The following is a 144,179-nucleotide window of genomic DNA, read 5'->3' on the forward strand; positions in this document are numbered from 1 at the left end:
TATGAGGCATGCGTCTTTCTTATATGCTTTCCCGAAGCGTTCGGCTTCTGTAAAATAAGAAAATACAGTTCCTTGCGCCTCGGGTTTTGTCGCGACACATACCTCTGACATATGAGGGGTTGTTTCAGGCTCCAGCTCAGTCATCTGTCCGCTGCTCTGTTGTTGCTGTAGCCACTGTTCTCTCACTATGTCGATTTCTGCTCTGGTTTCCGCAGGACCCGTCAGGTAAGACCACAGTGTCGTGGCATCCTCCGGTGGCCACATTTCTGCGAGGTTCTGTATCATTTGGGCTCGCCCATTCTTCCGCCTGGATTTTTTCCCCATCTCGTACCAGTAAGAGACGAGACTCATCACCGTCGCAGCGCTCTCTGTAGTGGGTGGTGTTTGCACCTCGGAGCGTTGAAGAGGGACCTTCTTGGGGTTTTCTGCCACCACAAAATTTGTTTTAAACACAGGTTCCCTGCCAACAGACGGCCAGAGAATCCTGCCGACTACGCCAGTGTAGCAGATATGGCTTTGATCCACCTCTTGAACCCTCAGGTACCACTCCAAACACCGGATAAAAGTGTAATTATTATTTATTAAATAATAATACTGTGCACCAAGCACTCTACACTCCTCACTACACATACAAATCTCTAATCAATAAACACCACAATAATCACAATTCCTCCTCGTCCAGACACTTCGCCACCCTACCTCCCAGCTCAGCTCAACATCTGGGCTTTCCCCGGAGTCCTTTATACCCCCTGACCCAGAAGTGGTTCCTGTTCAAATCCCACAAGTCCTTATTCCTTCCGGGTCAGGGTAATCAGTACTTTTTTTTCACCCCGGGAGCACGTCGTTTCTTCCCGTCATGTGACCATGACGTACTCCTGGGTTATAGGGCACATACGAGCCTCCGAGTCCCCCTACAGTGACTCCTGGTGGCCCCCAAGGTATCCAGCAGGGCTGCGTATAAAAACTACATAGTCCATGAGGCCCTGCTGGAACTCGGGGCACGTCCACGCTGTTGGGAGAGCTCCTCCTGGCGGCCTGTGGGTGAGGGCCGGAATATGTAGCCGGCCATTCATCACAATATACCACTGTAGACTTAATCAGCAGTAATAGGTGTCGACTGGAGCAGTCAGGAATAAATCGCATGTTAAGATATGAGGTAGAAGTAGATAAATAGGATCAAGAGCTAGTTCCAGGAGGCCAATAGGCGCTTGAGGGGTGCTCAAAATTCCCAGCGTTCATGGAGTCCAGAGCTTATATGAGCTCAAGAAGAGAAACCGAAGCATACAGTGCAGAGGCTCAAATCTCTGAGCGCATTGGGAGGGATAAGGATTTGAGTTAGCATTAGAGGAAGCAGAGATGTGGAATGGTGGGAATAGATCAGAGTAGAACTGAAAAATATATTATTCATTTAACTTGGGTTAGGTTAAATGTCTAATATCATAGCAAATAAGTCACATTTCCAAGCCTGGGGGCCAGTAATTTACTGGTTTTAGATGTAGAAGCATACTAATGTGCCCCACTACAATGAATATATTCCGTGATAACAGAACATTTAATTCAGCCCTGGTGCTTGCAGTGAGAGCTTTATGCCCCCGTGGCACACTAAAATAACTTCTCTATGGTAGATAAGGTGGGTAATAATATATATCTTTATATTGCATACTTCAGTATAAGACTTGTGAATCCTTAATTAATGCTTAATAAGGCTAAACAAGGATTTTATATTCACTAGTAATTTTACCAGTATTTCATCAGCACTTAATATGCCACACTGCAGCAAAATGAATAACTGCTTTACTGATACTTTGTAAGTGTTATTAAGAGCAAAATAAGCTGATGTTAAGGTCTTATTAATTAGAGTATTACAAATAGTAGATTTATTATAAGAAGTGAATAATGTATAGTGTTAACCAGCATCTTTAGAATAGCATACTTCTGCTCAGAGAGAGTGACCAGGAAAGGAAACTGGCATCCGTAGAAAGAGGAGCCAGAGAGATGTAAAATGTAAACTACAGTATGTGCAACTGACACCTGCTGCAAGGAAAAAAGAGGACTGTTTTCTAAAGGGTGTGGAAGACAACTAGCATTCTTACAAAGACTGGAGGAAAAAGTGTCTCAGGGCATTATCTCCCCTGGATCACTAGATGACAGCCTCCCTGGGTTGCAGTGGTGCCTTTGGATTCCAATAGGGCACCGTGGGAGATGGAGTCCTGCTACTAATGCCTGCTGAGTTCCATGGGTGTCACCAGGGTGTGCTGCAGGGATTGCAGAGCTCTACTTTGTTGGGCTTCCACCTCTCCCAGAAGTGCTTCTGGACCATGCTAAAAGGTCACTGAAAGTACTCCTGGGCGCAGCATAAAAGGACCCAGCTGCCACTTCTCCAGGAGCCAGAGTCGGGAGGTAGGTGATAAAGCTTGCTGGAGGAAGAGTGGAGATGGAAAGAGAGAAAGAAAAGAGACAAAGTGCTGTGGGCTTCTTTGTGCTTATTTGTACTATGCATGATACTGTGCTTGTGTGGGAAATGCTTGGGGAAGAGTTTCCCAAACTAAATGTGTGTTTCTAGACTTGTGTCTGTGTTGGGTTTGGGGAGCTGGTGCACCCCTGTAGGACACAAGGGTCAATTAAAAAAATGGGGTATCCAATCCTCCTGGAGTGCTTAGCTTGGTCAAGAACAGCACTGCAGTCTGTGAAAATAACACATTCACATTCATGAATTTTAAATATTTGTTTAGTCAGGTCCTGAAAGAATGGATCTCTGGAAGGGGTAGGAGTGTAGACAACAATAAATCCAATAGATCTTCTTACATCCAAACTGTGTGAGGGAGGCAGTTTATTAAAACTCAGACGTCAAGCTGAAACATAGATGGTGTCTCTCAGGTCTAACTGGTTGGTTGCTCTCCTTCACAGTCCATACTTTATTTCGATATCATCATGTGGAATTTTGGACCCCATGATAGTACTCAATGGGAAGTGGCTAATTGTTTTAATGATTTAAAAAATAAGTAAATAAAACATTACTTAGACTTTCATTGACAGTTTGTGTCTTATCCTCTTTCTCTTGATTATAAACTCAAATGGTCAGTTTGATGTATAATTCATTCACAAAATCCACTCATAATTATATAAACAATCTGATCTTATGATGAAGTGAGTACGATATCAGTGGCAGTGTGCAAATTTTAGTTATAAAAGCAGTGTGACTTAAGCTCTGTGGGACCCACTTCAGAATTCATGGATAGTAATTTACAGTGGGTACGGAAAGTATTCAGACCCCCTTCAATTTTTCACTCTTTGTTATATTGCAGCCATTTGCTAAAATCATTTAAATTAATTTTTTTCCTCATTAATGTACACACAGCACCTTGACAGACAAAAAAAAAGAATTTTTGAAATTGTTGCAGATTTATTATAAAAGAAAAACTGAAATATCACATGGTCCTAAGTATTCAGACCCTTTGCTGTGACACTCATATATTTAACTCAGGTGCTTTCCATTTCTTCTGATCATCCTTGAGATCACCTTCATTTGAGTCCAGCTGTGTTTGATTATACTGATTGGACTTGATTAGGAAAGCCACACACCTGTCTATATAAGACCTTACAGCTCACAATGCATGTCAGAGCAAATGAGAATCATGAGGTCAAAGGAACTGCCTGAAGAGCTCAGAGACAGAATTGTGGCAAGGCACAGATCTGGCCAAGGTTACAGAAAAATTTCTGCTGCACTTAAGGTTCCCAAGAGCACAGTGGCCTCCATAATCCTTAAATGGAAGACGTTTGGGACGACCAGAACCCTTCCTAGAGCTGGCCGTCCGGCCAAGCTGAGCTACCGGGGGAGAAGAGTCTTGGTGAGAGAGGTAAAGAAGAACCCAAAGATCACTTTGGCTGAGCTCCAGAGATGCAGTCAGGAGAGGGGAGAAAGTTGTAGAAAGTCACCCATCACTGCAGCCCTCCACCAGTCAGGGCTTTATGGCAGAGTGGCCTGTCGGAAGCCTCTCCTCAGTGCAAGACACATGACAGCCCGCATGGAGTTTGCTAAAAGACACCTGAAGGACTCTGAGATGGTGAGAAATAAGATTCTCTGGTCTGATGAGACCAAGATAGAACTTTTTGGCCTTAATTCTAAGCGGTATGTGTGGAGACAACCAGGCACTGCTCATCACTTGTCCAATACAGTCCCCACAGTGAAGCATGGCGGTGGCAGCATCATGCTGTGGGGGTGTTTTTCAGCTGCAGGGACAGGACGACTGGTTGCAATCGAGGGAAAGATGAATGCGGCCAAGTACAGGGATATCCTGGACAAAAACCTTCTCCAGAGTGCTAAGGACCTCAGACTGGGCCGAAGGTTTACCTTCCAACAAGACAATGACCCTAAGCACACAGCTAAAATAACGAAGGAGTGGCTTCACAACAACTCTGTGACTGTTCTTGAATGGCCCAGCCAGAGCCCTGACTTAAACCCAATTGAGCATCTCTGGAGAGACCTAAAAATGGCTGTCCACCAACGTTTACCATCCAACCTGACAGAACTGGAGAGGATCTGCAAGGAGGAATGGCACAGGATCCCCAAATCCAGGTGTGAAAAACTTGTTGCATCTTTCCCAAGAAGACTCATGGCTGTATTAGCTCAAAAGGGTGCTTCTACTAAATACTGAGCAAAGGGTCTGAATACTTAGGACCATGTGATATTTCAGCTTTTCTTTTTTAATAAATCTGCAACAATTTCAAAAATTCTTTTTTTTGTCTGTCAATATGGCGTGCTGTGTGTACATTAATGAGGAAAAAATTAATTTAAATGATTTTAGCAAATGGCTGCAATATAACAAAGAGTGAAAAATTGAAGGGGGTCTGAATACTTTCCGTACCCACTGTAGATACCGCACACAAGGAGCCCAGATTGAGAATGAGAGGGGGGAAAAAAGAATGAAAAAAAACCCAATAGTGGAAAAACAAGAAGAAAGTCAGAACTGTGCCTGAGCAAGTGCTGCTACTGAGAGGTGGCAGGCAGTCAGAAATGTGGCTCTACACAGTGCTCTAGGCATAGGTGCTCTAGGGTAAGTTCACTCTTGCTGGACCTCCTTTGTAGCAAGAGCAAACCAACCACTCTAAGAGATTCTCACGGACGTCAAGGGATGTTGGTGGGGGAAGGGAGCAGGCCTCGCAGAGTCCTTGCAGAGTGATTGCAGTGAGGACATGAGTCAGAACAAAGGGTTGACTGTGCCTGTTAGAGGACATCTCCCCTTGCTGAGGAGAATGTAATAGGTGAGCAGAGGAGATGTTATTGTTTAGAAGAAAGCACAAGGGCTCAAGAGGGATTTTAAAGGACAGATCCTTACTTACTTTTTACGTTTGATTTTACCTTTATATGGATTATTTATTAACTTATTTATTTATTCTGTACTGCAATTTTTGAACACTGCTGTGGTTAAAATCATGTGTGTCTTCATTGCCCAGTCCATCCTCGGCCATGACAATCAATGTACCGGATTTAAGGATGAGTGTGCCAGTTAAAAAAAAAAAAAATCTTACTAAATCCTTAAATGGAAATTGAAAATAACACAGTGAAAACATCAACTTGTCCACACAACCTAATACCAGAAAAGTAGGACGACTTGCTATAACATCGGTGTCCTTCAGCACATTCAAGGGTTGCTGTTATAAGTAGCATCACAGAATGTTTGGCTTAAGCTTTCACATCTTTGTTACAGCTTAACACTAGAATTACCAGAGCCTACGAAAAAACTCGTAGATCTGGCCCACCTTAAATCGCTTCTTAAAACTGTTCTCACCTCTCTGCCAACGTCTTTTGTCATCTAAATGTACTGATAAAGACATGCTGCCAGCAGCCGGCTATTCCATCCCCCCACCGACTTAGAACGTAAACGAAGTTCTCCCAGCTCATGCCTTGATTGATTATCTGGGAGTGAGTGGAGTTTTAGAATGGAAATAATAAATCACTATTTGGAACACACGCATTTCATGTGTGTTGCGTTTCTGCAGTAATCTGTGTAAACACATTTTTAAAACAGAAAAATTTTTTATATTCTAGTAACAAATGACAAAATGTAGGCATAAACTATATAATGTATGAAGCCTGAAGTCCAAATATCAAAGAAACACTTTCACAAAAGGTACAAAAAAAAAAAGCCGCCGCCAAAAAAAGCCACCTTAGTGTGGGACATTGACACCTATTTACTATGATTGGCGCCGTGGCACAACAGTATCAGTTGCTGACTGGGCAATCAGAAGGTCATGAGTTCGATCCTATGTGACTCCCTTATGAGAAGTGAAGTGTTCTTATTTTTACTATTTTAGAATAAAAAGATACATTTGATTTCAGTCTGTAACAGCCGGTGTAATTTATGATATTTGCAAAGGTTAACTTTGGTTTTTTTTTTTTTATTCACTTTTCATTGTCTCAGCCGTGTTCAGGATCCTTCCCTACCCCATGTAAAAGTATAATAAAACAAGTGCACTTTTATTCAAGAATATAACCGAAGAAAAAAGAAAGCAAGTTACAGTAGGCGGTTGATATGACAGCTTGCGTGGTGCAATGCTAAGAACTGCTGATTTCCATTCCGTGCTATATAACTGTTAACATTTGAATCTGATGATTGCATATAGCGCTGTCTTATTCAGTGTGCGCAAGAACATGCAGGTGGCCAGTTGCTGCGTGCTACAACGCACATTTTAAAAAAGAAAGAGACAAATATATGTGAAGAAATCATTTTATGACGTGAATAGGACCAATCAGAAAACATCGTCGAAGTAATGCAATATTATTTGAAAACGAACAGCGTCAGGTTGGGTGTGAAGTTATACTGGCGCTGTTTGAGTCAGATCAGAAGCTGAATAAGCTGAACAAGCTCCTGTTCTGACTCTAAGTAAAAAGCATGAATTAATTAACAGAAATAACCGCGATTGACATTTTAAACTTAACTATTTACAGTGCATACCAATTTATAAATTTTATGTCCGTTTTCAGTAGTAAGCTGCTCTTTGGGGGGGCGGGGGGGGGGGGCGTTAGAGCGTGTGAGCTCTACGGCAAATATAGGAGTGAGTGAGATCAAACCGGGAAATCTTGATCACACTTGGTTTGCGTCTGTACTTGCGCTGTTTCTTAGAGTCAGATCGGGGGTGGGGATGTTAGAGCGCGTGAGCTTATTCAGTTCTGCTGGATCAACGCATATGTTGATCTTTTTTTCTTTCAGTAATAGCGCCAACATAAATCCACACCCGATCTGACGCTGTTCGTTTTCAAATAATATTGCATTAGTGCGATGATGTTTTCACATATAGTGTCTCTTTCTTTCAGGTGTGTAATAGGAACCACAGCATAGAGAGAAGCATGTACATTGTAACAGGTACACATGTTGTAAATGTAGGAAAGACTATCCTTGCGTGTGTGTGAACAGTTAACATTTGAATCTGATTATTGCATATAACGCTGAACTTACTGCTCTGTACTATTCTATCCTCTGCATGTCCTGGAGTACAAAAGAAACAGCATACAGCAACATGTGGGGACTGGCAAGATCGGGAAAAAAATACGCATTCACTGATTACAAAACGCAAGATGTTATGCGAATGAATATGAATAATATGAATAATGTTGCATCCGTGCCACAAAGTTTTTTTCCGAAATGTACTATACAGGTCATAAAACGAATAATTCCAAATATCATATATACCTACGTCTGTGTTTTTTTGTTGTTTTGACATCATTCACCATAAGGTGCACTCTAATTCAGCATGAGCAGGACCACTCAATAAAACCGAATAAAAAAATCAAGTGACGGTGAGATACGAAGAAGGCAGATTCGCCAGCGTTTGTGTGTCAGCTTTTATCTCTCCAGATGAGAGAATGTCCAGATCCCTGGTGTTTGGGGGGGTGGGGGTTAGTATGTATCGTGATTGTGATTTAGATAGAATAAAAGTAAAAAAAAAAAGGTAACTTTTACAAGTCCTATAAATGCACACCGTGTGTTACAGACGCAAACCAAATGGATGTGTGTACTGTATAATATTAACAAAAAGAGCAGCTCACTACAGTACTGAAAATGGCAAATACAGTAATCCCTCCTCCATCGCGGGGGTTGCATTCCAGAGCCACCCGCGGAATAAGAAAATCCGCGAAGTAGAAACCATATGTTTATATGGTTATTTTTATATTGTCATGCTTGGGTCACAGATTTGCGCAGAAACACAGGAGGTTGTAGAGAGACAGGAACGTTATTCAAACACTGCAAACAAACATTTGTCTCTTTTTCAAAAGTTTAAACTGTGCTCCATGACAAGACAGAGATGACAGTTCCGTCTCAAAATTAAAAGAATGCAAACATATCTTCCTTTTCATAGGAGTGCGCGTCAGGAGAGAGAGAACAAAGCAAGCAGTCAAAAAAAAATCAATAGGGCTGTTTAGCTTTTAAGTATGCGAAGCACCGCCGGTACAAAGCTGTTGAAGGCGGCAGCTCACACCCCCTCCGTCAGGATCAGACAAAGAGAGAGAGAGCCAGAGAAAAATAAAGTCAAAAATCAATACGTGCCCTTTGAGCTTTTAAGTATGCGAAGCACCGTGCAGCATGTCCTTCAGGAAGCAGCTGCCCACAGAAAGTAGCAACGTCCCTATCGTCTAGGTGTGCGAACAGCCCCCCTGTTCACACCCCCCTACGTCAGTGCAAGAGAGAGAGAGAGAGAGAGAGAGAAAGTAAGTTGGGTAGCTTCTCAGCCATCTGCCAATAGCGTCCCTTGTATGAAATCAACTGGGCAAACCAACTGAGGAAGCATGTACCAGAAATTAAAAGACCCATTGTCCTCAGAAACCCGCGAAGCAGCGAAAAATCCGCGATATATATTTAAATATGCTTACATATAAAATCCGCGATGGAGTGAAGCTGCGAAAGGCGAAGCGCGATATAGCGAGGGATCACTGTATAGGAGTGAGTGGGGATCGAACCGGGACTCTCAATTACAAGTCGGCAAATCTTACCGCTACGCCACAGAAGCTATTGTATCAGTCTTGAACCTTTTGTGGAAGTGTTTTTACTTGATCTTTGGACTTCATGCTTCATACATTATATAGTTTATGCCTACATTTTGTCATTTACTACTAAAATATGAAAAAATGTTTCTGTTTTAAAAATGTGTTTACACAGATTGGTGTAGAAATGGAACACACATGAACTGTGTGTGTTCCAAATAGCGATCTATTATTTCCACACTAAAACTCTAGCAGTTCAGTCACTCCCAGATAATCAAACAAGGGAAGAGCTGGGAAAACTTAGTGAACGCTCTGCGAAGGTGGGGGATGGAATAGCCGGCTGCTTGCTGGCTCGTCTTAATTGGCACATTTAGAAGACAAAAGAGAGCTGCGAATGGTTTTAAGGTGGGCCGGATCTACGAGTTTTTTCGTAGACTCTGGTAATTCTAGTGTTAAATGAATCAAGATATTCTCACCCAACTGGATCGCAGTAATGGTGGTAGGTTAAAATGCTGGCATTCAAGGGGGCAGACAATGTGGTGTAGTGGTTAAGGCTTTGGACTTCAAACTCTGATGTTGTAGGTTGCTACTGACATAGTGTGTCCATGAGCACGTCACTTCACCTGCCTATGAATCAATTTTGCGACTTGTCTCATCCCACTAAGAATCATAGTTCACTTGTTATATCGATATATTCGTTCTAATCCGAGACAGAAGCTGTGGGTCGATGGCAGGGGGAAGCGTGACGTCAGGAATGGGGAGCCGGGCGGGGCTAACCTCACTGTCCTATTTCACTACTACATGTGCAGAACCGCAGGGGATAGCTAGATTGCAAATAAATAGATAAATATACTGCAGAGTAGTGTTGAATCTAATGCAAATTCAGCTTTCGCACCTCAGTACCAGTACCAAAATGGTACCCAACTGCCTCAATGCCCCTGCCTGTACACTCACATACCTTGCTGCTCTGCCGCACTCTGCATATCATAATGTGGAGTAGGTGAGATCAGAGTTTATGGCACATTATTACACAGATATTGCTTTGCAGAGCTTTGGTCCCCTTTGGTGATTAGAGCACAAAGATGAACATATCTTAACAATGAAGAGCGGGTGGGAGTTGCCATTCCAATCTTGCTCTTACATGGCAGAGTGCGATGTGTCTGAACATAAATAATTTACTTTCGGTACTGAAATTAACATGATGCTGATATAGTACCAAAGTAAAAATGTGATATTTCTGTCCATTTTCAATACTAGTGTACAACGCAACACTACTGCAGAACACAGGTTGATTTTAGGCTTCTTTGTCTATAGACAAACACATTTAATGGTTGTCATCCTTACAAAAGAACTGCTTGACTTTAATGAGTTTACTAAGTGAATGAATGTGGAAATTAAGTATTTAAGATGAAAACATAGCGCTGCAACTTTGTCTTTATCATATTTGGAGTGCTTAGCTCCAACTTCATTCAAGCCAAATGGAAAGCATTAATTACAGAATTTAACATAACATAGCATTCTCAGACCTGCTTAATCCAATTCAGAGGGATAACAGAATTTCATTACACAAAAAAGGAATTCTATCTCTTTTAGCATGCTTCTTAAATCCATGGCTCTCTTTAAAGCACATAAAAAGAAATATTAATTTTGCCAATCGGACATGGGTGCAAATAACATACTCCAAAGAATTATTTTGTGTTTTTTGCCCTGGATGGAGCCACCTCTATTTAGCACTTACTATCCACTCTAAGTCTCCATATAATCCGGCTCTTTACAGTTTAAATTACAGCATGTATTACTTACTAACATTGAGTAATATGCACAAAGCTGCTGGTGTGCTGATACTTTAGGGCTCTTTCTAATTTTGAAAGGTCCTGCAAAATCGTATAATCATCACGTAGACTTAACTATTTCTCATGGTGTTAACATTAAAATGTAATTATTGTTAATGAAAACATTTCTATTCATTATTTAAATACCTTTGATCTGCATCTGTACTTGGAAATACATTCACAGGACTGAGACACCTAAATTGGAACTGTACTTCATGATTTATTGATATTCCGAAAAGCTCAAATTCTAAGAGGCATGACTAATACAGATCTGTTTACTAATAACTTCAATTCTTACATAATATGAAATATTTAAATAAAACAGGTCCTCTTAAACCCAAAGTAATTCACAATGGTTTTAATGTTGCACTTTGCACCAAGTCAGAAAGCAGAAAAATGAAATTTAAATGAAGAAAAGCACGACTGCAAGTTTATTGGTGTGTATTAAATAACCCTATTGAAATGTTTCCAAAAGGCCCATACAAAGCCCAGCCTAATTACAGCTATAAATTAACTGATGCTAATTTAAACAGCTCCCACATTTTGATTAGAACAATAGCAAGTAAGTTAAGACCTAGACTGCAGAGGATTATGGCAAGATCTGAAACATGCTGATCTTACAACTAAACATTTTCCTGTTTTTGATAATTCACCAAAACACTGAAACTGTGAATGTCAAAATGTAATAAATATTATAGCAGGCCTATGTGCAGAATTTTTCTAACTAAAGTTAATGTAAAAAGTTAATCTAAGGAAAAGATGACTGCTGGATGACTGAGGTTACAAAATATATTTTAAAAAACAAACATCTGGCAGTTTCTGTTTGATATACAGTACTATTCCATGTATTAGAACATTGAGAAACTTTTGATGAGGAAAGGCCCAATAAAGCCTGCTAATCCAACTCACACAAACCTAGTGTTGAAGATCCCTAAAGTTCTACTCTACTGAGCTACTGGGTAATTTATTCCTTATGTCTAAGGTTGTGCAAAATTCCTCCTTAACTAGTTTCCACTTGTATTCTTGTTGAACTCATTTTAAAGTAATAGCCTGGATCCACTGCAGTAATTCCTTTTATAATTTTAAAAACTTCAATCATGTTACCTCTTAATTTATGCTTGCTGAAACTCCTTTAATTTTTTCTCAAACCTCATACCTCTCAGTCCAGGAACTTTCCAAAAAATGTGTGTCAAGGGTTTATAAATGCACTAACTTACCTCTTTAAGCATACTAGGAAAAATGTTATCTGGTCCTGATTATTTCTTGGATTTTAGCGTATTTCATATTCATAATATCACTCTCTACAATTTCCAAATCACTAATTATCTCCTCAGTAGCCTATTATTGCTGGTAGGTTATTCACTCCTTTAGTTGTGAAAACTTCAAAAAGATATGCTCAGAGCATTTGCTATTTCACTCTCTATATTTTAACTCTCCCTTAGTGTTTCACTTCACCTCCTCCTTGACCGTTCGTTAACTAACGAACTAACTAACTAAAGATCATCTTTTGCCTTATCGACCATATTTCTCTCTACCTGCCTTTCAGCTTCCTCAATAATGCTTTCATACACTCTGCAGTTATAACTGGAGCCATATATGCCTTATTGCTGTTTTCCTTTGCATCTTCAATTTAATCCAATATTTCAGTGCGAACCTGCCCTGCATTATATGTAAAACATTTTTAAAACCTGTTCTACAGTTCCTTGAGTGTTTCTGCACTTAAAAGTTTATCCCTTTTAGACTTAGCTGCATGTAACCAAAATGTGCCATACTAAAGTTAAACTTTAACTTTACTAAAACATTGGGAGATCTGTCATATTATGACCCTAATTGTTTGATCACTTTCACTGAGTATACCCTCAGAGAGCTGTAACAACTTTACAGGTAAAATACAGATTATAAGCACACTAAAAACTACAAGTCAAGTCAAATTGAGGAGCATGCACTGGTACAGTGCGTTGCCACACACAATACACGACAAAACAACTCGGTATCCCGGTTTGCAACCCCCCTGGCAGACACGTGGTCCAGTCCCACCCTCTGGAAATGACCCTCCATCTGTCGCAGCCAGGTGTTACGTGGGTGACCCTTTTGCCTGGTCCAGCCACTAGGGTCCCCAACAATGAGGGATCTTACGAGCTGGATCACCCTTGGGGAAATGCGTCACATGGCCATGGTGCCGTAGCTGATGCTCCCTCACAATGTAGGTAATATGTCTCATTCGGGATTCCATGAGCAACCGCTCATTCGACACAAAGTCAAACCAATGGTACCCAAGGATTCTCCGAAGAGACACAGTACCAAAGGAGTCCAGTCTTCGTCTCAGGTCACTGGATAATGTCCATGTCTCGCAACCATATAGCAAGACAGGAAGCACCAGGACTCTAAAGACTTGGACCTTCGTTCTTTTGCATAGATATCGGGAGCGCCACACACCCCTTTCCAGCGACCTCATAACCCCCCATGCTCTCCCAATCTGTCTACTGACTTCATAGTAAGAGTCACCAGAGACATGAATGTAACTGCCAAGGTAAGTAAACCTCTCGACGATGTCGACACTCTCTCCACAAACAGACACACTGCTGATGGCAGCACCCAAGAAGTCATTAAAGGCCTGGATCTTGGTTTTTATCCAGGACACTCGCAAGCCCAGACACTCAGACTCCTCGCTCAGTCTCTCGAGCGTCCTCCATTGACTCCGCGAAGATCACAGCATCGTCAGCAAAGTCAAGATCCTTGAATCTTTCTTCACCAACAGATACCCCACAGCCGCTGTACCACACAACCTTGCCCAACACCCAGCCCATGCAAGCACTGAACAGAGTAGGAGCAAAAACACACCCCTGACGAACCCCAGAATCAACTGGGAAAAACGAAGAAGTCCTGCCTCCACTCTGCACAGCACTCACAGTACCAGTGTACAGGCCAGGCCATGATATCCAGCAACCTCGAGGGGATCCCGCAAAACCTCAGGATGTCCCACAGGACAGCTCAATAAACTGAGTCGAAGGCTTTGCGAAAATCAATAATGGCTGCAAAGAAACTCTGCCGATATTCACGTTTGCACTCCATGAGAACCCTCAGCGCCAGGATGCGGTCAATGGTAGACTTCTTAGATGTAAAACCAGACTGTTCCGGTCGCTGGTAGGTGAGCAAAACTACACATTAGGTTAAATAGACAGAAAGCAAGCAACTTCAAATTCTTTAATGTAAGTAGAAACTTGTCTTACCTATACAATACTTTACAAAGCCAGCCCCTTACAATGTCTCAGAACAAACATACACTGGTAGTTGGCATCAGTAGACAAATGCAATGACCCTGTGTACCCCATTATATTCCAGGGTCTGGGCATTTACTAGAGGTGGGGCAGACACACCACCTTGTTTCATTTCAATTCCATACAATCATACAGGGTAGCGAGAGTAACCTGAATGTGCAATAGTAGAAAAAGAAACACTCATAGTGCAATGGCAGAGATAGATCAACATTAACAAAAACCTCCTTGCACAATCTGAGAAAACAACAAAACTATGTCACCTGGACAATTTAAATTTTACACCCTTTTATTTTTTTTTTTGTTTTTATGATCTGCTGCCATTTTAGCCAAAGCTGAAGTTGTGCAAAAATATCTTTCTAAACTGACTACTATTTAACAGCAGTATGATATTTCAGGTTGGCTGCAGCTGCTCTGCTCCCTTGAACCCAAAACCACTGATAGTCATGTCTGAGATGGGCTGGCAGTGAGGACACAAAACAAAGCAAGTGGTAGATGCAAAAGTGCTTAGGTGCTTTTATTTTCAGACACAAAGGGTGCAGTGCTCCATCCATAATAAATAAATAATTCAATAAAAACCGTGATGAAGGTGGAAGCCAAAAGCAACAATAAATAAATAAATCCAAAACAGGATTAAAAGTCGGATTAAAACACAGTCAGGACCATCTCTTTAAAATCCATTATAGGCCTTTGTGGCTCTTCCTAAAAATCGTGTGGGTTTTCTCAGCCCAGAGAGATGCATGCTGAAAGTGCAGTCAACTCTCCCATGGGTTTGTACCCCAGCCGTTGGTCACTTGGAGTTGTTGGTCACTGCTCCCTGATCACTAGGAAGTATCAAACCTGCCCCTCAAGCACCAGCTGCTTGTTCTTTTTGGGGCCACTTTCTGACCACTTGCCTCTATGAAATTGCACCTGCTCTTCCCAATCGTGACTCTCCATTTACTTTTTCTTTAACTTCCATTTCTCTTCCATCAATCCTTTCTTTGTCTTCCTCCTGTCTCTCATGCGCAAGCTCTCCTTTATTAAAGCTCCATGGGCACGGTGTCCTAATTATGACCCGCAGGGAGTCAATGAAGAGATTGGAGCCAACTGCACCCTCACGTGAAAGAAAAATCAACCCCAATCTCCCCATGAACATCCTAGGGCCACACAAGCACACACATCCATGGAGCCTAAGCCACACTGTTTTTATTTAAAAACTTACCTGCAGCCTCAGACCCTAGCAAGCATCACAATAAGCAGCACCTAAACAAATTCAAACAAAGCTGCAGTACTAAAAACTGAAAAGGAGAAGCTAGCACATTCACTCTGCCATCTTAATTCCTACAGTTTTTCCTTTCAAACATTGATTTATGTTTGAAAATGAAACATGCGTCAAAAACAAGAATGGTTAAGAACTTAAGAGTGTACAGGGTTTTCATCCATTTACTGAACATATCCAATTCCATTTTGGGTCAGTCAGGAGCCCACCTGCATTAACAACATCAGGTGCGAGGCAATAAACAACTTTGGTTAGGCTACCAGTCCATTAGAGAGCACTTTTAAACGCACACCCACAGTTACTTCTCCCAAATCAGTCTTTACTTTGTAGGAGGAAACTTAATTATCCACAGAAATGTTTAATACAGACACAGTGACAGAAAAAGAGACTAATGCATGAGTCAAGTACAGTCTCCTTGACCTGGGAAGCTATTTCACTAAACACTGCACAACCATGATGTCCATTAAGCAGGATTTCACAAAAATAATTGAATTTCCATGTCAGATTATCATAAATAAAATAAATGTAATTTTTGTAGTTTCTTTTTAGTACTTAAAAAGGAAATGCTTTAAAAATTGGCAAAATGGATTCTTAGCTTAACTTGATACATAAATTCATTCTTTTCATGACCTTAAATTAAAAGGGGCTTTATAATTTTTTTGATATTTTTTTTAAGTTACAGTGACAGCAGACCAGTTTAAAAACTTCTGTAGCATGATAATTGTAGTGCCTGAAGAAACTGTGGAATCTAGAATATCTAAGCAAGGTTTTTATGAATCACATAGTTTGAAAAGAAAATTATTCGAGGATTCTGTTATCTGAACTATTTTTGGATATTAAAAGTATATAGAATACAATTAAGTAATGTTTCTTAAAAATAAATAAAATCTGCGGATATTTAATTCATCTATACAAAAAAAGACTTCAAGATAAAAGTACCCTTGCCAAACACAACCTTCTTGAGTCAGAAAAAAACAATGTCATGTAAGTACTGTAGTTTAATCACAGAGACATTGAACTTGTGTGTTGTCTATCTGCCGACTCTTTAATTGTAAAGATGTTTGCCAAAAAATAAACTATTGGCACATGTTTCTGATGCATTTTGGGGTTATTTTCTCTAAAGAAAATGCTTTAAAAACAAAATTTGTTACTGTGTCAAAACATTTTATAAGGTATTAATCTTATATTCTATTTAGAAATCTAAAATGCTTTAATTAGGCATTGGCACTACACACATGTAGCATTATCATCTATTTATCACCACCGTTGTCAAATAAGCTACAAAACTTATGTATGGTCGTAACATTCAGCTGCTTATTTGCGCTGTCTGTTTTTTTTGTTTTTTTTTGTTACAATTACAAACAGCAGGAGAAATGAGCTTATGTACCAGTCATGATGTACACCCTGGCCTTTGATTAACTTGTACTGGGGATCTCTTTTGCAGTCAGAAGAGGATGTGTGACAAGTAAAAGTGGAAAATACACAAAACTTACAAGTTGAAATGACTTTTCCTTAAGCATATTTGAAACAGTAAGCTAATCTGTAATTGAAGTCGCAGAGAATATTTTTCTGTTTAACATGTGACAAAATCGAATATTTGCAAATGCTTTCTATTAAAAGATTTTGAATTGTCAAAAATGCATACAATGCGCTGTGTCAATGATTTCTGTACAAATTTCTTTAAAGAATATACCGTATATACTCGTGTTTAAGTTCTCCCATGCATAAGTCGGTACTTGATTTTACTGTATAATTTCCAGTATTTTATAATGTCGGTCATATAAGTCAAATGCGGAAAACTCACACTATTGGTCCAAGAGATTATGATATGCTAACGCCCACCTGAGAGAGTAACAATGGAGCACACTGCCTTTTTTTCTATGTATTGTGCCTACGTGACCACAGAGTAATACCGAAGTATTCCAAAGCGACGTTTGCACTGTTTTGTGTTTTTTGTATCTCACACCCTCATACACTTTATTCGTAAGAGCATCCCTTATCTATCATGTAGCATTTGATCAGAAGAAAATATGAAGCTGGTTTTAAATTAAAAGCCATTGAAGTGGCAAAAGAAATTCGTAACTGTGCTGCTGTAACAAAATTTGATGTATCTGAGAAACTGGTGTGAGACTGGAGGAAGCAGGAAGATGTAAAAAAAAAAAAAAAAAATTAAGTGTCATATTTTTGAATGGGCGTATAAGTCGGGGTCTGATTTTATGATCGATTTTTTGGGTTTCAAGACCTGACTTATATGCGAATATATACGGGATGTGCCAAATTTCAACAAAACTAGTCAACTAGGAACTGAATTTTTTTATATGGACAGACATATGCAGTTAGTGCTTTTCGCATTATATGCAAATGCACCTAAAAAAATAACATCAAAAACATTTCCTTTAACAAGAACAACAGTGATTGTATTGTGGCAAAGGCGCTTTATTGGCGCCAACCTGACACAGTCTGACACCAGAGGCACAGGTAAAATAAACAAACTATTTTTTCTTCAGCCGTGGGGCACGTCTTCCCCATTTCCCACAGGCCCTACACAGTCCCCAAAACACACAAAGAAAAATCACCCCAAATCACACTCTCTGTCTTCCTCCACTACCACTACTACTACTACTACTACTACTCCTACTCCTCCTCCTCCTCCTCCTCCTCCTCCTCCTCCCAGGCAGCTTCGTCCTTCTCCTCCCAACTCTGGCGCCCTGAGTAGTGGCTGCAGGCTCCTCTTATAGCCCACCCGGAAGTGCTGCAGGTGCTTGTTGACCTACTTCTGGCTGCACTTCTGGGTGTGGCTGCGCTCCCGCCCAGACGGGCTCATTAAGCCGTGCAGCTCTACATAGCTCCCCCGGCGGAGGCCATGGAGCCCAACCAGGATGAGCTCTGGTGTTTCACAAAAGTGGCCCCGACTCAACTCGGGGGGCTGCCAACAAAGGTTCTGAGGGACGTAGCGTGGCTCCCATGGCTGCTCCCCCATATCCAGTGACAAAGGGGCGTCCAGGCCAGGCATGGGTCCCGGCCGTCCGCCACAGTATTTTTAACACATCATATTGCTGTATTAGGCTCTATTTCTAATATGATGTGATGAAATGAATGAACCTGACTAGACAGTTCAGTAGAATATCAAAAATACTGTCCAAAATACACAGTCTTCATGCAAAAAGTATAATGTGTGTAGCACACAAGATGGATCACTAAGCTGCAATCAGCTCCCTTGGGAGAATCTAGAAGTACACAAACACTGAACATGAATTAAATATTTACCACATTAAAATTGGTTTCAGAATTGTACTTTTCAGAATGTTTAATTTTGAATAGATGTTTAAATATATATTACATACAATAACATTTTTCACATTAATATTTCCTTTGTGTAGTTTATATTGTGTATTGCTTTTATACTTTATAATCTGAAATGAAATTTTATACTAACTCACTGGGTATGATTCCCAATGAGATAAAAGTTTTTACTGTTAAAATAATGTATTCATTTGATTTTCAGACAGCTGCTTGTACTGAAATGAAAAGGGGCAAAATACTTTAAATGATCTTTTTTATTAACTTAAAAATAAAAAAAAAACCTTAATAGGAAATTAACAAAGGCAAATTATAATTATATATATATATATGTATAGGCAAAGAATAAATGCTACTTTAGTAGAAGGATATGTATAATTTTCTTAAAATATGGCTGTATACATACACATTTTAAGAGAGTGATCCAATGGAAATATAGGTTTTAATTACAGATAAATATTTCTAATATCCATGTGTACTTTCCATCCAAACAATTAATTGTTTCTAATTTTATTTTTACAAAAGGGTTTACATTAAATTCATTAATGCGTGGTAATTGGAATTGTGATTGACCCCAACTGTTAACATTTTTTTTTACTGCAAAGCATGTTTAACTGTGCAGCAAATCATTCACAGTATGATGCTGATGAAATAATAGCTTCTGCAATTCTCATTTTTACATCTCATTACCTGGAGATTGAAGAAGGAAGTTGCTTAGAAGATTTTCAGTTAATGAACTGCCTAAGCTACCCCATTGATGAAGAAACTATTATGCTGAGCCCTAGGAACTGCTATACAGTAAACATAAAAATTGGCTCAAATGACATATACTATCTTTCATCATTTAACTCACTGTTACTCTAGTACTATTTTAGTGTATTAACTGTAACATTTCTTTCTGCAAAATATTAATTGATGGCCAGATTTATCAATTAATGTGACTGACTAAATGCATATTGATGGGTAAATCATAAAAATGTATTAAGCTCACTGTTGCTAAGCATTTAACTTTTAATTATTTTAATGATTATGAGTCAGCAATGAATGCATTGGATTGGATACATTAATTCTAATATGAGCATACAAACATCAGGTTCAGATATCAATCAACTCATTAATTATTTTTTTCTGGTCTCTATTGGAAAGAGTCTTACAGGCAAGATTACAAAGTTACTGAATAATTAGCAAAAATACTATATCATATAGATCACAAGAAAAATAAAGAGGTAGATTTGGAACTATGTAAAATAAACAACAGTGCCCTGAAAGAAAATAAATATTGTGTCATACTATTGAGAGTTAGTAGACAGCACAGTAATGTTCACTAAAGAACATTAAACACTGGTGTAACAGTTTTATAGCAAAAGAAACAACAGTTTGATTATCAACGTCCTTTTGTATCGTATGACCGAGACAACCTAATGGACAAACCTAACAAGACGGGTGCAGAGACAACAGACCACAAACCAATATTCAAAGCTGCAATTTTGACCAACCAACTTGCAATGTTAGAAAGTCTAAATAATGTACAATGCTGTGCAAAAGTCTTAGGCACTTGTGAATGTATGCTGTTACCCAGGAGTACTTTCAAAAATAATGTCATGAGTAGTTTTTATTAATTAATAAGCTTCTGAGAAAAAAACGTCATTTGGTATAACCACCTTTTGACTTAATTGCAGCAGAAGTTTTCTTAGGTACACTTTCATGCAGTTTCTGAAGATCCTCTAGTGGTTGGTTGTTCACATACTATTGACAGAACTTGCCACAGTTCCACTGCAGACTTTGGCTGTCTTACTTGCTTCTGTCTCAGCAAGTACTCCCAGAGTGGTATAATGATTTTAAGAATACAACTCTGTTGGGACCATACCATCTATTGTAGGATTCCTTTTTCATCTTTTCTCTGAATATAGTTTTTTATGGTGTGCATTTTGGGGTCATTGTCATGTTGCAGAATGATCATCTCCTTCCACCTTCCGCAGAGTGTTGTGTGCTGCCTCCCAACTCTGACTCAATTAAGTGGGTTGGCAGGCTCTTTTTTAACTCTGACCCGGCAGCTGCTTCTGGTGTCATGCCCAGGTTGTCTGGAGTACTTCTGGGTTATGTGGAAACCAGGATAGTGTCCCCCCTGGAAGCGCCTTCTGGCAGTATCCAAAGACCCCAACACAGCTGCCTTTCCACACTGCAACTCCCATGCCTCCCTGCAGACATGTTAATCAGGTTCAGAATTGAGGAACACCACAACCTGTCATTTAGGGGAACTAACTGTATGTTGCTTGTTCACCCTGTCCATTTCTTATGGCTTATTTTTACTTTATGACACCATCACAGTCTATTAAACTTTGCGGTTATTTTAAAGAATTGAATAGAATAAAAACTGAATAAGAGAAAAATCACAAATAGGTTATAGTCTTAACAGCCTGTGTAAAGTTATTGTACTTGTAAAAGTTAGTGTTTTTTTTTATTTAGTTTTAATCTCTTAGTCATGTTCATGCTCCCCCCGATCTGACACTGTAAGTTTTCAAATAATGATGTGGTATAATGAAACAAGTGTGCTTTTATGTGCGATTTTTTAATTCAGTTTTTATTCAGTTTGTATTATTGAATAAAAGCACACTTGTTTCATTGATTTCTTAGAGACTCAAATCAAATGTATGTTTTTATTATGTAATAATAACAATAATAGTAGCCCACAACTCAAAGCAGGATGATTATGAAGCACCAGTTCTTACCCTGCACCAGTGAAACAGATATTTCCACTGTGAAAGACGCAAGCACATACATGTCTTTACTTCGTATCAATTGATATGTGGGCTTCAGTTTTCACACATTAACAGGAACAAGTACATTGAACAATTTCTTTTTCTTCGGTTTTATTCTTGAATAAAAGCACACTTTGTTTTGTTATGCCTTTTGTGAAAGTGTTTATTTGATATTTGGACTTCAGTCTTTGCACATTATACAATTCATGTCAACATTTTGTCATTATTACTATAACATATGGAAAAAATTCTGCTTTAGTTATGTGTTCAACATTTATCCTACATTAATACAGATCAATGTAGACACAGAACACACATTAAAAGGTATGTATTTCAAATAACGATATATTATTTTCTTATAAAATTCCAGACACCTCTCTCCCAAATAAACAGACTTTACAGTAGCTGTGAGAATTTTGTGTCTGACTTCAGCTGCCTTGGTAGGGGATGGGATAGCAGGCTGCCTGCCTGCAGCCTATTGTCACATTCGCAAAACACAGGTGCTGTCGTTGTGTAAATAACACAATGGTGAAGAGGTAAAATTAAGATGGCCCTGCCATTAAATTTCAGCTTTGGAGAGACCTTATGATGCAGGATGACAAGCTTGTGTCTTGTCACTATGCTCGCTTTTGCCATGGTACACAACTTGCAGGTTAAACCACCACATCTGCCGTAAACTCACCTTTTTAGTATGGTTGTCCCTTTCCCAATTTTTTTCATGTTTCAGTCAATGAAGTTGGTTCAACGTACAGATTATGGCACTGATCATTAGCGCCTGTTTGTTATTATGGCTTAGCTCTAGAATCTTATTACCCTTGCCCTTCTTTAATTTTTCCTAAATCACTGCAATGCAGATGTTGTAACTCTGAAAATATTATTGTTGATATTTTTCTTTGTTTTTTCATATGAAAGACCCCCTAATACTGGTATGAGATACCCAGGGCGAGAATCGCTGTCCCTTTATTCTGGCATGCACAATCCAATTTAGGTGCAATTATTGAGGTTATTGAATGTTGCTACCCAAATGTGAACTACTGACTTTCTCTCCTCCAGGTGACAATACTTAATCACAGAAAAAATATAATTTATAATTACCTGCATTGTTTCATAACATGTAAAAATAAAGAGCATAGGCTAATCTGAAAACTATTGGCACTCCAGCTTGTTCACTTAGCTAAAGGACCACATATAAAGTCAAACGAAATTACACTGAAGTGTTTTCACACAACTTGGAAAATAAAGTAAACAGCCAACATCAATCTGACTTGGCTTCCTTCATCCACAATGTTTCATCTTGTGTACCCTCTTTAACCCATGAGTAAAGTACAAACGTTTGGAAGTCAGCTCACTTGCAACATTTTCTCAAACAGACCTGACAATGTATGCAGATGTGAGAATAAACTGTTAATTTTCTTTGTGAACATGGAGTGACTGGTGGAGTCTGGTACTTGGCTATGAATACAGTGCATTTTAGAAAAAGAAAAATCCAGTATAGCTGTATTCAAAACATATATCCATCCATCCATCCATTATCCAACCCGCTATATCCTAACTACAGGGTCACGGGGGTCAGTTGGAGCCAATCCCAGCCAACACAGGGCAAAATGCAGGAAATAAACCCCAGGCAGGGCACCAGCCCACCGCAGGGCACACACACACCAAGCACACACTAGGGACAATTTAGAATCGCCAATGCACCTAACCGGCATGTCTTTTGACTGTGGGAGGAAACCGGAGTACCCAGAGGAAACCCACGCAGACACGGAGAGAACATGCAAACTCCACACAGAGAGGACCTGGGAAACGAACCCAGGTCTCCTTACTGTGAGGCGCAGTCCGTGCCACCCTTCAAAACATATATATATATATATACAGTAATCCCTCGCTATATCGCGCTTCGCCTTTCGCGGCTTCACTCCATCGCGGATTTTATATGTAAGCATATTTAAATATATATCGCGGATTTTTCGCTGCTTCGCGGGTTTCTGAGGACAATGGGTCTTTTAATTTCTGGTACATGCTTCCTCAGTTGGTTTGCCCAGTTGATTTCATACAAGGGACGCTATTGGCAGATGGCTGAGAAGCTACCCAACTTACTTTTCTTTCTCTCTCTCTTGCGCTATCTGTGATCCTGACGTAGGGGGTGTGAGCAGGGGGGCTGTTCGCACACCTAGACGATACGGACGCTCGTCTGAAAATGCTGAAAGATTATCTTCACATTGCTACCTTCTGTGTGCAGCTTTTAACTATGCTGCACGGTGCTTCGCATACTTAAAAGCTCAAAGGGCACGTATTGATTTTTTTATCTGTCTCTCTCTCTCTCACTCTCACTCTGCTCCTGACGGAGGGGGTGTGAGCTGCCGCCTTCAACAGCTTTGTGCCGCGGTGCTTCGCATACTTACAAGCCAAACAGCCCCATTGATTTTTTTGCTCCTTTGAAGAGGAAGATATGTTTGCATTCTTTTAATTGTGAGACTGAACTGTCATCTCTGTCTTGTCAATGAGCACAGTTTAAACTTTTGAAAAAGAGACAAATGTTTGTTTGCAGTGTTTGAATAACGTTCCTGTCTCTCTACAACCTCATGTGTTTCTGCGCAAATCTGTGACCTAAGCATGACAATATAAAAATAACCATATAAACATATGGTTTCTACTTCGCGGATTTTCTTATTTCGCGGGTGGCTCTGGAACGCAACCCCCGCGATGGAGGAGGGATTACTGTATATATATATATATATATATATATATATATAAAATGTTGGAACATGTATTGAATCACAGACACATAATCACAAGTATTGAATCACATGATTTTATGGTAGATGTTTACAAAAGAAAAAAGCCAACTGTTTTTTCCTGCATTCGCTTGTATTTTTGGATATGGAGTGTCTGTAAAAGCTTGAATTGCCCTACAGTGCTCTGCTTGCTCCATCCACAGTTTATCATCTAATATGTTTTCCTTTTCCAATGTCAAATTGACACTGGCTGTGTACGTCATATACTGACAGCTTGGCTGCTTTATCAGACAGGAGGAATACTCTATGCAGAACTTCATCATGCTTTATAAGTAGGGACAGAACATAACTACTGGTGAGTTGTTATTCCCAAAGAAACACTGATGCAACCAAACCCAACAATTCTACCATCAGATACTGGACAGCTGTTTATGTTTATATACAAAATCCTATTTTGTAAAAATATTACACTCAGTTATCAAGAAAAGACAGTCTGTGACTGTGGTGATGTGACTTTTTGAGCCTTTCACAGGTAGATATATATTTCTATGGCACATAGGCTACATGTCTAAAAGACAATTCTGCTCTTTCTTTGTTCTGTAAATAAAATGAGTTGAGAGCTGACACCCTGCTACTGTTGTTGTCCACCATGACACTTGCTGATTGCCTACTTATTCTATGAAATATAATAATTATAATAATTATTAGCATTTATATAGCGCTTTTCTCACTACTCAAAGCGCTAAGCAATTGCAGGTTAAGGGCCTTGCTCAAGGGCCCAACAGAGCAGAGTCCCTATTGGCATTTACGGGATTCTGATTGCCAGTGCAGATCTCTAGCCTCAGAGCCACCACTCTGCCGTATGTATGTAAGTATGTAAGTATGGCTGCAATTCTATACACTATTTATATAGAAAAATTTAGTTTTTACTTCATTTATTATTTTATGTTTCCAGCTGATTGACTAGTGTTGATTTTCTTTTCACGAGTAAATACTAAAAGCTGCTCATGTCACAGGATTCCTTTGGGTATTTTTCACTCCCAGTAAATTGAAGCAGTGCTTCGTGGGATGTGCAACATGTCCGCAAATATATCCCAAGAATCTCTGCTGACTGCTAATGCTGATGATTTTGTAATAAGCCTATGTGCCTATTGTCATTTACAAATATTTGCATAGTCACAAAAATATGAATATGGTTATAAATCTTCAAACTATTTCTACATAAAAAATGTGTATTACCAATACTAGTGATTGGGTCTTTCCCCATGCTCCTTCTGCTGTACCCTGTGTTTTTTTCCCCAGGCTCCTTCTGCTACACCTTGTTTCCCCTTCCCTGTTAAAACTTAGTGAATATAGGTACGTTTGAACAAATTTTAATTTTCTATTTTACATACCTGCTAGATGTGACAACCAGAATTTACCCATAGTCACCATTCAAGTTATTGGTGGTGGAAAACTGGACTCCAGAGGCTCCTCTGAGAAATACAGCTTGCAAGAATAGTCAATTTGAATAAAAATTTTGCGAAAGATTTATAACAGAATAAATACAGATCATTACGTATATACTATGCCACACATAAATAGCAAAAAGGAGGTGCAGCCTTAAAGCAAAAACACCAAAAGCCAGACCAAACCTTTTCCAAAGCTCTGAACCTCTTGAATAGGTCTTGCTCCTTGCAGTATAGCTCCAAATGCAAACAGTGGGCCTCTGGCCTACACAGCCTTTTAAACAGCCAATCTCAAAAAGTGTCCAGGATGGAAGAGAGGAAAACTGTTGTAAAACCTCTGGACTATGAGAAACAACAACAAAATTCCTTTATATTTAAATATTAGCCAAAACTGTATAAAACAATGGGCATCTGTGATAGTGCCATTTTAGATGCACTTTGTAACTAATTAGGTACTTTTCTGTATACAATATTTGTATTTTTTTTAACCAAGGGTAATATTATTGTCAATTATTAATGAGAGCTGATATGCATCTAAGAGTGCTGTTAGTCAAAAGCAGAAAAACAGTGCTTCCTAACTATTGAGGTCTGCAGCTTCCTTGAGCCAAACTTTCACTTTCCATTTCACAACATGATTACATCCAGGACACTGTCCTGTCTTCGTCATTCATCCACCCTTTTGGTTAGTGGTGCTATTCACATGGCCCGTAAATAACTTCTTCATTCTTCATTTGAATAAAACACTCTCTCAGCATAACCATAGCATATAAGTTACCATAATATTAATAAATATCAACACATAAAAAACACATATCAGCTAATTTTCTTTTTCCTACAATGCTACCAAATTTCAATGAAATCTCTCAAGGCCTTTTAATATTTTAGAGTATATTATTTTTGTATTGCAAGAGGCTTTTTACTCCTAAAAATTGATATATCAATGTCCTTTCTTAGCAGATACTTACTGGCTTAGATGTACCATGCTGACAACTTTCAGATTTTTAGCTAAATGGGAAATCAGCTCTAGCTTCCCGCGACACTGAATTGGATTATTTGGGTTTGAGCATGTTATGTTATGCAGATATTATCACTCAGAGAGGTTTGAATTGATTACAGAAGTACTTGGAGAAAACATTGGTTCTCTGTAAATTATTCTGTCCTCTTAAGCAAATCATGCTCCTTAGCTTTCACTATCTGAAAAAATGTGAAAATACATCTTACATACTCTCTCAACTTTTCCAACTTTTTATTTAGTTAAATAAATAATCACGTCCTAAGACATACAGGCTCCGAACAGGTGTGGGTGTGCATTAGCACGCTTTGCGCTGGGGTTGATTGAGGTGCTTGGCTGATCATGCATACACATGCAAATGCAGCTGGATCAGTCAGGTGCCTCATTCACACCTCGGAGTAGGCAAAGCACCACACCTGCACTCAATCAGGCCAGATAAAAAGGAGCCTGCATGACATAGGGGGGAGGAACAAAAAGGAAACAGAACAGAAAAACTCTGAATTTAAAAGAAGGAAGCAAGGAAGGAAGGAAGGAAGAGAAGTAATGGGCAGGGCAGAAGCGGGATGGAGTTGGTGCAACACAGAGAGGAAGCAGGTGGCTGATGCTCAAGAAGAGGGTGAGGGTTGCCTCCTGTTGACTGCGCCTGCTGGTGGACATTTCTTGTGTTGCAGAATACGAAGAGGATAAGCCAGGGAGATGTTGGATTTTACAATGCAGCACAAAGGCTCGTGGTTTTAAAAGAATATGTTTGCCCTTGGATTTTAACCTAGTTTTAAAGGATTATTTATTTGTATATTTTAACCTCCACCTTTGCCACCGATTTTATGGATTATTTATTGGATGAAGGAGACTGCACTATTTGCACTTTTTGTTTGGTTTTTAATAAAAGCACTGAACCTTTTTTGCACAAACCCCTTGTTGAATGTGTTCTCATTTGCCTGGCTCATCTCGGTATAAGACTGTCGACAGTTACTGGTTGAAGAGGCTTCTAGAAGTGACCAGGGAGCCAACCTGGACCATCACATGGTGTCCTAATGAAAGCACTTCCTTAAGATTTTACTAATCTACCAAGTTGTGCATTCCTTGTAAATATTTCCAGTACTTCAATCTTTTTTCATGCATTTCATTAATTTCTTCTTAATATGAACAAAATTAAATAATTGTTCGAATAGTATTTAATTTTAAAAGCAAAAATAATAACACAATTTTATTACTACTCTAAGGATGCCTTGTGATTTATCTGTTGAAAGGCTCTTCTTTAATTACCTAAAAAGATTAAACAGTTGAGCAGCATGTGCCTGTGTGTTTCTGTCTGCAGATGGCATAACAAAACACCTGGCAGAATTACTTGGATTAATGATTTCTGTGAAATTTCCCTTTTCAAAGCCTTTACTTTTAGCTCTCTTCTACGTAAACACTGTCACAATTTCAGAAAGTGCAGGTTTGAAATGCCTAGTCTTCAACATGACTGTTTTCATGGGCAAAAGAACAGCAAATTATTTTGTGTTCTTTAGCAAGGAGTTTGAATTAACACCTGGAAACACTACATGTGCTGCTATGGCCTGAGCATACAGGGAAACTGGGAAATTATCAGAGATAAGATAAAGTAAAGGTATTGTTACAAGTTCATAGTACTTATAATCAAGAACAGAGGAATGTTTATATTGATATGTTCTGAAATGTGTTATTAAATTACTGTTGAACTAATTTTTTGCAGTCAGTAAGAAAAATAGATTAGACCAGACATTTCACACTCCAGGCCCGTGGGCCACATCCAGCCCACGATATAATTATATACGGCCTGCAAGATAATTTTATATGTCTATTATTAATGGCCCACCGGTAAATAGCACTCCCACTACTCATACTACAAATCCCACAATGCAATGCAACAGGGACTTTCAAAGCAGGTGGGAGGCAGAGTACCTGTTTGTAAACATCGGAGGTAAACCTGTGTGCCTCATATGTAAATGTATGGTACTTCTAAAAGTGAGCTTTTTTCCAGTTTTACTCTCTCAGTCACGTTCACACTCTCCCTCCCCACCTTCTGATCTGACCCTAAGTAACAGCGTCAGTATAAATTTACACCCGATCTGATGCTGTTCATTTTCAAATAATATTGCATTAGTGCGACAATGTTGTGATTACTTCAAAATGTCACATATATTTGTCTCTTTTTTTTCCCAGGGCTGCATTGACATCATAGACCTGGCGGCGATCAATGCACATGTACTGTGCAAGGCATGCACGGGGGTCACTAAGAAAAGAAGAGTGTTCTTTGCTCACCTTGCAGAGGAACTTCATTGTCACTTCTTATGAGAAAAGGTGATGGAAAAAGAAAAAGAGGATGCAACATCGACAAGCTTCTGTTCCAAGATGGCTTCCCCCAGTAAAGCAAACTCAGTCAGTGTCAGTTCATGTTGACATTTTGTCATTTATTACTAAAACATGAAAAATGTTTCAGTTTTAACAATGTGTTTACATAGATTGTTGTAGACGCGGAACACACATAAAATGCATGTGTTCCAAATAAATTTGTTAACTATTGTTTTCCCCCCTAAAACTCCAGCACTTCACTCCAAGATAATCAAGACTTGAGCTGAGAGAACTTCTTGCCCTTTCTGTGGCGGTGGAAGGATGGTATAGTAGGCTGCTTGCTGCTTGGGCTTATAGACACATTTACAAGACAAAAGACGCTGATGGAGAGGTGTGAAGTGATTTAAGGTGTCCCAGATTTACGAGTTTTTTTGTAGCCTTTGGTAATTCTAGTGTTAAAAAGAGTCTGGTGTCACAGCAGGCTATGTTCACAAAAGCAAAGATCACAAAGTGAAGCTGCTGTGAATGCTAATTTTATATTGGCAGAAGAGATAAACAAATCCAAATACAAATCCTGGCCATTTATGGAGGGAGAGTTTTTGAAGCACTGTATGATTAAAGTGTGCAAAGTCTTGTGTCCAGATAAAAAGCAGGTAATTTCAAATGTAAGCCTCAGCAGAAATACTGTTGCCAATTGGATATGTGAGCTTGCCACTGATTTACAAGCACAGTGGATGGAAAAAGGAAAACACTTTAATGCCTATTCCCTTGCTCTAGATAACAGCACCGACACGACTGACACTGCACAGCTGAAAATCTTCATTCCTGGAGTGGATTTCAGTTAATGCGTTACAGAGCAACTTTTGCGTATTAAAACAATTCATGGCACAACCACAGGAAAACACATATTTGAAGAAGTATCTAAATGTGCAAATGACATGAAATGCCCTGGGACAAACTTATGGCACCGACAATGCCTGAAATGTGGGGGGAAAAGAGTGGATTGGTGGGAAGGATGCAGGATAATATGCAAAGGGAGAATGGCACAGGTGAGCTGACAGCATATCAGTGCATCATACACCAGGAGACACTATGCTGCAAAGTCCTGAAGATGAAACACATCATGAGCACTGTAACACTTTATAAGAACCAAAGAATTAAATCACCGCCAGTTTCAGTCTTTTCAGGAGGAAATACAGTGTGAATTTCATGACATGCCGTATCACATAGAGGTGCGATGGCTGAATCAAGGAAAAAGTGCTTATCAGATTTTTTAAGCTGCGTGAGGAAATTTATTAGTGTCATGCAAACTAAAGGAAAAGACTCCATAGGGCTCCATTACACCTCTGGCTTCAGGGACGGGTGTGATTACGGACATGTATGATGCAGTGAAAACTTTTCAGGTCAAGATACAACTGTGGGTGACACAGATGCAGAGAGGGAACCAAAAAATCACAAACCAGGTCTCCACCGTGGTGTGTCATCTGCACTTTTTGCTGATAAACTAAGCACACTTTGCATGCAGTTGAAACGGCGCTTTGCTGACTTTAAAGCACAGAAATTAAATTTTCAGAAATCCATTTGCAGTTGACGTGGAGAAAGCACCTGTAAACATCCAAATGGATCTGATAGAACTCCAGTGTAATGGCACACTGAAGGCAAAGTAGACTCTGTGGGGCCCGCACAATTTCCCAGCTTCATCTCTAAAATGAAGCCGCAACTCTACCTACAGGGTGCTCGAGTACTCTCCATGTCTGGTAGTACATACCTGTGTGAGCAGCTTTTCTTGGTGATGAAGATGAACAAAAACGTTGTCTCATTGATAAACACCCTTACTCCATCCTGAGAGTTTCCACAGATCAGAGGCTGACCCCAAATATGAATAAACTTTTAGCCAAGAAAAGATGTCAAGCATGTGATTTGGGTAAAATGAGATAAGAGAGAAAACTAAATGGCAGAGCTCAAAAGGTTTTTATTTGTTTTTGCGCTTTTTTCTGAAATTGCAACAATTTTTTATTTGAAAGATTTGCACATTTTCACCAACTTGTTCACATTTTAAATACTCTCATTTTGCTCGATGTTACTGTTGAAGAAAACAATTATTTTAAATTCAATTATTATTTATTTTTTTGAGGAAAAAGTTGGTAAAAGCAGTCTGTCTGCTAAAATTCATATTTCCGATAAAAACATTGTCAGTTTTAGACTGTTCAATAAATATTAACTCTGTGTGGCCCGCAACTTGAACTGTGTTTTCAATTTTGGTCCCTCCTGTGATTGAGTTTGACACCCCTGGATTAGACCGTCAGTCTTGAGAGTGTGGTGTATTGTGAGAATTTTGGGTTGTAGCTTGTGTGAGGCTATTAGAAGCTCTTCTAGCAGATAAAGTAGCTATTGGATATTTGCTGTTTTATGGTAGGCTTGCCAAGAATTCACTTAGCCTAAAGAAGATAAGTGCAAACACAAAGAACTGAAGCCCCCTATGAATATCTGCACCTATAACCCAAACATAGTGCACAAGGTTGTCTACACAGGGCCAAGCTGAATGGTTCCTCTTTGACTGAACTATGCCATTAGACAGCACCTAGTTGAAGCCTCCACCACCACTGCCATGTGGCCTGATATTCACCAGTGACCCGGTTCCTTGTATTGCCTGCAGCATAAAAAATCTGATTACTTTCTCATGTGTTGCCAGAGATGGATTCCTTAGAATTTCTGGAATGACTGAATTATAAACAGAGATTCTCTGGTGTGCCCACCTCACATTCACCTTTCTTTAACATCTTCACATTAGTAAATGGGGCACATTTTCTAAAAAGATAGCTGCAGAATCCCAACAGATATACAGTCAGTGAACTTAACTCTTTCACATAAAAGCCCCTCAAAAAAACAATTGATCTTTAGTTATTCCTTCACAAAAATATCTTTATTCACACATTTAAAGATTATTTTTAGATTTTTAGCATCTGAGCAGGTCTTCTAAACTGTTTATCATAATATTCAGGTAATTACCTTATTCTCAATTATTTTAAATTGGCTGATCATGTTTTACTCTTTCTCATAGACTTTTTTTTGTTTTCTTTTGCTACTAAGTTTATTTTGTACAATCAAGCATGAGCTGAGTACATCTATGCTTCGCCGACTGCAGTGTTAATTCAGAAATACACCTTCCATTAAAGAACATTTAGAGAAAGACAGAAAGACTTAATAGAAAGAAGAAAAAAACAGTAAGACAGTAATGTGCTTGACCAAATGAGCAAACATAACTATAATTGATATTACCATTAAGGCAGTGCTGGCATCTAAACATCCCAAGAGAGTAAGAATATCAGTACTTGAAATGGTTTGTAAAAAAGAGCCTGTGATGACTCTGCAGGCTGATTCTGGAGTGTCAGCTTTTTCAGTTTCAGAATCTTCGAAAGGTGACTCTCCTGAGGGCATCCTCTAACTGAGGTTCCTCTTGGCACTTTTTTCATCTTTTACACTTCCTTGAAACATTGTGCAGGGATTTCCCCTGGCTGTTTTTGTCTTTGGCCAGCCCTAATCTGAAGAGAAAAAGAGGAAGGAAGACTGGTAGTCCTCTGTACAAAAGGCATCTTATAAGCATAATGAAAACAAGTGCAAAAACAATTATGTGGACATCATTTGCATTAATATCATTTTAAAAGCTACTTTTGTAAATTACAATGCAATAATTAATTGTCAGTTCTCTATTTTATTCTCTGCCTCAAGTGGAAATTAATTGTCATGCTTTCAGCCTTATTCATTTGAAGTTACACTTGCCACAAACATATTGCTTTTTAATCTGTGTTACTATGCCTTTCAGTTTAGACACTTTTAAGTGTATACACATGATGAGAAAAATATTTCAACAACCAAAAAAAAAGGCTCTAAAGAAACTGTGTTATACACAACATACCTCATAATGATATGTTTTCCCTTGCTCCTTTTAACAGATGGTAATTGGCTTGTCAAGTACAATAATCATTGAAAGCCTGTCAGTTAAAATTATACACCTTGCACATGTTTTGTCACATAGCAAAGAATTCATACTCATTGCAATCAATAACTGTAACATTGCCTGAGGTGAAGAATTTCAGACTTGCTTTTCTTTTACTGAGGTGCTACAATAATTATAACATGTTACCTGTTAGAAGCTAACCTATACACTTTACATTTAAAGTTAATCTGTTTTCAATTATATTTTGTTGATTTTACATTAACCTTCAGTGTTAACACCTAAGGTTAAAATGTCAGTTTCTCTCCAAGCAGTACATAATACAAAAACTTTCAGAATAGGAACTGCTTATTGAATTATTCATAAACAAATGTGTGAACGTAATTCAAATATTTTCCAGGAACATATTATGCATATGTGCTGATTTTGTCCTTCTGCTTTGATTTCTAGTGTATAATTCATAGCACTTTGCAATAACTTTCATTAAAATGTCATTAACAAGTTTAAACAGATTATTAGTTTGTGTCATAACTTTTTGTATACCTTTCATTAATTAAGTCTTTAATAATAATGCTTCTTCACATCTTTACAAATCATTTGGTCATTTCTTGTAGATTGTTTTGTAGTACCTAATATAAAATTGCAATTTTTCATCCACTGTGAATGTTAGCCAAGGAATATTAAAGAAGAAGAATTAAGCTATTATAAAGCATTACCCTATGATTCGCTACTCTCTTGCTTTGGTTTTGTCACATACAGTTCCCTCTTTACAATAAACTCTTATTCTCCTAGACTTTTTGGGTCTTGCTTTCTCTTTGCATCAAAACTGTTCTTGAATTTTTGTCATGTTTTAAACTATTTTTTTCACATATTTTTCTTTTGGTGTTAGGATGTTTTTGATTTAGATAATGTCCATGCAGCCTCTTCGGTTATATTTTTGAATAAAAATGCACTTGTTTTGTTATACGTTGTCACAAAAATGACCAACAGACATAACATATAAAGGTTTGGGGCAGCCACCAGTGTTTTTTCGTAGGCTTTAGGTATTCTAGTGTTAAATTAATGTAATTGATCCATGAAAAGTAATAATTATATATACAGTGCCTATACAAATTCACTGTCCTGGAAGTATTCACGTTATTGTTATAAAACATTGAATCACAGTGGATTAAATGGTGAGCACCTTTCAGAGATATGTTTTTACTCTGACATTAAAGAGTCATTTTCTGTTGTTCAGTGTCAGAAAAGCTATATTTTTCAAGTGGGGGTTGAATACTGGTTTGTTAAGTTTGACTTTATTGTATGCAATGTCATTTTCTCTGTTGTATAAGTTAGACTTGATCGTATAGAATATTTTTTTTTCAAATAAAATAAAAATAAATAAATAAAAAGTACATCCAGTATAATTTAATGTTGTATAACAATAAAATGTGTAAACTTCCAAAGGGGTGAGCCATTTTTATAGGCCTCGTACAGCTATCACTCTTGCAGAGCATCATATAATGACAAACATGTGTTTTATTGTAGTGAGACATTTATCTCCAGGTAATTTTGTGAAAATAGAATAGATTAGCAGGAGATGCAAATGTGTAGCTAAAAATAATGAGAGAACAAAAAGGGATCAAAGTCTGAATAATCAGAGATTGAACAAACAAGATACAAGGGCAAACTGGAGAATCGAAAGTCAGGGGCACAAAGGGGATTTAAATGCTGAAAAGAAATCTTTTAGTACTTGTTTAGAAACAAACTACTGTGACATCCTTGTTTATCCAACCAAGGGATACTAAAACATGGAAATGCTGCTGTCCTTAGACTGTAGCTATCTGTGACATTAGGAGCATGACAATTGTAGTCACTTGACTAGTCTCCTGTTTTCCTTAAACAAAGAATGGGGTGATTGAAAACAAAATATAACTTTGTTCCCTTCACTGCATTCAAATTGTCAGCCTAATGTAAGCATTATTTTAATGTGCCCCTTTGTGACTAATATAGTACTTGGAGAACATTAATTTGACTTAAATTCAGAAACATGGTGAATAATATACTGAGAGTGGTCACAAATAGTAAATCATATACAAATATGTCAGATACAGAAGAAACACTAAACAAATACCATTGTTATACTTGACTAAGATTTAGGGCCCTTGCAATAGCAAGTGGCAACTGAGGAGCTTAACTGTCTAGTTTTTTTAGACAATGGCAGTGCTACTACTACTACCACTACAATGCTCTGCTCAGAAGATCTTCTACCAGGTCAAATGCCTCTAAAGCCTAGACACATTACAATCCTGTTATTGAGCCAATAGGTACATCTGCTCTATGTTACATCAGCCTCAGTTACTACATTGTTTTAGATCTAGAGTCTCTTTGAAAAACAGTGTTTATAGTAACTGGCTCAATGCAAACACAACCAAAAAGCAAATCATATATATACTGCCTTTGACATTTTTACATTTTATTGTTATAAAACACTGAATCACAGTAGATTAAATTGTGAGCACTTTGCAGAGATATGTTTTCAAGTTGACATTAAATGGTCTTTTTTGTTGATCAGTGTGTCAAAAAAGCCCAATTAAATCTACTGTGATCAAAAGGGTTAATATTTTTCCCTGTAAAGGCTTTTCTCACAGAGAGAGAGAGAAAGAGATACAGAATGCATTATCACAGGAACAGGAAAAAACAGTTTTGACAAATATAGAAATGAGCAAAGAAGTCACATATAAAATGTGTTTAAGAAGAGGAAAAGTATATCAATCAATTGTCAATAAGCACCTTTTTCTGGCTCACTATGCCATAAATATGGAGGAACAGGGTATGAGAAAAGATGTTGTTTAATGGATTAGACATTTTGGTGGAGGACCTGGTTGAAACTAAAACTCAAGGCAGTTTGGTGCAGTATACAGGACATGAATCAGGGCATAAGATGGCCAGATAAAGACACTTTGGTAATGTTCACTTATTTGCCCGTCCAAGTGTAAATTGACCACTACCAGTAACTATATAGGGAGCACCAGAATTATGTACTCTGGAAATTGTAATGGGAGGACAATGGGGGATTCTAGTAGCAGGATACCCCAGTATGAAAGGCAGTAGCAAAAAGATGTTATTCACGGCTTCCTGCTACCCACTATAATCAGGAGACAATGTTAGTGTTGTTTGCAGTTTAATTAGAAGTCTTCCTCATCAAGCGGGTTCAACGGCTTGGAAGCAGCGAATGGAGCAGATGCAGTCTGAGGGAGACAGGACAGGAGAGTGAGTCGTTAGGTTGGCCTGGGCTCGGTCTTTTAAATGCTCTAAACCCTGTGCGAGAAGCATGCTGAATGGTAAACCTGCAAGACTGCAGCTGATGTCACAAAGGGAACGGATAAGAGTGTGTTTGTTTCTCATTGAAATACTGGGCAAGAGGGAGTTTCTGAAGGGCAGAGGTTTATAGGTTTACTGCCACAGGTTTACTGTGTAACAGAGAAACAGCTCACAGTTAAGAGTGTAACAGTGTGCAGCTGGTGGCGCTATGCAGGAGGAAAAATGGTGCAGGGGAACCACTGAACTGCACAGGAGCTACAGTTGCCACCATTATGGGCAGCTAACCAGCGATGACACCAGTCACACTGTATAGTTAGGACTAGTTGGGCAATCAAGATTTTGTTCTGTGATTGCTTTATATTTATACTTTATGTTCTCCTTCTATTTTTAATGAAATGCCCTTTTCTGTAACTTAGGCCTCCATAATATGTATGCTGTGTTTAGGGACCACTAAAGTATTCTCACTCCCAGGCAGAATATTGGTGTGATTTTTACCTAGTAAACAGGAATGGTAAACAGGAAGTCATTAGGATTTTTCATGGTATGCAGAAAATGTTTTGTGAGATGGATCAGATGCTACTGCATCAGACTAATCCAAATTCATTCTATTTTATAAGAATAAGAAAGAGTATTTTCATCTGAATCATGTCTCTTTACATAATGCTTCTTTTTAATGCTATAGTTACCCTTTGAACCAGATCAAGTTTTGGAGTTTATTATTGCCAATTATTGCCTTCTGCCATCAGGCTCAAAGTCTCTAGAACTCTGGCTAAACACTGTCTTTTAAATGCTTGTTTTGGGCCTCAAATGTGATCAGAAGTGTTGTAACAGGTAAATTACATTAAACAAGAGCCTGGTTAAATACTGGGTTCTCTTCATTATTTTTATTAACAGGAAATGTCAATACACAGTTCAGATTAATATATCCAATTCACAAAATGATACAAAAAGGTTAAAACAGACATTATTTTTTCATATATACAAGATGCACAGGACAGATTCTCAAAAATGACCTGTGAAGTTTTTCAGTTTAATCTGCTATATTTACCATGTGCTGTCAGCATTCAGCCTCATCATCCAGGGAAGAAAGCTCCATGCAGCAAAATATCAGATCTTAGTTTTAAAGAGAGAAACAAAAGCCTTGCTAATCCTGTCATCCACTGACATGTATGGCTTTTCGATATTTTTCTTAAAATGAAGCTTCAAAATAATCTATCCTAGCATTTCATATTTTTGTATTGGTAAAAATTAAATTAAACTAAAAAAGTAACTCAAAATAAAAAGGACATAATAAAAAAGAATCTGTGTGATCTGCATATAAGCTTAATTTGTATATAAGTTAAAATTTAGTGTTTTCCTAAAAAGTTAAAATTATTTTAATCTGAAATCTAATTATTACAACACTGTCAAGAAAATTTAAATGTAGAAAATAGTATTATAATATTGTAGGAAAATGGGAAAGATTGTTAGAAACAACCAAGAAGATGTGCTGTACTATATGAATTAGACTTTCTGCAAGAATATATTGTGAATGAAAAAAATATTAACTGCTTGCAAGTTACTAAGGGTTAAAAGCTGTTTTTGCTATAACAACAGGGTATTCATACAGGCGTCTGTCATAAGACAGGTTGCAGTAAGCTGACCTAGGACAACTTCTTTATTTAGAAGGCATCCGTTAGACACAGGAAAGATGACTTTTCCTTCTTTAGGGCCCCTTTTGCAATGCACACAAAATAGAAACAGTTAGCAATTATGCAATGTAAGATGAAATGCTTAGATAAACATATTGTGCTTATTGATAAGTAAGGGGAAGGGGGAGCGACGAAAATTATTAAAAGTCGAGTGAAACAGGGGAACATTGCTCTTCTGCCTTGCAACGTGGAATCCATGTACTCATCTGTGACTGAATAAAGACTGATTGATTGAACTATTCCTGTCTTCCTTGGAGAGCTCCTTTCACAATATCCAAAGAAGTAATTGATCCAAGGTGTTTAGTAACCCAAATCACTGTTATTTTCATTTTGGAAAAACATGTTTTCTAATGATTTAGTACAGAAATGAATTAGATGTTTTCAATAGTAAAAATTTCCCCATTTCCAGTTGTCACTTTATCACACTCTTAACTTGTTAGAAGTTACTATACTACTATTACAGTATTACTATTACATTTTTGGACAAATTTCAGTAGATTTATCCATACAGACCAGTTTTGCTGCCTGGGATTTGGACCTGTAGCAGGGCTACATAAAATGTCAAAATGTGTTTGGTTAATATTTACTGTATAAGTGTTGTGTTTGTTTGATCTTTTTCGTGTATAAAATATATATACCTGAAGAAGAGCTTCCTTGCTGCATCTGCAAGGACATCACCAAGCACAGTGCTTGGCCCTTGTGGAGGTGAGGGTTCCTGTTTCATACAGTATAAGTTAGGACCACACATTTGGAAAGGGAAAAGAAAAAAGGAAACATCAAACAACTATGATCCATCATAAAAAGAACTGCTATTTTTGTATCAAAGGTATCCACAGATCATCACTGTGTATCCTGTTACACACGGCAGTAAGGGACTTAGGATTTTTTATCATCCACATCCCAGGGCTGTTGCACTGCTTTCTGGAGTCATTGGTGAGACTTTTTGGGTTCATACTTTTGAAATAGCCCTTTTTGTATTGTAGTTTTCTGTCATTTCATCATTTGGGTCTTGGCCGGCTTCCATCCATTTCCGTGCAGTTTCCGTGGTTTCATTGGACTTTTTGTTTCATCAGACGTTTTGTTTCATTGGGATTTTTGTTTGTCATTTTGTAAATTATACTGTATATGTTTTCTGGTTAAGATAAGGGACGACAAGTGAGATCGGAGCCATGTTGTTCTTTTTCTTTTTTCGCTATCATTGTATATATTTCTTTCTGCATCAGGATGAGAGAATAGGGGGATTTATGTGTATTATATTTCATCCTTTTCCAATATATTCATTTTTTTTCACATACTCAACCTTTTATCTTTGCCAACATGCTTGTTTCTACCATCGACTGGGGAACTTGAGTGGAGGGCAGATAAGGAATGAAAGGGTAAGTATGGTTTGACATGGCCGAGTCCGGATTTCACTTGAAGTTAGCAGGAGCAGGTAAATTGCCACTATCAAAGCGTGAGTGTGGTTGTTACAAACCTACAGCATCAATCTGGACCTGTGAAGCAGAAGTTTTAACCGCTGTGAATCCCCTTTTGCAAACATACATACAAACATACTTTATGTACCTAATGTAATTTTGCATAACACTTGTAAGTTTTTTTTTTTTCGCATTTATATGTTATGAATTTTACATTTTGTTTGATATAAGTTTGGTGATTAACCTATCTACCATACTAAACCTAGGAAAACAGTATATTCATTTTCATTTCTTTAAGAGAGTTTGGCATCTTTCTATGCTGCTCTACTTAATACATTTCATACTCAAACCAGACTCAATCTGTAAATTACGTTCATTAAGAAAGGTAAGAACAGATCTCCGTATACTCTGAGAAAGAACAAAAGTTGCCTCATTGATGAAAATATGGAAAAAAGACCTTTTGTCACAAGTTCCTTAATTGGGAATGATATGAATATCTTAGGAGAGAGAAACTAAACAAATGTATTGCTTTAATGTAAAACAGACCTTGGCAGGGATTATAGTTCCTTTGAAAATTATACTAAATGGTTTGGTAGAATCATTCATTCCTTATGAATGGAGTGTGCTTTTGATATCATTTCTGGTGAAATCTACAGCTTAGCTGAATAGTGAGGGCTTAACTATAAATTAGATTATTGATTAAGAACTTGTAAAATGATATAGTTGTTACTTTAGTGTTGCTTTAAGAAAATTATCTATGTGATGTATTATAGAACAGACTTCAAATGTTTTGTTTGCTGTTGTTTTTTTCACTTCTTAAGTGTTCCTTTATTTTAATCTTTTTCTCCCCATGGTATGCAGTGATATTGTACATTGTTTATCATTGTAAGGTTTATCTCATGCTGTTATCACTTACTGGATGGATTATATGTCTAGCTGGTATTTTATTTTGTAAAAACAATGGACCAACTATGTTTTTTTTTGCAAGTTTTCATGCAAGATAGCTTGTGTATCTAAATACAGAAAGCCAGTGAATTTAATTCTTTTCACTGGTCTAATTTGTTATGCAGACCTAAGCCAAAGATGTTTAATGTGATATGTTTTGTATAACTGTGAGCTATATTCTTAAATTCATTAACTGTACAAAATGATTATTGTTACTGAAGTGAACATATTTTACTAGCTCACCTGACCCTATGCCCTAGACCGTAGGGAGGATAATGTTCCTTTGGGTATTCAGGAAAAACCCACAATTTATTTATTTAGGGCAGATAAGGTCTTTAGTGCAGTATTAAGGGATTAGTAAAAGGGATGGCTGTTTACTACCTGCACACTACTTATACGCACCTACCTGCTTGCAGTATATCTGTGTTCAAAATTTTGGGGTCACCCAACAATTTTCATGTATTTTTGAAACAAGGGATTTGATTTTAAGATATATCCAAGATATTACTCATGTTAAAAATGTCTGGTTGAATTCAGCACAGATTTATAATTTATTATTCACGTATTTATGACTGCAAAGCACCATTTTCAGCAGCAGGTACTCTAGTTTTGTAAAGGTAAACTATCTTAGCTAATCCTTAATCATGTTTAAAAGTTAATTTGATTAAAAAAGAAACCTATGTAATTGAATTAGCACAACTGATATTTGTTATTCAGTTCAATTAATGACTCCTTATGTTGCATTCCTGGCATTCCTAAAGTTCAATTTTGGACTGAAAATTATTGATAATGAAACAGTATACTTAATAAAGATGTTATTCTATTGTTGTTTTGTGTTATAGTTATTATTATAGTTATAGTTAATCCATCTAACTGAGAGCCAAGAAACTGAAGATTTCAAACAAACATGTTCCATGGCCGCTACCTTAAATAGTACACACCACATACCAGTGTCACCTGCAACAGTGTATGCAATTATATACAATATTTATAATATCTTTTTGCATATATTTGCATATACATTAAAATACGTGTATACACATGTGAGGGTAAGTCAATAATTATCCACACTTTTGTGATCATTTTGTTTGGGTTGAGTGTGCAGTGTTCCCACACAGAAATCCACAGAAGCCTTTCGGCACAATATAGAGACAGTGTTTAAGAACAGTGGGGTTCGTGTGAATGGACTGAGTTCTAAAATGGTCGGACAAGTATTAAGCACGAAAAGGAGTGGGACATCTGTCCAAATTCACTACTGACATCAACATACCATGATTTTAACAAACTGATGAGGATTTTTGCTCATGGTACACTTTTGGCCCATATAAAGTGGATCATTGCTTGCTGTTCTTCTTTGGTGGAAAAAGAGAGCAAAGCAGCCATTTTTATTCATTATAAATCACAAGAAAAGCAGACTAATCAAGGTTGAAACTTTACCACTATGATAATAGATACTCCATGTTTCCACATGTGTGCCTGAAATTCTCTACAGCCAATCACAAAAGGGATAGTCAAATCAAGTCAAGTCAAAATTTATTTATAGAGTACATTTAAGGCAACAGAAGTGGTTTCCAAAGTGCTTTACTTGAAAATAGATAAATAAAATCAAAGATTGATACATAAAAAAATTGATAAACAGAACTTAGTAAAAAAATAAATAATTGACAAATTACAATTACCAGCACATAAAAACACATCATGAGTGACTAAATGCCAGGGAGAAAGAATGTGTTTTAAGCAAAGATTTAAAAATGGACAGGGTTGGAGGTGCTTTTATCTGAAGTTGTAGGCTGTTCCAGAGCCAAGGAGCAGTCACTGCAAAAACACTATTACCCTATTTCTTTCGCCTTGATCATGGTAAGGCCAATAGCAACCGGTCAGACAATTTAATTCAGTGTTACATGGAGCTAGAGCTTATCCAGGCAAAACAGGTCACAATTCAGGAAACCGCCCTGGACTGTGCACCTATTGTAATAGAGCACAAGTCCATCACAGGGTTTAAGATGCTCTCAAACCACTCAGAGTGCACACCTGTTAATATAATGCTAATATAGTGCATGCCTAGAGGTAAACTCACAACAGAATTATCACATCCTTACATGGCGTTATAGAAAACATTAGGACTACAATTACGTAGTCAGGGAAGACAGATTACCTTTGAAGTGTTGTTGGAGAGGACCTGGGTGCCAATCTGTCAGGATGCAGACCATCTCATCTGAAAATGTGATCTTTCCCAGAAAAAGTCCTAGTTGTCCATGAACCCAATGTTTTATCTCTTGCAGACATCTCTCAAGCAGTTGTTCAAGGACAGCATTTGATCACAGGCTTCATCCAACCTTCTAACTAACATCAGAGGACCTGAAATGATGATTCCAGCAGCCAGGGTCCTCTCTTTCGTGGCTTGGATTAAAGCTGCAAAGTCCATCTTTAGGACTTCCAGCTGTTGATATAGCATGTCATTTACTTCCATGTGGAGAACAATGGTTCACAAGGCCCAGTCCATGTGCTTCTTGAGGACTGTTGGTGATGTTCTTGTAATGTCTCAAATTCTTGCACCAGGAAAACAAGAAACAAAAGATTTCTGTTTAGGGCATGTAATATTTAGGCTATGTACAAATGAATCACCGATAATAACAACACTACTGAAGTCTGCCTGCACAGTTGGGGAAAAAGAGAGGGTCAAAGCAGTTGTGGACTTTGCCTGAGCTGACAGAGGTGATCTGGCCTTGAGCCTCTGCCTTCAGTGCTGGGAAAGGAAATTCCCTGATTATTATCGCTTTGAGAAGGAGTGAGGGTAAAGGTCACTTGGTCCAGGGAGTGAGCAGCATGGCACGGGGTTGATGTTGCCACGTCGAGATGAGCTGCAGTGACCTCTGCTGCTGTGGAGGTCTCTTTTTACAGGCAAGCTTTCAGATCCCTGAAGTGTGTCTGTATAACAAGGAGTTGTTGAAAGTGAATCTCAAGGGCCTGGAGTTCTTCGTTGACAAGCTGCACCTCACAGTCAGCCATCTTCCATTTCATCTTCATATCCAAGGTGAGAGAGAGAGAGGGAGAAAGAGGGTGTCAGTGGGTGTTGACATGGCTATATGACTACAACTCCTAAATCCTTCTCATAAAGTGAACTTTTGATTTTCAGACCTTCCCATTGTGTATTCAAACCTAACATTTTCACTTACTTTGTGTAATACTTTATGTTTACAGACATTAAATTTCATCTGCCACAAATCTGCCCAAGCCTGTATGCAGTCCAAGACCCTCTAAGACAATTCAATGAATTCCAGATCATCTGCCAATCCACCTAGTTTGGCATTATTTTAACTATCTTGTTACTTATATTCTTATCTAAATCATATATAGTATATACTGTATATATATTAAACATAGCAGCAGCCCCAGCACTGACCCCTGTGAAATACCAATTAACGTCAGCCAATTCTGTGTCCCTTATACCATAACCCTCTGCTTCCTGTGTCTGAGACAATTTTGTACCTGACTACAAACAACAACCTGAACTCCCACTTCTTTTAGTTTGGTGCCCAACCTCTCATGTAGCACCTTATCAAATGCTTTCTGAAAGTCAAGATTAAGAATTTAATTTGCTCCACTTTGATCATATCTTTTTGTTGCTTCCTCATAGTATTCCAGCATGTTGGTAGAACAACGTTTTTTTGAACCTATGCTCACTGTTCACTAAAAAAAAAACTATCACTAATAACAAATAGGGATGGGAGGGGTGCCTCTGTGTTTGATGTAATTTTCACCACGCTGACTTTGGATAGAAGGCACTGCATTCTATATTCACCTGACCTAACATAACCCACCCTAAGCTAACCTAACCTAACCTTGAAGGATCTAAAATAATGGAAGGATTAACACAAAACTAACCTAAAAGGTATTAAAGAAACCTAACTTAATACAGAAATAACCTAAACAAGGTATTAAATAGCACAAAAAACAAATATAATGAAAGGACTGGAAACGATGGAGAAAATAGAAATGTAAAAATAACCTTAAAAGGTATTAAAGGAACCCAAACAAATATAAAATCAATGTAAACAAGGTGTTAAAAAAACCTAAAACAGTAAAGAGCAGATACTGACTGGAAGGAGAGCGTGTCGATGCGTCCCTTAAGGCAAGGTGGCATGCAGGAAGAAGCTGGCTGGGAGATGAGTACATGGACCAGCGTAGTACTGGTGGAGAGAATGTAAGGTTGCCTCTTGGTGTAAGTTCTAAAAACTCTAAAGAGATAAACCTCTAACCTAATATTAGCATAGCACATACATCACATAAACATAATAACAATTATTGAAATACCATAATAATACATTAATAACAATATTAATACTATAAAATGACAGCTTTCAATGCTATTTGATTTCATTTATTGTATCTCCTTCGTTAAAGTGCAATGTTGTTAGTCAAGACATTGTTAACCAAGTGATGACTGTAATTTGAATTTACTGTACATAGTCAATTCATACAATTTCTCCTAAAATGAAATATAGTTTGCTGATTCAGGAGATGACTGATTTTAATGATACTTCAAGGCAGCAAAAGTTCGACTTGAGGATTTACTGTTTTTAATTTTTGATCTGGTTCCATCCATGTTGATTATGATAAGAAATTCTTGGTTTGACTTAACTTTTAATGTTGGAATATGAAGCTTGTTTAGCTAAAACGCTGCTTAAATTGTGCCACACAAAAAATTAACTAAATCTAGCAGTTTTTAAGGAAACATCTTAGTGTCAATTCTGGTCTTAAAGATTGTGATTGTTTATAATCTACTATTGTTAAAGTTCCTACTCAGATTAAAAGAGGGTTAATCAAAAATGAGACAAACTGTTTTTGCAAGATGCACTTCTCTCAGCAGGTGACGCAAAAGGTTAGTAGGGTTAAGAGTATCATGTCTTTAAGAGAATACAGTACACTTCAATACAGTATTATTACTTAAGGCCTCATCACACTACATGATTTTTCCAGGAATTTTCAGTTACAAATTTCATTTAAATAATCTTAACAATTCAAGGGCAAACTGTAGTGTGACATCACTGTCAGCTCAGTCAGACCAAACTGAGACGCATCCTGACAAAATCAAACAGGTTCATCAATCAATATTAATACACCCATAGGAGCAGAATTATCAGAGAATTTCTGCAAGTGACAAGGCCTAGTGTTAAATTTATAGTCTGAGGTGTACAGAGTGAAGAGAAAACGAGACAGGTTTACTTATTTCTGTTGTATCACAACAGAAGAGATTTTGGTTTTCATTTTATTTAATAATTTCATTGTATATTTTCTGAAAGTTTCAAAACTTTCAGAAAAATGACAAAATTTTATTTCTGTTATTTTCCCCTTTTCCACAAAGTTTTCACCTTTCTTTTTGAATAGTACTATTCATCACTGACATTGCTGAAAAGCTAAATTTCTCCTGAATCAGAGAAAAAAAAACAAAAAAGTGAAAAATACTCTGCATCTCTTTAAGCAAACCATAGGTTATAGTTTCTTTATATTCTTTTTACTTCTGCTGTTAAAGATTATAGAAAGTCTCTAAGACTAAGCCCTCACAGCTCATCGTACACTTCATTTTATGGAGCTGACTATCAAGAGATGGGAAGTGATGCGGAATGTGGATGTTATCTAATGACATATTATATACAGCAGTCAGTGACAATCAGTTCAATGTTTGTTGAGTCATCTATAGGAAAAAAACAAATTAAATATATAAATCATGCACATTCATATGTTGGAAAACAAATAAGAAAATGTCTAGTATTAATGAAGTCATTACCATTCTCATGCAGCTCAAAACATGTACACGGTATAATTGACCAGAAAAGATTGGAAAGGTTAGATTAAAAATTTAGTTATTTTTTTTTTGTGTTTATGTTTACCATTCAGTTTTAAATGAAGCAATAGCATAGCTCTCTGAAATATGAAAATAATCAGTCCTGATTTTACAATTCAGATATAACATCTCTTAAATAGGCCACTACCTTTTTCACTGATGAAGCATTGTTTAACCCACCTACAGACACCTACATGATAAATTATATGTGTTGCTATAGAATGAATGCTTTTAAACAATGCAGGGAACTAACTGTGCAGAACAATAATAGTAGACAAATGTTTAGTCTTAATCTTTTTTGCATAATGCTAGTGTAATCTCATAAAATTTACCAACATTCAAGTCTTCATGACTACATTTATATGTTGTATTTCAAAAGGAATTTATGGTTCTTTAACTTGTGTCCTTCTTTATAAATGTGTCAGTGTTTTTTGCAAAAAAGGATTAAGATAAATATTGTGTAAATCTTCAACATTCAGTATAAAACTTGAAATATATTTCCTGTAACATACACTGATCTAGCTCCAGTATTTGACATTGTTTATGGTATAGAAACTGGAAGATGATCTGAGAGAGCTAAGAAACCTGTCTTAGTGTCAAGTGAACAGTGATTGGTCCACTCACCTCATATGACTTATAACACCCAAAACATGTCTACCAGTTACCCTTCATCCTGTTAGCACACACCCTTGGTCCAGTGTCAACACATTTGCACACATATCCTACTTTGTCAGAAACAGACAGTGAAGTATTTTGGAACTATTTTTGGACCCTGTGGGTACCTTGGGATGGGAGGGGTTCCTGTTTATGACAGTGAGTTTTAAGGACAGTGCCTTTTCCTGAATGTTAAGCCCTGAAATAAATTAATTGAATTTGTCTCTGTGAGGATATAGTTTAAGAAACACCATTTATAAAAGTTAGATAGTTCCACCTTAAAATTACTTACACCGGGTGCTGCTGCTAGTATACTATATAAGGCAACTATTTTGTTAAATGTCAGATGCTTATTGAATGCAAATACTGTAATATAATCATTCTCTGTTTAAATGATTTCATACCAAGAACATAAAAGTTGGATTTCATTAATTATTTTTATTAACAAACAAATATAAAGCTTGTTTGGTTTGCATTAGCTGAGTATTTCCAGTATCACATTCAGTCATTTTTAGAAAGATGTCAGGTTCTCCATTTCAACTACATGACTCAGTAAATTTCTCCCATGGCACTTACTGTGAAGTGGTGCTACCTATTTTCCATTCTAAATGCACTATTCTTTAATTTTCCCTTTCACACTTTACAAATAATTCTGCACTGTAAAAAAATGTGTCCTTTCCAACTTAAAATTTTCTAGTGACCTGTTGCACTCCAAAATTTTAGTTCACCTAATTAAAGTTGTGTACATTGTAAATCAGCTTGTTGTTCTAATAACAAATTGTGTGTTGTATTAGCTACTGTCATTTAATTTAGCTAACTACAAAGCCAGTATCAAAATCTTAAAACGACTGTAAATTTTATGTTTTTCAAATTAATACTACATACAGCATTTAATGAATAATGCAAGACAAAAATGAAGTTCTTTAAATGTTTTATTAACAAATCACTTTAACGTATTATTAGCATTTATAACTGTGTAGCTGCAATCTATTGTGCATTTAACCTGCACAGAAAGAATGCTCGATATAAGAGTAATAGAATGGTGACAGTACAAGTGAACAACATTTTAACTCAAAAATTACGTCAAAAACAGTTGAACAGAATTTACCATACATATAACAGCAATAAAAATATTGGCAGTTACTTGTAACTTAAGGTCATTACCAAACAGGCAATAATGGGAATTCAAATTCTCAAAGCCAAGAGAATTTAGAGACTTATTTAGAAAACAAATACATCAAATAAGTAATTGGACCATTTAACAGTCAATTCCATTTAACTTAAAATTTGAAAACAGTGATCAAAGACTTATTTTTTCTTCAAAAACAGGTGCCCAAAACTGACAAAATTGTCTGGAGGTATCACACAAAAATTCGTATTACATTTGCAATAGTTTGTTTTTTAGAGATTGCACTCTAGCAGTGCAGTCATTTCCAAGGTGCAGGAACACTTTCTGGACCACCTCAAATGTGTACTTAAGGTCCTTGCGATAGTCCATGTTAAGAACATAAAGTAGGCCAAACAGAATTGTAAAGGCCTTTGTAAAGTTGCCCAAGTTCTCCATAACCACCTCCTCTTCAAGGACAATGACAACATTTACTACATTGGATAGCAATCTTGAAGGGATAGCATTCTTGACCACTTCTAAAATTCCTATTGTGATGTTCCTTGCATGAGTCTCTAATCGCTCTGTATTCTACGAAAGACATAAAATAATATTAGACACTTAATAAAAATTGCGCCTTGTCATGGATATCACATAAACTGTAACAAAATATCAAGTTCTGTGTATATCATGCAAATAACACCCCCAAAAAAAGGCCAAAGTGATAAACCATAAAATGAGGAAAGCAAATTACCAGGATGGTTTTTGAAATTGAAGCCCGTTCTCTTAGATAGAAAGGAAGACCCCGAAGAACAGTGTCTCTCCTGTGTGATGTTAAGTCTGCGGTCTGTGAAAGAAAAGCAAAACAAAAGAAAGCCAACACAAGATAAGGTCAATGAATGGATGAGAAAGAGACTGCTTAGCTTATGACACACAGATCAAATTTAAATGAAGCCAAAAAGAAAAATCTGTATTACTCTGTACTTGACAAATTTGCAATACTACTTTAAGTATATTATCTACTGTATATCCAGTTTCTCTAGTAGATTCTCCATTTCCTGTTCTCCTGATTGTCGTACTTTACCTCTGTACATCTTAAGCAAGCCCATAGTATAACTGTCCAATGATGTTAGAAGTGTTAACTTCAGATCAGCATGGGTAATGCATAGAAACTCTACATATACCTATGTGTAAGAGACACAGTAAGAGAGGACTGAGTTAATGAACTGTAGAAACAGAGCAAGTGTGTTTAAGATGTTAAAGCAACATCTGGAGTTTAATAAACTATTTACCTATTCTTCAACAAAAAGTCCTGGCCATTGTTGTTAATTGTGGATACCATTGGCTGATCCTGTACAATTTCCTTTCTTCTCAAGGAAAATACCAACTCCATCTTGGAGTTTAAGACACTCAGGTTAATGTCTCTCTTTTTCACCTCTCCCTCCATTGATGCCCTTTCATTCACAAGGGTTTCTTCATCTAAACCAACTGTTATTCAGAATGTTGTGTTGAGCAATGTGAGATGTGCTTCGGTGTAATTGCTCTGTTACTATGATGGCATTCATGACGATTGCAATCCTGAGGATACGTTGGGGACAGAGGCAATATCGGGCACGTATGCACATAAAGCAGCTTTCCATTGTTTTATGAAAGTGCGCTATCTGCCTCGGTTGTTCAAACTGAAGAATCAGAGGATAGATATCTGTATAAGTAGCCAGCGTAGGATCACCACCTTCCCTCTAAATATGAAATATGAATGTGATCTGCAGGATACATAAAATGCTTGTTTTACTCCGCAATAAGCGCATGCCCAGAAAATGAAAAGTACCCATATTTTACTCAGCAAACATTTTTTTTCTGTCAAACTTGAAAAGCTGACCAAGTACAGAAACATTATTTCGCTTAATAAAATATGTTATGTTGAATGGCAAAAATGACATACTCATCCAATCAATGACTTTTTCTGTTTTAGGACAACATTTTTTAACTCAAGTGTTAGACCAACATTTTTTTCTTCATAACCACAAATATTCCTCTTTTTACAGTGTGCCTGAACCTATCGATGCCTTCCAAAATTATGATGATCAGGTTGTCACTTAGCTTTTTCTGTTCAAAACTAAAGATGTTTAACTCCTTAATCCCATCACAGTAAGACATGCCCTTTCGTATAGCGACGTCTACAGTACCCCAGATGTAGTCCATCAGTGCATTATAGAATTTGATCTATATGTCCATGTCCAGAATAACACCAAGGCAGTCTAAATTGGTCCAATGTAATGTATTTACTAAGTCACATAAAGTATACAATGGGGCGTAAACACACCACAAAAGATATGACAAAATGATGTCCACTCTTGGGCCTTTCTACTCTCTTCTGGACAAGCTAGCAGATTAAGTGTGGTCTGACCACTTGTGTAAGTGAACCCCAAATTGGCCTGACCACTTGTGCAAATGAACCCCAAATTGTCCTGACCACTTGCACAAGTGAGCCCCAAATTGAACAACTCCTTCCCTCTGCCAGGCTTTCCTTTTCAGAATGCTGAGCATCTATGGGAGTCTGCTCTATCACAGCAGAATACTGCTACTCCTGTCTACTAGCAACCTGAGGGTTTAAACATTTTTATTGTGCATTCTCAGCTGAGGATCATGGCCAGGTAGATGCATCCTGACCAGGATATTTGTCAATCATTACCACTCACTACTAACCTGCTTGCTGCTACAAAGTATACATACACAGAAATAAAAATATAATGATATATTCACTGTATGTTCTGGGCATGCTGGATTATTATCCGAGTTATATATACACTAGCTTAAACTACTTGGCATTGCATGTGAAAATAAAACAGTCGCATATTCAAATTAATTCAGTGATATTTAATTTAGAAATTATATAGTGCATCATTTGATTCTTTTATACTAAGTGCATACATGTATTTTTGGAATATAGTTCTTAACTAGGGGGCTCCGCCCCCTGCTCGCTTCGCTCGCCAACCCCTGGCGTTGGGGCATGACAAAGAGTGAGATGTATGAATTAGATATAGAATAGTGTGCAGGTTTGGATGATGCCTATATAAATAATAAATAGAGTGTTTGGCATAGAGTAATGTTTTATTGGAATATTTCTTTGTATACAACATTAGTAGTAAAGATGGTGTCTTGTCTTTGAATGAGTCTTCTTTGGCATGGATCATTTATAACTTTAACTTTAGCGTCAGATGAACGTCGAACACGTGAGAAGGCAACATAAAGTTGTCCATGTCCAAAAACGGGTTCAGAGAGGTAGATGCCAACCTTGTCCATGGTTTGTCCTTGTGATTTGTTGATGGTCATGGCAAATGCAGGTTTAATGGGGAACTGTCTGCGTTTCAATGTAAAAGGTAATTCTAGGTCAGAACTCGTAAGGTCAATTCTAGGAATGAGAACAGTATTGTTAGCATGTGATTCTGTAAGAACTGTTGCTTGAATAACATTGTGTGTCATGGTGTTGACGACTAACCGTGTGCCATTGCATAAACCCTGTTTAGTGTTAAGGTTTCTTAATAGCATGATTATTGTTCCGTTTTTAAGGGTAAGGTTGTGTTGTGGTCATTCGTCCGGGTTAATAGTGTTCAAATATTCTAAGGGGAAATTTAGATGTTCATTGTCGTCATCAGAGTCAACTTTGTCAGAGCTTAGAAAGAGCCGTGCCTCTCCAGGAAGTAATGAAATGACCTGGTTATTAATGTGATTAACATTAATATTTTTTGGACATAATATAGTGCGTTGTGTTAACCACATATGCGAAAGCAGTATGGGCCATTGCCTTTTGGTGGCCTGATATGTACTCTGGTAGATGCAAAAGCAAATGAACTATTGTAGGATCTAATGCAGTTCATAAAGTTTTTACTTTCAGGCACATCGTTAGTTAGAAGCTTCTGTAGATATTCAGGATATGAATGTAAAGGAGGCAGTCTAATCTGCCCCTTTTGACAACAACGTGTAAATTCATTATTTGTATTGCCAGTTGTTTCTTCTGGGAAGTTAAGTGAATGACAATGATTACAAATGACATTCATTAATCCCAATGAATTTTCCTCAATAGTGGACTCATTATTGAAGGCGTTGTCAGCCAACTGGTGTAAGCGTTTAGCAGGTGTCTGGCGTTGATGTCCGCGACGGGCATGTTTTGCTTGTGGCGTTTGAGTGCCGCGTTGTTGCATGTCCATTATTTGTGACGCGCTATTTTGGAGTTTTAATTGATTCGCCTCCGCTTTGCGAAAAGTCCGTTTCAGTCTACGTCGTGCATTGTTTGTATCGAGCCTTGTCCGTTTTTGTATGTCGGTCAGTTGAGCTTTCTGCTTTTGGAGTCTTGCTTGCTTGTTTTCTGGCAGGTCATATGCGCGTTGTACACGTCTTCGTTTATTTATTCTGTCTCTTCGCTCCCTTTTTTGTATGTCTGAGACGTGAGCTCTTTCTTTTGAAATCGTGCTTGTTTCGATGCAGCACTTTGAGACGCGCGCTGTATGCGTCTACGTTCATTGTCTGTCCATTTGGGCACGTCTCTGTAACGGGGTTACTTGAGCTTTGCGTTTTTTGATCCGAGACATTTTTTCTCCCGGATTTTCCGAAGCGCGTTGTATGCGCCCCCGTTTATTTTGTTGTTTCATTCGTGTTCGTGTGTTTGGTCCCGTTATCCGATCCGAATCGTTTTGTACCCGTGACCGTGTATTCATGACTTGTTTGTTCCTCAGCGTGCGAAATATGGATAAGTAATAAGGAGGATCGCACTCACTGTTAATATGGAGCCTTTTCTGCAGTTGAACGGTTAATAGTGCTTTATTGTAAGGAGATCCACCTATGCTGCCTAGTGTGAAGGTGTTGAGATGACGTATGTTTAATATGGATATTTCCTTTAGATATGTGGCTTTGGGTGTCACTTCTTATTGATGTGGGGTGGGGGGGGGTGAGGATTGTTGTTGCGCGAGCGTCTTCTTTCTTTTTGTGTTCCAGGGGCTTGTTGAATCCCCGTCTTTGTGTGTGTCCCGTCCGTTGCTTGTAGGGTGTGTGGGGTGAAGTTTCCGAAGCGCGTTTTATGCGCCCCCGTTTATTTTGTTGTTTCATTCGTGTTCGTGTGTTTGGTCCCGTTATCCGATCCGAATCGTTTTGTACCCGTGACCGTGTATTCATGACTTGTTTGTTCCTCAGCGTGCGAAATATGGATAAGTAATAAGGAGGATCGCACTCACTGTTAATATGGAGCCTTTTCTGCAGTTGAACGGTTAATAGTGCTTTATTGTAAGGAGATCCACCTATGCTGCCTAGTGTGAAGGTGTTGAGATGACGTATGTTTAATATGGACGTTTCCTTTAGATATGTGGCTTTGGGTGTCACTTCTTATTGATGTGGGGGGGGGGTGAGGATTGTTGTTGCGCGAGCGTCTTCTTTCTTTTTGTGTTCCAGGGGCGTGTTGAATCCCCCTCTTTGTGTGTGTCCCGTCCGTTGCTTGTAGGGTGTGTGGTGTGGTTTTGTGTTCTTTTTTTTGTGTTCCAGGGGCTTGTTAAATCCCCCTCTTGGTGTGTGTCCCATCCGGTGCTTGTAGGGGGTGGGGTGCCTTGCTGTCGTGCGCAAGCGTCTTCTTTTTTTTTTGTGTGCTAGTTTCGTGTGCAATGGGTTTCGTGCGTGCCTGCGTTTGACTACTTTTTTCTGTGCCTTTTCCTTTTTTCTGTGCTCTTTGCGCCTCATTTCTTTGACTCCTTTTTTCTGTGCTCACTCCTTTTTTCTGTGGTCTTGTCCGCCTCTCGCGGCCCCTCATCCGCCTCTCGCGGCCCCTCATTTCTTGGGGCGCCTGCGCAGTACGTCTTTTTGCGGCTACGGCCCATGGCCGGATGTCCCTGCGTCCATCCGGTTTAGCATTCTCGGTTAGTAATATGGATTAATCTAACACTTTGCTATATATAATATTTTTGATTTTCCCCTCTGGTGCTTAAATATATAAATGTTTTGGCATGCCCACACTGGAGCAAACTTCATATAGTTGAAAAGAATAGACTTTCTAAGTGTATGCCTGATACCCTGAGTGACTGTCCTTGGGCCTTATTTATAGTCATAGGAATTGCAAATCACAGTGGATATGGCAGTTGCTTAAAATTGAAAGGCATATCAGTGGATATCATAGGAATGTGTGGAACAAACCCATTTTGTCCTTTAGAATTTCCATTTAAAATTGTCACTTCTGTCACATGTGACATGAGTTTATTCTATTTCATAATTTTGTTTGGTCTGTCTTACACAGTCTATATATATAAAAGCCAAATACCACTGACTCACCCATCACAAAATCTCCCAAATTATGAGGACTTGGGACTTGAAATTTGGAATGTAGGTTACCCTTGGCCCATAGGTTCTCGCTAAGAAACGGTTTTAAAAATTTCGTGGTCCAAGCGTGTTCTGTCTGTATGTCTGTCCACTTTTCACAAGAGAATTACTTAATGGATTTAGATCTGGTTGTTTTCTATATTGTGCTTGAACTTTCCGGTTGATTTTGCGACTTCTCTCATTGCACTAAGTACCATAGTTTGCTTGCGGTACCGATGTATTTATGCAAATCCAAGAGAGTGGCTGTTGGTTGAGAGCAGGAGGGTGGGGCCTTCCTCATTCACTCGCCAGCCTCTGTTCGAGTTGGTGTACGTCTCGCCACGTGTTGGAGTGCATCTTGCCTCTGCTAGCGATACCTGTTTGTTCAACAGACATTATCATCTACAGATTGTTAAGGAGTAACCTTTGACGTTTTTGAGAGAGAGTTCAGAGCTCCATGTTCTTTAGAGGGTAGCTGCTGATTGCCAGAAATATCACGGCCATGTGCTTTTCTCCCCACATGGGGAACGCTTTCCCGTCAGAGCTGAACACGATCAACTTTTTAAAGTTTGTCTTGTTTCATTACTATGTGGGCGTAGCCACGGAATACAGCTAGTAGTATTATAGGTGATCCAGTTTTTAAAATTTACCTGGATGATGGCATTACAGCTGGTTCCAAAGAATTTAGGAAGTTAGAGGGACAAAATGCCGCATACTCACTCGCATGACAGTATTAATAGATTTGTATGTTGTGATTGAGCTGAGAAGCTTATCCTGTATCTATATATTGATATTATTAACACTTTCATTTTTAGGCATCAGAATTGCTCATTTGCAAAGTTATTCATGGTTTTTAAAGTTGTTTCAAATGTTTGGAAAAACTTTGTTCACAATTTTCTGAACTGAGGACACTACTTTGCAAAACTCTGATAATAAAGAAATCAGATTACTTGTAGGAGCAGTAGTGAATTTGCCAACGTCAAGGTGTAGCAGTTATTCTTCAAAGTTATATCTCCCCGTAAAAGAACTTGCGTATTTTTAGTTGGTGTCATTTTCTGAACATGTCTCCAAAGCTGCAATGCTTTGAGGCAACCCTTAGGTTTATCTGCATGTGTTGATTGCAGAATAACTGGTAATACAGTGGGTGGTATAGGGAAGAGACCCCAACAGACAAGTAAAACACATTTTTAACATTTTTGTGGGACATTTTGAAGAGAAAAACATTTGACGAAAGAACCATTTCAATGACATACATGTCTAATTAAAAAAAAAGTAATGACCCTTGATACAGTACCTATATTTTTCATGTGGAAGAATTTTGATCTGCCATATTTGATTCACACTCTTTAATTTTAAGACTTCAATTTCAGATTTGTAATCTGCCACTTAGAAAACCCCAAGGAACCAGTTTTATTAAAGATAGTTTATAAAGAAACCATGAAAGACATAGAACATACTGACATTCTATTTCATTTCCAAAAATGCTGGGACAGTATGAAATATGAATAATGCTAATAAATATTAAAAGGGGTGCAATTACTTGTCAATATTCATTATTTGTTAATTTTAGACATTAAACTTAGTAGGCATAAATAATTATCCAATTACTTGTAAACCTGCAGAATTAAATGTAAATTAAATGTAAAGGTCACAAGCAGCTGAAGCTCTTTCCAGCAGTACTGGGCTTAAGGAAGAAGCCAGCCCTGGGTGGGTTGCTCATCAATTGCAGGGCACACCTCTGCACAAACCTACAATACAGAGTGACATGCTAACCAATGTGTGTGACTTGGGAGGAAGACCATTATGCTTTGAGAAACATTCACCTGGAGAACATGCAAATTTCATGTGGAGTACCTGTGTTGAGATTCAAAAACCAGTGCCTTCTGGTGATCTGATGCAGCAGCATTAAATATTGCATCACTCACTTAATATTGCTTGCAGATTTTGTAAGCATTTTGAAGAATTTTAAGCAAAACATCAGCAAAATGAATAATAATCCTTTGTTCAGTTTCTAAGGTATTCTTTTGATTTATGATGCCTTAAAAGACAAATACGAAGAATTTAATAATTGATACTCAGGAAACTGCTTTGCCAATTCACACTGCTTTGGACCTCGACTTGATTTGGGCATAGGGTACTTTCAGCTTATATGTTTGCTGGGCAAACATGGGTCTCCAGTTTTGTCACTCAATTCATAGGCATGCTAAAAGAGTGACTGAAGACCGTAACCTGCCTTAGTGTTAATGAGCAATATGGCTGTGTTTGTGTTGATATTAGGCTCATAATGTATCAGTCAAATGGATACAGGCAATTGGAATTATTACAGATCAAGCCATTTATTTAATTTTAACGTGTGAGGGAACAATTATACTTTATGAAAAGGAACCTATCTTTTAGAAAAATTAAACAACCAATTTTCTGTAGAAAACCTTTGTCCTTTTCAGGCATGTATTACTGGGGTAGTGCATAGATTGTCTTATGCCATTAAACCTGTAATAACATCTCTGAAATAATAATTAGACACATTTACACTGTCTGTAACATAACTCTCATGTAAACTTGGATTCATCAAGAGAGAACTAAACAAATCAATATTGGGATAAGTTGGTCATTTATTCCAAAGGGTTTTTTTCTATAACACTCTGGGGATCCTATGTAAAGGTTCAAAACCAATTTTGTCTTGCATCGCCTCTAACACAGACCATTATAAAAACATTGAGTCTTAGAGGAAACACATTATTTTTCTGCCCATTCAGACAAAGAAATCAATTTGGCTGCCACACAAACAGCCAACCTTCTTATTTACATCTCAATTACCTTTTTTCTCACAATTGCCATGTGCCAGCCTTTTTGCTATTGACAGAAAAGGGCACCAGAAAAACCTTCCTTCAGCCTTGCAGGCAGCAATACAACAATCTTTCTTTTTCATGTTTATAAACAGCTTTTCTTTTGTTTAGGGAAAATGAAACTCATTGTTAAAACACAGAGTAATTCACTGAATAGCCAAAGAAAACACCCATAACCAACAGCACTTCATTTAAGAAAATGAAAAGACTTTAAGGAAAAAAATGTAACCTCTTCTGGGTGCAGTAGGCTTATACACAATTAAAATTTTAAAAGCTTCTTTAAGTAAAAACATAAAACCATAAGAGCTGAGAAATATGTTTGTGTTATTTCTAAGTACTTTACGTGTGTAAACACTGAAGCCAAAACTAATATGCCATGCAATATTGGTAATTTATACTTTGTATTCACATTGTATTTTTTTGTAAGAGGCAATTTTTTTCATATTACTGTATGACAGGTTTGTAAATTTTACTTTGTTAATCCAGTCACGTTATTGCTGTCTTCTGATAACACAATTTGATTTTGTTTCTAAATAATTGAAATCTGGCAATTGACCACTTTCTATGCCAGTCATTCATAAAGTTATATCACAGTAAGTGTTCTCTTCTTAATGAATATAATCAATGATTCCTTTTCTTGTGAATCCCCCAGGCCAATACAGTGTAATGTTTTCCATGCTGCTTACCAAGCCAACATAACTGGAAAGCAAATTGAATGCCACCATGTCATGTGCTTTCAGTTTTACATCATTTTTCTCTCATTCTTCATTGGGAACTTGGAAATAAAAAAACACCCCCACTTGTACAATTAAAACCTAAATTAAAGGTGCAGCTTATTTTTATTGTAATACATTTTAGCTAGACATATGGTGGCCCTCCATCGACAAAGTAAACTAAAATTGAAATGCAGTATACAAAAAAATCTGTAAAAAAAATTAAACCTCCTTTCAAAGTCTAATAAAAATACTTCCTAATCCATTTTAAAATCACCAATATTGCAAATCACATATTCTACTAATATGGAAATTTTAGTTAATATATAATAATCTTTTACAATTTATTATAAATACATATATATTATTTGACTGATATTGTATTATATATATATATATATATATATATCCATCCATCCATCCATTATCCAACCCGCTATTTCCCAACCACAGGGTCACGGGGGTCTGTTGGAGCCAATCCCAGCCAACACAGGGCGCATATATACATATATATATTTAGTATATTATACAGTGTCAGTCAAATAATACAAAGTACACAACACATGTTTCTCCCTTATTGGGGCTCATCAGGCGCACACACTTTTTCATCCCCTTACTGGGATCAGACCTCGGATGTCAGTGTCTGAGGTAAAGCCTCTGATGCTGTGCCAATGGCAGCTATTTATTTGACAGGGTGAAGATCAGAGTATTACATCCTTAGGTCCGAATCACAATTTGATTATTTGGGTGGTTACCTATCAGATAACGCTTGTGGTTAGTCGGCCAGTTGGCAGACATCAACTATGTCCTCTCAGTTGCGAGAAGCAGATCATAGATATGTCATACAGTATGTGCCAAATAATACAAAACCATAAGCTCAATATGGTTGTTATGTTAGCATGATTTTTATATTGTCATGGTTTGTTTATATTAATCGATGAAATTTCTAATTTATTGTTTTACTCAACATTTTTGCTTATGTATTATTAGAGGTTGTGGGTTCCTGCTACTGACACTGTATATCCATGAGCAAGTCACCTGACCTGCTTGTGCTCCAATTGGAAAAACAAAAGAAATGTAACAAATTGTATCATAAATGTTATAAGTGTTTCAGCCAAATAAGTAAATGTAAATGTCTGGAAATTACTCTGTATTTACAAATGAATCCAAAGATGGACATGCTTTATTATATTAGCTAATGACAACGGTTTGTCCTTGATAGTATGGTGGTTATTATCCCCACCTGTCATGTGGGTATACTGGGGCTCAATTTCCTGTCAGGGAGGTTTTTACTTTAGGGTGGAGAGGTGGTTCTGAGGCTCAGGATCTGTGCTGGCATTCAGAAGGTTGCCGGTTTGAATCCCCATTACTACCAAAACAGATCCTACTCTGTTGGGCCCTTGAGCATGGCCCTTAACCTGCATTTGCTCCAGGGGTGCTGTACAATGGCTGACCCTATGCTCTTACTTCAAGGGGTAAACAAAAACTAACAAATTCCTAATACAATAAATTGCATAAGGAGAAATAAAGAACAAAAAAAACAAACAAGCCAGCATGGGCTCATTTTCAGTGCACCATGACAGACTGATCAATCTTAACAGAACAGCAACGTTCATCAGCCAGGTTCATTTTTATAGCACAGTTTAAGAAGAAGTTCTTAATTTACACATATCAGCACACAGATTAATGGTATATTCTAATAACATTCCAATGTCTTAATAAAATCTAAAGTTCCCAAAATAGTTAAACAGATTAAAAGTCTTGGCAAATATCTGGTTCAATGAATTGTACTTATTAGATGTAAATCGTTATCAAAGAGCAAAATTAAAAAAGTTATATGATTTAAGTTTTCCCTTATATGTGTATATTGTAAATACCATATGGTTTCTTGAATAGTTACCTTTTTGCTTCATTTTGATAGTTTGGTTTAAAACAATATATATAGGGCTGGCAGGTAAAATAATGCTGTATGGGGCAAGGTACATTTTTTCAGACTGCTCTCCCCCCTCCATGAGTCAAAATGTTTTAACCTTATTTAATAGGTACTGCAACATGGGCTTAACAGTTGAATAATCCCAGGATTCTCTGAGCAACGAGCAGAATGATAAATAAATAATATTATTCTGGAGAAAAGTGAAAAGCATTAGGTTAAAGTTAATAAACAAAACACAAAATACTCATAAAAAATTTGACTTTGTGAAATTGAATGCAAACCAAAACTCAGCTGTTTCGCTCATCCCATATGCTTCCTTAAAAATTTATGAGTCATAAAAATGTTTGCACTTTTATCCAAACAGGCAAAGCAAAACTTTAAGAGTCATTTAAAATGTTTCCATCTTCATGTGAGGAACATTAGAATCAAAATGCATGAAGTAGAGGCAACAGTATTGGCCTCGGACCATGATATTATAGCAATTATGGAGTCATGGCTCAATAACAGTGAAAGACGACAACGCCACATTAGTGGGTATATAAGATTCAGGAAAGAAAAACAAGGAATAATAATATTCAAACACACAAAAAAGAGGCAGATTAAGGATTAAGCTAGTAATCGAGAAGTCTAGATATTAGCTGATTGGAGTGTGCTACAGACTGACAGATTATGATACTTCCTGCAATAGCATATTCATTTATTAAATAAGACATTCTGTATCTGCAATAAAGAGCATGCAGTGGTGAGCTTCAGTGTGGTAGCTGTGTGACAAAAAGGAAAAATAATTGGGATTGAGGGCTAGGACAGACAAGATGTTAGCTCCCTAAGCACTACTCACAATGTGGCAACTGCAAGTGTTCGAGGGGAAATGTGGAAGCCACTAAGTCTTGCACTGTGGCAGCCTACAATAACTCAAGAGGCATATCAATTGTGTTGATCACTCACTGACAGTCTACCCATCATTTGCAAGTAAAAGAAAAAATATTATAAGAAAAGTGCAAAGAAACATGCCTCTACTGTCCTGATTGTAACATTGGACTGTGTGTTGGTGATTGTTTTAAAACATATCACACAAAGGATGTGTACTAAATCTTCATTAGTACAATAGACATACCTTTCCAACTGTATTTACAGTGCATCCGGATAGCATCACTTTTTCCACATTTTGTTATGTTACAGCCTTATTCCAAAATGGATTAAATTCATTTTTTTCCTCAGAATTCTACACACAACACCCCATAATGACAACGTGAAAAAAGTTTACTTGAGGTTATTGCAAATTTATTAAAAATTAAAAAATTGAGAAAGCACATGTACATAAGTATTCACAGCCTCTGCCGTGAAGCTCGAAATTGAGCTCAGGTGCATCCTGTTTCCCCTGATCATCCTTGAGATGTTTCTGCAGCTTAATTGGAGTCCACCTGTGGTAAATTCAGTTGATTGGACATGATTTGGAAAGGCACACACCTGTCTATATAAGGTCCCACAGTTGACAGTTCATGTCAGAGTACAAACCAAGCATGAAGTCAAAGGAATTGTCTGCAGACCTCTGGGACAGGATTGTCTCGAGGCACAAATCTGGGGAAGGTTACAGAAAAATTTCTGCTGCTTTGAAGGTCCCAATGATCACAGTGGCCTCCATCATCCGTAAGTGGAAGAAGTTCGAAACCACCAGGACTCTTCCTAGAGTTGGCCGGCCATCTAAACTGAGCGATCGGGGGAGAAGGGCCTTAGTCAGGGAGGTGACCAAGAACCCAATGGTCACTCTGTCAGAGCTCCAGAGGTCCTCTGTGGAGAGAGGAGAACCTTCCAGAAGGAAAACCATCTCTGCAGCAATCCACCAATCAGGCCTGTATGGTAGAGTGGCCAGACGGAAACCACTCCTTAGTAAAAGGCACATGGCAGCCCGCCTGGAGTTTGCCAAAAGGCACCTGAAGGACTCTCAGACTATGAGAAAGAAAATTCTCTGGTCTGATGAGACAAAGATTGAACTCTTTGGTGTGAATGCCAGTGAAGCATGGTGGTGGCAGCATCATTCTGTGGAGATGTTTTTCAATGGCAGGAACTGGGAGACTAGTCAGGATAAAGGGAAAGATGACTGCAGCAATGTACAGAGACATCTTGGATGAAAACCTGCTCCAGAGTGCTCTTGACCTCAGACTGGGGCGACGGTTCATCTTTCAGCAGGACAACGACCCTAAGCACACAGCCAAGATATCAAAGGAGTGGCATCAGGACAACTCTGTGAATGTCCTTGAGTGGCCCAGCCAGAGCCTAGACTTGAATCCGATTGAACATCTCTGGAAAGATCTTAAATTGGCTGTGCACTGACACTTCCCATCCAACCTGATGGAGCTTGAGAGGTGCTGCAAAGAGGAATGGGCGAAACTGGCCAAGGATAGGTGTGCCAAGCTTGTGGCGTCATATTCAACAAGACTTGAGGCTGTAACTGCTGCCAAAGGTGCATCGACAAAGTATTGAGCAAAGGCTGTGAATATTTATATACATGTGATTTCTCAGTTTTTTTATTTTTAATAAATTTGCAAAAACCTCAAGTAAACTTTTTTCACGTTGTCATTATGGGGTGTTGTGTGCAGAATTCTGAGGAAAAAATTAATTTAATCCATTTTGGAATAAGGCTGTAACATAACAAAAGGTGGAAAAAGTGATGCGCTGTGAATACTTTCTGGATGCACTGTATGTTGATGACTTGGTAGTTACATGTTTCTGTTGCACATTAAATTTTTATTACAGAATAAAATTCAACATTTTTGGCTCATTCTTTCCTGGGGTATACATAATGTTAAGAATGTTAAGAAACCCCAGAGATGCACAAGTAGAAATCAAAATGAGAAGGAAATAGCAAATTAAGTAAATAAATATTTCACTCGAGTATTGATAAAAAAATAAAAAAACAAAAACAAATGGAATGCACCATGCAGAAAAAAACTAGCTCTGAATTTACAGATTTTAAAATAGAACAGTTAGAGGTGCTTCAAGGCCTCGATACATTGAAGACTAATAAAACCCCTCGACCTGGTGGGATTTTATCTGTTGTACTGAAAGAAATGAAATATGTCATTTATATACATTTATTTGGCATATTTGAGCATTCATTTCAGAAAGAAGAAGTGCCTGATGACTGGAAAATTACAAATGTAACATTGCATTTCTATTTCTCTCAATGTCTGTCTCACTATGTGAACATTTCCTAGTCTCTTTACCCTCCTGTGCTTTAACGTGTGAAACGTGTATCTGTAAACATTTGCACTATAGCTCTGTTCATGTAAAGTGACTTGGAAAGCTTTCCAGGAAGCATTTGGCATTCTTTTGTGGATTAATGGTTTTATCAGTGGTATTTTAATAACATAAGAAAAACAGCTTTTTTTTCTGTATACTCAAATATTGTTACTCATGTTACTTCAACATTTATCTACTCTAGTTAGCAAATAGGACTATGTGAACAGCCTTTTTGTAGTGTACTGATCAGCAACCATACCATCTGTATTTCAGAACAGGTCATCCACATGGAGCTAAGCATGGTCAGACCCGGCCAGTACTTGGATGGTAAACCACCTAGGAAACGATTGGGGTGTTGCTGGAAGAAGTGTTGGTGAAGACAGCAGGGGCAACTTATCCTGCGGTGTGCGTATGGATCCCAGTGCCGCAGTGCAGTGACGGGGACACTATGCTGTAAAAATCAATGCTTTCCTATGGATACAACTTAAAACCAATGTCGTGACTCTTTGTGGTCATTAAAGATCCTTGGATATCTTGCGAAAACAGTAGAGTTTATCCTGATGTTCTGGCTAAATTGCCCACCTTGACCTCATCCATTCCAGCCACCTAATCATCTCCTGACTCTAATTGGCCATCTCACTTAACCCTACATGACCAAATGACTAAAATACGTACTGAAGCAATCATGGCTGCTGTTGAATCATCCACGTGGGTGCTACACATTAGTTGTGGTTCCCCTTGGTCTGTACAAAGCACTTTTAGTAGCAAGAAAAGTGCTATATAAATGTCATTTATTATTATTATTACTGATCTAAGATTGCTTTGTGTACAAATGTAGTGATTTTTATGACAGTTTAGACAATAATTAATTGATCTCCTGTCATGCAAGGGTGGCCAAGCATTGTACATTTTTAAGTTTCTATACATTTCACCAAACTGACATCATCAGAGTAGCACCTCAGAGTTAGAGTTTCAAAGGGGTTGTTTTCAAATTGGTATTCCATCTTTGACATCTGACCTTTCGTACCAGAAAACCGTAACAGTGTCACTGCTGTTTATAATTTATACCTTATAAGTGCATATGGGGGGGGGAATTTCAAAGCTTGGATTTAAAGTATTTTCATTTCTCAGTTTATAGTCTTAGATGGGTCTTTAAACCTGAGGGTGCTGAATATTATTACTACCAATGTGTAGAAAGATGACTGCACTTACCACAATTACCTTGAAACATTTTCTCAGGTGTAGTGGCAAGATTACGTTGGTTTGAACATTTGCAGAGGAGAGATGCTGGGTACTTTGGGAGAAGGATGCTAGTGATGGAGCTGCCAGGCAAGAGAAAAAGAGGAAGGCCTAAGAGAATGTTTATGGATGTGGCACAAGAGAGGACATGCAGATGATGGGTGCAACAGAGCAAGATGCACAGGACTGGAAGATATGGAGACAGATGATCCTCTATGGCAACCCCTAATGGGAGCAGCCAAAAGAAGAAGAAGAATAAGAAGAAGTGGTGGAAAGGCTAAAAGGACATAGCCACAGAGCCTGTCTATCAGACTCATGTTCTGGGAAGGGTTTTCACAGTGCAGTAATCTTTGAAGTGCTGTGTTTCTTTTGCCACAGGTTGTCCATAGTACAGATGGTATAGTAAAACAATGACAACTTATATAATGTCATGCATTTAATACATCAGATAATATATAAAGGAAATACTCAAGGATTATCAGTATTAGCGGCTATTGAGTAGTCTTGCAACCAGTGGATGAAATCTGTCACTAAATCTAATAGCGCTGGTGGAGATGGTCCTTCACTGCTTGCCAGAATGGAGGAGAGAAGAAAGTAACAGTGTGGGATGGCTGAAGTCTTCAATGATTGTTATAATCAGGCTTAGTTTTAATTTTTTGTTGTTTTTCTTTTGTTGTTCTTTATTTTTAGTGTGCTGAATTCAAATATTGTATTCATTTTTACTACTGAAATAATTTTGAAGGTGGTAACATTTTTTTGCGTATTCCTAATTTGCCAATTTGTTTTTTGAAAGGTACCACAATTTATTGCTCATCTGTTTATTTTTGCTAGGACATTGCTAGGCAGGTCAACCAGAAGTGTGCAACACATGACATCACTGGGTCACCTATATAAAGGTCAACACTGCGCATTTTCGCTTGTCCAAAATTGTGGATGCCAACCCTTTTCTGTGCAAGTTCTGTGTGTTTCTTTCTATTGTTTAAAGGTTTCAACTTTCTGGCAATGAATTATAACTATGATTTTGGTTAGTGTTTTGAACTTTGACAATTGACTTTTTTGATCTCCCATTTTGAACCCTTGCAAATTGTACAATTAGATTTCACTTTTACCATTGTCTTTGCTTCTTAAGTCTGCCCTTGTTCATGTAACAATGAATACTGTTTGCTTTGTTAAGGTAGCATGTGTTGTACAATGAGTGTCTTGAACAGAATAAATTATCTTTACTATTACCTCATTAACAAGCATGAGCTTTAGATGGTTTCTAATTGAATCAATTGGTGTTAAATCAACAGATTTTAGAAAATGTTCTAAAATGGCCATCTCCAATTTGCTTCATACTTGCTGAAAATAATGTAATTGTGGCCACTAACTAGTGAGCAAAACTATAGACTTGTATTTTCACTAGTTTGTGGTATATGGAGGCTTTACAAAGGGGGAGGGATCTAATATTACTAAAAACGAGTGCTACTAAGAAAATGACAATGTTCCATAAGTTGTTAATGATTGAGGCATGACATTTTCAGGGATAGTTATGCAGTATTAGATATCTTCAAAACTAAAATAGTTGTTCCACAGTTGTATATTTTCCAATTTATGACTTACTGAAAATTGTATAAACAAATATTTTGTTTCTAGCCATCTGAATCTCCATAGTAAGTCACAACAGGTCTTTCAAATTTTGATAGGTGAACTCATGTTATAGTTCTTCTTTAGCAGCTACCGTATTTTTCACACCATAAGACGCACTTTTTTTTCCCCAAAAGAAGGTTGGAAATGTCTGTGCGTCTTATGGAGCGAATATTGCATCACAGACCATGATGTGTAATACCTGACAAAAGTCGACATCCAGGGGTAGAGGGCGACAAAACTCACTGTTACGTTACAGGCATTCCCTCTGTGCTTGGAGGAATGTTAGACTCATTGACTCGGCATCTAATCTTTGCGTGTGCGTGAGTTGCGAAATCTAAACAAATATAAACAAAGGCAAGATAGCATCTACATCTCACGAGGGAGCGAAGCGAGTGCAGAAAACAAAATACTCAGCAGACGATGTTTTGCGCATTATCACTGAGTTGGGCTCTGGACTCGATAGATTACCAGCCGCTGGACTACTTCAGGCTGTTCTTTCCTGAAGTTGCCTTTCAGCTACTGTCAGACGAGACAAACAGGTATGCAGAGCAATTTTTTGAATTGAGGGCTGTGCTTGCACCGCATTCTCATTTTTCAAACTGGAAACCCACAACAAAACACGAGATGAAGGGCTTTGTGGCATTACAAATATAGATGGGACTAGACTGGCGATATAACTTCAGGGAGCATTGGTCCAAACGTGCTTTGTCCCCTGGTGGCTTTGGACAGGTTATGTCGCGTGATGATAGGTACGTGATGCTGCAAAGTGATTGTGAGCAACTGAGCTTAATAAATTCTGACACTAGCGATGAGGAGTTCTTGGGGTTTCCATAAAACTAGAAGAATGCTTGAACCTTAAAGTCTCTCCTTATTTGTTAATGACAGTGATGATGTTTCTTAATACCGCTGTTGAGTTTACATGGTTGAAATATTATTCTGCTATATTTTATTAAACATATTAGTGCACCATTTGGTTCAGAATATTTTTTTTCTTGTTTTCTTCCTCTAAACCTAGGTGCGTCTAATGGTCAGGTGTGTCTTATGGTGCAAAAAATACGGTAAATGCCTGTCTGAAAGAAATCAAACTTTTTGATTTATGTGGCATTAAAAATAGAAAAAGTAATTTCACGCCTATATTTCAAATGAATATTTCCCATGCAGGACAAGTCTGCCATAAAAAGAATTATACCACTGGAAAGATGTTGTTTTAATTAGTAAATGCACAAAATATGAAGTTGAACTAATCTGTGTTTACTCAGGTATCAAACATGCTATGATTTACTACAAAGAGAAATGTAAAGTAAAGAAGCATACCAGTTATAATATAATCACAGACCTGTGTAATACAATTATAAAAACGTTTTAGTGAATTCATCTATGTATTTTATATCTAAGTAGTCAGTGTTTTATTTCTGTCTATAGCTTGGTGCCAAAAAGGAAGCCATGTTACGTGTATATCTGGTATATATGCAATTGTGACAAAGTGAAAGGAAATACTAGTCCATATTGTCTAGGTCTACTAGCATGTAAAACAACTGCAGCTGCTGACATCAGCCATCAAAAAAGGCTAACAAAGATGGGCATGGAAAGCAGAATAGCAGATTTCAGCTGACATCAGCCACCATACTTGACTGGCAAGTAGAAGTACACAGCTAAGCACTTCTAAAAGAAAGTTATTAAAACATCACAAATATTGTGGATACTCAACTTTTAAACATTACTTGTAGAATCTGTATATTTACTTCAACTATTACTACTGCTAATATGTATATGCCTTTAAAGAGTATTTCCATTCATAAGTAGTATAACATGACTTGCTGCATACCTTAATTAATATATTTTTGTTCAAGGTAACAACTTCATAATTTATGTATTTACTAATCAAATCACGCTCTTCCCAATAGTTTTTATGTCAGACTTTGTTATATATTGGCAATATGCATTGAATTACAGGCACAAAATGATTTTTTCCATTTTTAATGCCACATAAATCAGAAACTTTGATTTCTTTCAGACTGGCACTTAATTGTTAAAGAAGAACTATACCTATCAAAATGTCAAAGATCTGTTGTGGCTTAGTTGTTAATATTGAACATAAATTAATATGTACAGAACAGTGGGGGAAGGTGAGATGTCTGAAAATTCATAGCATGTTTTTCAGTACTCTATGAGTAGAGTATTGTTTACATAAAAGAAGATTCATGTTGTGTGAAAACAGTAAACCACCAATTATTTTTCAAGCAAAAATTTGATGAGAGAATACAATCAAGTCAGTGTCACCATCCACTGGAAGATGGATGTTTTGCTACTAGGAAGCAAAAGGGGGCATGCTCTAGTGCTGTTTCTATGGAATTTCTGTGGTGTATATATATATCATGTCACACACGCGCGCTTAGGAAGCAGTCAACAAGCCTGGAGGTGAGTGAAATATCGTGAGACAGGGGGTTGATCCACAGTAATCACGCCTCACTTTATCTCTCTTCAGACAAAAAGAAGAAATATAAAATACCTCCAGTACTTCCCAGTTCCCAAGATGGCAACCAAACGTCACGTCCTTCTGTGACTCCCAAAGACAACGTCACTTCCACCGCCCTTATCATGACTCTGACACTTTCGACTCCACATCACGTCCGGCTTCCAAAGATGACATCACTTCCGTCTGACAGCCATGACGTCATCTCCTGCCAACTCACTTCCGTCCACCATATTTTTTCTGTATAAAATCGCCATTCTTGCAATTCTTTGTCAATTGCTATACAGTATTTTGATCATGATTTCTGGTCTTTTTTTCATTATTGTCCTATGGACATTATACAGGGACAATCTCCAGCTCTTTTTTGTTGTTATAATTCATCACTTTATATATATATATATATATATATACTGTATATATATATATACACACACACACTAGCAGTGTGTGGTCTATGGGACAAAAAAGAACCCAAAGTCTTCCTGGCAGTTTTATTATATTGGTAAACTTGCAGAGACGTCAACTAAGTGGGCCGGGACAGGCCGTGTCTCGTCTGAGTAGGATGTGTAGTTGTGGAATAAATTGAGTGGGACAGGCTGGAGCCTGTCTCAGGTAAACTTATGGTAGCTCATTGTATGAATGCACAACATGCATGTACCACAAAACTGAGTTTGTCTGCTTGGGTTGGATGAGAAGTGAGGTGCAGGTAAGCAGCAAAAAAATTAAAAAGTGCATGCATGCACCATCTAGTGACTGTGTCTGAGCATGAGCAGAGCGGACTGCTCCATGCACACACACAAACACACGCATATATATATACACACAGAATATAGATACATAGATATATAATATAAGTTTGTGGGGTTCTGAGACGTTCTTTTCTGGGTCTCATTTTGAAGAAGTGATACATTCCTCTCACACTGAGCTATCCACATGTCATGCTTATCCACTTTTGCCTACCATTCTGCATACAGGGTTTATCCTTTCTGGGAATCTTACACACTGAAAGCTCTTTTTTAACATTCCTGTTTCACCATTCTGACATTTTTGCCTTTCTGCCTAAGATATGGTAAAAAGATTCTGCGATGTTTTCTATCTGTAAAGTGTATGACTGCTGCATAATAAGTTTATCTAACATAAGCACACTATATGTGAAGTTTATGCTCCAAGAAAATAAACTTTACAGTTGCATATCTTTAGCTGTCACAAGTTACATGATTCACAGTTTTGTGATATCATTATTGAAACATTACATTTAACATTTTTCTTGTGATCATTTTGATTAATTTGAGGTTGCTCAGTCCAAACTTCTGTTCATTTGGTTCCTTTTGCGTTTGACTTTTCTTTTGCAATTTTTAATGCTTAAATATTAGGGTAATTAGATTAGCGCCTGTTAATGAGTTTCTGGTTTACTCTTTCATTTGGATGTTAAGAATACATACCTCAACTCAAACCTGAATCAATTGTTATCTGGAGTATATTTACTAGACGTTTGAAAACATTTCTACAGTAAGCTTTGAGAGCCTGCAAAAATCACAACGAGTTCAATTTCATAATTTATTACTAGGCTGGACATTTGCTCAAGTATTAATGTACTTTCTTAAGGAGGGATCATTCTGCAGCTTAGCTGTTAGGGAAAGCTTATAAAATAGATTTGTAACTAACTGACCTCGATTTTTAAAACAGGCAGACAAACAAAAAATGTTCTTTACCCTCACTGGAGCATTTTATTTTATTTTTATTCCAGAAAAATTAAAACTAAATTGCCTAGATGACTGATTACAGCACCATACATCCAATCAGTTTGTCAAAAACAATTGCAGGCTGCTTATTGACCTTTCTTTCAATTTACACTCATGATCACTATACAGGAACATTTGATCAATGAAGTTTTTTGTACTTATTAAAAATAAAATGTAAATAAAAATTGCTGAAAACATACTGTACTGTAAAAGAACCATATTTCAACCTGTATTTAATGCAAGTTATTCCACTAGGTTTCTGTTTAAATAGGTAATAGAAATAAAGATAAAAAATCACTTTAATACATCTTAGCATCTTCCCAGTTCTAGGTTTTACTGGAACATAGCTTGAACATATGAGGCATGATTTTCTTAGCTGAGGCTTTGCTTGATGTTTTTATCTCTACATAATTCCCACATTAGAGGATTTCAAAATAGATATGGTTGACAGATAACTTTAAAAGTATTTATGTGATATTACAGTTTTTGACATCTTGAGTTAGACATAATAAAACAAATCAACCATATTCACCATATTAATTATATTATGAACAACCTTTCATCTGAGTTAGCTTTAATTTATGATAAATTGATCTTGTTGGGTGACAGTAATGTACATATGAATGTGGAAACCCCCAGGAAAAGTTTTATATCCATGATAATTCTGTCGTTAGCACACTGTGTTAATAATGTTCTTAACTTATTCATCCTTCATTATCTTTGGTGCTCATGTTCATTTTGAGCATCTTACAACGTACATTGAAGCCAGAATGATGAGCCTTCCACATGATTATCCATGTTTTGTAAATTTCAGATCGATGGACAAAGGTTCATAATACTATAGGTCAGCTGTAATTAACATCTGTTCTTAGGTTAAGCAGGCTTTAGGTAAAGCTGCTCCTCTTCAATCACAACTATATACAGTTAAAGAGGATTCTGTTATCAGTGATGCTATATTCATTCTTAATAAGAAGTTTGAAAATTACAGTGTTGCAGCTGTATGTTGGCCTGCAGAGACTAATAACATTAAAGATTACAAGAAATTTGTTTGCAGGCGCACTGTGATTATCACTTCAGTTTATTAGAATGAAATACACATAATCTTGAATATTATTTACAACAATAGCTAGCCTAACAAATGGCAAATCCAAGCTCTCTAACAAAATCCAGCCTAATATTAGTAGTGGTGAGGTTATAGATTTCTTAGATAATACATAACATAGCTGGCTGAGCAGTCAGTTTTCAGATTTAGTACTCACTAATTGCATGTTGCTTCTTTTGCTATCTAGTTTAGTAAACTTAAAATAATAACAGAACAGCACATTTGACTTTTAGAGCACTAAATTCAATCAATTTCCAACCAGGTTGTTGAAAAATTCAGTAATGCTAGTTGTACAGCCCATAATGAAAATGTTTAATATATATACTGTATATATTTATAGACTAACACTGTTTTTAATCCTTCTAAATGACCATTGTCAGACATTTATACAGTAATATTTTAATGGTCTCAAAAATTACACAGCATTTCAAATATATTTCTGTCTCTTTTTTTTTTGTTTTTTTTATTCCAACGTGGCACGACAGTTAGTGCTGCTGCCTCAAATCTCCAGAGTACTTGGTTTGAACGCTGACGTAGGCACTGCCTTGGTAGAGTTTCTGTGGGCTTTCTCGGGTTACAACAGCTTTTCATTCACATACCAAAGAAGTTCAGGTTGGTTAAACTGGTGACTTTAGATTTGCCTCTTAAGACTCAGTGTGAAGGTGTTTATGAGAGGGTCTTATAATGGTCTGGAACCCATTAAATATTGGTAATCATCTTGTACCTATTGCTGCTAGGATCGACACCACTAAATTGAGTTTGTTTTGATCATAAGACAGTGGAAGCAAATAAGATAAACACAAAATCAATATTTAACAGAAATTGCTTGACCTTTCTTTAAGAAATCTAACTTGCACAGTGATTGATAATTACCTAAAAATACATCCTTACTGACTTTTAATATTTTGTATTAGCTTTTCAGTTAGAAATTCAATAAAAAATTAAACATAATAAGGGGATGACTCTGTTCTAGAGAATGCATCCCTTTAGAATAAGAAAAAATATAACAAATAAAATAACAAGAGACAAAAAGGAGACAACAGAAGGAGTAGCCAATACTTTCTAATAGAGCATAAAACATGTCTCATCCTCTTGACATTTCTTCCTTTTACTTGATTTGGTTGCCAATAATGCAGCTTCAGTATAAAAGAAAATAACATGAACGTTTAGTTTTTCTTTGGCATTTGTGCTAATGCATTTTGAAGCACTTTTGAGGGTATTGGGTTATTTCTAAGAGTATCAAGAAAAAAAAATATTTCACAATGCAAAATACACAATGAATGTTATTACTGAATATAATTTTGTGAATCCTAAAATAAGTAGCAGCCCTCAAGGTATATACAGTGCTAAACTGCTTTAAATACTTGCCTGTAATTTATACTGTAATCATCCCTTAAATATATGTATATGTAGAGTGGCAAGGTGGCAGAAGGTTTTACCATTGTCCATTAACTATCTCTGTGAAGTTTGCATATTATTTTTGTGTGTAAATGGATATGTCCAGCTACTCAGGTTCTCTTATAGTTCCCAAACTTCTCATCCAATTTTGGTGATGATGGCTGTATGTAAGGAATGGGCTATGGCTTCCTACACCTCTGAAATTGATTAAGAGAATGTAGAAAAAACACTTTTTACAAGGCATCTTTTCCCAAGGCGAGTACTTACAATATGCTGTAATTCTTGTCAAAGATAGGAAAAGACAAAGATCATTTGAGAAAGATAATGTTTGATTGCATGCAAAAACTGTAACTGTGGCAGTAGGAAGCGATGCCACTTGAATCTCCATGAAGGTCTGGCAAATCTTATGATGGGATATTGTAGTCTATGGCATTGTTTCACTGTCCTAGGAGCTTTACAGAAAAATGCAGAGAAAGTTAATTTCCCATTGAACTGAGATTTTGGATGAAGGAAGAAGCACAAGAACATTTAAACAAGATAAGAAAAAAACTTCATTACAAGCCTAGGCCATTTGTGACCTGTGATGCCTCTTTTTTGGTGAATTAATATATGGTTAAGTTTGCTGTGTTTGATAAGTTGTATAGTTTCATCTGTTTAAGTCTGATAGATCAATAAACAAAAGCAAACATTTATCATAAGGTATGTCATCCTTGGGGCCTCCATTTATGCTACAATATTAATCCTTGTTCAGCATATTTTCACTTTTTAGTGTGACTAAGTCACCAATAGACTGACACAATCGTTACCTACAAAGGGTGTAAAGGTAAGCCTATGGTGTTCTGAAACAGATTGAGCTTAGAGTTGGACAGCAAATTCTGGAAGTAGTATCTACTATATAATAAAACCCAAAGGTCAGTGTGTCCAGTCCCTCTGATCAGTCTCATTGGTCAGTTTGGCTTTGGTGACAAGATGAAAGAGGAAGTGTGAGGCGCATTAGAAGGAGTAAATCCATATGAAAGAAGCTGAGAGACTCACCTTCAAAGACGGCAAGTATAAAATCAGACAGGAGGTGAGAAAGGCACCTTGAAAATAGTAACAGAATCTGAGAAGCAGGCTTTACGGGAACGTGCTCGAGAGAGAGTCAGCCGGGTAAGAGACATTTACACACGCAAATACAGAAAAGGTGGTGAAGGTATACGTATGACAAGAGATAGCAAATATTTTTAAATTATTCTATTACCAGTCTTCAACAAGTACCGTGGCTAGTGTTGTATAAAGAATGAGTGTAGAGCAAGGAAGAAGATATTACTGGATATGGCATGCTGTTGCTGTGGTATTAGTTGTTACCTGTGTGCAGATGCAGTGTTGGTGTGCTGTAACCTCTTTGTTTCCCCCAACAACATGTGCCTAAAAACTTCCAACCCATGCAAAAAAATATATATTGTAAATCTACACAATTTTAAATTAATCTGGGCATGTGCAATATAAAACAGAGAAAATATGGCATTTTAAGAACAGCATTTTTGACCAGAGGACATTACAGCGACTTGCTGTTGTAGTATGTATATGTCACATGAAATGTTAGGACACCATCAATCGTAACCAGCAAAATTGGTGAACTACAATTTTTATTATTTTTAAACTTAAATATATATAAAAATGCACAACCTTGATCACAGCTGAGAGAATACCAAATAAAGTCCACAGTTTATGAGTGACATTTCCTAGTATATAATCTGGACATGTGACAAAAATACATTTTTATTGAATGCCACATATAATATGGACTACTTTTGTATTACTTCTATTAATATGCACAATACAAGGATTGTAGGAAAAAAAAAAAACGCAATCTGGAAATATGTTTTCTTTTTTTTTCTTTCTAAAGTCCAACCTGGTCTTGCAATGTAAAGGTTTTACATCACCTAGAAACTCTTAAGTCCTGGATTTATTAGGTGTAGGTGGCATGTAATGAAATTGGCAAATTGCTTCACATACTACTGCAATGTAATATGCTACTTATTCTGGCCTGGGGCGTGGAGAGCACAACAGAATAGAATCTCAATGAATGAAATAAAATCTGAAATATCTTCAGTATTTCTTCAGGTGCCTCAGAAATAGAAGATGTCCTTTTGCATTTTATAGTGTACGTATAATTCAGAGCTATGGGACCAACCCAGCTTGATGAACATAAGTAAGTTGCGTCGTCCACGGTTTCAAATCTCCCATCAGTACTGGCTTGTTCATATTTTAAGTCTAAAATTCGTTGATGGTGGTGACGTTCAAGGTCAGGCTTTTTTCATGACATCACCTTGTCCTGTCACTCATGCATATTGAAGCATTGTTTTGTCATCTGCCTATTCTGTGTGTGTGTGTGTGTGTGTGTGTGTGTGTGTGTGCGTGTGTGTGTGTGTGTGTGTGTTCGTGGGTCTTGCCATGTACTCATAGCTCATTCAAGTCTGGCTCCTGCTTTATGCCCAATGCTGCTAGAATAGGCTGTTGCCTTCCCTGCCCCTAAATTAGATTAAGCCATTTAGAGAGTGTTATGATATGTTATATTACCTTATCTTATGGCTAGTGTTAGGGATGGAGCTGTCAGTTTGGGCCATTACAAACATTTAATGGCACAGAAATGATTGCCACTATGCATCCGTCTTTTGGCCATTTTGCTTATTTTCCCTGAACAACTGTAATATGGTAATTTTCTTAAAGCAGACATGCAACACAGACTAGAGTACTGTGATGTGAAAAGTGCCTGTGAGTGTAACAGTTCACTGTGGTTTTGAGGATATACAGTGCACAGTCTAGGATAGATTCTTCTACATGTATGTAGTACTATATGTAGTATTATAATGTTTTGCCGTAATGAGAATATCATGGGCCACCACTTGGTTTTCAAGTTACGGACACACGTATATAGAAGCGTGTCATGAGCACAAGGCGGCTATGCAGTGTCCGCAACGGATGTGGCCATCCGCCGTGCATAAGATACCGTATTGACATTGCCAGGCGAAGGGGCCACCGATTCTTTCTCTGCCCAGGACCGACACGAGCCTAGAGTCGCCTCTGCTAAGGCTACACTACTGACTGGGCTGCTGAGACTAACCACTGGGCAGAACTCACCATCACGAGTAGTAATAGCCCGCATATTTTCACGTTTTTTTGCTCTAGTTTCATGTAATTTTGTGCTATTATTGTAACGAACAGTTAGTGCAGACTACAGCTGAAGATCTGAAGTGGTCGCGAGAGGTTGGTGAGTTGTTTATTAACATATTTTTGTGATTTTGAGTTTGTAAAATTATTGTAGGTCAGGTGGCTTTTTGCATATCGGCTTATTTTACAATATAAACTTTGAAGTAAACTTAGTAAAGTAAAATTTGATTTTTGGAGGATTTGTTTTCCAACTTGAATTACTGAGCAATGAATTCAGTGAGCATTTTCGTGATTTCAGTTCACACAAACATGCAGGGCATTGCGCCGTTCTCTTACAACGTTGAGAATGCGCCTGAGAATATCCAAATGGAATTGATTGAAGTGCAGTCAGTTTCTATTCTGAAGGCAAAATACAACGAAGTTGGTGTGCCAGGCTTGTATGCTTACCTGCCACCCTCGTATGTGCAGATCCATAAGTTGGCATCGAGAGTACTGTCAATGTTCGGAAGCACTTACCTTTGTGAGCAATTGTTTTTGTTAATGAAAGCTACCAAAACCCCACGTCGCTCAAGACTTACCGTCGAGCACCTTTCATCCCTCATAAAAGTTGCAGCTGCACAAGATTTCAAGCCTGATATTGACGAACTGGTTACTAACAAGAGATGCCAAGTGTCGGGACAAAAGAAATAAATCTCCCACTGTAAGGCTCCTATATAAACAATGAATATAATATAATGAATATCAATCATCAAGACACTATATAAAAACGGTCGGGATTGTCCTTCCGTCCCGTGAGTGCAAAGCGTAGCGATATTCCGCTTATCACAGACTTACTACTTGCGGCTTGCGGTACGAAGCGACGCAATGTGAGCAGAGTTCTGGTGCTCCCATCGTTCCCTTGCTTTTGTGCGCAATGCGCTGGAAAAATAGACAAAATTATGTCTCTGGAAATAATTAATGTTGATGGAGTACAAATGCCTCACTGCGTAGTAAATATCAGGGGAGATGGTGCTTGCTTATTCTCGTCTATAGCTTATTTAGTGCATGAAACTCCATCTTTAGCGGTACAGATTCGGGCTGACATTGTACGACATGTTTTAAGTAATTGGTCAAGGTTTCAGCCATTTACAATGATGCTGTCAGGAATCTCTTATACAAATGAGCTTCAGTATCTCACTGAAATGTCAAAGTCTCAAACTTATGGTACCATTTCTGAGCTAATGGCAGTGGGAGAGTTGTTCCCCTATGAGTTTCCAGTATATTATTATGGAGTCCTACACTCCAAGTTTGGACAGGCACTCCAGGGGATAAAAAAACTTAGGTTTTTGGGAGATGTTATGAATGGGCACTTTGATTTTCTCATTCCCTACACTTACATGCCTGATGTACGCATGGAGCGCACACAAATTGAGGATAAAAGTCGGTCGCCTTAAAAGGCGGGTGAGCCTAGTAATATAATAAGGATCTAGCAAAGAGGTTAAGACTCTAATTCTACACTGTTGTATGGAGACTGTATGGACTGTATATTTTTTAAAGTTTTCAGTACTGGAAAGAAAGCTACAGTAACTTTGTATAATAGTATAATAGTATTTGTTACAGTACGGCCCGCTGACGCACGTATGGCAGTCGAAGCGGCCCACCAATGGTAGTGAGTTTGACATGCCTGTTATACAGTATATGAGCATTTTGGAGTTACTGTAGGTTACATGATGCTCATTGGACTCATTAACCAATGTGGACCTCTATAGCAGCATTTATGTACAAACAGATTCTGCTCTTCCCAATAATGTTGACCTAAGTTGTGTAGTCTATGTGATGACCAGTAGGCACTTCAGCTCCTGTTTATATGGGTTTGGGCCTTAGGTGTCCTTTGATTCCAAAGACTAGTATGAAACTTCTTCCAGGGTTCCTTTTGACATGTAGGACCACGTTTGAATACTGAAAATCTTTCAAATGATATTTAATTTTGGACTTGTTGGGTTTTAGTCCTCTAGAAAATGAAGCATTCTTACTGCCCCAATAGTATGTGCATATTTATAGAAAAAATGTTTTGAAATTAAATTAAGAGCAATTTAACCTACTTACTTTCTTAAAGATAATAAAATGACTCATGCCATTCACTACACTTTAGTATAAATCAGTTTTGACAATATGTTACCTCAGCAAAAAAGTTAGAGTAGGTAAGGCTGAGTGGATTTCTATGTAATACAATTCAACAGGGGTTGCACAGTGGCGCAGTGGTAGCACTGCTTCCTCACAGTAAGGAGACCTAGGTTCCCTTGGATTTTGCATGTTCTCCCCGTGTCTGCATGGGTTTCCTCCGGGTGCTCCGGTTTCCTCCCACAGTCCAAAGACATGCAGGTTAGGTGCATTGGCGATCCTAAATTGTTCCTAGTGGGTGTTTGGTGTATGGGTGTGTGTTGCCTGTGGTTGACTGGCGCCCTGCCCAGGGTTTGTTTCCTGCCTTGCGCCCTGTGTTGGCTGGGATTGGCTCAAGCAGACCCTCGTGACCCTGTGTTAGGATATAGCGGGTTGGGAAATGACTGATTGACTGACTGACAATTCAACAGCTACCATTACATAATACTTATATAAAAATATTAATCACTGCATCATGAATTTTCCAGTTAGGACAATTTAAATTAAAACTCTTCTCACCTTTTTTATTGACACAAAATCTTGGAAGAAAACTCGTTGGTTTACAAGAACTTGTTTGTTTGTTTTGGTGCAGAAAACCTTTCATGTGAATCTTTGATGTTCCTCAACTCAAATTTGAACGAGTGCCAAGCAACTCTCATTGTAAGAATAGTTTTTGCTTTTTTTTTTGAGAAAGAAAACTGCACACATTTGAACTTTATCTTTTTTTGAGAAATTATATGCATATAGCCACAGTGCCATCTATAGATGAAAAATAATGCAATCTCATATCATTTTCATTTTCTCTGAAAATGTTCTTCTTAATTTGAGCATTACATGTCTATATGAGGAAATAATAGATGCCTCATTTATATGCATACTGTTAGGGGGAATAGGCTACTGTCCTTCTTTAATTTACAATTTATTCTAATTTAATGCTTTGTTATATTTTGTATTATTTTATTAATGGTAAGACATTTAGAAGAACTCCATGCAGTTTATTATAATCATCTTTCAAAAACAGCATAAAAAGCAGTGTCTCCCAGTGACTCATTAAAAATAGCACCTCTTAAAGCATTCATTCATTCATAGTCCACGGAAATAAACTACAATAATGGTGGGTTACCAAACTTAATGAACTTCATAAAGAATTCACTTGAGAGAATTTCTGAATGCTGACCTTGTGATGTATTTGTCCTTTAAGATACGAAGTAACACTTGATTTCAATTTTTACCATTTTTCCATTTGCTGTGGACAAAAGATAAGTTAAGAAAGACCATGCATATATTTAGTTAAAGGAGTATTTTACTTTACAATGGAATGCTACTCTGTCTTTGAACAGGTTGATACTGGCATAGGCTTCAGCCCTCTGTGACCCTAAATTGAAGTACATATCTTTGGAAATGGATGGGTAAGTTGATATTTATGCTGTTTAGCTACAATTTGAATTGTTTTGGTCAAGGTCCCTAGAACTGATATCAAGCCCATTTACCAAAAATGCAAGGCATGAACAAATCTTTGAAGGAACTAATGCACACACACATTCTCAACTACACTAAACTAGATTAGTGTTGCCATCTACTTATCTGTAAAAATGTTTTGAACTGTGAGAGAAACTCTATTGAGGTATATATGTGTGTGTGTGTGTGTGTGTGTGTGTGTGTGTGTGTGTGTGTGTGTAAACTCTATGCAAAAGGTAAGGAAATCCTACTATGGTCAAACAAGTGCATGTGGCAAATTGTACACTCAGAATACCTATTGAATGGCCTTTGGCATTGGCCTTTGCGTGTATTACTTTAAAACTGGTAGCAATTTTTGGTGCATTGCGCATACACCGTCAGCACAGCAAAGTCATATCTAAGCACTAGCGTGGCGAATTGCTTGCGTACTGAAGTGACTTTAGCTGCAGGTGGAAGTCCTATTTTACTTATGGTGCCAAGCAGAGTTCTGCTGTAGTGCAGCAGTCTATTAGCCAGCGAAGCGCTGTGAAGAAGCTGTCTGTTGCTACGGTCCTGCCTTTGTCCAGTCTGATAGCAGTCACAGAACATTGTATCTATGATTGCCAGTACAACAAATAGTTCTGAGCAGGCATCAGCCACAGCACTGCTCTTGTGAAATGAATGAAGATAAATGCCATCAACTCAGAGAGGGTGAGGCAAGTTTGTTGTACCACGTGAACATCACTGAGAGAATAATGCTGAATAATAAAAAAACAAACGCTAACTTTTACAAGTTGCCAAATTTACAGTGGATGTGACAGACTCAAATCAAATGTATGTTTTTTTTATATTGTAGAAATAATAATAATAATAGTGGCTCAGTATTCAAAACATGGAGCATCCGGTCTCGAACATGGAGCATCCTACACTTACCCAGCTCTTTATAGAAAAGGAACATACATGAAATGCATGTATTCCAAGTAACGATATACTGTATTATTTACCCACTACAACTCCAGGAACCTCACACACAGATAAGGAGCCTTGGCTTGAGCTGGGAGACGTTTTTGCCCACAAGCTGAGCTCTATCAAGGTGGGGGAAGGGACAGCAAGCTGCTTGCTGCTTGTGCTGATCGACGCATTTACAGTACAAAACAAAAGACCCTGATGAAGAGGTGTGAAGGGATTTAAGGTGGGCCGGGATTACAAGTTTTTTTTAAGGCTTCAGGAATTGTAGTGTTAACTCACACTAAGAAAATTTCTTACATCCATGTCTATAACATATTCTCTGTTCACTCATTCCTCTCCTTTGACAATGCTGAGAAACTTGTCAATGGTTTATTACATCCTGAATCGACAACTATAACGCATAACTGGCTTTTGCCTCTTCTAATTTGTTATTACAGCTCCAGTTTCTTTAAAACTCTGCTGCAAGAGTCCTTACACAGACCTGTAACAGCGAGCACATAATACCCATCCTGCTCCACCTTCACCTGCTCCCTGTGTCTTACAGGACTGAATATAAAACTCCATTAATAATGTGTAACATTTTAAATTGCCTTGCACAGGACTATTTGAATAACCTTGTCCTTCACTATGCTCCTGTTTGCCCACTAAGATCCCCTGATTCTGGCCACCTGGTTGTGCCTCAAAACTAATCTGTGCTCTTTAGGTGCAAGAGCCTTCAGCTCTATTGCACCCACACTTTACAATGACTTCCTTAAATTAATTAGATCAGCTAAATCAATTTTAAAAAAACCAACTTAAAACACATTTATTCAGGAAATTTAACTTATTTGAAATTCTGACTCTTCTTCTAGTCTTTGTTCAGATGCTGAAGGCAATTTGTGTTTGTATCACAAATTTTGTTATTTGTTTATGGTTTTCTTGTAGGATTTTGTATATATTGTATTTTTATTCTGGTTTATCATCTCTTACTCCAATTCAAAGCTTTCTCCTTCCTGTATTTATATTTATTTAGTGTTTTATATGGATATTATTTTTATCCAATATTGTATATGCCTTTGTTATTCATTCTATGAATCACTTTGAGCATGGGAAATTTCTATATAAATAAAATGTATTATTATTTTTATAAAATTATAAGCCTAATGGATTTGCTCGGCCATCATTCTCCTACATTCTTCCCTATCTGCATTCTCATTCCAGCTTCTTTACTAAATTTTCAATAATGTCCTCTATCAATAACCTGCTCCATACAATTAACCTACCACCTGTGTTTTGAATCCCTTCCTCACCACACTTATCAAATTGTGCAGTCATACAATTGCCCCATCTGTCACAAGAATAGTAAAAACATCCCTAGATACTGGCACTCTGCCAGCTGATTTTAAAAAATTACTTCTGAAATGCCCAAGTTAAAAGTCTCCAGACATTACACTGGAAAACTCAATAATTTTTTCCCTATGTCTTAATAGACATTACACTGCAAAACTCAATAATTTTTTCCCTATGTCTTAATATTCTTTACTCCCAGAAACTCTTGAAAGTGTATTCAATTTCATTCTAGCTTTAGACTGTATCAAAGCTGTGAAACTGCTGTCTGCCAAGTGGCTATCATTTATGTAACTTATGGTAGCAGACATAAGAAAAATAAACATGTTAATTCTCTTAGGTTGCATTGCACTCTTTCACATAGTCAAAATTTTAAACAAATAGCATTCTAGGTATGTTTGGCATTTGTCTCTGAAGAACAACTGTCTTGACAACTGCGGATGCAGCTTAGCGGCACCCACACGAGGAGCTCCTTAAGGATCTGTCCTTGGCCATCTACTTTTCTGTATCTACATCCATCTTCTCGGGCCGTTTTATTTGTAGTTTTATGCTAAGTTATCATGTTCAAGAGGATGCAAAATGAATACTTATTAGAGACCTCTGGCATGGTTTGAACAAATTAAGTAAAAGATAAACTACAATTCATTTAAATTACACTGCACCAAAACAGAAATAATCCTAACTTGCCCTAATACCCAATTTAAGAAAATTAACTCCTGTTCTCATGTGTTTTTGTTCCTTTCCATTTCTGATACTGAAAAGTTTTACAATCCTTTCATCACATCCTGAACTGACTTGAGTAACTTTCATTGGCAAGTGCCCCTTTTAATCTATCATCTCAGTGCCAGCTGCTTCAAAGCTCTGCTGCAATCATTCTCCCTAAGTCTTATAGCAGTGAGCACATAACACCTTTTCTGTTCAAACCTCACTGTCTTACTTTATCTTCTAGGACTGAATATAAAAATGTGCTGCTACCCTATTAAGCTTTAAAGGCCCGTACACTGGGCTGCTTCAGTAAATTTCTGCATAATTGTATGCCAGTCTGACCACTAAAGTCAGTCAGACTTTGGAATGACCTCCAAGTAAAGCAATCACATTTGATGACTCAATTATGTATTTTAAAAGGAAACTTAAGATGTATCTGTTGAAGAAAGAATTTAATATACTCTGACATTTTTGCCCCACCCAACTTCATCCCCCTCTTTCCAAGTGATTAAGATGTAATTATTATGATGGAATTCTATCTATAAAAATGTTATTTGTGTAATGTCATCTAGAACTACATGCTTTATTCCCTTTTATTATTTGCTTGTATTCCCTAGTATCTATTTACATTTTAAACATCCATCCATCTTCTTAAACCACTTATCCAAGTCAGGCATGTGGTGAAGCTGGAGCCTGTACCAGCAAGCATTAGGTGTTTAGTACTTTCATACTAGTTCATTTCAAGCATTATTTATTCAGCTTTTGATATACAGAACAGTCTATACGAGCCATAGAATGATACACTCTGCATAGAAGCTGTGAGAGATGTTGTGATGGAGCTGCAGAGGTAGCAGTCTCTCAGGTGTCTGCCATCCTGTACTTATGCTGCAACCAACAAATGTCCACAAACTAGCAATAAGTAAAATAAATTAATAAATGTGCTCAGAGAGAGATTGGCCATGTAACACAGCATTTTTTTGAAGTCACGCTTCATATAGCTGGCGCATCTTTTTTGTTTACAATCTATGCAGAAGGTTCACATTTTTTAAAAAAGAAATTAATCTTTCATCATCATCATCATCATCATTGTTATTATTATTATTATTTCACAGTGGATCATATGTTTTCTGACTCTTGGAGGAAACTTAAAGGCTTGTTTTGATTGTGCTGTACCACGTGGCTAATTTGTATGCATTCAGCCTGCAAGGCCTTCCCTTACAACAGTAAGACAAGCTGCTGCCAATACTTTAAGATTTATTTGTGCTACTCCGTACTGGCACTTAAATTATGTGTACTGGTGACCTACAACAGACACATAAATCCATAGATTTTGTGACCAACATATGACCAATTTGTCCAGTCCCAAATGGAGTTTGATGCATGGCTGTACTTCTAATCCTAATGTGGCCTTTCAAATATTTGTAAAGCACCGGGGAAAGATGATATTTCAAGTAAATGTAATATTACTATTACTACTGGACACAAAAGTATTAAGTGGTACAGTATTTATTTCAACTTGCAATACCTTTTCAAACCTATCACTTTCATCTTAACTTTACTAATCTCAACATAGTTTACAAGCAAATTTAATGATTCATCAAAATGAAATTGAAAATATTTTATAATAAGACAGTGTAAGAGTTCCTAACATGGTATATGCTCATATCAAGTGACGTCCAAAAGGTTCTGCATGTACACTTCAATAAAAGAATGTTGTATGATCCGCTTTAGATAGTGGTAATGCCATGGAATAGCTTGTAGGGGCTTTAGTTACCCTATAGTTGGAAGTGTTGCACTACAATAATAATATCTGGCAATTTAATGTTTAAATACTGGTCACGCTTTATACACTTTAATTTGCGTGTGTGTGAACAGTTAACATTTGAATCTGATGATTGCATATAGCGCTGAACTTACTGCTCTGTACTATTCTTTCCTCTGCTTGTCCTGGAGTACAAAAACAGGTATGTCAGATGTAAAAATATTTTACAAATAATCCATCAAAGCATCTGAATCTTAAAATATTTGTTGATCTGATCTGTATATATTTTCCTGGTAACTGAAAGTTTTCCTTGGTTTGTATTCAGGGGCTGTATACAGAATAGGCAGACAATTAAATTACATTTTATAGAGCTTCAGTGTCATTTTGCTGTATGTGCTGTATTATACTATCCTGCAATATGAAATATACTATGAAACAAAAAGAGTTAATTTTTCAGAAAAATATACAATAATAAATAAATAAGAAAGTAATTTAAAAAAAATGAAATCTTAATTGCTAAAAGTGTTTATGCAGTTATGTATATATTAACTTCAATATAAATGTAACCAACTTAAAAACTGTTAATTAATGAAAATTGCTAATTAAAGCATATGTTTCTGGGACAGGATCTCTAACCTTACAGATAATTTTTAATACATATATGTATAGTCTTTTTATTTTTCTGTTTCACCAGCAAAATTATTAATAGTAAAGACATCCATATTGTTAGTTATAGAATAAGTCATAAAAATAAAATAAAGGTCTTAACATTTCAATACTGCTGTTATTCTGCATGGCTGCATATTGCTAATGAACCTATTTAAAGTGCTGAACACTCAGATGCCTTACCAGCAATTATTGCATCAGCTTAATTAGTGTTTGGTATGCATACCAAATCACTGGTCTGTCCCAAGGCCGTTCTCAGTCGTATAAGTCGCGGATTGGTTAACTCATTCATAATTTGACATCCATTGCATTATAACTATACATACCGTAAACTGTGCTTTCCTTCTTTGTTTGTATGGTACATAATTAAAAAAATATTACAGCTTGATAAATGTTCAAGCATAGTCTTTAAATAATAATAATCTTGATATATTAATTCATGCCAGAGGAAAAGTTTTTAAGTGGTTAAGTAAACATAATTAGTACAATGTTACAGTTTTAATGTGTGTGTTTAAGGCTTACTTCATGCCAGATGACATTAAAACCTGTTAAAACTGAGTGCAATTTGACTTTCTGAAGTAAGGTTGAGCTGAAGGAGTAAAATCTGGAGATTCATAGCAAACATGTGTCACATTTCCCAAATAAGCAATATTGATATCTAATTTTTATTAATATATGAAATAATGATACATGTGGGAGAAATCCAATTTTTTCATTAAAAGAGTAGATAAGGCAGAGTAAAAAGTAGGTTCTTTTTAAATATGAGGAATACCAAAAATTGGTAAATTATAAAATTATACAGTGAAACTCGGTATTTATTTTAAAAATTCTAATTCATGTTCTCTATCTGTATTCATCAAATAATTAGCTGACATATTTTAAGAATATAACCTATTACAACTTATTTTTGTATAGCACTTTTTTTGTGTAGTGTAGGCACAGAGTGCTGTGAACTATTTTCAGTTAAAATACAAGTATAGATTATACGCATTGCTAAATACAAAACTGGTACACATATGAATGCAGATTTGTAAAAATACATAAAGAAACAAACATAAATGGAAACCAGCAATATCTGGCCATTAATTAATTGATGAACTATGGCCAGTTGACAACGGTTGACAAAGTTACAAAACAGGAAATCGAAAATAAATTCAGACACAATCAGAGTCCTCGAGACCTCGACCAACTATGAAAAAATAGTTTTCACTAGTAGATCAATCTCATAACCTTAAGTCCCGAAAAATCCAATTTCACTGAAAAATTAATTAAACCTTGAATAAATTAGAAAAAAACGTCATAGTGTTTTCACATATAAGAACAGCAAAATGGCCATCTTATTTCCCATCCAGAAGAGAGCAGCCATAAGTCATAGCATGTCCACTACAAAGCAGCATCATCACAGCTAGAGAACCACAAGTATCCTGTTTAAATTTTATTCTTATTTATGTTTCGTTTATAAAATATAGTCATCTCTCACTTTTCATGGTGTCACTTTTTTGCAGATTACCCCTATTTAAATAAACAGATACAACCATTCCTCCTGCTGTCTTTATGGCATGACTGTGTCCACGGATCACTGTGTTTATCCATGTACACATTTTTTAAACCCATTTAACCAAATTAAAAGAGAAAAAAAGATATTCACAAAAGCGGTGTTGCTAGTGTACCAAAACAACCAAGACAGTATGTCAAGTACAGTACATTAGAAGGCTCCTGTGAAAATGGAGAGATCCCACAACAGAAACAGGTCTAAAAAGAAAACAAATGTGTGGCAGTACCATTAATCGAAGAGTGCAGCATTTACCCAGGGCTAATTTGGAATTGCCAGATCACCTAATGTGCACTTCTTTGGGTTGTGGAGATAACTGGAGTGCCTGGGGAAAAACACACAGACACAATGAGAACTGGCAAATTCCACACAGTTAGCCAGTCGAAGATTTGAACCATGATGCCTCTAGCAGTAAATGGCAATACTGATCACTGCCCAACAGTCTTGATTACAGGTAAGTATGCCTATGAATTTTCACTAAGAAATATTTTAATAAGTATTCCTTTAAGGTTTCATTATGTAAGACTTTTACTAAGTCTGCCTATCTGGGCTTGAATTTCAATGCAGGATTGTGGGAATTTAGCCTGTTATTTAAAAATCCTGCAGGATTAACTTAAAACAGGAGGAAAAATCTACTGATTTTTTAAGGAAAAATACTTTTATCATTGCTATTTTAATCCCATTATGGATTTCATGGAGAAATAAGGTGTTGTACCATGTTAGCCATGAGTGTAGTGAGAAGTCAAGCAAAATGACACCTTTTATTAGCTAACTAAAAAGCTTGCATATTGTAATCTTTTTAGTTAGCAAATAAAAGGTGTCATTTTGCTTGACTTCTCACTACACTCATAATGGCTAACATGGTAATAAAAAGACATGCTTCTTTCATACTTTTAGAAGACACTAATGTGAAACAAACAGATGTCAGCAGCAATTATTTTCATTTATAGTGTTACACATTTGAATGAGGTTGTCAAAATGAGTATTAAATAATAATCAGTATTTAATATGGTGTCATACATAGCCCCAATAGTGGAAAGAAGGTAATTGCATTCATCCTCTGATTGTAATGAACATAGCTACAGTTTTCTGTCCAACCATCCATACATTTTCTGACTGTTTTATGTTTAGTTCAGGGTTGTTAAGAACAATTTCACATACATGACAAGAACCAACCCAGGGCCAGTTAAAAATCGAGCCATGTTTAAATTGAATTGGCTTCCTTGTACCTGTGACAAATCCTTAATGGTAACAAATGATCATTCCAAAGTACATTTTTTTAGTCAGTGTTTCAAATGTTCCACCAGGCCCTCAATATAAATTCATATGTATTAAAAGGGGATGGCACCAGATATTCACTTTTTGCCATGGAATCTAGGAAGAGCGTAGGAGGACTGAATATGCAGAATATGCAAAAGAATAATTACCAGCACTACATAAGTGATATCAAAATCAAAGTTTGTTAATTCCTCCATCATTAGCAGCTAAAATTGCTTGCAAATAGTTTAGATACTTTTTAAAAGTTTCATATTTCTAGTAATATTCTATTAAAATTATGCAGTAAATAAAACTATCCCTATTAGTATCTTTTTGGTGCAAATCATTAGATTATTATATTAATTATAGAACTGGGCTTGTTTTCTAAAAATCATACAATAATAAACCTTAAGTCCACACTATAGCATGTGTGGACCACCAGGGGGCACACCTGCCACTCCAACCTGACACAGACAGACGCTAGACACAAGTGCAAGCACACATACAGATTTTATTCTTTTTCTCTGTAGGAAATGCTTTCACCCGTTACCCACCACTACAGCACAGTTACAAACACAAGGCACAGTCCAGCACAAAACTTTTACTTCCCTCTTTCTTTCGCCCCGATCCTCCTGGCGAGCTTGTCTTCTTCCACCCAGCTCTGGCTCACAGAAAAAGTGGCTGCTGGCTCCTTTTATAAGGCACCAGAAGTGCTCCAGGTGCTCATTGACCTATTTCCAGCAGCACTTCCTGTTGTGGTGGCAGAGCTGCAACAAAGGGGCTCAAGAGATCTTTAGGCGCCCCCTGTCGATGACCATGGGCCCCAGCAGGGTTGAGCTTCCATGCTCCAAACCTGTGGTACCATGGCACTTCAGGGCAACTGCCCTCTAGCACCCCAGGGGAGGTAATGCTTCAGAAACACTCCTTTCCCTTGTCCTTCCATGGTCAGGGTGTACTGGCCGGGTAAGGGCCCCGGCCGTCAGCCACACATGAAACATTAAGGTTCATACCAATGACTGTTGGCGACTCATCAGCTCACAGACGAGTCATGGCAAAAGCCTGAAACGTAGCCACATTTGGCTCAACTGTTATTTTCTTTAGCTTTTAATTTTTTTGTACTTTTTTTGCTTTGTGAGTAATAAATGGGGATCTCGGGGAGACCCCAGTACTTCAGAGTGTCTTGCTACGTTTTCTGTGACAGTTGGCAGGATTTGTGATGGAGCAATCAGCCCAGGCAAATATTCCTACTTTTGTTCACCAATTGAGCAGGCAGGTCTGCCAAATGCAAGTGCAAGCGGCCTTACACTGGAGTGAGATTGCTGAAGCAGAGGTGTGGTGCCCGGAAATGGAGGTACTGTGCACTGAAAAAGCACACAGGCATCCCAAGTTCTGATGCCATTACAGCTGAGCGACAACAAAAAATACACAGAACAGCTGTTTCCTAATGTTTTGCAGTTCACCCTCAAAATAGTGTTCTGAAGTAACGTGTATTTTAACAATGGGCAGTTAATGAATTTCACAGGCAGTTAAAAAAAATGTTTGCACACCTTTGGGGCTTTCAAAGATGGCATCAGTGGCAAATGTTGGGGTGTGATGACAATGTTATTCAGAAAGTGGCTGTAAGTATAGGAATCAGACTGATACAAAAAGAGGATGTAAGGTCTTATTTCTCACTGGTATGAAGCTGTTAAACTTGATGGAAATCATGTGGAAAATTAGTTTAGCAAATACATTTAGCTATTTACATTATAAATACATCATTATTGAACTTCTGGGTGCTGTACAAGTAGCTGCCTCTTATAGAAGCTCCGTATCTGAACCTTTGTATCTTAACTTGTTTTACTAGTTATAAGTCTTGATTAAGATTAGATTTGATCTGGCATCTGGCTTGTCACCGACAGTAGCCACTAAAAATCAGAAAAATTAACTTTAAATGGGTCTTAAATATACTAACGAATGGCACACAATCCCAGTCACTGGCTCGTCTTGATCACACTTCAAATTGGCTGTGAACTTTGATGGAGTCATGAAGAGGACCCAAAGGCTGACTTATGCCTACAACACCTGCATACGTAAGAGACACAGAGAAAATAAAAGTGAGGTAATGAAATACTTCTTTAATCAGCTACTTGTGCTACGATCAGGAGTGCCTAAGCATTTCCGTTTCATGATACCATAGGAGGTATTTGTTCAAAGACAGAGAGGGTGACATTCTGGCGCAAGAGTTAAAGGAAGGCGAGAAGGTTTTAGATAGATAGATAGATAGATAGATAGATAGATAGATAGATAGATAGATAGATAGATAGATAGATAGATAGATAGATAGATAGATAGATAGATAGATAGATAGATAGATAGATACTTTATTCGTCTATGTTTGATAGCTGTCAAATAAGATGAATTAACTGTCAGCTATTATAGTGCTGTCAAACAGCATACAAGTACAGTGGCATTTTGTGTTTTATAGATAGTTGGACTAAACCCATTACACCTGACACTGTTTTAATGCTGGATGATTTTAGCTTATCTGAGAGGGCAGACCCAGTCTAGTGTGGAAAAAAGACAGGAGGAGGACCGTTCATCAATGTGAATGAGGAATAGTGTAAAAGGGAGCATATTACAATTAAAATTACAGTTTGCTCAGACATTGAAATTCTGGCTGTTGGAATTTGTCCACATTATTTGTCTAGGGAAATATGTCACATGATCTTTAGTAATGTTTATATTCCTCCCTCTTCAAATGCAGCCTCAGCAACAAAAATGATACACTCTGTCACCAACACTTTAATGACGACTCACTCTGACCCTGCAGTTATAATCTGTGGTGTTTTCAACCATGTGACTTTGGAAGGAACAATGAAAAATTTGAATTAGTTTTTGTCTTGTTCCACTCAAGGAAATAACAAACTGGAACTTATTCAAATGTTATAGATGCCTTTAAGTACTGGCACCTTTAGAAAGATCTTACCACAACTTGATTCATTTTATTCCCAGCTGCAAGATTGTTATTAGACAGCAACATGTTACCATCAGAATAGCGAGGAAGCAGGGCCTGAAGGCTGAAATGGCTCTGAATGACTGGTTACAAATGACCAACATGATTACATGAGAATGATATTGAGGGACTTAAGTTACTACATGGCCTACTTCCTGACACTCAAAACAAAGCCTTTTTAGTGTTTCTCTTGAAACAGAGAGGAAACTTTAAACAAGTGTCCTTATCTGGTGTCTTGCCTTGGTTCAGCCTGATCAGACATGGTTGAGGTAGGTGGGGACCTCTGGCCACATGATCTCAGCGGGACTTCTGGATTGGATACCTCCTCACTGTTGGGCAAGCCTTTATCCTTAGATAGGCCACTGTTAATTCTTTGAGGCTCCTTTATGGCTTGTGATCCTCTAGAGATTAAAGATGGGCCTGTAGCCATCTGAGCACCCTTAATCAGATCATGAGGATGTATGAAACCAGAATCACTACACTTTACACCAGACATTGCTTCTTTTGTAGAAACCCCCCAAAGAAGTGACCTGTCTGCTCTGAACTCCAGTTTCTTTACCTAACATAACCTCCAAAGTCTCAGTGGCAATCTCAGTGACTTGAGGTTCTGACAGGAAAGAATGTTTCCTATAGTTATTGGAGCAACCACTTACTTGGTTCTCTTCACCTATGTCTGGGACTCCTTCACACTGTGTCCCCTTTTCTTTTCCCATCCTGATCTCAACAGTCTAAGTAGCAGCCTCCAGGATTTGAGGTTCAGACATTGCAAATTCATTTTATTTATTTGATATAAGTGGTGGAATGAGTGATTATCAGGGATCGTTTCACACTGTATTCCCTTATGCTGTATTATACAAGGATCACTCACCTGTATAGCCAAATCTACTCACAGTAGCACTCCTATTCCCAGACGCTGCAGAAATCTGTCAACAGCTTCAAGCTATGCTTTTGCAGTGTCCTCAGTCCCTTTTATTGCAGCCTCTAATGTATTTAACATGGATCATAGTCCTTGTACCAGCTTAAGTAGTGCTTCTAGCTCCTCTAAATTGATGCAGCGTTTGGGTTGGCTCATCTGGTTCCGGGAGGAATTTCAGGCTTTTCTACCCATCTGTTGTGAGTCTTTATGCATACACTATCCTTGCACATGCTCAGTTGGGCATTCTTTGACAGCATGGGAAAATAAGTCTGAAAGCCCATTCATAAGGCCGGCCTGTCCCATTTCAGATAATTTAGCAATGGAACATAGACGCTTATCACTGAGCCCATTAACATTCCCCGAAGGAAAAAGAGATTCACTTACCCCCAGTTTTACCATTGGGAATTCTTGTTTTGTGGATCCGGCATCTTCAGGATTTATAATGTCGTCTTTGTAGTTCTGGCTTTCTCTTGCCTTGCTGACATCCTGTCAGGAAGCTGGAAAACACAATGGACAGCCTGCCGCTTTCCTAGTTTAAGCCTGTTGGGTTTTTCATATCACTTTTCAGCGTATTTTCCTCATCTACAGTACGTGCCTCTTTGCTGTTTGTGACGAGGTGAACCTCATTGCAGAAACTATACAGTGTCCAGTCATCAATGTAATCTTCCTGACCGTAGGGATCCCACTCTCTGACATGATACCTTAGCAGATGTTTCTATAAATGTCCAAGCTTTCTGTGACAGTTTCACAGACTGAAGCGTGTTTGTCTTTTCTCCCACTACCAGTTCTCTTGGTTCTTCTACCCATCTTGACATTGATGCCGAGTGTGTGGAATTTTAAACATCTGGGTTTTGGTCAAATGTTTTTTTCATGACCCTGCCAACAGATGGCTATGAAATCCTTCTGACCATGCCACTTGTAACCACTAGGGATAACTGCAGCAGCCCTAACCTCAGACATAATGTCACATAAACAACTCCTGGTATAAATAATAGGTTTATTTGCACAATATTCCTTACATCAAGGCTTCAAAAGTGGCATAAACCAAACAGGATTCTTCTACTTTTTTACTATCTCCTTCCACTCCTCCAGGCAAGCTTTGTCTTTTTTCAACCCAAGTCCAACTCTCCCAGATGAGGTTAAGCAGTCTGTATTATCTTGGACCCAGGAGTACTTCCAGTGCTAGCGCATTGCCCAATGGAAGTACTTCTGCATCAATTGTAAGTCCCAAAAAGTAGGTATTGTGAATCCCATCAGCTCTCCCTGGCTGACCCCACCGAACCAATCTCAGCATGCTGTCCATTACACATTTATTTAAAGAGCTTCTGTACAATACAAATTTCACCCTGGGGAAAAATAATGCCCTATCTATCTATCTATCTATCTATCTATCTATCTATCTATCTATCTATCTATCTATCTATCTATCTATCTATCTATCTATCTATCTATCTATCTATCTATCTATTTTCGGACATTTCCTTAATAAGTTGCCTGTGATGAAACCTGTTGTAAAACATCAACAGCAACATTTGAATATATTATAGAGAAAATGGGTTGCTGTTGAACCATCTTCACATCACTGTTGCCCCCTACTGTTTTTCCATTACTTTACGACCTCATGTGTACCTACTACATGAGGTCTCTACATTGGTAGAAGGCATTGCACTCCTTGGTGTTGCCGGTTCCCTATCACTGGCACAAAGCTGAAAACAGCCACTGCTAGTGTTAAAGGCCATCTTATTTTGTTTTTTTAATGTTCTTATCTTATGGATAAAAACTGCTCATTGTTGTGTATGCATGAAAGTCTGCATCTGAGCATTAAATATATTTCTTGTCTTGTAATCATGCTAGTATTACTAATTGTACAAGTTTGGGGACATATGCCTATTGTTAAAGGAGACTAAATAAAGAGGAGGCATCAATGCTATTTTGAATTATTAGCTACCTGTAAGAGCTTTAGAGAAAACTAGAGAGATGAATAATAATATACTAGATTAAGCTAAAGCCATAACCTTTACACACATTCATTATTAATGTCTGGCAGATTACCTTAACTGTCTACAAAATCTCCATGGACAATTGTAATGGTAAAGTGCACTTATGATATGATTTCAGTAATCATAAATGACAAGCATATATCATTCCTTGTGAATAAAAATGCACATTCTTTGAAAGAAATGTCTCATGTCATTCAAGAGTAAACCTGAAAATTGACATAATACAAAGCATAAAAAATTACATAATTTTAACAGACAATAATAAAACTTGAACATAATAAAATATCCATTAATTCTTTTATGTTTTTATATAATGCACTTCATTTATAAGCTTTGAGTATTGGACACCTTTATGAATATGCAATAATAAAACAAAAAATATTAAATAATAGAGAAACTGAAAGTTGAAAACAAAAGCACAATCCAGCATATGTGTAGAAATATACATAATTATGCATAGATACATGTATATTTTCAATATAAATGAGGTTTTAAATATTAATAATATACAGTATGTACTGTAAATAGTATTGTGGCTGCATTAAGCCATTGCCAGCTGGCAACGAGTGAGTGGAAAACACAGATGCCAGCAAAAATACAGCTGTATGCTACATACTTGCTCTCTCAGGCTGCTCAAATGAATTCATATCTCACATTCTATGGTGTAATAGGAAAATATTGTTCTGTATTACTCAAATCTGTGAAAATTTTCATTCACTCTGTGATGAACAATTAAAACTTTTTCAGTATATGAAAACTCTTCCTAAATGACATCTTTGGTTAGCACTCTCCTTAAGACAATCAAACCAAACACTGAAGAGCTTTAAAGGGGATTTCTCCCCACTCCGCCCTTGGGGCTCAGTCTCTGTATCACAGCAGTAAGAGTAGTTGAAGACAGTTCTTGATCCTATATTTCCCCTCATTTTGTTCCAGTAATTGTATTATAGTAGACACTTTAGGATGAACACCTGGCATATAGGAGGCCAACTTACTTGGATGCCTCATGTATAAAACCTTGGTTACATTTGCTAACACTCAAAAGGCAAAAAATGACATACGCATGCAAACAACTGAATTTGTAAACCTGTACGTACAACATGTGCCATGCCAAGTTCCTTCATAAATCTCAAAAAAGATTATGTGTGTAGTATGCGTGTGTGCACAAGCTTTTACTTATTCTCTGTGACTTCTAATCACCATATACATTTGATCATGTTCCTGAGTGACCTCTTTACTACTAACCATGGAAGAACCAGGCCACCTCTCAACAACGTCAGTAAGACACGTTTGAGCATCACATATTAGTTGTATATTGATCGAGTTAAAGTGCTTTTACATTTACAAAAGCAAATTCATTCTGTGATTGGTGTGTTTATCGCAATTTGTGTGCAGTGATTACATTATGAAAATCAGCAACTGCTGCATATTGTCTTTTGATCTTGGTCTGCTTGTCCCGACTGTGGGGAAATTAGATGTATCTGGGAAGCATTTTAATTATATTATGCCACACAGATGGCATGACGTGGCTCAGGATTGACTCCGAGATTCCTGACTGGTCAGCCATCTCACACTGAAAGTGCCGTTAAAGGAACAGAGATTGCATGATTTCTGTAATGTAGGTTCCAATGCAGCACAAACCTTCAATAGTATGGTTCTAGAAAACGTCACACACGTGCGCATGAGAGGCAGCTAAAGGTAATTCCACGCCAGGCCAGGGGGTGGCAGAGTGCGCTAACCCTTTCTCTGTTATCCCTGCAGACCAAACACAAGAAATTCTGCCTGATTCCGACTATGAACACGTCACTTCCGGCTACAAAGACGCATCTTCCGGCTTCTGGCCACAATGATGCCATTTCCAGTTCCCTGCCTTAAAACCCAGACCACTTCCTATGTTTCCTCAGTTCAATGGTGGACTTGAATCAGTACACATCAGTGCACCTAATTTTGCCTTTTGCAGCCAGGGCTCAAGTATATGGGTGGCTGCCCCAAACCTTCTTCTGTGTGTCAAGGCTATTTATTTCACAAAAGTCTAAATTGGCTTATAAGCCAGTCATCCTCATAAGCAAGAAAATTATTGTGATTTCTGTAAACCTGCTCCTTACATAGCCTGTCATTGGCGATATCCTCTGAAAGACCTAGTGATGCCATTGCAAGTATTTTTCAAACAACACACAGCAAATCCAAAACACATGAGCTGCACAAAAAGGTAATTAACATTAAGCAAATGCATTAGGCATTATTACCAAAACTGAAAACTGAGAGAACAATAGTCTTGGTTTTGTTGTTTTTGTAGAACATCATAAATATCTGATACTGTAAACAAAACAGAATGAAGATAAAAACAGCTGGGTATGCAACATCCTGTTTAATAACCAGGAGGTCATTTAGGAATGAGTAAAGTCATACATTTGATAGTACTTAGTTTATTTAACTTAAACTCTTAAGGGAAACCTCTTTTATTCCTTTTCACAGGGTTCAGTTTCTGTCTGTAGCACTGACCAGCCTTTAAGCACTTATGTCTATAATATGCCTGTGATACAAGGTGACAAAAGGATAGATATTTAATGTTCCCAGACAATTTTAACTCTGTCACTTTTTGGAAATATTTTTCTTTCTTGTCTAAACTAGTGTTATACAGTATTTCTTGCATGCCAAACCAAAATTAAGTGAGATGTGCTGATCTGGAAGAACCAAGCAAAGAATGCCTGTGTGAGATTTTGTCAGGTATGGCTGCAATTATCACACTAAGGAGTGAATGTGATAAAATCAAATAAACAACATACAATAATTTAATCCACTTGTAATATAGAATTTCTTTATGATTATTAATAGAGAAGATGGCCATCTAAGACAAAACCATTATAACGTGAAATTTGAAAAAGAAATTTGAACTTGGTTATATACAACAAAATTATCAGTTTTGCCTTCAGCAATACCAATAATTAATCCAACAATTCATCAAAGCTCCTACTATATTTTCCTTACCTCTCTCTGTTGTAGAAGGCAGGTCATTGGCCATTAGACTTATATCAATGTAATTAAGGCACACTCGTTAAACACAAGGATTCTGGAAATATATGTTGATATATAACGCAGAATGCATACGCAGAATGCAACCAGAGCGTAGACAGACTAGACAAATATATAACACAGAATAGGCTGACTGTTTACTGATATTTTGAGTTCTACTTTATCTTGGCACAGATACATAGTTTTACAATATCAAGTTTGATGTTGTGTGGAGTTTTTGCTTTGTTGTTGCTCCATGTTCACATGAAGATTCATCATGCGTTAGAGTACTCACTTTCTCTTTTCTGTATGATCTTTGTCAGTGCTGTGTTGCTGCCTTCTCAGCTTACTTTCTGCCTTTGGCCCATTTCCTTTGCTGTCTGCAACTTGTGGAAAGTATTACTCTTTGTGGGACAAAATGATAGTATACTAGTTTAGATGCTGAAGCTCCCTTCTTGAAGTGATGGCTGCTTATAAGGTCATGCAAAATGACTCAAGACGAGTTTAGAGTTAATAATTAACCAAATCACATGTGTTTGAGCATTTGGAATGATAATTAGAAGACTTGAGGAAAGCCCATGGATACACAAGGAGAACATGCAGACTCCACTTTGACAACAACAACACATCTGGTGCCCACAGATTTGATAACTGATTTTTGTATATTTTAGAACTTAGTGCTTATTCGTTAAAAGAATAAATTTTAAAGGTCTTTACTGAAGGGCAAGGAAAGGAAATCGTTAAGGATGGCAGCAGGATTCAACACTCAGGATTTGTTCTTATCTTTCAGCATGTTAATAGAACTAAATCAAACTCTAAGTTTAAATCACATCAAGGAAGTTCAAACGCAGAATTCCTGCCCTTGGAGGTTTTGCTTGATTGGATGCTAAGCCTGTCTTGAAGAGCTTCTTCTTTTCAGACAAAGTTTGACTACTTTCTTGTGAGAGACACCATCTTTCATAGTAGAACTCAGTTAATATAAAGTACTGTACTGCAGCTTTTCTCACACTGACTCACTGACCGTGTACTGGATAAGCAAGTTAAAAATAGACAGATTATTGTTTTTTTCAATGGTGGAGTGCCAAAACCTTCCTCGTCCTTTATGTTTTTCATTTTTCAGATTATTATTTTAGCATTTAATAGTGATACTATTAAAATCATGCATTAACACTAATTATCAAAGAACATTATTTTCTTCTCAGTAACCATGCAATGACATTAACCACTTGGTAATAAAATTCTGCATTCATTACCAAATATAACTTGGTGATAATAAACATTCATCATAGGGGCAACCTGATTACTGTGAAAACGTTAACCTCTTTAAAGTAATTAAGAAAAATGATTTCAGAAAATGATTATGTGACATTGCATCTGACAACCAAACACCTGCTAGCATCATAAACCTTTCACATTCAGCCTTATTAAATTACTTCCAAAATGAGCCATGTTTAATAGATAAACCAGTTGTTCCTTTCATTCCTAAATATAATGATAAGATATCATCTATGCATATTTTGATCTGATAAAACTTAAGATTTTAATAAGATTTTTTGAGTCTACCAATATCTTTATCATAATTATTAGTGAAAGTGACTCTGAAAGTCAAGTGTTCTATTCATTTCTTAAACGGATACAGTATCTCAGAAACTTCTGGTAAGTCATTTTGGTCACTACAAAATAAAATCTTAAAACAGCTCGAGGTTTTTTTTTAATCAAAACCGTACATGGGAAGCACAAGGAAGGGAGATAATTTAAGCTATAAAATATAACACAACTCATATCAACTGGTCATCTGTGATATATTGTTTTGTGCTAACCAGAAAATGTTATTTTAGACCAAATCAGTACAATGCTGCACTTTCATCAAGTGATGAAGATGATGACACCCTGCCAGCAGCCCCACAACCTCCAAGATTTAATAAAAGTAAGATGTCAGTTTTAACTGTACTAAATGGTTAACATGTGATATGTTTAATTTCTATTTTCTTTTATGCTGGATAGTTCATAGCAAAGGCAGCATCACAAAACATTCTAACTTGTCATTTTATCAATTTTCTCAATCAGGGGCAGAAAAAATAGCGCTACCACTGTGATTGATGCAACTATTCTCAGGACAAACATGAAAAGATAAAATAATGGTGTCATCACTATGGAAATGCAACACATGCATTTTAGTAACCTTGCTTACAGCAGATACCCACCTGTTCATCCATAGGCATGTCACTCCTCATATTAAAGATATTTTGCTCAAAATGCTCTGTAAAAATTCTGCTCATTCATTCAAAAAAAATGTATATGCATGATGATGTTAGATCAAGATATTTAAATTACACTTTACAGTATAAAGCCTCTTGTCAACATGCAGGTATGTGCAGTACCTTTTTTAAAGGACCGTTTCATTTATTTGGAAATCAATCAGTACTGTGGGGCCTACTGCTTGACTGTCATTTTTTCCAACAAAATACATATCAGTGTTTAATGAACAAATTGATAATGTAGTGAAGTAATCATTTTCCCTCCCAGTGCTGCATTTTATTTTTCAGGTTTAAGTTGTGCTTTATCTGTGGTGGGCTGGCGCCCTGCCCGGGGTTTGTTTCCTGCCTTCCACCCTGTGTTGGCTGGGATTGGCTCCAGCAGACCCCCGTGACCCTGTAGTTAGGATATAGCGGGTTGGATAATGGATGGATGGAAGTCGTGCTTTATCAACCCCATCACCAAGAACGGCCATTCACCTGAAAGATAATTCTATAGTGACGCATGCAAGCTCACATGGATATATAACACTTTATATGCTGTGACAAAATATTTTTAAAATTTTATTTATATATTACCATAACAAAAACCACATCAGAAAATCACTACTAATTTGATATTTTGATAATTTCTCATTCTCTGAATCATTTGTGCTACCAAGAACACCAGGTGAGTAGCTTGTGACTGATGTAGCCATTCTCAAGACAAAGATAAAATAATGGTGTCATTACTATGGAAATACACTGATGTTTGCATTTGGTAACTTTTTTTCTCCTTACTATAATTGTCAATCAAAGTTTGTCATATTAATTGCTAAGTTATGTAATGTAGCTTTAACAGGTTGTAGTAGGTCTGGACCATGGCAAATGTACACATAACACAGAGTAGATAGAGTAGCAAATCTACTTGTACTTTTATCATTTTTGATATATCCCTTTTTGCATTACAGGTTACTTCAGAACAACTATGAAAGTGATGAGGAAGATGCAGTAGGAGCTTACCAGCAAGCTCTCTAACATCACACAGAGTCTGGACAATATAGAAAACACTCTGCAAATTACAAATAATATATACATTGAGGGGAAGTTTCCTTTTTCTCTTCGCTTCAACACAGGGGAGTCTCTGAAGGATATGGATTCTATTGTCTTTCAGGACCAGGAGGTTTGAGAGAAATTGGTAATTTCACAATACAGTAGTTCTAAGACATGTATGCTAATATCTGTTGTTTTCCAACAGGGACAATACCTGTCTATTAAAGGAGGCGGGACAGTCAAAGAATCAATAAGTTGAATGATTCCCTGCCTAATGACAAATGCTGTTGCTGCCAGTTGCTGCTGCTAGTGGGCTGGCAGGGACTCGCCCAAAAGTCGATGTGTAAAATTCCAGTGGAATACAGACTGCTATTTTGGCCCCTAGCAGTGGCCTGCCAGACCTTTGCTATCAGGGTATATACAGTATGTTGTGTAACAATGTGTAACAAAATAACAAAAGAAAAACAGTGTGAGTCCACTAAATGAACCTATCAGTCCTAAGTTTGAAAAAAAAAATATCAAAAAATATATCACAAGAACTATACAAACAAAACTGGGAGAAATTTCATTCCTGACCCATTTATGTAATGCAAAATGTTGGTCTGGATGACATATTTTGAGGAAGGACCTGTTTTTTCAGGGCACAGTATACAATATTGAACTCAAAAAAAATAATAAAACAAACTAAAAAAATAAAAAATGGATACAATATATGACTCAAATATCAAAAACAAGAAACCACTGAACTAGTTCAAGGTCAGGTGCTCATAATAGTAGATTCACCTTCTAACAAGTAATAAAAAATGAAAGTTGTATAAACAACAATAGAAACAGTAAGAATAGATTGATTATAACCAATGCATATACACTTAAGGAAAGACCTACTTCACAGGAGGTGAAGCTTACTTCACCAGTTTCTAATAAATGCTGAAAAAGCTTGAGTGAAGGGCTTGAAACCAGCTAAAAAAGAAAACCGAAAATAATACATCTAAATAAATGTAACTAGAAAGAGGCATATAGTATTACAGAGTGAAAATAATGGAAATCCTGTTTACCTCGCACAATCCATACACAACACAGAGATGTCTGCAGCTGTCTAAACTTGAATGAAAACAAGCGGATGTTGCAACTAATGGGTATACCTCAGAAAACACACCCAGTCAAGTGACTCTTTTAAACCAATCAGGTGTGAAGACTTTTAATATAAAAATCTAGTATGCCTTTCTACATAATAATAAGTTATCATAGTTATCCCAACTGAGGTGTGGCATTACTATTTCACAAACAGTAAACTAAAGGTCTGAAGCTTTGCAGCTTGCAGTAATAAAGTGTGTCAATATAGGATGTTTAATAGATTTAGTCAATTTTTTTGAACAAATTGTTCCTCCTTTATAATAAATATGCATGCAGTGGAATTATATACTTTTTTATGGTAGCCTAGTCGTTCTGCACTCAGTGACTGATTGATGTTATTTGATTTTTTAATTGTTCAATATACATAATTTGTGTTAAGTTTTCTCCTTACTCTGTTTTGTGAGTTTCAATGACTACAGGTGGAAGTAGATGAGCACAACCTGGAAAAAGTTTATTTTTTTTTTGCCACCCAAAAGCCAGGTAGACCATAGGCATTGCAGGGGGTTTCCAGTGCATGATGAACAGCTGGTTGTAAGGTTTTGGAGGGTGTCTCTCACTCTGACAATGGAAATAGAAAACATTAGAACGATATTGACGAGAACAAGCCATTCAGCCTAATATCAATCATCATTTCTCATTCAGATTACATTTTTTAATGTCTTCTAATAAAGGTGACACTCTTTAGCTGGCTTTGTATATATTTATTTTTACTTTTACACTTTTGCACATATTTGAATGTATTTATATTTTACAAATTTTTGTTGGTTGAGTATTGCAGCTCAGGAATGCAGTGCTACATAGAAATGAAACAGGGAACTATGGAGGGAGGACCCAAGGACTTGAAACGGGTGTTTCTGACTTCAAGGATGGAAATAGTCCCTGGATGAGTTTTAAAGATCATTTTCTGAAAGTGGTCCCTTCAGTTTAGATTGGGAGGTTAATAGGGAGGCAGTATGGCCAGATGTTTTTTTTGTTTTGATACATTTTATACTTTTGTTTCACTAAAACGTTTATTTTTGATATTCGATATTTTTAAGCTTTGTAGCAATTTATATATACACCAGATCACATCCCAACTAATGATTGGCAGCAAGCATGACCATGAGAATTAGTTAATTGACTTACTTTACTAAAACAAACTAAATATTCACATGCTATTACAAAAGGGAAGATATACCTTAAAAGTATTTTAATTTGTACTTTAAATTGTTTAATTTAAATTGCTTTGGCCTCTTCATTTAATTTTTCGTGTGTTCCTGATTGATCATTTACAAGGTATGCTCTACCTGTAAACACCTCTCATATCAATTTTGTTACACGTGCCTTGCCCTATGAGTGGAGGAAATAGTAGCATTTGGACTACAATGCATTATTAAATAACACTGATTTAATTCTGGCAGTGTTTTTTGGCCAAAAAATTATTCTTTGAATAATTTTGAGCAAAACGGTATGTAGTGAAAAGAACTATTATTTAATAGTGTGAGAGGTAGCCCAGACAGACACTGGTACTATTATAAAACACACAGGTTTATTAAAGTCCCCAACACAGTCCCGCACAGCACACAGTGTTCCCGCACCATTCACCCCAAATCAAGGGCCGTTTAACGTCGATAATAATGATAATAATAATAATATTTCATTAATTTTCCACACCTCCTGCACTTCAGAACAGGTTATTTATCTTATACTGAGCATGTTTGGGCCTGGCCAGCACTTGGATGGGATACCATCTAGGAAAAGCTTGCATTGTTGCTGGAAGAGGTGTTGGTGAGGGCAGCAGGGGGTGCTTACCTTGTGTTCTGAATGTGGATCCGAATGCCCCAGTGCAGTGATAGGGACACTGTGCTATAAAATGGCAACATCCTTCAGATGAGACATAAAACCAAGGCCCTGGTTTTCTGTGGTCATAAAAGATCCCTGGGAATCTTTTAAAAGGAGTAGGGTGTGTCCTGATGTCCTGGCTAAACTGCCCATCATGGCCTAGCCATTCTGGCCCCCTACTCATTCCTCATCTCTAACTCGCTATCTCTCTCAGCCCTTCACCAACGAATAGCTAATGTGTGGTGAGCGTACTGGCGCAATAATAGCTGATGTCGCATCATTCAGCTGGGTGCTACACATTAGGGGTGGTTGAAGTGTCTCCCCACTGTCTATGAAAACTGCTTTGAGTAGCAAGAAACAGTGCTATATATAGGCAAGGAATTATTATTATTATTATTAATAATTAGAAGGATAACAGAAATTTATCATTGATATCTAAGGCAGCAATCATGCTTTCATTTAAGTAATAAAGCAAGTAATTATTTATATATATCAGATGGGTAAAAGCAGAAACAAGGCTAAAAACCTCAAGAGGAAGTTACAAGAATAGATGTTTAGCAATACAATAGAATAAATGGGAAACTATATTCGAATAAATGAATATTGAATGCCTTAGAAAATCTGAGCTTTACAGGAGTCAAAAAGATACTTAACTGGAATGAGAGAAACTGAATGGCCATAATCACATTTTATTTATAAAAAATAATTTGCATAAAAATTCAGTGAAAATAAAAAATGAAAAAGTCAAAATGACCTTCTGTGTACAGTACATGCTGTGTACAATTTCAAGTACTGTAGTATATTTCATTTTTTTGTACATTTTAAGGTTAGTTGTAGACGTATAACTTTATAGTGAAAGACTATATTTTGGTTTGTGAGTTTATATATATTTTTAGATGTCTAGTTTATCTCATCTCTGGCAAGATACTCTGTTTACAATTGTAGCCTTTTGTGGTGCAAAGAAAATATCTAATTGTGTGTCTTCTGTAACATGAAATGCTATCAAAACATGTACTTTAGACTAAAGGTTACGAAGACAAGAGAAAAGTCAGGACAAGTGGGAAAATATTGCACTTCTGTTATATTTTCTCTTACATACAACACAATGATGACATATTTTCAATGAAAACCTGACAATTTTATATTTATTCATGATCATTTTTAGCTCTAAGAATATGTTACTGGCCTCAGGCCTGGGGGAATGTGGTTCAGGTACAAGCCACTGTTGCTGCAGGGTGCAGCTGAAAGCATAAAAGAAGCAGGCAGTAGTTCAATACCTCTGACTTTACTTCTTTTCATTCTGATTTGCCCAGAGGTATGTAATTGCTCCATCCTCTACCTAGATCAATATGTCGATTGGTCAAACAAAGGTACATACCAATTTCCTTTACTTAACAACAGTTACACATTTTCATTTGTTAAACAATAATACAGTTGCTATTAAGAAATGCATATACCTCTGAATGTTGATTAAAGACTAATATCCCCAGAACACATTAATTTTCAACCCAAGTAAATACTGTACAAACATTTCCCAAGAAAGAAGGTAGTTCCTTCATCACATTACTTTTTTAAATGAGATATTAATCAAAGCAGTTTGATCTTCAAACCAGGAGACTCTTTTGCAAGACAAGTACAGTAAATATCTATGTCCTATAGACAGCCATCAACAATAACCTGTGGCAGCATTAGCTCACTTATCATCCCAGTCTTAAGCATTGCCCCTTCACCTACTAGCTTTTACATTTGCTATTTACATGTTTTTTTGTTTTTTTTTTCCTAAAAACAACACACAAAAATGTCCCCTGTTAAAAGACCAATTTTAGCTCATTACAAATATTTACCTATGGCATGCAATTTAAGTCCTTACATGCATGTATGCAGTGAGGTATGGCATTTTGCTCCCTTTGCTGCATGTAGGATACTACCTCAGTTATTTAATATTCTAATGATATTAATAATTCATTTCAAGATAAAATGTGCTTCCCCCAATCATTTCTGCCTGTGTGCCACTGTCTGTAAGAAGCATGATAGGTATCTGTGCTGATGATTTGCATACTGATGTTTGCAGTTACATTTAATGTACACCACATCAGTTTGCTTTCAAGAACTCTGTAATATCATCTACAGCATTGCCATTTATTGAAAATCCAATAGAAAAAGGAGCAAGGATTGCACAAATTGGGTTTTACACCACCAGTAAAAATCAGAATCTGACCTACTGTACAATCCTACACCTACAACACTATGCACTTCAAAATGAGAGTATATAAAACGTAATAAATCTTGCTCTTACCAATTCACAAGAAATACTAAATTTTGAGCTCATATGATATAAAAAAAATCCTGTCATCAGACTTTTACTTTTGGACATATTGAAAAAATGAATATAGTTTTGAATGGTTTTCAGCAATGCAGAACACCTATGCCACCTCGATATGTTTGGGCCTCAGTTCAATTTGTGGCAGTGGTCCTTTTTGTTTGGAGATGGCATCATTTCTATCTGTTTTGGAAGCTTCCACACGAGAACTGTTGGATTTCACTGATATTCCATAGACATGCTCCTGGCTTGATGTAGTTTTTTGTGTAAGTATGTCCAATGATGAATTGATATGTCATCCAAAGATAATGGAATAAGCTTCATCTTGCTGCATTTGTCTTCCTGATGAATCATGTTTTAAAATTAATTTATTTCAGTGAAGTTTACACATATATTGTGTATTTTTTGGGACATGGTGAAGACCACTGGTTAGTACAACAAGATACAACATGTATGACACTGTCAAATTCCGAGAATCTGCACTTAACATTGCCAAAGAGATTAAGGACATACAGTAAGCGTTATGAGTGAGCACAATGTCATTCTTCAGCGCATACAATTGCCGTCATTGAGGACATACTGTAAATATTTGACCTCCATTATCCTTTTTACAGAGGCCTCACACTTTCTCCTCATTCCTTACTTTACAAATCACTTCAATCTGAGTGAGTTCTTATTGTACAAAAACTATAAGAACTCCTTAAGACTGCAAGCCTTGACCTTTATAGGAATGGGCATTTTAGCAAACACCATTGGATTCTCAAGGACTGATAAGATATATGATAATAAAATATAGCCCCTTATGGTTTTGTAGATTAAACTGCTGAAAAAATCTTTAGGTATAACTGTTATAAATGGCTAAAAGCTTTCTGTCTGGCCTGTCTTTTATGATTAAGTAATTACTGCTTTACCATTGAATTACCTTTACATTGCTTTGGTTCTTTTGAACGTAAAGTTATTTTGTTTGAAATATTATTAAAACACATTGTGACCTTGTAAGAAGTTAGAGAAATAGCATAGATTACTATACAGATGACATTACTTTCAGGATATATATGCACATTCCTGCAAGTAACAATCAATAGGAAGTCATTTAACATTTTTTTCTAACATCATAAATGACAGACAGTGCAGTAAGATAAAAGTAAGAATTGAACTTTCAGATGTGAGTGTACAACAAGAAACAGAGAAGAATGTCCTGCCAATTCTTTTTTTTAAACTATTTTTACATTTTTATAGAGATTTAAAGAACAGCATGTCTTGAAAAATAACTTTGTTGCAGACACAAAGGTAAATGAGTCTCAAGTCGTGTCATCACTAATAAATGAGCTGTCTGAACAGCGTTTTACCTGGTATTACTCTTAAAACTATTATTAATTAAGAGTATTGAAACAGATGACATTCATTTTACCAAATGAAGCAATACATAGCAATAAATAACTATAATTTAAGGAAAAGTGTACATGAATGGTTCAAGGGCAAAGTGTCAAAATTAAGCAGCACAGTATTTAAAAGTGAATCGTACTTAAATGTTTGAGCTAAAAGAAATTCATTAAGAAATGGGTCTCCCTTTCCTACTGGGATTGCTTACTGTAGGACAAAGTGGGCATTGCCCATTCTGCCAGGCTTTCATGGCACACCAGGCCTGTTAATTCAACAGGGATGTAGGCATCCAGCTGTGCCTTCCCCCACTTGCATTCCAAACTAAGTGACTGGACTCCAGCTTGTACCAGGATCCGCCTGGACTTCATCTGATAACAAAGGTATAAATCAGAGTTGCCCTGACATCTCTCCAGAAGCCCCTCTTCAGACCACTTAAGCCAGAAGGCACAAAATGGACAACAGAGGTGTGACCAGAACATCATGTGTGGGTGGGCATTTGGCTTATCTGGGGGGGCAAAAAATATCCATCCATCCATCCATCCCCATTTTTGTAGGGGGGTCAAATAATAATAACAACATAGTTTTATATAACATATAAAAGCAAAAATTGTGGCATAAATCATAACCTATTGTTCAATAAAATTAACAGAGGCAATGGAACTTGTAGTATTATTTTTTGTGAACAAATATAGAACTACATCTACAAGGTAAATATCAATAAAGTCAAATGTATACAACATATGAGAGCAAGAACAGAAACGTGGCTTATTGTAGTCATGGGAGGCTATAGGACATCATTTCCAGTGTTTAACCTGGATATTATCTACAGGACCAGTCTGCGGTTACTCTTGGCAAATTCTGAAATAAATTCATTCATGTCTAGATTTTCTGTGATGTTTTTCTCATGTGCCAGAATGACTAAATTTCTCATCCTTGAATGCAGCATTGTTTGGCAGAGTGAAGTGAGAATGCGGTTCAAAGTAGAGAAAGAGCTTTCGTATGCAGCTGAAGACACACCAATGATGAGTGCTGTGATGCAGACATGGCTCTGACGTGCGGGATACTAGACGCGTGTTTGTGGAAGCCGCCACCGTCTTTTTCTAGAGCTTTTTTCCATTTAGTATAGTCGTGTTTGGTGAATATATCCTCACGGTCGAGAATTGGAAACACTAAATTTGCGGCAGGCAAAGCAAAAGCTGCCATCACGGACAACAGAATATTCAAGCCATGGTCGAGACTGATACCAGCTTGCACTAAAACATCTGAGTGTCTTTCCGAATGGGATAATTAATTAAAACGGGCTAGGATGGGCTATCCATATTTAAGTCAGGCAGACTGGACTGTATATTTTGTTGAAGGCAGAGGTTTGGAGTACCCGACACAGGAGCGAAGAGCTGGAGGATTGTGTAGGCTTATCTACATCTTTTGGAGTTTCAGTTCCCGACGTGGGTGCGCTGTGCTCCGTGTTGTTAGAAGCGGTGCTTGGCTCAACCATGGAGCCAGCAGCTTGCGGAGGAACAGAGGTTGAAGATGTCTGCTTTTTAATAAGCCACCTATTCATAGCCTTTGGTGTTACCAACCAGAAAATAAAAGAAGAATGGAACATATACGCTGTTTTAATTAAAGAATGCGGTCAACGGGTTCAAAATGTGCTGCAAAATGTGCGGCGAAGTGAACTGTGAGCAGCACGGTGCTTGTCTAGTGGAGGAGATACTGCCGGATACGCCCCAAATTCAAACGGGCCGATTGGAAAGCAACTCAGTTTTGAAAATCAAATGTTATTCTTCTCCAGAGTTTTCATTAGACAGACAGAGCATTTCGCAGAGGGGGCACGGCTTGTCTCTGGGGGGGCAGTGCCCACCCCAGCCCCCCCGTGGTCACGCCTCTGATGGACAAGGACCTATAATTCAAGGAATGACAACTAAGATGGCAAGAAGAACTTGCCTATTAGAAAACACTGATTTTGTAAGTGGAAGTGACGTTTAATCCAATCAGGAGAAGGTTCAACATTCTGTAAAAACACCTGCACCCCAGGTTTCTGGGATATTCGCTGGACACTCCCTGAACTCCATGGGGATTCTCTTTTGGCACCCTTTCTGGGATTCTCTCAGGGAGGGGGAATATGCAAACTGACCTTCTAAAACCTAAAACGTTATGAGAAGCTCTTCTTTGGAGAGTCAAATTTGACAAACTCTTGAACTCGAGAGCTGAGATTCAGTTTACCAAGTTAAACACTAAGCTAGTCTAAAAGCTTTAAGTCAGTCATCACTTCAAGAAGGATTTAAACTAATGTACTATCTTTTTGTCCCACCAAAGAGAAATGCTTTTCCCCAAAGATGCAGACGGCACAGGAAAGGGACAAACAGCAGAAAGGAAGCTGAGATGGCAGCAGCACAGCTCTGACAAGAATCATACAGAAAAGAGAAAGTGTGCACTTTAACTGATGAAGAATCTCCCACGTGAACATGGAGCAACAACAAAACAAAAACCCCACACAACATTAAACCTGGTATCACAAATCTGTTTATCTGTGCCAAGATAAAGTAGAACTCTAAATACCAGTAAACAGCCAGACTATTCTCTGTTATATGTTTGTTTAGTCTGTCTACGTTCTGGCTGCTTTCTGTGTCTGCGTTCTATATCAACATATATATACATTTATAATATTTCTAGAATCCTTGTGTTTAACAAGTGTGCCTCAATTACCTTGGTATAAGTCTAAAGGCCAAAGACCTGCCTTCTACAACAGAGAAAAGTAAGAAAAATAAAGTAGGAGCTTTGACGAATTATTAGATTATTTATCGGTATTGCTGGAGGAAAAACTGATAATTATTTAACTGAGATAAAATGTCTTTTTCAAATCCCATGTTATAATGGTGTTGTCTTGAATGGCCATCTTGTTGATTAATAATCATAAAAAAATTCTACATTACGGGTGGATTAAATTATTGTGTGTTGTTTGTTTGATTTTATTACATTCACTCCTTAGTGTGATAATTGCAGCCATACCTGACAAAATCTCATACTGGTATTCTTTGCATGGTTCTTCCAGATCTTAGCACATCTCACTGAATTGTTTTTTGGCAAGCATAAATATAACACTAGTTTAGACAAGAAAGAAAAATATTTCCAAAAAGTGACACAGAGGAGCTGGAATTGTCTGGGAACATGAAATATCTATCCTTTTGTCACCTTGTATCACAGGCATGTTATAGACATAAGTGCTTAAAGGCCAGTCAGTGCTACAGACAGAAACTGAACCCTGTGAAAAGGAATAAACCAGGTTTCCCTTAGGAGTTTAAGTTAAATAAACTACATATTATGAAAAGTACGGCTTTGCTCATCCCTAAATGAACTCCTGGTTATTATATAGGATGTTGCATCCCCAGCTGTTTTCATGCTCATTGTGTTTTATTTACAGTATTAGTTTTTTTGTGATATTCTACAAAAATAACAAAACTAATACAAATAACATTTCAAACAGGCCATTAAATTCAATTGAATGCAATTCATTTTTATGTAGTGCACATAGTATAGCCACAGAAAATAACCTAAACAGTCAAAATTTACATACATAAACACCCATAGGTTAAATAAAACTTCCAATAAATATTGTTCCTGGAGATATTGAAGCAGATCTACACCAACAAGTTCTCCTCCACATTTTGGAAATCCTATAATATTATAAGCCACTAAACTAAGTCCCAGGTTTATTTATTTTTTTATTTTTTAATTATATAAAATGCCTGATGCGGTGTCAGTAAGTGTGCTGTAACACTATGAGTTTTTGCGGTTTCCTAATATTGTATTAAGTTGTTTTTCATCAACACACGACTTTTCAGCAATCTAACTAAAATACATGTGTGCTATGGTTAAAACATGATGAGTTTACATTAGTTTTAAGGGAGCTTGTTTCTTTTCTCATTTTTCAATTTAATAAAAAGATGCTTCTATAGAGTTGTTCAGGAGATTTATGAATGTATATATTACAATGTGTTTGGTCCCATTAGGATTTTGAATTGATTACATTTTATCATAAAATCAAACCAGTTTAAGAAATTTGTGTAAGAAAGGAAACCTCCATTATAATCTCTACTAAGGGGATAATGTCTATGTCCACACTAGTATGTCTTCGCTTGAAAACAGAAACGTTTGTCTTCATTTTTGTCTTTCATCCTCACTACACCAGTGTATTCAACAACCAAATAGGAATACTTTAAAAGTGTTTCAGTGTGGCCAGGCTCATGCTCTGGGTGGTTCATTCTTATTAGGTGTCTTTTCTGTGATTGAATCCTGATCCTGATCATTACAAGGTCTCATTCTCTCTTCAAAAAGAACTGTGTCATTCAAAAAAAGAAATCAATTATTTAAAAAGGTTAAGCTTTTACATGCAGATTAAGTTGCTAATTCTCAGTTAAGTGACTATTACATGTTACAAACTGTGGCCCAGTTCATGATATCATATGGTGAGAGTTTCAGTCTTCTAAATAATTTCTCACCAGCTTTTACAGCAGAACTGTACACCTGTGAAGTGAAGCCATACCACTCCTCTTCAAAATTCCCGTTAAGAGCAGTGACCATCTAAACTTTGATAAATGCAGCAGTTTAAAACATTGACCCAATATAAAGCAATGCACATTCAATTATGACATAATTAGGCAAACCAAAATATCAGTACAAGAAATATTGTAACTAATAAAGTATGCATGAAATGTATGAGGAAAATTTAAAGACCAATTTATAGATACAAATCTGAACAGCAACAAAAAAGAACAACAAATAAACAATGCAATGCTAAAAAAGTTTACACTTGCAACAAATTCTTAAAAGCTTATAAATAAATAATGGTGTGGGAGAAGAGCTATATTGCAAAGGCAACCATACAGAGAATGTGCAAAGTCTGCTCTAGTGATTTAAGTGGAAGCCTTACTTATGAAAGAGGTATTCAAGAGAGGTACAGTATAAGAGGCACTGGCAGTGGGTAAAAAGGACTGGTAAGGGCAGACTGATTAGTTGGTATGTAGCAGTGCCCACCTAACTGCTAAGCTCTGACACGCATTTCCTGGCCACTTCCCTACAGTATTCCTTATAAATAGCTTGCTGTCACACATGATTTATACATTTAGGAAAGGATATCCTTTTCTACATAGTTCCACAGCTTATCAAAGGAAGATTTATTCCTAATGTAGTTGCCTTCACTAAGACCAATCGTATTTGGAAAACCACAATTTGCACAAAAAAACGTTCTTTGTCTGAAGGCAATCTAAATCTATTGTAACATGCTGTGTTTGATGGTGGTTAGAAGCATTTAAAACAGATGTGTGTAGATAGTCCACTTTAATATTGCAGCCACACCTTATAGCCCCAAAAAAGCTACCTTTCATTTTCTGTCTCCTCTATTTCCCTGCATCTCTCACAAAGCCAATCACAATGCAGAAACCTCCACTCTTTATGTAAATCCAGCTGTAATCTTAAAACACCAAATGTAAAGAACGGTCAAAAATTAAATTTACTTATCAGTAATAACAGCATAAGATATTTAAATTAACAGTTTATCTGTAAAACACAATCTTTCACTATGGTGCAATGGCTTTTAGGGCACTGCACAAACCAGTAACTGAGCAGTTTACTGAGGAAGAACTCATTCCATGCACATCTCTTTTTAAATTTTGAGAAGAACCACTATCAAAGGCACTTAAAGTAAAAAGGACCTGCACATCTTTGGCCAGGGTGAATTGTTTCCTTTTCTGCCTTTTAATGGAGTGATCAAATGTAAATATCTCACTTTTTACTTTTTGTTTCTATGCGTTCCTGATGTGGTGAGAAGATGCACAGATTGTCAGAAACTTGTGTTTGTGTAACTGTTTTTAAATAAGCCAGTGAGAGTCTTGCAAAGTCTTCTCACTGATGTCAGACATTCAGGAAAGCAAGCATACATCATGTGCAATATTTGAAATGAGTCAGATATAATTAATTTCTGTCTTTTTTATGTGCATGTCAGATTGTTAAAAAAATATTATTAATTCTAATGGCAAGCAGGAAGGATTAAAGTCCATACTTAAAATATACTTTACATAAACACATCTGTGCTCATGCTGTAATCATGCATAATCATTTCTTTACATTTTTTGGTTGTTTTGTGCTGTATTTTTTGTAACAATTTGCATTTATCAGCACTGTAATATTTGTTTTAATTTGCTCCAAGGTGTACATTAAGCAGTTAATTGTTCAAGCACTTTATTGTCATTGTGTAACAATACGAAATTACTTTTTGTGACAGCCCCAAGGTGCATTTAAAGAAAAGTCAAATAATTCCAAATATGTCGTATACAGTGTCAAGTGATCAAGTAACCAGATGAAATTATTATTGTTCAAAGTACAGCAACATAAATTGTTATTGCACCTGTTAATGAATAGTACATTACATATTAAATATTGTATTACATTAGTATATTGCGCATTACCAATATAGCTTATTGCACATGTTCAATTAAAAATAATCTCAGACTGAGGAGATTCAGAGTTCAGAAAGTTTATGGCAGATGGGAAAAAACTTTTTTTTAGTCTGTTTGTGTGTACACAGATTGACCTAAAGCATGTACCTGACGGGAGGAGCTCAAACAAAGGATGAGTTTTGTCCTTGAGAATGCTTTTGGCCCTTCTCACACAGCAAGTCTTATACAAGAGTTCGAGTGATGGCAGTTCAGTCCCAATAATGGCCTCTGCTGTTTTTACGACCCGCTGCATGGCTTCTTTAGCAGCCTTGGTGCAGCTGTTGTACCAGGCCATCATGCAGTTAGTTAAGATGCTCTCTATAGTGCATCTATAGAAATTAACCAGCAGCTTCTGGGGGAGGTCAGCTCTCCTTAGCTTCCTGAGAAAATAGAGGCATTGTTGTGCTTTGCCTATTATAGCCAAGTTGTTGTCAGCCCAGGACAGGTCCTCTGAGATGGTGGCTCCTAGAAACTTAAAGCTGGAAACTCTCTCCACAAGATCTGCATTGATTGTTATCGGACTGTGATTGGTCTTTTTAGTGGTCCTAAAGTCCAGAATAACTTCTTTGGTCTTTTTGGTATTTAAGACCAGGTTGTTGGTGTTGCACCATGCTGTCAGATTCTGAACCTCTTCCCTATATGCAGCTTTATTGTTGTTTGTTACAAGCCCAATGACAGTTGTATTATCCTCAAATTTAACAATAATGTTTGATTGGTGGATGGGTTGACAGTCATGGGTGAAGAGTGCATAGAGAAGGGGACTTAGTACACATCCTTGCGGCACACCAGTGCTCAGGGTAGGGTGGAGGATGTGTGTTTGCCCTTCCTGATAGACTGGGGGCGGCTGGTGAGAAAATCCAGTAACCAGTTGCATATGGACGGAGCAAGTCTTAGTGCATAGTTTTTTGATCAGCTGGTTAGGTATGATGGTATTAAATGCAGAGCTGTAGTCAATGAAGATCATCCTAACAAAGGTGTCGGGCTTTTCCAGGTGTGAGAGGGCAGCATGTAGAGCCACACAGATGGGGTCTTCAGTTGATCTGTTTCACTGATAGGCAAACTGGTGTTGGTCTAGATCAGCTGGGATGGAGGCTTTGATGTTGGTGATTACTAGTCTTTCAAAGCACTTTGCGATGACAGGGGTGAGAGCGACTGGTTGATAGTCATTAAGACAGGTTATCTTCGTTTTTTTGGGAACAGGCACAATGGTTGTGGATTTCAGGCACAATGGGACTACACCTGAGGAGAGAGAGAGGTTGAATATGTGTGTAAATACCTCCACTAATTGATCAGCACAGGCCAGGAGCACACGTCCTTGCACATTATCAGGACTTGCTGCCTTCCTTGTATCGATGTTTTCGAGTGCCCTCCGCAAATCATGTATGTGTACGACCACAGGCTGTGAGTCTCCGGTCAGCTCAAAGCTAACTGGAGGCTGGTTATTGTCCTTGTCAAACCATGCAAAGAAACTGTTAAGTTCCTCTGCTAGGTTGGCACTGTTATTGGACAGTGTGTATTGTACGTCATTTTTCTTTTTGTAATCCGTGATTAATCGGATGCCTTGCCATATCCGCAGTGAGTTTGAGCTACTATCAAAGTCCTCCTCAATCCATTGTTTGTACATTAGTTTAGCAAACTTGATGCCCTTCTTGAGGTTAGCTCTGGCAGCTCTATAGGCTGAGGTGTCTCCTAATTTACAGGCTTTGTCCCTTTCCCTGAGCAGCTGTTTGACTTCACTATTCATCCATGGTTTCTCATTTGGGTAGACCTTAATCCTTTTGTTGACAGTGACATTGTCCACACAGTAATTAATACATGACAACACAGGTGAAGTACAGTATATACTGTATCTCTAAGTCTGTCTGATGAAAAAAAATATTCCAGTCTGTTTGTTCAAAGCAGTCCTGGAATTGGCAAATGGCAGCTTCAGGCCAAACCTTAACAATCTTGCCAATTGGATTAGTACTGTTGATAAGGGCTTTGTGCGCTGGAACAAGAAACAACGAGAGATGATCAGACTTGCGGAGGTGGGGGCGTGGAATGATCTTATAGGCGTCTTTTATGTTTGTATAGACGTGGTCTAAGATGTTTTCCCCTCTGGTTTTGCAATGTACATGCTGATAAAATCTGGGTAATACATCCTTAAGATTCGCTTGATTAAAATCCCCAGCAATGATAAAAACTGCATCAGGGTGCGAGTTCTGTTGTTTACTAATAACGTCAAACAATTTTTCAAGTGCTGACTTAACATTAGCCTGAGGAGGTATGTATATTTGTCGTAACGATAACGACGGTATGTTCTCTCGGTAGGTAAAACGGTCAGCATCTTAGCATCAGATATTCCATGTCCGGACAACAAAACTTGTTGATTGTAGTTATATTACTGCACCAAGCATTATTAGCATAGACACACAGTCCTCCACCTGTTTTCTTACCGGAATCAGGGGTTCGATCGGCTCAATGGAGCGTGCAACCTGCAAGTTCATCTGCTGTGTCCAGTATGGTGGGATCCAGCCACGTCTCCGAAAAAATCAAAAGGCAGCAGTCCCTTGTAGTTTTATGTGTGGAAATATCGAGTTGGAGCTCATCCATTTTATTTGCTAGTGATCTAGTATTCGCAAAAAGAACGCTAGGAAGAGGGGTTTTATGTGGAGCAGCCTTTAGCCTAGTTAGTAATCCTGCTCACTTGCCTCTTTTTTGCTTCCTCTCCCCACACCGTCTGCGTCGCCGTCTATCAAGTGTAGGAGTCAACATAAGTCCCAGTGATCTGAGAATCTCCTGTAGTATTGCTTCTGTGGTATTGTTTCTTTCAATGGTGAAATCAGTGGTAAAATCATTTTGTACATTTCCATACTTTTCTTATGTATTTTTTTTTTAATTTTAGGTGTCTGCTGGCTGTAGCAAAAATGTAATTTTTGCAGTGGCCATGCAGTATATACCATTTGGGGTAGGTTGCTGGGTTTGAAATTCTTTTAGTTGAATGGCATACCTGTAAGACAATCAAACACAGGACAGGTATAGTCCAAAGACTTGTATTACAGAGAAAAATATATGACATATGTCAAGCACCTATGCTTCTAGCCTCATGAACCCTATGCCAATGGTTCAGTTCAGTGGTAATTGGTTAAGTGTTTGTGCTTAAATTAGTGGGTTCTCCAGTGCCTTCCTCTTCTCTTCTTCACTTTAAGTTGACTGTCATCATAGCATATAGTTCTTGCTATCAATTGGACACCCACTTAGTTCTCCCTTACATCATTTGGTTCAACAGAATGTACGACCCTGGAGAGCCACCATGGCTAAAGGTTTTAATTCTAACTATTTTCTTAATTAGTGACTAGTTTTTGCTACTAATTAACTTCATTTACTTTATTACTATTTAAGATTCAGACCCTTTAAATCAGGGCTAAGCAGTGTCGATCCACAGTGGCTTCAGGTTTTTGTTCCAACACAGTTGCCTCATGACAAATCATTCACTGCTGATGAAGTACTTATTGCTCAAGTGACATTTTTCTGCTTTGTTTTAGTTGTCTCGCTTGTTAAGATTTTGAACCCTTAATGGCTTATTTTAGTCTTAAACAGTTGTATTCATTGTTTTAACTGCTTCTTATTAGCAATAAGATGCAAATGACAAAGGAACCAGCAGTTCTACACCTAGCTTGTCTCCATTTCCACCTGTGTGTATTCATAGTTCACTATTTGGTTTAATTACTCAGAAGGAAACCGAAGACAAAGTGAAGAACTGAAAATTACTCATCCGTTTTAGGCTTCAATTCACTTGGATGATATATGTAAAGGAAAAAAAAATCTCTGATTTAAGAATGAAATGACATGAAAGTGTTAAAACACTAAAAAGCCATGAAATTAAATAAGATCTGTTATTGATGAGGTTTGGCTTCTAATTAAGCAACTGAGTTGGATCAACAACCTATAGCCACAGCTGCTCTCCAGGGGCCTCATGTATAAACGGTGAATATGCACAAAAATGTTGCGTAAGCACGTTTCCACACTCAAATCGCAATGTATTGTCACGCTTGGGTCACAGATTTGCACAGAGACACAGGAGGTTGTAGAAAAGAAAGGAACTTTATTCAAAACACTGCAAACAAACATTTGTCTCTTTTCAAAAGTTGTAAACGTGCTCCTCCATGACAATTCAGAGATGACAGTTTGAGAGAGGGATAAGGAGAAGCAAGAAATCAGTTTTAACAACCGAGAGAAGCCTGTGCAGGCTTTTTGAGAAGGCGGAGCACCGCGCGAGAGGCAGACCACAGGACAGAGCCGGCCGGAAGGGAAAGGAGAAATGTGAAGGTAGTCTATGTTTCCTAGGGGCGTCTGTATCTTTTGGGGGTACGATTAGCTTCACAGCTCACACCCCCTCCCTCAGCTTTATTCACGTTTCCGTGAATCAAGCGATTCTCCAGACCAGGTTCAAACAGACGTGACAGCACATCAGCATTAATGTGCTCAGAGCCAGGTCGATGCCTGACTTCAAAACTGTAAGGTTGTAATCCTAAGAACCACCTCATGAGACGGGAGTTTGTATCTTTTTGACGGTATAACCACTGAAGTGGAGCATGATCAGTTACAAATGTGAACTTTCGTCCCCATAAGTAATAGCGTAGTGCTTCTATAGCCCATTTAATTGCCAAACATTCTTTCTCAATAGTTGAATAATTGCGTTCTCTTGGGAGTAATTTCCTACTCAAGTATGTGATAGGGTGTTCTTCCCCATCAAATACCTGGGAAAGGACCGCGCCTACTCCGAATGCACTAGCGTCTGTTTGTAGAATAAAATCTTTAGAGAAATCAGGATTTCATAGCACTGGATAAGAAAACAAAGCCTTTTTTAAATCTGAAAAAGAACGTTCGCAAGGTTCTGTCCAAATATTAGGGCGTTTTTTTTTTCCTTTAGTAAGCTCTCAGAGAGGAGCAGCCCTATCTGCGAAATCAGGGATGAATCTTCTGTAGTAACCAGCTAGTCCAATAAAAGCATGCACCTGTTTTTGCGTTTTAGGATGTGGATAAGCGAGCACCTCCTGTATTTTCCTCAATTGTGGACGAAGTAAACCCCTGCCAATCGAGTAACCTAAATAATGAGTTTCAGACATACCTAGTTTACATTTCTTCGGGTTAGCAGTTAATCCAGCTTGTTTCAGGCTATCAAGTACAGCTTGTAGGCGTTGTAAATGTGACTGCCAATCATTACTAAAAATCACCACATCATCAAGATATGCTCCAGAATATTCAGAATGTGGGCGCAGTATTTGATCCATCATTCGCTGAAAAGTCAAAGGGGCCCCATGAAGACCAAACGGGAGTCTAGTAAATTTATAAAGTCCATCAGGAGTTGCAAATGCTGTTTTTTCACAACTGTTAGCCTCCAGAGGCACCTGCCAATAACCTTTTGTGAGGTCTAGTGTGGAAATATAGGTCGCCTGACCGAGTTTTTCCAAGAGCTCGTCCACCTGGGGCATTGGGTAAGCATCGAATTTAGACACCTTATTCAAGCGCCTAAAATCGATACAAAAACGAACAGTACCGTCTGGCTTTGGGACTAACACGACCGGAAAACACCAATCACTTTTGCTTTCACAAATCACACCTAGTTCCAGCATCTTTTTGACTTCTTCGCGCACAATATTCCTTCATGCTTTGGGAATACGAAATGGGCGCATCTGCACCCGAACACCGGCTTCAGTTGTGATTTTATGTTCCGCTAAACTAGTGATGCCTGGCAAATCTGAAAAAACATCAGTGTTCTATTCTATTAAGTTTAACAATTCTGTTTTTTGTGAATCAGTCAAATCGTTGCCAATGACAACATCAGTCTGGGAAACAGCACTTAAGGTAGTGTGAACTTGTTGTCTGTCTTGCCACTTCTTTAAGAGATTAATGTGCAAAATCTGAAATGGTTTTCGTCTACCAGGAATTCTAACCTTGTAGTTTACTGGTCCCATACGTTCCTCGATAACAGCTGGGCCTTGCCATTTAGCCAGGAATTTATGTGGGTCTGACGGTATTAATACTAAAACACAATCACCTGGCTTGAATTCACGAAGCCGACTGCGTCTATCGTATAGACGTTTTTGTGTTTCCCGTTCTCGCTGTTGATGTTCTACAGCAATAGAAGAAAGTGTGGAAATTCTTTCCTGTAAGGAAATTATTCGGTCTGCAAAACCCTCACCAAGCGAAGTTGTTTCATGTCTTATCCATTCCTCTCGAACAACATCGAGGACGCCTCTTGGACACCTGCCAAATAAAAGCTCAAAGGGACTCAAACCAGTGGATGCCTGCGGCAATTCCCGTACAGCGAACAAAACACAAGGCAAGATGGTGTCCCATGTCGTGGGATCATTATGAACAACTCTTCTTATCATTTGTTTTAAGGTTTTGTTAAACCGTTCAGTCAAGCCATTAGTTTGTGGATGGTAAACGGTGGTACCCAATTTCTTAATAGCGAACCGTTTACATAATTGTTTCATCACACGAGAAGTGAAAGGTGTTCCCTGATCAGTCAAAATTTCTTTAGGAATTCCAATATTAGTAAACATTACAGAGAGAGCTTTGGCTATTGATGAGGAGTTTGCCTTTTTCAAAGCAGTTACTTCTGGATATCGTGTTGCATAGTCAACTAATACCAGTATATACTGGAAACCATTTTTAGTTTTAGGCAAAGGACCTACAATATCTAAACCAACTCTCTGAAAGGGAACATCCAAAATAGGCATAGGGCAAAGGGGGGCCCTTGGAGGTTTTTGAGCAGAGACAATTTGACAGTCAGGACATGAAGTGCAGAACCATTCAACACCTTTTCCCCTATTTGGCCAATAAAATCGTTTTGATAAGCGCTCTCTGGTTTTATCAGTTCCCAGGTGCCCTCCCAAGATGTCAGAATGAGCTAGTTCTAAAAGAATTTCTCTATGTCCCATAGGTACCACCAACTGCTCAATAAATTCCCCCAACAAGTGGTCCGAAATCACCCTGAAAAGACAACCATCTTTCTCTAGAAAGCGTGGTGTTTTTAAGCTTGCGTTTTCTCGGTCTTGGTAATAGGAGTCACTAGCAGAGTAAGCTTGCTTAAATGCATACTCCAATGTGCTATCAGCACGCTGCAAGTATATGAAACCTGGCTGCTTGCTAGTACTTGGTTTGGGCTCTGAGACATTTACAATTTGAGAGGATGTGGAAGGGCCATTGCAATTAGAGAAATTTTCGGGGGAGTCTTCCGCAGACTCACTTGACAGATCTGGTTCAATTTGTAAATTGTCATCTAAATTGTTTCCAACTGCCACCAGTTCTCCGTCACCCACCCTCTCCCGAATAGATTCAACAGTTGAATCCACCGACGATCGGAGTTCAGCCATTAATATACGAAAAAGAGCATTCCTCCCGCCTATCAGCAAAGGCTAAGGGCATGAATCAGAAACAGCAGACCACACCTTAAAGTAACGACCCTTATAAGTTAAAGGAAGAAGTAAAGTCTCATAGTTCTTAACATCTCCATGTACACAGCGTATGTTAACAGTCGCAGTATTTCTATGGTAACCATTGTCAAGATAGTCGCGTCTTACAACACAAAGGTCACTGCCTAAGTCCAACAATGCTGCCACCTCACGGCCCCCGAACCTCACCGAGAAAAATAAGGCATCTTTCTTTTTCGACGGATCCGGGACATTCGAGCAACAAACCTCTGCAATGCCAATTTCCATCGAACGAGCTGGAGATAGACGACAATCCCTCACCAAATGACCGGGTTGATCACACCGGAAACATCTTCGTTCAGCAGGACTGAATCGCGACGTCCACGAGCACGACTTCTTTCTCCAGAAGCAGGCATCTCATTCTCGGGTGCACCAACTGCGTTTCCTGGAGGTCTAGCTGATGACATCCAATTATCAGTTGCTGACGTTTGACGACGTTCAGGTCCACGGTCAAGTTGACGAGGATACTCTGGGCGATCCCTTACAGGTTTAAACACAGGATACGGAATAGTGAAGCCACCGCTTGCTTTGTAAGCCATCTGTGAGCCTTCTAAACGTTGGGAAATAACATCCAGTGATTCAATGTTGTGACGAAGAAACTCATCTCTGATGGGTCCAGGTATTCCAAACAACACTATGTTCATAGCAACCTTTTCAACGATGTGCTCTATCTTATCTCCCTCAAACCAGCATTGCACTTTATGAATCAAATCTTGTATTTGTGCACGAATGGCAATGTCCATATCTAGCCTCCAGTTGTAAAGTGCAAAACCTTTCGATAAAAACGTCGTGGCTTTCCTCAAAACAATTTGATCTTTCAAGAAATCATAATCACCAAGTTTTTCGTTAGGTACACTTCGTAATGAAAGTAGGGCGTCACCAGACAAAAACAGGGTGATGATAACAGCCCAATGACGTTTGTCCCATCCTAACAAAGTCGCCACTTGTTCAAAAGCCAAAAGAAACAGCTCTGGGTCATCAGACGGACCCATTTTCGACAGCACATTCTTAGCATTGTCCGGAAGTGGAGGCAAAGGAACTACACGTCTAGCAACTTGCGCAGGAGTTGGTGGTGGTGGAGGCGGAACATACCGTTGGGTATCTCTTCGTTGGATAGGCGGAGGTTGGACACTTGGAGGACGTTCGGAATCTAAGTCATCTTCTAGATCATATGGGAGAGGAACATTCTGGGCGATTTGAAAAATGTATTCAGCTTCCGCTTGTGCTTGTGTGTCCATCTGTGCAACCACTCCTGGTACCACTTGTCACGCTTGGGTCACAGATTTGCACAGAGACACAGGAGGTTGTAGAAAAGAAAGGAACTTTATTCAAAACACTTCAAACAAACATTTGTCTCTTTTCAAAAGTTTAAACGTGCTCCTCCATGACAATTCAGAGATGAAAGTTTGAGAGAGGGATAAGGAGAAGCAAGAAATCAGTTTTAACAACCGAGAGAAGCCTGTGCAGGCTTTTTGAGAAGGTGGAGCACCGCGCGAGAGGCAGACCACGCGACAGAGCCGGCCAGAAGGGAAAGGAGAAATGTGAAGGTAGTCTGTCTATGTTTCCTAGGGGTTTTCCCAGGGGCGTCTGTATCTTTTGGGGGTACGATTAGCTTCGCAGCTCACAGTATAAAACCTAAACTTGGTGTAAAGCCACGCACATTTTCACGCCAGCTAAATGCTTGGGGTACGCAAGTTCTCTGCTCGGTTTTGCAAACTGCCGGCACCCAGCATCAAAGCAGTACTTTTGTTCTAGTGTGGTTTCCTTTTCTTTTTTAGATCCACATCCTTGACGTGGCTTTATCAAATACACTGAAATTAACTGCATATTGTTTATTAGTTTAAGGCATCTGATTGTAATTAACCTGTAACAATATAATGGTCCACGGAATGGCCAAACTATTCCAAATACCATAGCTGCTTTAGCGTTGTACCTCTTAATGCACTACTCAGAATATTTATCCCACTGTATCTGAATGTGGAATCACAGCTCTACAGCAGCTGATCGTAAAGAGGATTATCGGTATACAGCATCAAGCACACACTGCCTCAGCCATGCTGTCTATTGAACTGCTCTCGAACGGCAAACGCTTCAGAGTCTTTCCCGTACTGACCTCACGGTTCAGAAACAGTTTCATCCCAAGAACTATAAACTCACTCAATCAGTCCATCAAGTGCTCCTTGTAGAACTGTTTGTACTTATAAGTACAATTACCTCACTGTAAACTTGCAATACAGTTATAATATTGCACAACCTAAGCCATTTTATAAAGCCGCATATTTACATATGATGTCATTTTTAAGATGAAATGCAGAAAAATATGTTTATTACATTATATAGGTAAAACGTTAACATCATTTAAATAATCTATATTGTTAATAACTAAACATGTGAAGACACGGTGTTGCATCGCTAGAAAGGAGCTGGCGCTCCGTTCAGGGATTGTTCCTACCTTGCGTTGTATTCTTGCTGGGGCTGGCGCGACACTGGAAGGATTGATGGATAGAATAATTAAACATGTACTATGAAGATATTTCAATGTTCCTTAAATGTTTTGAAGAATCTGTGTTCTAAGCTTACAGATGCCTTAACATCTATTACAGAGCTGATTGTGTGGCGATTGGTTACCTGCTGCAATAAATTATTTCATCAAAGGTTGCGCACGGCAAAGCAAGCATCTTGTGGGAGGCATGAGCAGTCTCTGGACAGGTTGTCACTATCACTGCGCCACCGTGTTCCCATGTTTAATAACATGATTTATCTCCAATCATCACGAAAATTATATAAAGTATACATCTCAGTATTTTAATTATTCAGAGAGCAGTAATATCATGAATGTAATGGTTTCTGTGTCCTGTTGGAGGAACAGAAAGCCCATTTAAGAAGTACATATGAGTTCACACACATAGAAGAACACATACAAAAGAAAGCATGTAACATTCTACTTTAGTTACGATGGTATTTGAGAAACTAGTAAATTAAACGATTTAAAAATGAAGTTTATGATGTTCTACTTTAATGCCAAAATAAACTACAGGATTAAAGTGGAAATTTCAAGATTAAAGAAGACATTTCGAGCTTTTTACTCACTGTGTCCCTATTTTTTTTCTTTTCTCTGTACCCTAATAAGCTTTCATATGACACTCAGATGGTGGGCTACGACTTGCCTTTTCATGGCGACTTTGATATCTGACAACTTCTTTTGTATTTCGGGCACTGTGCGACTTTGTGAACTTGAGCTTTCGAGTTTCTCTGACACTCTATGTCACTCGATCAACTTCCTTTTGTTGTTTATACCACTGTTTAAACCAACATATAGTAAGTTTTTCCTTGCTTCCACTTGGTATTCGCTGAAATTCTTCTATTTTCCCCCGTGCTTTTGCCATTGCCCTTTCACAGAATGCTGAGCTTAAGGGCTATCTATATTGATTTGCATATTCAAAGAGACGTAATTCTGGGAGGAGTTGGGGAGTGGCAGCAGGCACATGCATGTGCGTTATTTTTCACACTGACCGGGATTTATGTAGTGGAAGAACGTTGGAAGTTGACGAACGAACAGATTTATGCATCTGAATTTTTTTGTGCGTATGCACATTTCCGCTTTTGTCCGTATGCCATGTTTTAGTGTGAATTCTACGCAAGCCTGAAGCCCTTCTGAAGCCCCAGGAATGTAGATGGTCACCCCTGATATACACCATGATTGTGAAGAAATAACTTTGACTTGAAAAGTACTGAACTAATCCTTTAATATCTATTTTCTGTGGCAAAATCTTTTGAGGAGGATGTGAATCATGAATTACTGGGTGCTATATAATGAGAAGTTAATTATGCAAACACAACAAGACTATGGAACTATTTACACAAGCAATTTACACTGATTGTTTATTTGAAGGTATTGTTTTTATTAATGGAGATAGCTTTGGTGGGTTGGCGCCCTGCCCAGGATATGTTCCTGCCTTGCACCATGTGCTGGCTGGGATTGGCTCCGGCAGACCCCCATGACCCTGTGTTAGGATATAGCGGGTTGGAGAATGACTGACTGTCTAATGGAGATGGTGAGTGATTGTTTTGAATTTAATTTATTTTGGATTTAATTTTTACACTAATAGAGATAACAGCATTATCAGAGGATGCATTTAATGTTAGTATTTTGACATTTTAGTAAATGGGTGTGCCAACTAACATCTCCTGGGGGGCAATACAGAACAGATAATTAATACTATGCCTTCTAAGGACAGAATAATTATAAAAAATAGCCAAACAAAGTAATAATTGGGCACAATAGAAATAGAATGTTTTATGCAAATAATGGCTGCAAGTCTAGTGTGTCATTTGGAAGGCCCAGATACAAACCAAAGATCCCAGCTGGTGACCAAAAATTTCTGTAAAAACCGTGGGTACAACATTTGCAATTCAAATGTATTACTGAAGGATAGAGTGAATGGAAGAACTGACACCTACTATTCAGCACAGATATTGTCTGTCCTTAATGGAAAACAATGGTGAGACCCTAGAACAGACCAGAGCTGAATATAAACATAAATTGTTTGATTGAGGACTATCTTTTGTTCATTCTTGTACAAGTCATTGGCAAGTTAAAGTAGTAACTTTTGAAGACTAGGAATACAGGACCAGGTGCATTTTGTAAAGCTAATATAGCCAAAAGTTTTTAATAAGAAGGTAATCAACCAGTTATGCATACCTAAAGCAATGCATTGATCAAGTAGTTGCTTACAATGCTTAACTACCACATTTAGAACCTCTTAAATTAAGGGAAAATGTAGTATACAGAAGCACATTTCTGAGATTTATGGGAGGGAAAATGTAATTAGGGCGGCACGGTGGCCCAGTGGGTGGCGGTGCTGCCTTGCAGTTAGGGGACCCGGGTTCACTTCCCAGGTCCTCCCTGCGTGGAGTTTGCATGTTTTACCTGTGTCTGCGTGGGTTTAATGTGGGTGCTCCAGTTTCCTCCCACAGTCCAAAGTCATGCAGGTTAGGTGTGTGTGTGTGTATGCATGCCCTGCAGTGGGCTGGCGCCCTGCCCGGGGTTTGTTTCCTGTCTTGCACCCTATGTTGGCTGGGATTGGCTCCAGCAGGCCCCCGTGACCCTGTAGTTAGGATATAGCAGGATGGATAATGTAATTAATACCACTATCACACACACATATGATTATGCAGTTAGAAATTAATATATGTATGACTGTCACCTTTTCAAGATAATGGTGAAAACCAAACTTTTTGTTAATCATGACAGAAATTAGAAAAAAAAAATAAAGAAACATAATTAAACTGTTAATAATAATAATATAATAATAATAATAATACATTTTATTAATCATATAAGGAAATTCATTTTCAACTTTCTATGTTAAATAAAAGAAAAAGGAAAGTTCCGCATTACCCCATAACAGAAAGCCATTTTTAATATAAATGTACAATGAATTCAGGAAGTATTCAGACCCATTCACTCTTTTCACATTTTATTATGTTGCAGCCCAATGCTTAAATTGTTTAATTTCATTTTTTCCCACATCAAGCACCTTCAATACCCCAGAATGACAAAGTGAAAACAAGATTTTTTAAATTTTTGCAAATTTATTAAAAACTAAAAACCGAAATATCACATTGACACAAGTATTCAAACCCTTTGCTCAGTACTTAGTTGAAGCACCTTTTGCAGCACTTACATTGGGTATGATGCAGCAGGCTTCAAACATCTGGCTTTGATTTTCTGCCATTCTTCATTGCAGATCTTCTCAAACTACTTGTCAGGTTGGACAGAGACCACTAGTGAACAGCTATTCTCAGATCTCTCAAGAGATGCTTAATTGGGTTCAAGCTCACGCTTTGGCTGGGCCACTGAAGGACATCCCCAGAGCTGTCCACTTCTGTGTTCTTTTACTTTGTGCTTATGGTCACTGTCCTGTTGGAACCTTTGGCCCTGTCTGAGGTCTAGAGCTCTCTGGAGCAGGGTTTCATTAAGGATATCTCTGTAGCTTGTTCCATTTAGCTTTTCTTCAACTCTGTCTAATCTCCCATTCCCCGTCACTCATAGTATGCTGTTGCCACCATGCTTCACCACTGCAAAAGTATTGTAAAGGTAATTAGCAGTGCATGGTATCCTCTAGACATGAGGCTTAGAATGGAGGCCAAACAATTCAATTTTTATTTCACCAGACTACAGAATCTTGTTGCTTACAGTCTGAGAGTCTAAATTTGAAGCAGGCTTTTACTAAGGAGAGGTTTCTGCTATAAATATATATATATATATAAAATATATAGGAGGACTCGCTCTATATGTGAATAAAAGATGGTGCATCTCTGGACATGTAAATGTTAAAATCTCCACTTGCTGCAGGGACATCAAACTGTTGGCCGTAAGTTTGCGTCCCTATTACTTGCCCAGAGAGTTTGAACACGTCGTTGTTATTATTGTTTACATCCCTCCTTGGGCGGACGTGGAGATAGCGGGTGACATCATCCATTCTGCTGTTGCTAAACTGCAAACCAGCACCCCGAGGCGCTTGTGCTAATCGCTGGAGATTTTAACCATGTGACGCTGGACAAAACATTACCTGCCTTCTCCCAGTATGTGGATTGTAACACCCGGGAAAATAGGACTATTGACTTACTGAATTAATACTGTGAATTTCCCCTTGGGATTAATAAAGTATCTATCTATCTATCTATCTATCTATCTATCTATCTATCTATCTATCTATCTATCTATCTATCTATCTATCTATCTATCTATCTATCTATCTACTGTGTGCAAACGTTAAAGACACATACAGTGCCACCCCGCTGCCTGCGCTTGGGAAAGCAGATCATAACCTGGTTCTGCTTCAGCCTCACTACAAACCAAGAGTGAGGGAGCTACCTACAACCACACGCTCATTCAGGAAGTGGTCCCCTGAGGCAGAGCAGGCTCTGAGAGACTGCTTTGGAACTACAGACTGGGATATCCTTCAGGGGTCATATAGTGAGAACATTGAGGAGGTTGTTGACTGCACTACTGACTACATCAACTTCTGTATGGACATTGTAGTTCCAGTAAGAACAGCACACTGCTATGCTAACAACAAGCCATGGATTACAAGTGACATCAAGGACCTTTTGAACCAGAAGAAAAGGGCTTTTAAAGGCGGTGATCAGCATGAGCTCAAGCGCGTGCAGAAGGAACTCCGAGTCCAGCTCAGGGCGGCGAAGGAGCAGTACAGGAGAAAGCTGGAGCAGAAGTTGCAGAATAACAGCATGAAGGAAGTGTGGGATGGGATGAAGATCATCACTGGCTGCAGCTCGAAGCGGGTGCCACCATCAAGAGAGACGTGGAGAAAGCAAACCAGATGAACAACTTCTTTAACAGATTTGACCACCCTAACCCACTCTCACCTCGGAGTACTGCACCCTCCACCCATCCTTCTGCTGACTCCAGCATAGGAGAGAGTTTCCCACCACACATAAATACAGCAGCCCAGGTAGGCAGAGAGCTGAGGAGACTTTGTGCCAGCAAAGCAGTGGGTCCAGATGGAGTATAGCCACGACTGCTGAAGGCCTGTGCGTTGGGGCTGGGGAGTCCTCTACAGTGCATCTTCAACCTGAGCCTGGAACAGGGGAGAGTCCCCAGGCTTTGGAAAACATCTTGCATCACCCCAGTCCCAAAGGTATCACGTCCTAGTGAGCTGAATGACTTCCGGCCTGAATTTTTGTTTCCATCCCTAGATCTGTGCCAACATAATCCTGTCTATTTATTCTACAGACAGTTTCTTCAACCACAGGTCTTGCTTTTTGCTCTGATACACATTGTTATCTGTCAGATCTCATATTGACAGCTGGGTGCCTTTGCTTCTTCTTCTTCTTCTTTCGACTGCTCCCATTAGGGGTTGCCACAGCATATTATCTTCTTCCATATCTTTCTGTCCTCGGCATCTTGTTCTGTTACACCCATCACCTTCATGTCCTCTCTCACCACAACCATAAACCTTCGCTTAGGCCTTCCTGTTTTCCTCTTCCCTGGCAGCTCTATCCTTAGCATCCTTCTCCCAATATACCCAGCATCTCTCCTCTGCACATGTCCAAACCAACGCAATCTCGCCTCTCTGACTTTGTCTCTCAACCGTCCAACTTGAGCTGACCCTCTAATGCACTCATTTCTAATCCTATCCATCCTTGTCACACCCAGTGCAAATCTTAGCATCTTTAACGCTGCTACCTCCAGCTCTGTCTCCTGCTTTCTGGTCAGTGCCACTGTCTCCAACCCATATAACATAGCTGGTTTTACTACTGTCCTGTAGACCTTCCCTTTGATTCTTGCTGTTACCCGTCTGTCACAAATTACTCCTGACACTCTTCTCCACCCTGCCTGCACTCTTTTTCACCTCTCTTCCACAATCCCCATTACTCTGTACTGTTGATCCCAAGTATTTAAACTCATCCACATTCACCAACTCTACTCCCTGCATCCTCACCATTCCACTGACCTCACTCTCATTTACACACATGTATTCTGTCTTGTTCCTACTGACCTTCATTCCTCTCCTCTCTAGAGCATATCTCCACCTCTCCAGGGTCTCCTCAACCTGCTCCCTACTATCGCTACAGATCACAATGTCATCAGCAAACATCATAGTCCACGGGGACTCCTGTCTACTCTTGTCTGTCAACCTGTCCATCACTATTGCAAATAAGAAAGGGCTCAGAGCCGATCCCTGATGTAATCCCACCTCCAACTTGAATGCATCTGTCATTCCTACCACAGACCTCACCACGGTCACACTTCCCACATACATATCCCATACAACTCTTACATGCTTCTCTGCCACTCCCGACTTCCTCATACAATACCACAACTCTTCATGAGGCACCCTGTCATATGCTTTCTCCAGGTCCACAAAGACGCAATGCAACTCCTTCTGGCCTTCTCTAAACTTCTCCATCAACATCCTCAGAGCAAACATTGCATCTGTGGTGCTCTTTCTTGGCATGAAACTTTGCTAATTATGTCCTAATAATTGAATTTACCACAGGTGTATAAACATCTCAACAATAATCAATAAACTGGGATGGATTTGAGTCAAATTTCAAGTTTCACAGGCAAGGGTCTACATTCTTGTGTCAATGTGATATTTCAGTTTTTTATTTTTAATAAATTTGCAACAATTTCTAAAATTCTGTTTTCACTTTGTCATTCTGGGGTATTGAGCATTGTTTGATGTGGGATTATTTATTTTAAAAACTTTTAGGATAAGGCTGCAACATAACAAAATGTGAAAAAAGCGAGGGGGTTTGTATACTTTCTGAAGGCATTGCAGTTACAAATAAATGGATGGATTTAAGCAGATGTTTACAACTGTGAGGGTCTGTGGAAAGCTTTTACAAGATATAAAATAAATACACAATAGATTTGACTGAGAAACAGTAGAAGATGGAACAGAAGGGTAGAATTCATGTCTGTACCGTGTTGTAAAACCATTATTTTTCTTTGTTACTTATATTTTAACTGTATTTTAGTGGCTATTAATTGAATCAGAAAATTAACTGAACTATTATATCTTATTTTAAATCTTATTTTTAATCTACAGTTTTGTATTTTTTCTGTGCACTTTAATAAATAAGGCACTATTTTTAATATTAATTTGTTATAGATTCATGTGTTTTTCTAGTGTCAGTGGTATCAATCTAGGGGTTTTATTGAAGGCATAAGAAGGATTAGGTATGTGAACTACAGGAAAACAAGGACTAACTTATCCTGTTAAGGCTCCATCACCAGGTACTCGGCTCAGAGGTCTGGTAGGGTAAAAACTAAGGGCCTTAAGGCCACCACTGCCTTCAGATTTCTCACCCATTAGCCTAGGAAAGAGAGAATGATTTATTGGGCATCCCCTCATTGTATATTGAAACAGACTAAAAAGTATGGCAGGTTGGAGTGAGGAACAGCAGAGATCTACTTTGTCCAAGGATTGGAGTGTCAGCCACTGCCAGGCCCGATACAATGTATAAGCCCAGCAATAAAACTTTAGATCTTGCAGAGATATTTCACTGATAGTCTTGTTGAATATCACTGACTTTATTGCTTTTAGCACTGTCCAGTATCTGTAGAATATGAACATTATTTCAACTGTCTCTGTCTTCTAGATCTTGTTATCTTGTTGTTCAAAGATGTGACCTGACCTGATCTTCTAGTGTTTTTAACTGTTTTTTTTTTGTCTTGTTTTTGATGGTCCAAAGTTTTACCTACTTTTACGAACTCCATTGTTATTGTTTGTTCTTGTCTTTCTTTCATTTATGCAGTATGGCTACAAGTTCAAGCCAAAAATTTTGCTGGATGATATTGTTTATAGATGCAAGTTGTTCAGCCACTATGAACATTATGTAGCCTAAAAATGTCTCCATGTTAAGACTATTTTCTCTACACAGAAACAATTCCTCATTGATACTTCTTCATTGATTTTTTTTACATCAGAAAGCACTGTTATGCAACAGAAGATAATTTAGATGTGAAAAAAGTTATCCATATGAATTCAGAAAATTAGGAAAACAATGGGGAAAAGGCAGCGAACCCTCTGCAACTGCCACAGCAAGCATTCGTCTGTCACCAAGAGTGACCTGGAAGAAATTGCTTAAGCTATGGACAGAGAGGGATCCTAGTAAGAGCATATGTCTGTCAAAGTGAGAATTCTATTTGGTTTTGCATTTTATGTTAGTTTTCTGTATTATCCTTAAGTTGTATACATTCTAAGTCAGTTTATATTTCTAACACTACTTTTACTACCAATCTGAATGCAAATTTTAGTAGATGTCTGATGTTTGAATCAGTGGTCACCCATACAAAATACTTAATTTAACAGAGTTACAGCATTAAAATAAAGAAATATATTTTAATGAATTTTGTTTAAAGTGAGTTTATCTTAAATGGAAACAAAATGTTTAACTACAGATAAACTATTTTAAATTTACGAGGCAGATTTACTTTGGGAAAAAAAAAATTTAAAACCCAGTGTATTTCTATTCTTGTGCTCCAATCAAACCAAAAAGAAACTGATTTTTATTCTTGGCGTAATGCTTGGTTTTACTGGCAATATATACTCAGAGATTAAATATGTGCTTATGGTTTTATTACATTGATTGCATGTCACCAGTGTGAGATGACACAAAGAGCAAAAGGATCTATTAGGATTGAAAGACCTAAACTTACACTAACAAAGATATCCACTATGTTCCTTTAAGAAAATGGCAAATTCCTCATTGTACTTTTGTACTGACCTTAGAGGCACAATATATCTACATTTTTAATTACATTTATTTTTGCTTTGTACTCTTCTAATTTATTAAAGTAATTCAAAAATCTGTTTCTGAATATTTGAATAGATATACACTGTGGGATATGGCCGGTCATTCATCTTGGCCAATACCCCCAGGCCGCCAGGTGGAGCCCTCCCTGTAGTGTGGAAGTGCCCCGAATGTCAGCAGGGAATTATGGACAATGGAGTATTTATTAATAGCCCTGCTGGATACCATGGGGGCCACCAGAGGATGCTGCAGGGAGGAGTAAGGACTATTTTCTCTACACCCCGGAAGTACTGTACGTCCCAGTCACATGGACAGAAGAAATGATGTGCTTCCGGGATGAAAAAGAAGAGTTTTTACCTGACCCGGAAGTGATAGAAAGTTACATGGACTGAGGGACAGAAACACTTCCGGGTCAAGGACTATAAAGGACTCTGGGAAATCCCAGACGGAAGAGCTGAGCTGTGTGGAAGGGTGTCAACACGTCTGGGAGAGTGGAGGATTGTGTTTTTGTAATTATTGATTTATTATTGAGTATTGTGGAGTGGAGGGTGCTTTGTGCACATTTATTATTATAATAAATAACATTTTGGACTGTTATCTGGTGTCTGACGTATTGTCCAAGGGTTCAAGGAAGCGAGAGCGCCCCAATCTGTTACAACACATATTTCCTGCTCCCTCAAAGATTCAACCATTTAAACAGTAGGAAAACATATGGGTTTGAACTTTTTTTTTTTTGTTCTTTATTTTGCCTTATACAATTTCTTATATTAGGAATTTGGTAGTTTTCACATACCCCTTGGGGTCAGAGATTGTACAGTGCCCCTGGAGCAATTACAGGTTAAGGGCCTTGCTTAAGGGCCCAGCAGAGTAGGATCTCTTTTGGCAGTGACGGGGATTCGAACCGGCAACCTTCGGGATACCAGCACAGATCCTTAGCCTCCGAGCCACCACTCCGCCCTAAACTTAACCATACAATAATAATTTCTTACTTTATGTAGCTTTACATTTTTATCCTGAGATTTGCATTTATTTTACCTAATATGGTCATTTTACCAATTTTGTTTCTCATATACTTAATTCAATGCTTTACAATTGCAATAGATCAATTGAAAAAAAGACTTCAGAAAACAGATGAATAGATAGTATTAATCAAAGTGTTCTGAAATATTAAATTCCTACATTTATTTGGACTGTGACCTAATTTTAGTCACAACAGAGTTTTTCTGGTGTCAGTACACTTTGAATATATTGAAAAACACAATGAAGTTATCTAGAGTATCAGTCACTAAAACTAATCTGAACTTTTGAATGTTTGTTTATTTAGTATGATATACATATAAAATACTAATTTTTCAGCTACACTAGATGTTAGTTTCAGTGTTTAATTGAAACAAATATATTCACATCTGTACAATTTAAAATATTTGCATTGCCCATTAATTTTCTGAACTCACTTTTTTCAATTACTGGGTTGTAAAAAGCAGCATTGTGCCCTGGGCTTTAAACGGTCCTGGAGACGACAGTACATGAGGGGCTACATTAAGTCAAGGGTAAGGTTAAGAAATGCTAAATAATAAAAGATTACCATGAGATTGTGACACTCTGGGTAAGGACCCTGTTGTATAATTCACGACTTGGGGTGTAAGTAGACAAGACCGAGAAACCAGGGGATGGACTAAGAGAGACTCAGACTGAAAAAAAACTATTCAAAAAGAGGATTCTGTTTTATTCCAGCAGTGTCCATACTATTTTATAAAGAAATGTCTTGCAAAAAAAAAATATTTACAAAATCCAATGCAAAGACACTTCCAAAAAGAAAATCAGTACAGGTGTTATAATATTTACAGTGGTTTCCAAATCAAAAGAAGAAAAGAACAAAACAAAAAAAAATCTTCCACCTCTTTCGTTCAGCTACAAAACGGATCACGAAGGACAGGCTGAAAAAAAGTAATCAAAACAAAATGAATAAACTAAGCACCTACTATATACACAAGAACAGTACGTATCTCCACTACTCAGTTAAATAAATCAGTAGCACAGATCTATACTACAGCTTGAAGACCTGGTCAAAAGACGACCTGTGGCGTTCTAACCCTGGTTTTATATCCCGAGCCCTTTTGACCATCCCATCCGCCTTTACGTTTCCTGCGGACTTCCAATAATCAGATACGTCGGGACATACACCATTCAACAACACCTGCTCTTAAATATTCTTGCTCTCTCGCTCGAGCGTGTGTATCTGTCTGTCTTGGTGACTTGTGGGCTCCCCATTCAGCCTCTGTTAAGTGAGTACTATTTTATTTTCTCCCACTTTCACTTCTATGCGTAACCACACACGTGAATTCGTTTGCCAGCTACTTTAAAACTGAGCTTTCTATCCTTCTGACCCGTTTCTCTGTCTTTAAATATTGCACTTTTGCCCTCTCCCCTGCAGCGGTTATGGAAGCGTGCCTCCGTACTCAGCTGTCAGAAACCGTGAGCGCAGCCCTTTGAGCATCCTGGGGCTCAAAACACCGGTACAACTTTGTGACTCTGTCGTGTTATCTGTGTAGGAGCGCTAAAACCGGTAAATGAAAACTTTATTTCTTTTACAATTTTTTTCCCCAAATTTCCGTGACAAACCAAGTGGCTGCCTCTTTATTTGCATTATTTACAGTCACTGAACTTGGCTTATCACAGTGATTTGACAGAAAACCTGGGCAGCTTGAAAGAAAAGCATGGGGTAGAATTTGGGAACTCCATACTGACAGTGACTAAGCCAGGAATTAGCACAGAGAATTTGGAGGTGGCATCACTAAACTCTGCTCCACCTTGCACAAATGTTGAACTATTAATAGAAATATAAATTTCAAATAAAGTTACAGCTGTAGTAAGAGTCATAAGTTCAAGAGCATGTGTTCCAAATAACAAAATATTTTTTTTTAGCCTATACAGCTCTAGGTACTATTTCACTCCCTGATAAACCAGACTTCAGCTGGGAGAGGTTTTTGCACTTTCTGTGGCAGTGGGAGGATGGGATAGTAGGCTGCTTGCTGCTTGGGCTTATTGACACATTTACAAGACAAAAGATGCTGACGGGGAGGTACGAGCGGATTTAAGGTGGGCCTGATTTACGAGTCTTGAACCATGAAAAAAAGGTGAACTTATGTGAATGAACTTATGATTGGATGGTCAAAAGGGTTCGGGATATAAAACCAGGGTCCGAACGCCAGAGGTCATCTTTTGACCAGGTCTTCAAGCTGTAGTGTAGATCTGTGGTACTGATTTGTTTAGCTGTTTTACCAAAGGTAAAGTACCTGAGACTTCAGTTTTCTTTACTGCAGAATTAGAACTACCTAAGCAACTATCATTGCTGCTACTTTTGTTTTTGTGTAAGTTTTTCTTTACACAGAGAACCACAGACACATGGAATAAGCTACCAAGTAGTGTTATAGACAGTAGGGACTTTCAAAGTTATACTTCATGTCAATTTGGAAGAATTAAGTGGATAGGATTGGTGAGACTTGTTGAGCTGAATGGCCTGTCCTTGTCTGGATTGTTCTAATATTATGATAAAACTGACAGACTTTCAGTTCAACTGCACCTCCCCTCTCTTCATTTCTGAGTATAAAGTCAGTTTGCTTTTCCAGAGACAGAAATGTTGTAAAGCTCCTGGTCCAGACAAAGTTTCTCCCTCAACACTATTCTGGTCAGAGAGCACTTGTATATAACATAATTTTCACTCAGTCTTTGTTTTATTGCAAAGTCCCTGCCTGTTTCAAAGAATCCAAAATAATCATTATGCCAAAGAAGCACATATTTCCTTACTAAATGATTACAGGCCAGTGGTTCTGACCACTGTAAAAATAAAGTCACTTGAACGTCTGATTCTTCAGCATCTCAGATGTGTCACAGATTCTCTCATTGACCCACTACTGTTTACTTACTGTGCTAACAGATTCATTAAGAATGCAATAAACATTGCTCTCCACTACATCTCATTGCATTTAAACTCTCCATACCAGAGCTTCTACTTACCACACTTCCCAGTATTAATGAAGAATTTGCCACTTTTCTCTGGGCATCAGATGGTGAAGATGGGTGAATTTCAGTCAGCATCCCTGACCATGAGCACAGGGTCCCCCAGGGCTGTGTTCTATCTCCACACCATTGTCTCCACATCAATGATTGCACCTCTAGTCACCCATCTGTTGAACTGCTGAAGGATGCTGATGACACCACCCTGACTGGCCTGATCACAGACTCGGATGAGGTGCCATGTTGGGAGAGAGGAAGATATGCTGGCCTATTGGTACACCCTAAACAACCTTAACTTTAATTCCATGAAAACAGTAGAAATGATTGTGAATTTTAGGAGACACTCCTCACATCTTACACCCCTGGTTATAAATGTCACAGTCAAATAGGGTGGAATCGTACATTTTTTGGCACAACTATTACTCACAGTCTGAAATGGGATGGAAAAAATAACTGCTCTTGTCAAAAAAGCTCAGCAGTGTGTTTTGTTTTCTCTGTCAACTGAAAAGGTTTAACTTGTTAGTGATTGTGCAGTTATATAGAGCTGTTATTGAAAGCATCTTCATTTTCTCCATAACAGTTTGGTTTGGCAATGCAACTGCTCATTCAAAACATAAATGGCAACAGCAGAAAACATTGTAGGCCTGAAACTGGACTCAGTTAATTCCTGTATACTTTACATCTCGGATCAGGAAATGCTTTGGAAATATAATCAAAGACATTCACACGGGGTAAACCATCTGTTTCAGTTATTACCATGAAGGAAATGTGGTAATCACTAAAGGCGAGAATTACACAATCACTGATTCATCTTAGTCTTTTCCTGATTAATACAATAATCACAAAAACATACCACTGCTTGGTGTTCTGGTTATTTCAGTTGGCTAAAAAACAAAAATTTATAAAATCACCTGACATTGCATTGCATTGTTCACAGAACTTAGATTACAAAGTACACAACCAGAATCAGTTTGATGCAGGAAAAAGAGAACATGCAAGGTGACACATTGTAGACTAAGTGACCTGTGAGTTAAGTGGCTAGCATTCAGTGCATCCATAGACATGGCAGACCTAATGATGTATGCCAGTGCATCTGTTGTAAAATAGTGTGTATGTGATTCAGTACATGAAGCAACATTTCAAAATAGCTGTACTCAAAACGTTTTTTTCTTTCTAATAGCCCAAGTGATATGTTTCATTGATCCTTCCATGTTCAGACATAAAGCCCACTCACTGTTCATTCTCACATGGCATGCATCCTTGGGTCTCTGGAAACACTGCCAGTAAGCCATCTTTAGGCTCTGTTTTCTTTATATACAGCTCACTCCATCAGCAATATGCTGTCTCTCATGTTCTCCTTTTCCCACATCAGGCTGGTGATGTACTTTGTACTCCAACTTGTATGAAAACATTGCAGAGCAATTTTAGGTGAGTTTAGATATGTTGTTTAAAAAATAAGAAACAGCTTGAGCACCAACAGACTGGATAGTTTTATAATCAGTTTGTCATGCTGCTTGCCCTTTACCTGCATATTCTATAAAATTTGTAGGTATGGCTGTATTTTTTATAATCTATTTATATAGAAACATACTTGATTTTAATACATTTATTATTTTGTTTATCCAGGTGATTGAAATCTTTTATTTTGCTTTTTACTAATCAATACTGAATCAGTTTTTGGTAGCACATCCTGGATTTTTTTTTAATTGAAAATATACAATAACATTTAAAGTGAAGATATGTAAACAATATACTCTGGGTGCCAAGAACTGATTTATTTTATTTATGTTCACCCAAGCTATATTAGGCTGTCTGTGGCTTTTGGGGGTAGGGTGATGGAAACACGTTTTTAGGATGCCAAGCTGATGGTCCATTAGTTGTGGACTGCACCCGGCATCACAAAGCCCTACACCCAGACACAACTATACCGACACAACAACATATTTTTTCTATAGCCCAAAATCACACAAGGAATATCCCTGTTTTTGCCAGTTTTTTGGATGACTACTTTTTACTTCTACTTGAGTAATATTATTTTGAAGTAATGCTACATTTACTTGAGTACATTTTTGGCTACTCTACCCACCTCTGCTTCCAACTCTGACTCACCTGGAGAAGGTGGAGCGATCTTTTTTAACCCAATGCACATCAGCACTGTAACCTGGAAGCGGTTTCAGGTCTGTCAGAGCTATCTCTCCGACATGGGAGCCTGTCCCCAGAAATTCTCCGTAGCAGCATTCAAAAACCCCAAAAGGGCTGCCCACCAGAACTACAACTCTCATGCAAGCCTGTGGACGTCCAAGTAGGAACCATGCCAGGGAGATACTGCTACCCAGTGTATTGGGAAGACATGTGGCTCTGGGAGGCAGACTTCCTCTGTCCTTCCACTATAATGGCCAAATGTATCAACCCAGCAGTGATTCCTGTCTGTCCACATCCTCCTTTACAAGTGAGAACAAAACTACTGTGCTCCAATTGGAAAAACAAAAGAAATGTAACCAATTATATCTAAAATGTTGTAAATTGGCATGGATAAAGGCTTCAGCCAAATGCTGTAAGTTAGTGTAAATATAATTTGGACACCACCTGGTGTAGTCTTTGTGGTTTTATTACTGAAAAAATTGTGGTGGTTCTAGTGTTAATTGTACTTAACATATCATGTATATGAATAAAATAATAGGAGAAATTCATATGAGCTATGTTGCCTGACAATAAAGGTCAAAGCTCATTTGCATCCTTGTACATCCACTTCCGCTGCTTTGACAATATCCTCAGGCGTTAGTCATCTCCCAACTGTTTTTCTCTTATCCAGTCTGCCACTGCTGCCTGCTTTCATTTTGTGCCAGGCAACAATCATTTACTTCCCTTCTCATCCTCCCTTTGTGACTTTCTCCGGACTCCATTCAGTGAAGCTAATTGATTGTTTTGTTCTTCATCTTTTATCTACATATCTATTCATGTATTTTATGGCGCCTCATGTCTCTATCCTGCCTATTGTTTTGTCATTGTTACTCCGGGTTCCCATTGCAAAACCTGTCTTGCCTCACCTGTTGCTAGTGGTATGTGCCAGTCTCTGGCCTGCAACAAAGGGTTTTTTCAGTAACTAGTTTTTCCTGATTAGTATATTTTGCAAGGAATTGCTATTATTGCTTGCTTCTCAAGTCATTATCTTCTCTGCGATCATCTGCTATGCCAGATGCTTCAGCTTATTGCTTGCCTTTGGCACTCCTGCCTTTCCTATTGCCCTGCCCATTCAATTTAAATTATCTGCCATTATGAATATACATATTTAAATCTTAAAACAAAATAGAATTTGACAGTAAAAATAAATATTAGTCAAATGTACTAGATAACTCTTCCTAATTATTATAACTTTTCCTATTTCTTTACTATGCTTTTATTTTTTGTGAATTTCCTAAACAATGACAATAGACAAGAAATTGCTCTGCTGGCTTAAAGTAGGTTAGAAAATGTGATGTGGGGAATGTCATGTCTATTAACCTAAATCCTGCTGTGCTATTCTGTTGCAGGAATATTGCATTTAAATGTCAGGACTATAACGGCAGTGTGAAATAAAAAACCTTTCATTCAGCTTCCAAAACTTATTTTCATCTTTTAAGAAATAATGATTGCTTCATTCCTCTGTCAGATTACTTTGTGGAAGAGCCTGTAATGCTTCTTTTTTCAATATACTTTAGTTGCAGATTTCAGAACAATAATAACAAATAAATATACAGTGTATTATTTTACCAATGCAGGAACTTTCTATAGATGTCAAAATAATTCCTGCAATATTTGTTGGCTTTAAGTTTTAAAATAAATTATCATGTTATTCTAAAGTATTAGCCACTTGAAAATATGTTTAAGTCAAGTGAGTTTCTTACAAATGTTTTATATATAAAAAGACACATTTTCAAAGTAATATTATACTGTAGTAATGTATAATTATTCAGTTGTAGATATAATAAACATAAGAACTTGAGAAAACAAATTCATAGTTGCAATTAATAATTTTTTAATATCTTGATACACTTGATATCTATAATAATAAAAGGCAAAGCCCTCACTGACTGACTGACTCACTGACTCACTCATCACTAATTCTCCAACTTCCCGTGTAGGTGGAAGGCTGAAATTTTGGCAGGCTCATTCCTTACAGCTTACTTACAAAAGTTAGGCAGGTTTCATTTCGAAATTCAAAGCGTAATGGTCATAACTGGAACATATTTTTTGTCCATACACTGTAATGGAGGAGGCGGAGTCACGTATCGCGTCATCACGCCTCCTACGTAATCACGTGAACTAAAAACAAGGAAGACATTTACAGCACGAGTCACACGCAGGAACAAAGGTAAATTACATTAATTTTTGACTGTCTTTTAATACTGTGTGAGCATACATATTAACACATGTGCAATTAAACGTGTGCATTTACGGGGTGATTTCTCAGGCTTAAAAGCTCACCTTTTATCAAATGCGGGAAGAAAGGTAACTGACGTTGTTCACTGTCTTTTAATACTGTGTAACCATACATATTAACACATGTCCAATTAAACGTGTGCATTTACGGGGTGATTTCTCAGGCTTAAAAGCTCGCCTTTTACTAAAAAGGTAAATGCAAAACTATTTTCAATCAGTTTATTGAAACGCTCCCGTTAAGGATTGCAATAACATATTCGCGAGATAAAAGAACGAAGTAGGGGGAAATGGAGGAACAGCCGCAAACAGCGAAGAGCAAAAAATTAATTAAACAATTGAGAACGGAGCGAGTTAAGCATACAAGCATGTTCATAAGGGAAACAAACCACGGTGTAAAACGTAACTTTAAATTAAGTTAATAGAAACGCTCCCGCTGCGGATTGCAATAACATATTCGCGAGATAAAAGTTTAATGAGAAGACACGAGGTATAAACGAAGCACACGCCGTGGCGCAACGTTAGGGGCAACAGTTTCAACCATTCTATGATCTGCTTCTCGCAACTGAAAGACGGCACATGGCGGATGTTAGCCGACTTGCTGACCGCAACGTTAGGGGCTTCAACTATGCCGCTGACGCAACATGTCAGTGCCAACACTTTGCAGACTGTACTTAAAAGACACGCCCTCCTCACTGGACAGTTAAAAACACCAATCAAACTAACGATGACATCAAGTATTACCCAATCAAAAGTAGGAAAGGAGGCATCTTCATAAAATGCGTGTGGGATGATTTGCATGAGACGCTGCTTTAAAAAAAAAATGATAAAAAAAATACGGGATAAATCCCGTCCAGTATTGATTCAAAACGGGATGCGCAATTTCATTCTCAAACGCGGCACGATTCCGTATTTTAAAGGACGGGTGGCAACCCTACAGTGCCAGGTAACCACCCATACAATCAGATTGTGATTCAGACTAGGAATGCAATGAATGTAATTACCCCGATCTACATACAAGGTGAAAGTCTTGCAACATTCAAAGATGATGGTTTCGGATAATTAGTACTTATTAAGTACAACATTGAACATAAAAGAGCTTATGAAGCCTTGAACCGAAAAAAGCAAGATCTCAGAGATCGTAAAAAAAAAAAAGGAGGTAATGTCGTTTTACTCGCTGTACATTTTACTCAAACATTACCAGTTATTCCACGAGGGAGACCAGCAGATGAACTCAACGCGTGTTTAAAATCCATGCTTCTCCCACGGTCGGTTATATGTCGCGTGTTCTCGGGTAGGTACACCAAAAAATGTATACATTTAAGCATGTAATGGGCAAAGAAAAAATGACGTATACCCGAAGGCACTGCAGTAGTACTCAATGTAACTTTACTTCTTAAATGTTAATGTTTTACTGTTTAATAATTTATACGCTTCTTATATATTGTTCAAATTCTTTTATGAAAATACCAGTGACAGCGCAATGCACGATAACATGGAGTGAATACACCATACGCATCTGCCCACGGCCGCCCTGGTGTGCGCAGATAGGAGTTGATTCTAAAATAAAATAAACATAAAAAGAGTAATACATTCATCACCCATAAAGCGGATAGCAGACGTCACGTATTATATGTGTACCACATTTCAAGTCAATACGTGAAACGGTTTGCAAGCTACATGTGATTTAAAATCCTGGACAGACCAACGAAAAGCCACGGTAGCAAATTATTGAAGAAGATTTTACTGTTTAATAATTTATATTTATATGAAATGTGCTTCTTATATATTACTTCATATTCTCATATGATAATGATGTTAATGTTGTTTATATTGATTTCTATGTTATTGTAAGTGCATCTATGTGTGTATATGTATGTATGTATGTGTATATATATATATATATATATATATATATATATATATATATATATAAAAAATATATATATAAAAAATATATGTGTGTATGTATATATAATATATCTGTATATGTGTGTATATGTGTGTGTATATGTATATATATATATGACAGCAACACTCATAACAATGACAACACAATTACATTGACAATCATGTTACGTTATTTTTAAAATGTTTCCTTTACTTTTTCATAACCTCTTTAACACACTACTTCTCCGCTGCGAAGCGCGGGTATTTTGCTAGTTTAGTAATAATTCAGAAAACTGAGGATATGACATCGAGACCTCACAGAGTGAGCACCTTAATGCTGGTGCTGCTGAATGTCCACATTTTCCACATCATTAAGGGCTTGTTTTGTACTATTGTGATGTTTCTTGCTATATGCTATAATTTTTAATACTTGGATAGAAAGATAAATAAGTAGTGTGATGGACGGCAGGCATTTCAGTCTGGCCGGGACGTCCCTCAACAGAGAAAAAGAAGAAAAGCAGCCTTTTCAGGGCACTACATCCCCCGGGACACTAGATGGCAGCTCCCCTGGACGGAAATGGTTTCCCGGATTTCCTCAGGGCAACATTGGACATGGAGTCCGTTTCTTCAGCCCTGTTGGATTCCGTGGGTGCCGCCAGGGGGAGCTCACTAAGAACCTGGGGACTATTCCTGTTACACTAATCCGGAAGTACTTCGGAGTCATGAGGACGGAAGCCCGCAGTACTTCCGGGACACTTGAGAAGGATGATGTGGCGTTTGACCCGGAGAAGGAACACTTCCGGGTCATAGACTATTTAAAGGACTTTGGGGATCCCAGCAAAAAGAGCCGGGGTTGGGAGGTTGAGTGACGGAGCTGCTGGGAGGAGTGGAGGATTGACTATTGTTATTGATTATTATTGATTTGAGAATTGTGGAGTGTGCGGTGCTTTGTGCACTTTATTTAAGAATATTAAAGAAATTATTCTTGATGCTTTTAAATGTGTGTCCTGGACGTCTGTCTGGAGGGTTTAGTGGGGCAACAGCGCCTCTATCGTCCACAATAGGCTTAATGATTTTTCATCCTATAGAAAAATTGCAGTATTACAGCAGGCAACACAGAAAAACTACACAGAATGTGTGCAAGGTGAAACAGTAAGAGAATTAAATGTATAAGTAAATTCAAAGCTAACTGAATTAATTTATATTAACATATTCAAATGGGAAAAAAATATTTTGTGAGTTCTTTTGCACTTTGCTTCTTTTTATTAATTAAAAGACAAATGTTGTGTACTGGACACTTTTACACTGACTTCCAACAAAACATTTTTGTATCGATAAATATTTACATAATAGCAGAAAAACAAAATCTTTGTTACTGTATTTTATTTATTGTGTTATACAAAATTATTTCTTTGTGAAGTATGAAAAATATTTTGATGAAGAAGTGAAGGCTGTTATGCGGAGGTTAAATTATGTTTTAAAATAAATATTCACTCTTCCAATCAAGTCACCAAGGTGTTGAGCATGCTGCAAGGGGATTTCTGTCCATGTCAATTCTGATGTTTTCCATTGCTCTTTACTCAGAATAATCCCATCTCATGCTAAAGATGCTTGACTGGTTTAAGATCTGGTAGTTGGGGAGGCAGCTGCAGTTTGCTCAGATTATTATTATGCTCCTGGAACGACCCAGGACTGTCATAGCCTTGCTGCACAGGGTGTTATTCTGCTGAGAAATCCATTCACATGTGACTAAACTGCTTCAGTGACAAGGTGAGTCCTGCAGTATCAATGATATCTGCTTTTTTTGTCATCACGACTACATTTGCTTGGGTTTCATTAGCCTGCCACCATCAGTCTGTATAGTTCATATCCACCAGTAGGAATGATTCATAAACACGTTTCTCTTATCCTCGTGAATCTGATTTAATCCCAGATTCATCAGACCAAGTCTTGTTTTGCAATCCATCATTACTACACCTGTGAAGCTGAATCTTCTGTTTTGGCTGATGGGAGTTAAGCTTGACTGGGCCGTTGGCCATCATATCCTGTCTTTGATAAGTTACATGAATTGCTTCTTCTGATATAACTCTTTAAAATTTACTGTTGTACTTAACTATTACTTGATTCAGTATTGGTCATATACTGTACCTCCTGTAGCACATTTGTCAGCAGTTTTGTTTTTTTATCACAAGACTCTACAAATGAATGATCCATTGGTATCTGTCTGCATGCCTACTTTACACAGCATTATCTGTACAATAACACTGTTATTGTTTGCA

The sequence above is a fragment of the Erpetoichthys calabaricus genome, chromosome 12, assembly GCF_900747795.2.
Source record: "Erpetoichthys calabaricus chromosome 12, fErpCal1.3, whole genome shotgun sequence".
Taxonomy (NCBI): Eukaryota; Metazoa; Chordata; class Cladistia; order Polypteriformes; family Polypteridae; genus Erpetoichthys; species Erpetoichthys calabaricus.